This window comes from Carcharodon carcharias, chromosome 23 (assembly GCF_017639515.1).
Source record: "Carcharodon carcharias isolate sCarCar2 chromosome 23, sCarCar2.pri, whole genome shotgun sequence".
NCBI lineage: Eukaryota > Metazoa > Chordata > Chondrichthyes > Lamniformes > Lamnidae > Carcharodon > Carcharodon carcharias.
Window position 1 is genome coordinate 38,637,804 of NC_054489.1, and position 144,179 is coordinate 38,781,982.

The 144,179-nt window shown below is 44.6% G+C and overlaps 2 protein-coding genes across 11 annotated transcripts in view; one reads left to right on the plus strand and one right to left on the minus strand.

Annotated features, from left to right (window-relative positions):
- The first annotated feature begins 8,723 nt into the window (after positions 1 to 8,723).
- On the plus strand, positions 8,724 to 75,360 carry tmem98 (transmembrane protein 98). Of its 6 annotated transcripts, XM_041217532.1 has the most exons (9): positions 8,731 to 8,864; positions 37,177 to 37,259; positions 45,896 to 45,958; positions 48,742 to 48,960; positions 55,010 to 55,141; positions 57,080 to 57,113; positions 59,233 to 59,348; positions 60,646 to 60,705; positions 72,429 to 75,360. In XM_041217532.1, the coding sequence occupies exons 4-9, from the start codon at positions 48,830 to 48,832 to the stop codon at positions 72,634 to 72,636; spliced, it is 681 nt and encodes a 226-aa protein (XP_041073466.1). In that variant the 5' UTR covers positions 8,731 to 8,864; positions 37,177 to 37,259; positions 45,896 to 45,958; positions 48,742 to 48,829; the 3' UTR covers positions 72,637 to 75,360. The 6 variants fall into 6 exon arrangements, with proteins under 6 accessions (XP_041073465.1, XP_041073466.1, XP_041073468.1 ...); XM_041217531.1 differs by lacking the exon at positions 37,177 to 37,259 and having other exon boundaries at positions 8,724 to 8,864; XM_041217533.1 differs by lacking the exons at positions 8,731 to 8,864; positions 37,177 to 37,259 and adding an exon at positions 11,830 to 11,873.
- A 19,876-nt stretch (positions 75,361 to 95,236) lies between these two features.
- The window catches only part of LOC121269051 (supervillin-like), a 162,537-nt gene continuing 113,594 nt past the window's right edge, over positions 95,237 to 144,179 (minus strand). For 4 of the 5 annotated variants that reach the window (XM_041173469.1, XM_041173465.1, XM_041173467.1 and 1 more), the window contains 10 exons: positions 136,128 to 136,404; positions 132,345 to 132,499; positions 122,372 to 122,474; positions 115,339 to 115,549; positions 109,250 to 109,383; positions 108,440 to 108,595; positions 104,408 to 104,548; positions 104,182 to 104,294; positions 99,748 to 99,906; positions 95,237 to 97,978 (listed from right to left, as the gene is read on the minus strand). In XM_041173469.1, coding sequence (XP_041029403.1) covers positions 97,892 to 97,978; positions 99,748 to 99,906; positions 104,182 to 104,294; positions 104,408 to 104,548; positions 108,440 to 108,595; positions 109,250 to 109,383; positions 115,339 to 115,549; positions 122,372 to 122,474; positions 132,345 to 132,499; positions 136,128 to 136,404 — 1,536 coding nt within the window. In that variant the 3' untranslated portion in view covers positions 95,237 to 97,891. The remainder of the gene's footprint in view (positions 97,979 to 99,747; positions 99,907 to 104,181; positions 104,295 to 104,407; positions 104,549 to 108,439; positions 108,596 to 109,249; positions 109,384 to 115,338; positions 115,550 to 122,371; positions 122,475 to 132,344; positions 132,500 to 136,127; positions 136,405 to 144,179) is intronic. The other variant, XM_041173466.1, reaches the window with a different exon arrangement.

Below are 144,179 nucleotides of genomic sequence, written 5' to 3' on the forward strand. Positions count from 1 at the left end.
CTAACAAACACCCCAGGCGTGTTCCTGGTGATAACAATGACAACAAGGTCCATTACCCAACACCAGGCCAGTGCTTCACAGAGTGTGGCACCAGCCATATTACAGTGAAATATCACAGTAGATGTCATCCATGTTGTAAGAAGGCCACTCACATTTATTGTGGACAGGGTGGCCATATTTCTTTTCATTAAACGTTGATCCTGGCTATCACTCTGACTTCTAGTTAACAGCTTACCCTCCTAATGATACTTCATTCAGTCTTTTATTTACTTGAGATCTCCAGCAGATGTCACTGTGTAACACCATAGATCTCTGTTCCTATCAAGTTCACAATTATTGTGGGGATTCATTCTGACGTGAAATAAACTCCGAGGAATCCTCCTGGTGAGCTATTTTTCAGTACAATTATTCTAGAATTACTCTCTTATAGTTGGCACTGTAGTTTGGGGAAAATTTTAATTGCACTAGCTGTTAACACCTCTGAATAATTTTTAGGCAAAAGTGGATAGATTCTTGGTAAGCAAGGGGGTGGGTGATAGGTTATTGGCGGTAGGTGGGATGCAGTTTTCAGGTTACTATCAGATCAGCCATGATCTTATTAAATGGCGGAGCAGGCTCTAGGGGCTGAATGGCCTACTCCTGCTCCTTATTCATATCTTTTAATGGAGAAATATAATACTTGTATCTGACATATATACACATTAAAAATAGTTAATTGAAAATAAATGGCAGACCTGAGAAGAATGGGGGCTTTAGAGCAAAAACCTTAATCATGGAGCTGAATGGATGAGGAAGGAATAATGGAAATTAATCAGTTTACTTAATTGGTTCAATTGCTACTGAGCAGTCACTCTGCCTCAAGGCAGCCAATCAGAGCTCAGGCCAAATTGCTGAGGGCGTGAGGTTTGGTTAAAGAGGTGGAGCTTAAAATGATAGCCAATGCTACCACCTGCCTTGCAATGGGATCTTACTGAGCAGGGGCCTTCAGGCTGAAGGGTGTGGAGGACCCAGGCGTGTGTGCTGGAAAGCAGCATCATCTAGAAGGCCCACTTTCACAGGACTGTTAAGATCGGGAGTAAATATGGGCTTGGCCTGCCAGGCCCACATTCCCAAAATGATACATTTTTAAAAAAATTGATTATATAATTTTTGCGAGAGGATTCCTGGAAATGCAAATTGGAGACCTCGTGGTCAACCTGTAATTCATGGAACCGGGGTCGGGGGAGAGGGGCATAAATCATGGGCCAGGGATGGGAAGTTTTACAACGTGTGTGCCTGTCAGTTTTTGTGGCCTTGTTTTATCTCTTGTGGGCTTTGCTGTTACAGTCTCCATGGTTTCCAGATATGTGTCCCCAGTGGCCAGACTTCCCAAGAGGAGGAATTCACAAAGTTAGCCCATATCTAATGTGAATCTCTGATGGGAGAATATCCAGCTGAGCTGGGCAGAAAAAGAACAAACATGTACATTGTTTCTTAACTCCTATGTTCTTAATTTGTTCTGTTCCTAAAAATCACTGGAAACAATATGAGTGGCTAAATACTTATCTTGCTGGTAAGTCATTATTTTGTCTGCTGTATTAGTGCAGGCATTAACACCTCGGTTAACATAACAGTCAAAGTTACATCGTATAAATGCATTAAATGCAACAATAAAATAAAAGCAAAACACATAAAGTGCTGGAAATACCCGCAACATCTGGCAGCATCTGTGGAGTGAGAAACATTTCGAGTCGAATATGACTCTTCTTCAGAGCAGCATTAAATGCAACTGTAATTTGTGAGCTTTTATTCTCACTGACAAAGGTATCGTACAAACTTAGCTTTTCATTTTTGCAGCTCCTTCAAGTATATTGTATTATTTGGCCCAACAGCTGCCTGCTTACATTCATGGTACACACGTGACACCGCCCACCCTTCTTTATTCAACTTCATAAACATATCTTTCTATACTTTTCTCCCTCATGTGTTTATCAAGCTTCCCCTTAAATGCACAGCTACATTAGCTGATAGACAGCTGCATCGTCCAGAGCTCAGATCACTTTCCATCATGGATTTGATGTGGTTCTCAGATTAACTCCAGAGGAAGTGATGGTTTATTCATGTTCACAGCTTGAGGCTTATATGTGAGATGATGAAGAGTGCAAATTCCAACGTCATTTCTCTTTATATCCTTCATCTTCTTCTTTCCTACAGGATGTGTGGAATCACTGGCTAGGCAAACATTTATTGCCCAAGCCTAATTGTCCTTTTATCCTTGTTAAAATGTAATGCTTCAAAATAGACATACACATCACCAAGCTTGTTAAGCAACACTTCCCAGGTTCATCCGGAAAAGCCGGAAGTGAAAGCGTGGCCGGAGCACTCTCCAGGAGCAGTCTGTTGGGAATGAGGATGACTTCCTCCCACTCCAGTCCGATGGGTTCCGAGATGGCTGATAAGTCCAATGCTCGATCTGCAGACTTTGCCACATGCAGGGCAGCATGTGCTTGAAGGGTGTTGGGTAGGTGGGCTGTTTTGGAGGTTTAGGCACTCCCTCCGACGCCTCGACTTTGCCTCTGCATGCTCCTGACAAGTTCTCTCAATGTATTTGGTGCCTGCCTGGATGAGTCTTTGCCATTTTGGTCAGTCACAAGTCACGTTCTCCCATGAGTCAAAGGGGTCAAATGCTTTTAGGACATCCCTAAAGCAGGAGCACGATGGAAATACTAGAGGCAGAGCATCACACAGCCGGAGCAGAATATCCATTGGACGTTCTCCCAGTGTCTTGTCTAATTTTCCTCCCATGACTAAAACCACTGAAAATAAGATCAGTCATTTCATTTGCTGTTTTTGGAAGCTTGCTGTGTGTAAAATGATTATCACATTGGCTGGCACTACAAGAAAGAACCTCCATTTACAGAGCACCTTTCACAACTCCAGCATATTCCAAATGCTTTACAGTTGATGAAGTACTTTTGAAGTGTAGTCATCATTTTAACATTGGAAACGTGGCAACCAATTTGCACACAGCAAGATCTCACAAACAGCAAGATCTCACAAACAGCAATATCCCACAAACAACAATGTGATTATGACCAGAGGATAGGGTCAAAATGTATCTCTGGCAGTGATGCAAAATGGTTATATTGGGTCAGCCACCCAATGTATGCTTTGTGTTCAGTCCCATTGACTGCACTGACAAGTTTCTGTCCCATCTGTTCTTTTTTTTGTGCTGCTGAGGGGTAAATATTGGCCAAGACACCAGGGAGAACCCCATTGCTCTTCTTCAAAATAGTTCCATGAAACCTTTTACATTCACCTGAGATGGCTGAGGGGTCCTCATCTGAATAGCTCATCTGAAAGATGGCTTCCATCAGCAGAGCTTTGTTTGTGAATGTAAGTTATTTCTTCCTCTATATTTGAAAGATAGCCCCGTCACAGTTTAATATCAAAGGACCTAGACTTATCTTGTCTCTGCAAACACTGCTTTTTTAATGTGTCATTATAAATGTTAATAGGCCATTACCTTTTCGTTCTATTGTGCTAGGCAGTTTGATGAATGATTGTTACTCCCAGCACAGACACTCTGGCTGACTGCTGGAGGCCTAAGTAAACTGCACAGGGAGAATATGTTTAAGAGACAGGAAATGCAGGGGGCTGGGGCAAGAGGTGAAGCCCAACACGATACAGCTGGGCTGAAGACTGTTTGTCAGGTGGGGGAGGGGAGTCAGCTTGGGGGTGGAGTTGAAGCAAAGTTCAGCTTCTTTCCATGGGTCCCTGCTTGTGATATTACATAGGGATATAAACTCATTCTGAATGTAATTGTCACTCAGAAACTATTGGCAGCAAGAAATTATGATGACTTGTGTGTGTAGAAAACATCTTGTATCAAAAATGTTTTTTGATGAAATAGATATCCAATATGTCAGACTAGCTTATATAGGATATGTTAATGCACTCTCTCACTGAAGTTAAACTAAACTTCAGCGTTTGTGGGCAACCTTGAGAGCAGAACAATAGCTTGTATTCACCATTAACACAGCAAAACTTCCCAGGAGCATAATCAGACAAACATTAACCCTGAACCAAAGGAGGAGATATTGGACAGATGACCAAATGCGCAATCAGTTCTGATGAAAGGTCATTGACCTGAAAGGTTAACTCTGATTCTCTCCACAGCCGCTGCCTGACCTGCTGAGCAGTTCAAGCATTTTCCGGTTCCAACTCAGTTAAAGAGGCAGGTTTCACTTTGCAGCAGCCAAAAGACATGAAATGCAAACATGGGTTGAATCCTTCAATGGGTGAGAGTAATGCCCTGAATGGAAAATGAATTGGAAAGTCCGTGCATCAGGTTTGATCCTGGCCTGTGCCAGGCTAATTGATTTCAGTCTGGATGTCCAGTAACTTGGGGGAGAATAGCTTCAGGCTCAGCTCCAGCACCAGCCGTGGTTGAATAGCTTTAAGCTCGAAATATGAGACTGGGGACTCTTACATGAGACTTGTATAGGAGTGTCCAAGCTGTTTAGTGTGTGGACCCTCAGGTGCCACAGGAAGTTGGGGCTCCTTTATTGGAGGGTTGCAGTGAGCGAGAGATCTCTGCCGGTCATTGTGGCCTGTCATTAACTCCAGGTCATTCTCTTGGGCCAGGGGATAATTTCTTTGCCAGGCAGGAACACAACAACCAACAAGAAACCCATTGCTATAGGGCCAGGTAACCATGGCAGCCGTGCAGCGGGGCCTCTACTGTCGACACTTTTGGCAATCTGTAGACAGGCCACCAACTCTGTCCCTCTCCCTGGCAACTCTCCCAGGCACAGCCAGCCTCAGTTTCCATTTTGACTCTGAGCTAAGCTTCCAACTCCACACCCCCTCCACCACCGAGATCTCCTGCAACATTATCCATCTCCACCCCTGCCTCAGCTCACTTTCTGCCAAAACCATCACCCAAACTTTTGTTACTTTCAGACTTGACTATTCCCGTGCTTCCCTGGTCCATTTGCCACTCTGGATAAAGCTGAGCTCAATCCAAAACTCTGCTGCCTGTTTCCTAAATTGCACCAAGCCCTGTCCATCTAACAGTCCTGTAGTTACTTATCTACATTGGCTCCCAGTCCATCATTGCCCCAGAAGTAATATTCTCATTGCTGTGGGCAAAGTCTCCATGGCTTCAACCCCTTATATATTTTGAAATCTCCTCCAGCACTACAACAATGTACTTTACTCCAGTTCTGGCTTCTTGCCCACTCCATGCTTCCATTGGCAATCGTGCCTTCAGATGCTTAGGCCTCTCAATCCCTCGGTCTGTCTCTCTTCCTTTAAATCCCATGGCCGAGGTTTTTCTGGCCCCATCATGACTGGACCCGCCGTGGGAGATTCAGCGACCCAGCCAAAAGTCCTTTGGCTTTTGGAGGGACCTGACGATATGGCGGGGGTGGGGGGGGCAGGGCTGCAAAATCCCACCCTGTGTCTTTGACCAAAGTTTCAGCCACCTGTCCAAGTGGCGTCTACTTCCACTGAGTGCCAAGTTTATCTTGTCTGATTCCGCACCAATGAAGCACTTTGCGATGTTTTACTCCATTATAAGTGTTTTTTGTTGTTCCTGCACCTGAAGAGGTGAAGTTGAGTTAAAAAGCAAAGAAGATCTTTGAAGAGTTGTTTTTGACCTCAGCTGTGACCTCTTGGCACCTATCACCATCTACCAACATCTTTCTTTGGGTGGAGGGCGGGGTTAGCAATGATAGTGGAGAGAAGCAGGGAAAAGGACAGCATCTTACCAGGTCTTGACTCCTTGCCAACATTGTGATTGCAACAGACAAGGAACAGCTGGCAGCCATTCAAACATGGGCACGGTCAGGATGGGGGCAGGTACTGTTAAAATGGAGCAGTAGGCCACTGCTCCTGATTTTGGCCCTTTTTTCGCACTCCTCTACCTGCTCTAAGGCAGGAGAGCAGAGGAAAATACCACCCTTAAATGCTTTAAGTTGATCAAAGTTATCACAATGGCCAATATGAGCAGAGGGACCAATAATAAACACCACTGAAGGCCCCAGATTCAATTCTTGGCCTCTGTTGAGTTAACTGACCTCATCCCCTTTCGGCATGTGGGAACCCTTAAACTGGCTTCACCGCTCCTGGGTGAGGCAGGGGATGAACATCTGACAAGGCTTTCACTCCTGATCACAAACAATTACCTGCATTAAAAGTCTGAGTGTGCACATACACACAGAGAGTGACAATAGAATCAGGATTTGGGCGTGACAACATCTGAAGCACCTGCAGACACTTGCTGGTTAAAACAGAAAGATGAAACTGGTATTTATATAGCACCTTGCACAACATCAGGATGTCTCAAAGTGTTTCACAGCCAATTAAGTAAGTTTAAAGTGCAGTCACTATTGAAACATTCAAGACTATGTGCCGAGTACTGGTAAATGGGATTACGTAGGTAGGTCAGGTGTTTCTCACGTGTCGGTGCAGACTCGATGGGCTGAAGGGCCTCTTCTGCACTGTGATTCTGTGATAATGTTGGGTGGAATTTAATGAGGGTGATGGGGGGCTGGAAAACTGCCACCAAAACTGGCGGTGGCCCTCTCCCCCGCTGGCCTGATCTCAGGGAACTCGGAGGGAGTTAAATTCCTAATTGGCAGCTGCCTGGAGTGCGGGGTCCATAGGGGATGTTTAATCCCAGGAGCTCCCCCAGCACGATGGAAATCCTGTGCCCCACCATGAGCTGCTAGCCAATCAGAGGCTGGCAGCTCTCCACCACTGGCAGCACCTACAGGGGTAGGGCTGCTCCAGTAATACAATTGGGCCTTCACCAGGTGTAGTAACTGAAGGTATAGCCCCTCCTGCTGTCTATCAGAGGTCATGTGATGTTCTTGGAGGCTCTGACAAATGACCCCTGAGTGTGGGTAATTCAGGGGGCGGGGTTTCCTGATGAGGGTCCTGATCGAGAATGTTGCATCTGAAAAGCTCTCTGTAATAAAGTCAATCTTTCTCTTGTTGAAACCTGTCCGGACGTCAAGTCATTACATGAGGAATCTCTAGAGAAAGGTAAATGAAGGAGGGATCGGGGTAAGAAGGAAGCGGTTGCCAGCGAGGGGGAAGAGTGGTGGGAAGGAAAGGACAAGGAGTGGCTCTCGGCTGGCCCCATCCTTTCCTATGTCAAGTCCATCAATCGGACACTGATTGCTTTTGAATGAGGGACTCACACCTGCCCCCCTCACCACTAGGCCGCAGGCAAACCTGACAGGGCTTGCTTGTTGGTCTCCCTTCATGGCAAGTCCCCCGCCTGCTGTTGGTTGTGTAAGAGGTGGCGAGATGATGTCCTTCACAGGGCATTAGTTGCCTACATAAGGGCCTCAATTGGTAGCCAGGCAGGAAGGCTGACCTTGAGCTTTTCTGCTTAATCAGGGAGGCAAGAGGTGGCTGGGTCCCTACCTCCAAACACATCTCTGGGGGAGGCATTTAATTCTGCCTTTGGAAACACCTGATATGATATAGAGCAAAGTATTGGAGAGCTTCTGACATTTGTCAAACTTCATCTCCAACAGGAGGCAGTGCCTCCAGCAGCTGGAGGGTGGAGAACGGTAAGTTAAAAATGGTGATCTGAGTTACTATAAAAGGCCTTGAATGGGGTATTTGGAGTCAGTGAGAAGCAGAGTTGGAAGACATGAGCTACAATCAAATTTGGCTGCAATAACATTCAACAGGGCATAGATCGGCTAGCAGGATCGGTAGTCAAGTAGCAGATGGAATTTAATACAGAGAAGTGCGACGTGATGCATTTTGGCAGAAGGAAGAGGGAGAGGCCATATAGACTAAATGGCACAGTTCTAAAGACCGTGCAGGAACAGATGGTTACTGTGAATGAGGGATCTTACCGACAAGGATAGGTTGGAGAAACTGGCTTATTCTCCTTGAAGCAAATGAAGTTGAGGATTGACGTGTACAAGATGGTGACAGGTTTAGATGTGATAGACAAAGAAAAGCTGCTCCCATTAGCTGATGACATAAGATCCAAATGAAACAGATTTAAGGTTTTCGGCAAGAGATACAGGAGGGATGAAAGGAAGAACTTTCTATGTAGTGAGTAGTAATGACCTGGAACTCGCTCACTGCAAAGTGGAGATGACCAATGATTTCAGAAGGAAACTGGATAGGCACTTGAGGATAATAAACTTGCAGGATTCAGGATAGAGCGGGCTAACAGAACTGTCTTGTTTGTTCTACAGGTTGCTGGTATGGACTAGATGGGCTGAAAGGCTCCCTATACTGTAATGACCCTCTGACTCCCTTTTATCTTGTTCTATGCATTTATCAAATGACCATTACAGGCTCTGACCAATAAAACAACAAATTAGTTCTGGACACACAACACCACTTATCCTCCCCTTACCCCATCCACCCCCGCCTCCCTGCTCTCCCATGGTCACTTACTGCGATCTGCTCAGTAGATTTGTTTTAATAGGAATCACACAACTCGGATCTTTTGGCTGAGTGTGGGGAGTTAATGAGGAACATGTTCTCAGCCTTGTACACACGGCTCAGTGAGAGTTTGTGGAGAGCAGTGAAAGTTTGCCTGTTGCATGAAAGTGCTGTCTTTATAGATGTGTCAGTGGGTGATGGGGGGATGGGAAGGAGGGGAAGGGGGTGTGCTGATGTATTTGGATTTCGTGGAGTTGCTCAGTCCTGTTGGGGGAGGAGTCGGCCCTTGCTGCATTGTGCACTGATCCTATTAAAGGCATTAGCAGCATTCCAGGCTACCTCATTCTCTTTGCTATCCCATTTTCCGCCTATGATCTTGTTACCTTCCCAGCTTTTTAAACAGCACCAAGTAAACTAACGTTCTCTGCCTGCCATGTCGCGTGCTCCAGACTTGCAGTGTAAGTACCTGTTCTGAAATCTGTATGTGAGTAGCTTATTGCCATCTTTCTGACTGAGGGGTGGCCCCTCTCTGTCTTGCCAGTGTCAAGACTGTTGCGGTGTTCCTGCTATGCAGGAATTCCTCGGGACTGAGGAGTGCTCAGCGGCCAGGTTTGTAATCCAGGGCTCTGGCTTGACTCAGTTGGATTCTGTCAAATGTTGACAGGCCCTTGTAAACTTGCTTTTTCTCTCTTTAGAGGCCCAAAGGGTGGAACACTGTCTGAAGTGAGAGTTCTCCAGTCACAGAGTGGGAGAGTTACAGCTAACCCCCAACACCCCCCCCCCCCCAACCCCCGGTATTGAGTTGTGATGTGTCAGGGATGGTCTAAAGCTGCATAGCCTGTTCACAGACATTTCTGAAAGGTTTTGGACGGTCTGTGGTGTTTACTGGGCAGCTTGAGGGGCTTTCTGCACTGACCAATCTCTGCAGATTCTGCTACTCCTCATGTTAAACTGGAACAACTCCCTTGCAGTCTTAATAAGATGGTGGGCTTGAACCTGGACCCATTTTATTTGTTAGTTAAATTGCTTCAGAACTGGGTGAAGGTTCCACATTCGACATCGAAGTATTTCCAGCAAAACTGATTTTACTTTTTCCTCCTCTCTATACCTCATTCCCTCAATCCTCCTCCCGAAAGCCTTGATACATAGCTGAGGTCCACAGTAGGGGATGGGGTTGTGATGCACACAGGGTGTAGGTGGGGGAGGGGGTGGTGGTGTGAAGGGTAGCAGCCTTACTCTACCTCACCCAAATGACCACCTCCCTTGTAAACCTGGATATTGTGTGTCAAGGAATCACAGCCTCCACCACCCGGCCACGTCTTCCTCTTCCCACCCCCATCCCACATTCCCATCAGGGCGGGTCTGGAATTACTGTAGAGTGAAGCAGGAAGAGTGGCTGATTTTCCCCTCTCCTCCTGAACCTACGGGCTGGTGTTGCTAACCATCCAGGAATGAGCTAGAGTTCCCAGGAATTAAAGATTCACCTTCTGGAAACTGCTGAGAGCAGAACGCAGGAGAATGGATAACGGGGATATTCCGGGTTTCCTGACCCTCAGTGGGCTGAGGGGCAGGGCTTGCCGCTTGTGGGGATGGAGGAGGTCGAGTCCTGAGTGAGCAGGTTGAAAGACCCACCTCTGTTCCTAACAAATCCTTGGCCCGGTGCTACTGATGCAATTAGCAACTCACCTATGTACAGTTCTACCTTCTGACTACTTTATCTCCCCTGCGTCAACCTACCCCCTCACCCTCATCAATGAGGCTGGAAGCCTTGGATTTAACCTGCTTTCTCAGGGTTTAGTTGTATCCAGCTGGGTTATCCAGGGAAATCCTGCACCAGCAGCGAGGTGACGACGACCTTGGGGTTAGGGTTGCCAACTCTGATTAAATGTATTCCTGGAGGTTTCATTGCATGACTTGTCCCCACACTCCAACCATTAGTCGGCCAACACATCCTTGTGACCCACTCCCTTCCTAAGCCAGTTTGGAGAGCAAAAAGACTGATTGCCCAATTGGATGATGCTTGACTGTCTGCCAAACAGCCACTTATTCCGCATTTTCAATATTTTTATAACTGATGAAGAGAAGCGTTCAAAGAAAATGACCAAAAACAATCATTTTTAATGACCCTATGATTTTTCTCCAGGGTTGCACACAGCAGTGCCCTAGAGAATAATCTTCAATTCCTGGAGACTCCAGGTCAATTCTGGAGGGTTGGCAACCCTACTTGGGGAGAGGGTAGATGCCTTCACAGCATTCTTTTGGGCCAGGAGGAGCAGGAATGTTTCCTCTCGGACCCCCAATCTCTCCCACCATCGAAACACCCCTCATACAAAAACACCCCCATCCCACTCCAGCATAATAAGAGACCCCCACTTTGAGATCGGAAGCCTCCATGCTTCACTGGACCCCGCTCCACCATTATGATAAGTAAAAATTTCTCCCAATGCCTAAACTAGCTGTGTTAGTTTAGTGACTTACCTTACCACAGTCCTCAAGAGATTCAGTTGGTTTTACACTCGGGAAAGCTCACTCAGAGCTTTGTTGTTTTTAAATTTGGTGTTTTTCATGTTTACTTTCATTTCAAAAAATGTTAGATTTTCATCATTTGCTTCTTTCATACACATGAAAAAGCAGAAACCCTGCCCTTGGTCTACTTGACAAACAAGTAGATAGGTTGCCAAAGCAAGCTGGGATAAATTGTCCTCAGTATCCATCCATCTCAATGTGGATGCAATGAGGAGCCACAGTGTGGTGCTTTTGTTGGGACCCACATGGTGGCAATCGCAGGTATTAGCTTGTCTCCAATCCACTGGCACATCCAACACATCACACCCACATCCTTTCTCCCCCCTCCCCACTTGTACCATCGCTGTCCTAGTTCCAGACTATAACATACATGGGGAAAGTGAGCGGTGACACACAACCTTCTATATTATTCAGAAGTTTTCTTAGGATTACTTAAAGTCTAGGTGGGACGCCCCCTGAACCCTAGTGTGTAACCTTGTGCGCAGCGCTACTACTTCTAGATCAGTGACCCCAGCATTACTATAATAATGGACACCACTACACTAGTATATAACTTTGTTATACTTTATATTCCTTGCAACAAAATATCCTCAAGTAATTTACAAAGGGATGCTGGGCAGCAAGTAGGGGAAAACACTTTGCCATTACTGAATCACATCACATGGAGCAAATAATCATGTTCGACAACAATAAATGGGTTTCCCAGTTTATTTTTAAATGACTAATCAAGGAAAGAGGCCAATATAACCCCATGAGCAGTTTGTACTGGGAACTGTCACCATTCTGTGTACTGTTGTGCTTCTTAGTTAGTGATTGGGTCAAATGTCAAACCAAGCCTGTGCTGTTTGCTTTCCAAATGATTGGAGCTTGTGCGGAAGTGATTGTTCAGCCCGAAGACTAGGCGAAGAATTACAGATGTTAAGAAGTACTCTCCAAGTAAGGTAATACAGTAAAATAAATAAACGATATAATCAACAGGGCTTGCAACTCCTACAGGAATTGTTCTCTTGGAGAGAGGCCTTGTGTGTGTGTGTGTGTGTGTGTGTGTGTGTGTGTGTTATGCTGTTCAGGGAAGTGCCGGCAGGCTGGTACTAAATGGACTGTATACAGCTTGGAATTCATTACGGAGTGGGCAGTTAAAGCATGGTTGTAAGCACCAGGGTAGCTGAGAGAAGCAGAGCAGGTGACACCTTTTCAACCAGAAGTATTTTAGTGGCCTGTCTTGCACTGACCTGGAGCTGACAGGCTGTTTCTGATCATACTTGAAGCAGTAAGTAATTGTTGAGAGAAAGCTGATTTTCAGCTTGTTTAGCAAACCTGTGTGGCTGGCCTGTCTCCAAGCTGCTCATTAGCTGTTATTTCAGAAATGTACTTCCTGTGCTTAAATGGATCCACGCCGACCAGGAAACTCCTGGTGTTGGTGCACAGCCTACGCTGAATTCGTTGATCTCAGTGACAGTGGAGGGGTTTAGTTGACGTTTCGATTCCTGATCTCCACGCAGTGTGATAGTGGTTATGCGTGTGCGTGTTGAATGAGAACAGAGTCAGGTTCAGTTGTGATGCTCTCCATGGTTGATTAACCCCCTGCATACTGTTATGGCTCACACATTAAGAATGAACATGCAGGTGACATATCTGAAGTTTGCTGGATATCATGGAATGTGAATCAGTGTGGTCAGGAGAATTAAAAAGAAAGTTTTGCATTTATTTTTCATGACCAGCAGATGTCTCAAAGCGCTTTACAGCTAATTAAGTCCTTTTTGAAGTGTAGTCATTGCTGTAATGTAGAAAAGGCAGCAGCTAATTTGTGCATAGCAAGTTCCCATAAACAGCAAGGTGATAATAACCAGATAATATGGTTTTTGTGAAGTTTATTGAGGGATCAACATTGACCAGGACACAAGAGATAATTCCCCTGCCCTTCTTCAAATTATTGCCATGGGATCTTTCATATCCACCCCAGCAGACAGATGAGGCCTCAGTGTAACACCTCATTCAAAATATGCAATTCCCAACAGCACAGCACTCCCTCAGCGCTGCACTGGAGTGTTAGCCTTGATTTTATACTCAGATCCTAGAGTGAAATTTGCACCCAAGACCTTATGATCCGGAAGTAAGAGTGCTATGAACTGAGCCACAGCTGACACAGCCCAGGTCAAAGGTGAATGGACAGAGCAAGTAACTGAGAGCTTTGAGAATATAATGTTATAATGTGTTCCCTAGGAAACTGATCTAAATCAGTGAAAAAATCCTGAGGTGATATTCTGTGTTATCTGATTGTGTTGAACTGAGTTCAGTTTGGGATAACGTAATGATGCAACACATGTAGGTGTTGCTTCGTTGTATGAAATACTGAAACCCGCTATTTAGTTTGGTCATTGGGGGGTGGGCGGGGGGGGGGGGCACAGAGGGTGTGTGATGGGGAAGGTGTGCGGTGAATTGTGATGAGGGGTGTGGTGGTGGTCGTGGGAGGGAGGGAGGGAATAGATGCTCAGTCAGTAGCATGTTAATGAGGACATTATAGTTGGACCTTTGTATCGACCATAATGAATCACTTTATAATTTTCAACTCTGTAATTAGATCACCCTTCAAATGTTCTAAACTAAAGAGAATAAAAACTAAGTTTTTAAATCTTCGCTGTACCCCCTCCAAAACAGATATATCCTTTACGAGGTTTGGATCCTAAAACTGAACACTATACTCCAAATGGGGTCTGAGCAAGGCCCTGTACACATGAAACATCCCTTCCTCGTTTTTATATTCCTGAACCGCTTGTGATAAAGCTAAACATCCTTTTAGCCTTTTTGATCACTTTCTGTAGCAGTGTACTGGCTTTGTGATTTTCGTACTTAGACTCTTCCACAGTTCCTTGTCTCTCACTGTAAAGGAAATATTTGGATCTACATTTCTCAGACCCAAAATGAAGTACCTTACACTTTCCCACATTGAAATTCATTTCAATGTCCCTGGAGCACAAAAATCTGGCCTGATAGTCCAGTGCATTACTGAGGGAATGCCTTACTGTCTATGGTGCCATCTTTCCAATGAGACGTTCGGCTGTGGACCTGTCTGCCCTCTCAGATGGTTGAAACAATTCTATTAACTCAAAAATATATTGGCAAGTGAAATCAAGGAAAATGTAAAGATGTTTTATAAATGCACAAAGAGCAAGTGGGATACAGTAACTAGGAAAGAGTAGGGCCAGTTAGAGACCTGAATTGTGTGTGGAGGCAACAAGATGTAGACATGGTTCTTATTGAATACTTTACACCTGTTCTCAAAAAAATGTGGTGAAGTGGACATTGTAATTAATGACGAGGACTTTGGATGGGACAAACATAGCGAGGCAGGAAATATTAAGGTGTTTGGCAACCCGAATGAAATGCATCCCCAGCTGCTAAGAGAAGCAAGGGAAGAAGTAACGGAGGCTATGACCATCATTTTCCAATCCTCTCCAAAAGCAGCAATGCTCCTGGAGGACTGTTGATACTGTACCATTGTTTAAAAAGGGGAGCAAGGAATAGGCCGAGGGTGGAGAATCGTCCGGTCCTGTTGGCGTCAGGTGTCATGGTGGCCAGGGTTGGAGGGGGAGGTATGGATAATTCGGCATGGGAAGCAGGAGTTGGTTTCATGCCGGTGTGAAAGCGCAGTGGGAACGTCAGATAGTGTCTGCCATGGCAGAACGTGAATCCCGTTGGAGGGCGGCGTGAACTCGATTTGCATCCCACTAATGGGATTTACCGTTACGCTGGAGGGAAAACACGCTGGTCCAGAGCGTGTCTGGACAAATGTGACATGCAGAAGTCAGGACTTACCATTAGGACCTTGCTCAGGCCGTGGACACCTGAGGAGATGATGATGATGCTGGAGTCCTACAGCTACCAAACCCTGGAGGAACATGTACATCACACGCTGGGCATGCAAAGCAGCTTATGGAAGGTGGGAGTTCTCCATTTCTGCATCAGACATGCTTCAGAGCATCACAGTCTTGGCCATGGGCTGCTACGGATGATCGGCGAGGTGGGGGGTAGAGGAAGGTCCAGCTGCTGCTCTTCCTCCCTTTGGGTGCCTGGGGACCCCTGGTCTGACTCCTTGAGGGAAAGGAGCACCTCTAGGGATGTTGATGTGCCCCGTTTCCCTCTCACATTGCCTCTGCAGGAACTCATCCATGGCTACCACGATTGAGTAGAGGTCTGCACGCATCTCCACATTCTGCTGGACCAGGGTCTCCATGGTGTCTGCCATCCTGCCAATTGAGACCTCCGTACATGCATACATGGGCACCATTTCATCAGAGAACAGGCAGAAGCACTCCTCCAACTCACGTGCCACTCTTTTGAGGGCTTCCAACAGCTCTGTGATGCTTCCCCTCCTTCTGCTGACTCTCCACACTGAGTTGGAAGGCTGAACCTAGAGGCTCGTCATCTGAGTCGGACCTGACAGATGCCTCTTCCCCAGCAGTCCTCAGTGCTGGGGAGCTCAGCTGAACCTCCCTCCTCCTACTGAGATACATTTCCGTGCAGTGACTACCAGATTGTGAACCCACGCCTGCTCTAGATCTAGGTCCCACCAAGGTGTGTGTCTCTGTGCTGGTGCAGGGTATGGGTAAGCGCTGTGACATGTCTTCCAGGCTACTTATTTCCAACTCTTCAATGGAGGAGGTATCCTCTTGGCTGGAGGTGAGGATGTGGATGGAGCTGAGGGACTTGCTGGCTGAGGGTGTCGGTCGCTTGGCAGAGCTTCCTGTGAACTAAAGTAGAGATAAATAGTGCATGGCAGCAGAGTCAAAAGCAGGGAAGAGAGCACTCACAATTGCATTGAGGGAGCGATGATGTGGTGCAGGATCCTTTTGTGGGTGTTCACCACCGACCTCACTGTCACTGCAGGAATGGTCCAAATCCTCACCAGTCAGCGCGATGACACACTCCTGAAAGTGAGTGAGGGGCCTAATGTGGGCCACTCCACCCCAAGCCTGGGACCTATCCCTCCAGTTGAGCCAGCTTCTCATGAAACCAGGTGGACAGAGTATGAGGAGGACACATGGCACTGCGTGGAATGTTTGTGTGGTGAGTGGAGCCATGGACAGGATGAGGATGAGAGCTCCAGAGGATATGAACCTGATGGAGATGTGAGGGTGTTTGTGAGAGTTAGTGATGTTGTCCCTTGAGGTGAGAGATCCCTGTGGACGTGTGATGGGCTTATGAGTGTGAGAGGAGAGTGTTGAGAGTGATGAGGTGGTTGACTTACGCTGGTGGATGGATGAGAGCATTCATCCTCTCCCTGCACTGGAAGGCTGACCTCCTGTGTGCTCCGGTGCCAGTGACTGCCACTGCCTCCCAGGTGGGACTGGTGACTCTGGTGGACCTCCTGTGGCCAGAAGACATTGCGGTCATCTTCCACTGCATCCAGCAGGCACCCTAGAGAGGTATCACTAAATATGGGGGTTTTCGGGGCCATCCGTCACCTGGAGCAGTCCTGATCTGTAGACATGAAGTAGGCTGCGCTCTGGTGCATTTTAAATATGGCACCCGGAACAAGGAAGCGCTGAAGTCAGTGTGACGGGCAAATCTGAACCACCAGTGATTGCGTGTTTCCTATGAATGCATTATTAATGAGGTGGAACGTGCCAGGAATGAGATGATATGGCACAAAAACCCATCACTGCAACCGGTGGGTAAAACCATTTCTTTTACTCAAGCTCCCACACTAAGTACAAACCTGGGACAATTCCACCCCAAGTAACTGCAGGCCCTTCAGCCTAACTATGTTGGGGGATAAACTATTGGACAAAATTCTGAGAGACGGTATAAATTGTCATTTGGGGGGGCCTGGATTAATCAAGGTCAGTAAACATGGACTTATAAGGGAACGTTGTGTCTGAGCAACATGATTGGATTTTTTGAGAAAGCAACAAGGAGATTTGATGAGGGCAGTACATTTGATGTGGTCTACATAGATTTTAGCAAGGCTTTTGACAAGGGCCCACTTAGTAGGCTGATCAGTAAATTAAAAGCTTATGGGACCTAAGAGAAAGTGGCATGTTGGATCCAAAATTGGAAAGCGTTAAGGCTGAAAGGTGTTTATGTGACTGGAAGGCTGATTCCAGTGGGGTTTTGCAGGTCCCTTGCTGATTGTGATATACAGCCATGAATTAGCCTGAAATTATTGGCTATCCCTGCAAATGAGGATGATTGTCATCCATGACTCTGAAGGTGGCTGATGAGGCTGATTCAGTCTCTGCAGACTTTATAGCACATAAACATCTCACAAGATAACCATGATAATGGGTGTGTATGAATTTGGGTCATAGTGTATCTTTATCAGCATTTTTGTTTCTCCTCTTCATTTTGTCATAGCTGGGTCTCAAGATGCTGGGATCCTTCCCACGGACCCTGCTGCCATCTAGTTCGGTGCAGGGCAATGGTCTCCCAGCAGTTGGTGCCAATGTTACATTTCTTCAAGTTGGCTTTCAGCACATCCGTGAAGTGGTTCTTCTGTCTTTCTCTGGTGCGTCTGCCCTGATTGAGCTGGGAGAAGAGGACCTGCTTTGGGAGACTGGTATCTGATATCCAAACGATATGACCAACCCAATGAAGCTGATGGCGATTACTCATAGCTTCGATGCTTGGGGTTCCTGCTTGTGAGTGGACACTGATGTTGGTGCATCTGTCCTCCCACTTAATATGTAAGATCTTCCACAGGCAGTGTTAATGGTATGACTCCAGTGCCTTGAGGTGCCTCCTGTACGTTGTCTATGTTCCAGCCCCATAGAGTAAGGAAGGGATCACGACTGCATGGTAGGCCATGAGCTTGAAAGTTACAATCTTCAAACCCACACTTCCTCAGGTGGCCAAAGGCTGCACAAGCAGATTTCAGGCAATGCTGGATTTCTTCAATGTCAGCCTTCTGTGAAAGGTAACTTCCAAAGTACTGGACATGTTCCACATTTTCCAGGCACACATCGTGAGTCCTAATCAAAAGGGGCTGGGGCGTGTGCATTTAGAGCTTGCTGGTCTTCTGAAACTTGAGTGCAAGTCCTATCTTCTCGTATGCCTTGGTAAATATGTTGATGATTCTCTGGAGATCCATTTCTGACACAGCTCTCACTGCAGCATCCTCAGCGTATTGGAGCCCAATGACTAATGAATGAGCTGCACTCCAGCAGGGAGCTTGTCTCTAGTCAGATGGAGCATGGCAGCAAGGAAGTTCAAAAAAAGAGAGTTGGGCCGATGACATAACCTTGTTTAACTCCTGTTTTAACCTGAAAAAGTGGCTGTACTGGATCCATTTCTGCAGGTCCCTTGCATTTTGTGATATAAAGCAACATTTTAGACTTAAATGTAAGAGGTTTGATTAAGAAGTCTGCAGATGATCCAAAAAATGGCATTTGGTTAATAGTAAGGAAGAAAGCTGGAGACTGCAGGAAGATGTCAATGAACTGATTAGATGGGCCGAAATGTGGAAAATGGAATTCCACCCGGAGACTGATGAGGGAATGCATTTCAGGAGGACAAACAAGGCAAAGGAATACACAGCAAATGATAGAATTCTGAAAACTGTAGAAGAATGAGGACCTTTGAGTGTATGGCTGCAGATCACTGAAAATAGCAGGACAGGGAGATAAGATGGTCAAGGAGGAACACGGAATACTTTCCTTCATTGACTGAGGTCAGGAATATAAGAGATTTTTTGGTAGATTCATTCATGTGATGGTGTCGCTGGCAAGGCCAGCATTTGTTGAGAAGGTGGTGGTGAGCTGTCTTCTTGAACTGCTACAGTCCATGTGGTGTAGGTTCACCCATAGTGCTATTAGGGAGGGAGTTCCAGGATTTTGATCCAGTGACAGAGAAGGGATAACAAAATGGTTCCAAGTCAGGTTGATGTGTGATTTGGTGGGGAACCTGCAGGTGGTGGTGTTCCCATGTGTCTGCTGCCCTTGTCCTTCCAAATGGTAGAGGCCACAGGTTTGGAAGATGCTGTCAAAGGAGCATTGGTGAGTTGCTGCAGTGCATCTTGTAGATGGTGCACACTATTAGTGGAGGGAGTGAATATTTAAGGTGGTGGTTGAGGTGCCAATCAAGTGGGCTGCTTTGTCTTGGATGGGCAAGCTTCTTAAGCATCATTAGGGACACGCTTATCCAGGCAAGTGGAGTGTATGCCATCACACTCCTGACATGTGTCTTGTAAATAGTAGTTGGGCTTTGGGGAGTCAGGAGATGAGTTACTCACCACAAAATTCCTAATGTCTGACCTGCTCTTGTAGCCACTGTATTTGTATGACTGGTCCAGTTCAGTTTCTTCTCCATGATAACCCCAAGGATGTTGATAGAGAGGGACTCAGTGATGCTAATGTACTGAACATTGTGCAATCATCAGCAAACATCCCTATTTTAACCTCATGATAGAGGGGAGATCATTGATGAAGCAGCTGAAGATGGTTGGAACTATAAGGGCACTATTCTGAGGAACCCCTGCAGCAATGTCCTGGGACTGAGATGATTGGCCTCCCAACAACCAGAATCATAGTTGCTCGATAGGATCGAACTTGAGGATTGCTGAAGGAAGAGACATGCTGTTGAAGTATTTCATCTTGCATCTGTCCTGGTGAGTATAAGAATGCAAAATTTTAAAAGGAGCAGGAATTTACACTACTTTATATTCTATGTTCCTTTTGCCTGCAGAGGATAGATACCTGTGTATGATTATATGCTGTTTAGGAAGAATAAGTGGGCCACATTGCTCACATGAGTCCACAATTGTACAGCACTTGCTAAGTGTGCTAAGAATTACACTAACAACCAATTTAAGATTCAGTCAGGTTCACCATTTGGCTTACTTATGCTTGCTAAAGCGACATATATGTACGCACAGGGACCTGTGTTCTGCAGGCAAAAGGAACTTGTCCACGCATTTCACTTTTTTTGAATTAAACAAAAGCATTGGGGGACATTAGTTCCCTGTTGTATTTTCCATGGCAAGACCTCAACCAATCAGTATCCTTTTCTCAAGCAGTATAAATTCTCTCATTGAAATTTGGCATTCTTGCATCTGTCCTGATGAGTGCAAGACGAAAAGCTTCGATAGCATGTCTCTTTTTTCAGCAATAACCAACAACCATGTTCTTTGTCCTAGGTATGACTCCAACCGGTAGAGTTTTCCCTGATTTCCATTGACTTTAATTTTGCAAGGGTTTCTTGATGCAAGAAGTGAGGTGAGAATGACTGCCCTGGACATCAAGGCAGTATTTGACCGCCACACTCTTTTGTTCATATTTGCACCAAGACTGTAATGAGACCAGGAGCCGAATAGCCCTAGTGGAACCTAAGCTGAGCCTCAACAAGCAGCTTATTGCTGTATAAATGCTGCTTGACAGCGCTATCAATGACACTTATCTTCACTTTGCTGATGATCAAGAGTAGACTGATGGGGTGGTAATTGGCCAGGTTGGATTTGTTCTGCTTTTTGTGGAGAACAAGTACCACATTGTCAGGTAAATGCCAATGTTGTAGCTGTACTGGAGCAGCTTGACTAAGGATGTGGTTAGTTCCGGAGCACAAGTCTTCAGCACTACTGCTCACGCCCAAAGTCTTTGCAGTTTCCTACCATCTTTATATCACATTGAGTGAATTGAATTGACTGAAGACAATGCTAGAATTACAAAACATAGTTAGCTCGCAGTTAGAGTATCGCACATTACAGATAGAATATGATCACACAAGGGGATTCATAAGTGTGTTGTCAGCGATGGAAGATTTTAGCTGTTAGGAAAGATTGGATAAGCTGGGAATGTTTTCTTTGAAAGGGGGTCAGGGTGGGGGGGGGGGGGGTGGTTGGGGGGGGTGCAGTGTTGAGGGGAGATTTAACTGAGGTGAATTTATGAGGAGCCAAAGTAGAGTGGATAGTGTCATGCCCAGTATAGGCATGAAGATATTACAAGATTTAAAGCTGTATTTTAAAAAGTGAACTCAACAGCTGTTAAGATGGCTGCAGCATGCCATTTGATTTTTGGCATTTGATTTTTGGCATTTGAACTGTCGACAGAAGAGCCTGCGGCCAATACCAGATTAAATATGGATCTCAGCGAAGGAACCTCACGGTCCCTTGTGAGATTCTCACATGTCATTATTTAAAGTTACAGAAAATGGGGTTTGCAGACAACTCATCTCCACGGCCTGAATTTTGGACATGTCGGGGATCCACGTTTGGCAGGCCCGGGAGCGGACAGGAAGCTGTCCACTGACCATGATTGGCCCCAGACCGCAATTTCATGCTCACTGCCCATTTAACGGCCTAAGAAAGGCTCAGCACTGCCGTTGGGGGCAGGAAGAGGGTGGGTGATGGTAAACACTTTCACTGAGCTCCCTGAAGGTAGACAGCTGCCCCAGCGAGCTGCAGACCTCTAAATAATAAAGGAAAGCACAAAAATGCTGCAGAAAATGTCCGTGCAGCACAATCAAGCACCTGAAAGCATACCTCATTTAAAAAAAAAAGTCCCCTGATATTTATTTTTATTCTAAATCCTAATGGAGATTTCATCCCGCCCTTGGATGGGGTTTAATCAAAAATGTAAAGCCCACCAATTAGCCTGTCCACCAACTGTAAGGCCATGAATGAGCTTAATTATTAGCAGGCACCCTTCGGATTTTTGCGCGCACCCACTGAGTGAAATATCACGTGAGTGAGCGATGACGTTGGGGCGCTCGTCCCACATCATCTCGCGCGATTTTACCCCCATTTGGGTCGGGGGCGCACACCTGCCCACAGGACGTAAAATCCTGGCTCATTTTTCACCAGGGACATTGAAACTCAATGGGTATTAGACGAACATGAAATTGATCCCATTGATCTTTCATTCTACCCCTCATCTAAAACAAAGACCTTGGCTGTCCCAAACTCTCAAAAATGTGAAGAGCCACAATACAAGATATTTATTGCCTAACACACCACCTTGTTTGGAAAAGGATTTCAGACTTATAACAGGTCACTTGAGTGAGACAGTCAAGGATTGTTGTCAATATTTATTCCTCAATCACCATCACAAAACATATTGTCTGGTCAAAATCACATTGCTGTTTGAGAGAGCCATATTTCCTACATTATTACAATGAGTAGACTTCAAAAGTACTTTGTTGGCTGTGAAGCATTTTGGGACATCCTGAGGTCATGAAAGGCATTTAATAAATGCATTTTTTTCCTTTGAAGCTTCCCATTCCCATGAATGAAATTCTCTGTTCCTTTTTAATTTAATGCCATTTGCAAACTTGGATAGACAACTCTCTATTCCTTTATCTGAGTTATTGATGTATGTAATGGTGGAAATCTGAGGCCCCCGTACAGATTCCCTGTGTCATGAATGTCTATAGCTCAGCAGCTTTCTGGTGAGTTGGCAACATTTACAACAGCAGAGAAGCCAGTGTGCAGGTCACCAGTCTGCTGCCTTTGCTGGGGAATATGTGAGGGAGGGACTGGGGCAGAGTGCGCAAGATAAATGATGAAAGATAAAGCTTTGAACAAGAAATAGTCTGTGCAGCCAAGGGTACATGGTTGTGCAAAAAGATTTGTTACCTAAGGTAAGTGTATCTGATGAAGGAGGTTGAAACACAATCGAAGTGTACTGTTTTTAAAACAGTGAGGTAGTTCCATGATGTTTAGGCTTTCTACACTTTCCTGATGTGTGACCGGAATGTGAGGTACAGTTACCATGACTTTATAAGATTGTCCTTTTAATATTCACACATGCATCATGGGGTAGCTTGAGCAAGACTTCAGCATGAGTTAGTAATATAAGAGGTTGGGATGGAGCAGGTGGATAGGGGCTTATGAGATGCAAGATCTGATAAAAAGTCAAGTTAGACTGGAACAAATTAATGAGGACAGAGTTCAAGAATAAGTTGTCTACCATTTAAGATGGAGATGAGGATCATTAGTAGTGGAATTCTCTTCCCCAGAAAACAGTGGAGGACTGGTTCATTGAGTTTATTCAAGGCTGAGTTGGACAGTTTCTTGATAGACAAGGGATTTTAGGGTTTTGAGGGCGGATGGCAAAGTAGAGTTTGACCAACAGGCAGAGCAGGCTTGAAGGGCTGAATGGCCTACTCCTGCTCCTAGGTCCTATGTCCTATGTTATGAGAAATTCCAAAGATGTAAGACATGAATAAATGTTTGTGAATTGCCTTGTGTTTTTATTTATTTGCTCTTGGGATGTGGGCGACACTGGAAAACCTACATGAATGGCCCAGTTCCCTGCCAATGCCCAGAGGCATTAAGAATCACCATATCGTGATGGGAAATCAAGATCAAGGGAACGTAATCTTTTAAGTAAAAGAAGGCCATTCAGGAGTGAAACCAGGAAGTGCTTTTTCAAAGAGTAGTAAAAAATCTGGAATTTTCTTCCCCTGGAAGGCTGTGGATAGCTGGGGACAATTGGAGCTTTCAAGATGGAGATTGATAGATTTTTGTTAGGTAAGGGTGGATAAATGGAATTGAGGTGCAGATCAGTCACGATCTAATTGAATGTAGACTATTCGTCTGGCTGAATGGCCTCATCCTGTTTCTAGGGTTGGATTTTACTGAACGTGAGTGGTTGGCTCGGTCCAGCCATCTCAGCTTGCCAAATCAAGTCAGATGGCCAATCAGTGGCCCTCTGGCAGGAAGGGGGCCAATTAGAATGGAAAGAGGGAGCTCCGTGTCCAATCAGGGATCTGGGCCAGGACATCATGCGGGAGAGGGGTTATGATGTTAACAAGAAATCAGTCACAGCTACAAATTTAAAGTCTCCCCAGCTCTCTCAACCTCAATTGTTTTATTATGGCAGATTCCAAAAAGTAAAAAAAAAAGAGATTAAAAAATTATACAGGTACGGCCACCTTCACCAGCTACACTCATTCGTTGTCCTGGTGGTAGGTCTTTCCTTCCGCCATTGTGCTGTCTTGTCATAGCTACCATAAAACACTCCCAAACTTTTTCATGTCTGATGCTCGATAGCTTGTTAATTAATCATTTCAAAATGGTGGATGAGCTCCTGATTTTTGTGCCTGCTTACCTTCTGTAGTTTTGGAGACTGGCATGATGATGTCTTATTGCCAATGTGAGGTAACAACAGCCTGCTGCCAGTCCACAAATTACCACATTTAATTTCACATTAATATGGATTTAAACTCTTGACTTTGATGTAGCTAGTCCAGAAGTATCAGCACTATGTTACCGCACATGGTTGAATTAAAAAAATCTTCTTTCTCACCTTCTTCTACTGCCAAAGGCAGTACTCTTTCTGGTGTTTCACTTGAATAGACATTGGCAGTCCCTCTGCTACTTCAAACATATTGACATTCCTCATCAGTGAGCCAGGTTAAGAGTGTTAGGTGAATATTCATCTATGATAGGCATCAGAAGCTGAGCCCAATCCTGTCCTCAGCCAGTGTCTAGGCACCTGGCACATTTCCTGGATGAGCTGCTGATTATCAATCAGGAACACAAACCATAGCTTTCTTTAGCCCAGTGGCATTGAGGACAGTTTTCGCTAAGATTAACTAATTGAACACAGGCCAGATTGATCCTCAAACCTTCCTGGCCAGCCTTCCATTCAACAGTGTGATATAGAAAATAGGAGCAGCAGTAGGTCATTCAGCCCTTCGAGCCTCCTCTGCCATTCAACATGATCAGGGCTGCTCCCCTATCTTAAGTCCATACTCCTGTTCTCTCCCCATACCTCTTGATGCCTTTGAAGGAAATAGATAGACTTCTAGACTCCAGTGACTTGGCCTCCATAGCCTTCTATGGTAGAGATTTCCACAGGTTCACCACCCTCCAAGTGAAGAAGTTTCTCCTTATCTCAGTCCTAAATGACCTACCCCGTATCCCGAGATTGTGACCTCTTGTTCTAGGCACCCCAGCCAGAGGAAACATCATCCCTGCATCCAGACCTTTCAGAATTTTATATGATTCAATGAGATCCCCTCTCATTCATCTAAACTCCAGTGAATATAGGCCTAGACGACCCAATATCTCCTCATACGCTGACCCTGCCATCCCAGGAATCAGTCAGGTGAACCTTCACTATACTCCCTCTATGGTAAGTACATCCTTTCTTAGGTAAGGAGACCAAAACTGCACACAATACTCCAGGTGTTGTCTCACCAAGGCCCTGGACAGATGTAGTAAGACATCTTTACTCCTGTATTCAAATCCTCTTGCATTGAAGGCCAACATACCATTTGCCTTCTTAACTGCTTGCTGCACTTAGAACCATAGGAAAGTTACAGCACAGAAGGAGGTCATTCGGTCTATCTTGTCCATGCCAGCCTGAGGACACCCAGGTGCCCTTTCTAATCCCACCTTCCTGCACCTGGCCCATAGCCGTGCAGCTTACAGCACTTAAGGTGCAGACTCTTTTTGAAAGAGTTTAGAGTTTCTGCCTCTACCACCAACTTGGGCAGAGAATTCCAGACACCCACTACCATCTGCGTAAAAAGTTCTTCCTCATGTCCCCCCTACACCTTCTGCCACTTGTCTTGAATCTATGTCCCCAGTTCTAGAATTCTCCACCAAGGGAAACAATTTTATCCTGTCCACTATCTATTCCCCTCATAATGTTGTACACCTCAATTAAGTCACCTTTCAGTTTTCTTTGTTCTCAGGAAAATAACCCCAATCTATCCAATATCTCCTCATAGCTACACGTTTCTAACCCTGGCAACATTCTTGTAAACCTTCTCTGCACTCTCTCCAGAGCTATTATGCCTTTCTTGTAATGTGGTAACCAGAACTGCACACAATACTCCAGTTGTGGCCTCACCAGTGTTTTATACAATTCCAACATTATATCCTTACTTTTATATTCTATACCTCTGCCAATGAAGGAAAGCATTCCATATGCCTTCTTTACAACCTTGTCTACTTGAACTGCTGCCTTCAGGGACCTGTGTACTTGTATGCTAAGATCTCTCACTTCGTCTACCCCACAGTATATTTCCATTTATTGTGTAATCCCTATAACTGTTTGACCTCCTTGAATGTATGACCTCATACTTCTCTATGTTAAAATCCATCTGCCACTTTACCGCCACTCCACCAACCGATCTATATTGTTTTGGAGATTATGGTTATCCTCTACACTATCCACTGCTCGGCCAATCTTTGTGTCATCTGCAAATTTCCTAATCGTGTCCCCCACATTCATGTCCAAATCATTAATATATAACACAAAGAGCAAGGGTCCCAACACAGCCGTGTGGAACACCACTTGAGACAACTTTCCATTCGCAAGGGCATCCATCGACCATTACCCTTTGTTTCCTGTTACAAAGCCAACCTTTTATCCAGTTTACCACATTACCCTGAATCCCATGGGCTTTTACTTTCCTGACCATGCTTGTTTTCAGTGACTGGTGTCCAAGGACACCCAGGTCCCTTTATACATTAACATTTCCCAGTCTTTCTCTATTTAAATACTCTGCCATTCTGCTTTACCTACCGAAGTGGATAATTTCACACTTATCCACATTTTACTGCATCTGCCATGTATTTGCCCACTCACCCAACCTGTCTAAATCCTTTTGAAACCTCTTTAAATCCTTCTCATTTCTCACATTCCCACCTAGTTTTGTGTCATCAGCAAATTTGGAAATATTACATTTGGTTCCCGCATCCAAATCATTGATATATATTGTGAATAGCTGGGGCCCAAGAACTGATCCTTGAGATACCCCAGGATACCCCATGAGTCACAGGATGCCACTCCGAAAAAGACCCATTTATTCCTACTTTTTATTTCCTGTCTCTTAACCAATTCTCAATCCATGCCAATATATTGCCCCAACACCACGTGCTTTAAATTTGAACACTAACCTTTTATGTGGGACTTTATCAAAAGCTTTCTGAAAATTCAAATACACCACATCCACTGATTCTCCTTTATCTATTCTGCTACTTATGTCCTTCAAAAACTCCAGTTGGTTGTCAAACATGATTTCCCTTTCATAAATTCATATTGACTTTGTCTAATCCCATTGATATTTTCTAAGTGTCCTGTTATCACATGCTTTATAATAGATTAACATTTTCCCTACTACTGATGTCAGGTTAACCGGTCTGGAATTCCTTGTTTTTTCCCTCCCTCCTTTTTTAAATAATTAGTGAGGTTACATTTGCCAGTCTCTAACCTGCCTGGACTGTTCCAGAGTCTATAGAATTTTGGAATATGATAACCAACGCATCCACTATTTCCATGGCCACCTGCTTTAGTACCCTAGGATGTGGATTATCAGGCCCTGGGGATTTATTGGCTTTCAGTCCCATTAATTTCTCCTGCATTTTTTTTAAGTAAAACTAATTTCCTTCAATTCCTCCTTCTCACTAGACCCTTGGCTCCCTAGCATTTCTGGAAAGTTTTTTGTGTCTTCCTCTGTGAAGACAGAACTAAGGTGGTTGTTTAATTGCTCTGCCATTTCCTTGTTCTCACATTTTGGACTGTAAGGACTTCTATTTGTCTTTACTAATCTTCTCCTTTTTACATACTTTTAGAAGATTTACAGTCTGCTTTTATGTTCCTTGCAAGTTTACTCTCATGTTCTATTTTTCCCCTCTTAATCAATCAATCTCTTGATCCTCCTTCACTGAATTCAACTGTTCCTAATCCTCAGGCTTGCTACTTTTTTAGCAACTTTATATGACTCCACTTTCGATCTAATACTATCCTTAATTTCTTTTGTTAGCCATGGCTGGGCAGCTTTTCCTGTTGTGTTTTTGTGCCAGAAAGGAATGTATAACTGTTGCAATGCAAATATTCGTTCCTTAAATATTAGCCATTACCTATCCACCATCCTGCCTTTTAATGAAGTTCCCCAACCTATTGTAGCCAACTCACCCCTCATACCTTCATAGTTTCCTTTGTTTAGATTTAGGACCCTAGTTTCAGTTTGGACTTCTTCACTTTCCATCCTAACGAAGAATTGGATCATATTATGGTCACTGTTCCCTAAAGTACTGTACAACATTACTAATTAACCCATTCTTATTGTGCAATAATAAGTCTAGGATAGCCTGTTATACCTAGTTAGCTCCTCAACATGCTGCTCTAAAAAACCATCTCGTACACATTCCAGGAATTCATCTACCACAGTATTATTGCTTTGTACAGGCCATACGTAGATTACAGTCACCCATGATTACTGTAGCACCCTTGTTACATGCATCTTTAATTTCCTATTTTATGCTGCCCCTACCTTACCACTACTGTTTGGGGGGCCTAAAGATAATTCCTACTAATGTTTTCCACTCTTTTTGCCTCTTAGCTCTATCCAGACTAATTCTACATCTAGGTTTTCTGATCCAATATCCTTTCTCTCTATTGCACTGATGTCATCCTTAACTAACAACGCTACCTCACCTCCTTTTCCTTTTTGCCTATCCTTCCTAAATATCAAGTACTCTTGGATATTCACTTCCTAGTCTTAGTCACTCTGCAGCTATGTCTCCGTAATCGCAATCATTTCATACCTGTTCACATCTATTTGCACAGTTAATTCATCAACCTTATTGTGAATGCTCCGTGCATTCAGATGCAGTGCCTTTAGACTTGTCTTAACATTTTTTTACACTTTTTTTTTGTACTATGGTCTTATTCGCTGCTAGCCCCCATTTCCCCTCCCTTCCACCTTTGCTTTCTATTTTTCTGTCTTTCATTTCTATCTTTTTGTTTCCCTCTCCTGTGTCTCCTCACTCAGGTTCCCACCCCCCTGTCACTCTAGTTTAAATCCTTCCCCCGGTACTAGCGAATACCTTGCGAGGATATTGGTTTCGGTCCTGCAATCTGTCCAGGTTCCGTCTGCCCCAGACTCAGCCCCAATGCCTTAAGAATCTAAATCCCTCCCACCTGCACCATCTCTCCAGCCACACATCTATCTGGTCCAATCTCCTGTTCTCCTATTCCTGATCTCGCTAGCATGTGGCAGTGGGAGTAATCTTGAGATTACAGAATCATGGAATTGTTACAATGCAGGAGGAGGCCATTCAGCCCTTTGTGTCTGCACCGGCTCTCTGAGCATTTTAACTTGGCATCAATCTCCTGCTTTCCCCCGTAACCCTGCACATTGTTTCAATTTAAATAATCAACCAATGCCCTCTTGAATGCGCCAATTGAACCTGCCTCCACCACACTTCCAGGCAGTGCCTTCCAGACCCTAACTACTCGCTGTGTGAAAAAGTTTTTTCTCACCTCGCATTTGCTTCTTTTGCAAAACACTTTAAAACTGTGCCCTCTGGTTCTGAATCGGTTTACGAGCAGGAACAGCTTCTCCCTATCTACCTTGTCCAGACCCCTCACAATTTTGAAAACTTCTATCAAGTCCCCTCTTAGCCACCTTCTCTCCAATGAAAACAGTCCCAACTTCTCCAATCTTACCTCATAACTGAAGTGTCTCATCCCTGGAAGCATTCCGGTAAACCTCTTCTGCACACTCTCCAATGCGTTCAAATCCTTCTCATAGTGCAGCACCCAGAACTGTACACAATACTTCAGTGGAGGTCTAACCAGTGTTTTTTATAAGTTCATCATAACCTCCCTACTCTTGTACTCTTTACCCCCATTAATGAAGCCTAGAATACTGTATGCTTTAGAAACAGCTCTCTCTCCCTTTGAGGTCCTGCTTTTTGATTTATTTTCTAGCTCCCTATATTCTGTTTTCAGGGACCTCATCCCTCTTTTTATCTAGTTGTTGGTACCAATATGGACCATGACCTCTGACTGTTCACCCTCCCCCTTTAGAATGTCCTGCAGCCACTCAGTGACTTCCTTGACCCTAGCACCGGGGAGGCAACATACAATCCTGGTGTCACATCTGTGGCCACAGCAACATCTATCTGTTCTCCTTATGATAGGATCCCCTGTCACTATTGCTCTCCCACTCTTCCCCTTCCCCTCTGCCCCTCCTGCAGCTGAGCCACTCGTGGTGCCATGGATTTGGTTCTTCATGCATTCCCCTGAGAATGCATCTCCCCCAGCAGTATCCAAACCGGAAAGTCTGTTGGAGTGGGAGATGGACACAGGGGGCTCCTGCATTACCTGCCTAGTGCTATTACTCCATCTGGCAGCCACCCATTCCCAAAGCAGCACTCCAGTGCAAACTACCAGCGTAGTCACCCAGCTGAGCACAACATCAACAACTTGGATTTATATAGCATCATGAGCACAGAGGTGATGGGTGAATGGGAATTGGTGCAAAGCTGGACTGAAGTTCACATAGGGTAGAGAATGGGAGACTAGCCAGGGAGAGAACTTGAATAATTGAGTTTGGAGGTAGAAAATACATGGCTAAAGGCATCAGCAGCAGATGAGTTGAGACAGGATGGAGACAGGCCATGTTTGGAGGTGGAAATTGACAGTCTTTGTAACAGAGAAAATTAGGTCAGATGCTCAGCCAGGGCCAGGGAGAGAAATCATGGGCCCTGATGCTTCTCCTTGTTCCGGGCCCCTTATTCCCCACATGCCCTCACCCATTTAACCCTCCTCCTTAATCATGCATGATACTTTCCCCCTTGCAAGATTCACCAATCAATTCACCAAATACAGAAATGTACTAGTAAGATTGTGACTCCCACATTTGACCTACAACGGAGCTGGAAAAGCAGAAAAGATCATCAACAACACCAGCAACACCACTAACTAGCGAGACAACATCATCAACATCACCAGCAAGTGACAGAATATTAGCAACATCAAGCACTACTCCAACACTAGGAGCAACATGCACAACACTGACATACAACATGTCAACTCACTACTGAAATGGAGGGACAACATCCTACCACTTAAATCATGCCATGAATAACGTTTTCCTAAGAAAAGAAAATAAGCTTTGAAAGACTCTAAAAATGTTCATCTTACTTATAAGAGTCAGTTGTTCACCTTCCATAGTTTAGAAAAGAAAGCTAATGATTGGAACAGTTATACTGATGTAGAGACAGTATTTTGTTAAAGAAAGAGGGATGTTATATTGTTATTTTGTATTAATATTTGTAAAGACTTGGGAACTAATTTAATGTAAATATATATCCTGGGGTGCTACATTCACGGCTGGTGTGCCAAGTAACAATGGGCACAAACACCCGATCAGAGTCGGAACACCTGTGTCCGATTTTGATCAGACAGGAAACAGCCCACTTACCTGCATACTATTGAAAAGGCCCTGACTTCTGATGGAGGATCCTGCAGAACTCTCAGCATTTGAATCATCACAGAGAGCACCTAAGATAATCTGTGGTGAAGCCACACTCTCTTACGGCAGCAGCTGCTGTATTCTGGTAAGTGTTTGAAGGCCCCCCAACCTTCTCAGTGCATTAGTGTATGAGCGAATGTGTGAGTGAATGGATGAGTGTGTAGCTGTGTAATAATGGGTAGCTGGATAAGGTGAGTGAGCATTTGGGCAGCAGGGAAGGGTGGCAAGTTGGTAGGTGGTTAGATGGTAGTGTTGGTGAGGTGGGTAGGTGGGTCAGGGGTAGTCAGTTCGAGTCAAGGGGTGTTGTCAGGTCGGGGTCTAGTCAGTTCAGGTGCAGGGAATCGGGGGCTCAGGGGGAGGTGGGTGGTGGGGGCTAGTCAGGTTGCACCAATGGGTGCTGTGGGATCAGAGGGGAGTCTGGGGTTTGGGCAGGAGTCAGGGGGCTCGGGGAAGTCGGAGGGGGTTGCGGAGGGAATTGGGGGTGTCAATAGTACAGTTATCCAGGAGTTAGACCAGGATTTTTCTTTCTAACATTTACTGGGTAACTATTCAGGTAAGTCCCACGGAACTGTCCCAGGAAGCAAGGGAATTGCCCATCGGAAGTTTGTACTTCCCAGGCAATTTCTATGGACTCATTGCATTCTGACCGCTGCAGGATCCTGAAGTGAGAAGTAAATCTCTATTTTAGAGCCAAGTGGATGCTGGGGTTGGGGAGAGATGGTCTGGGGAGGTTGCATTTGCGTTGGAGGGTTGGGGATAGATTGGGGCCTGTTGGAGTAGTGGGGGTAGTTTGGGGGGTGTTGGAGGGGTGGGGGTAGGTTGGGGGCTCTTGGAGGGGTGGGAGTAGTTTGGGAAGTGCTGGAGGAGTTGGGGCAGGTTGGGAGTGTTGGAGATGTGGAGTGGTATGTTGGCGGCTCTGGGAGGGGGGTGTAGGTTATGTGGTGTTAGAGGGGTGGGAGGAGATTGGGGGTGTTATGAGGGGAGGTTGGGAAGTACTGGGGGGAGGACAGGGGCTTTTGGAGCGGTGGGTGGCAGGGGTGGCGTGGACTGAGAGATGATGTGGCGTGAGGCGGGGTGTGTCACTCGTATTTTGCTGTTGGAGATTCGTATTTATTAATTACATTTTTCCATTTTAGGCTGTAAATTCGCAGTGTACAACACAATTTGTATTACAGTTTCTGGAGGAAGGGGAAACAATCAGTTTTTGAGTGAAAGCAGTACTGAATTTTTGAACATTGTGTCATTCTTCTCTGAAAAATTCAGATCAGCAATTCAATCTACTGTACATTTTCCCTAAACTGGTGGTAGATGTCTGACTGGCAAGCTCTGGGGATAGTGTCACTAGAGTAAAAGGAGCAGATGCGTTTTATGGTATATTGTGGGTTGGCTCCAGAAAAGTCAAAATAGTAAGCCTGTATTAGCTACAGAGTTGAATTGTTATATAAATGTAATGATTTCATTGTAGCCACTTTCATAATATCAGTTGATTGCTCTATGATTCTTCGAAAAATCAGCATTGGGCCTCCAGCTTCACCATTGCTACAATCACTCTGCCTACTGCATGCAGTTGTAATGAAGGAAAGGCAAAACCTTCATTTATACAGCACTTTTCATGATGTCTCAAAAGTATTTCATTGGCTACAAAGTGATTTGAGTCGTAGACACTGGTATAATGGGTGCAAAATTATGAAATGGCGGAGCAGGATCAAGGTGCCAAATGGCTTACTCCTGGTCCTAATGCAAATGTCAGTCTGGATGGATGAGATGAGCTGGGTTAGATGGCCTTTGTCATCCATTTGTGATGGTTCTTTTAACCATCTGGACCTATCTTTCTATAAATCCATGTCCTCTTGGGTAATGTGGTGATGATGTTGAATCCATACTATTCAGCAAATTTCTTAAATTGTCTGGAAGTGAATTGGGTTTCATTGTCATAGATTATTCTTTCAGGAATCCCTTGTTCAGCGAACAGAACTCATACTGCTGAGCTGATGTTGTAACTCTTGAATCTTTCACTTTTCAGATTATAGGGAACTTTGAATTGTAGTCTGCAACTATGAGATACCATTCTTGATTGTGTCTGAATAAATCGGCTCCCACGTATGCCATGATCTGGGTGGTACTTCAGTAACTATCATCTCCTCTTTCTGCTGTGTACATTAGACATACATTACATGTAGATGCCATTCTTTCAATGTTCTTTGTAGATGCCTATGCAGCACACAGCAGAGCTGGCTCTGAGCTTACACTTCTCCATCCCCATGTGGCCTTCATGTATCTTCTGGAGGTGTCCTTTTTTGGTTATCATTATTCTGGATCCGGCTAGCAGAACACCATCTTCTTGTGAGATGTCATCTCTGATAGGCCAGTACTGCTGTATTGCTGGCTGTACTTGCCTATCTTATCAGGCCATCTCTGGATCACTTGCTGAGAGAGCTTCTGTAACTTTTCGTCTTTGCTTGTCTCATCTCTAATTTGACCCAGTTTCAGTAGTGTAATGGTCAGTCGGTGATGGATCTTTTTGCCCAGATCTTTCATCTCATGGTTTACTGAGATAAGCTGCAGCTCTTCGCAACTGCTCAACCCTAGCACAGCAGGACCATCTTTTACAGTGAAGTAAAACATACAGTTAACATCTTCTCCTTTGTGTGTCCCTCTGATTAGCATTGTTCCTGGCTGTTGAATCTCCATTCCCCGTATACTGTTAGCATTGGTTTCAGAGCATCTTTCCTTGGGTAACTATTTTCTTTTAGATTTTCAGAGACGATCTTCTGGTACAGTCTGAGTGGGATGATGCTACTCTGTGCTCCGGTATCAAGCTTCAGCTTCACATTTATGGCTGTGGGCTTATTTCCCACTCTCTTCTTGATTCAAATGGTTGTGTGCATTTCTTTTCTCTGGGCACTATCACATCCAGCCATTTCATGCAATTGTACAGTTCTTATGCCTATTGTGTCCTCAAACTCATTGTTGTCTTCTATGGATTTTTGGTTTCTTTTCCTTCTCATTTGCCCTATTGCTCTGACTCTGATAACTCCTTCTTTCTTCTGCACATCTTTTCCAGAAGCTCTGCAGATTGATCCAAATGCGAGACATTTCCTTCTGTCTTGTCAACTCATGTGGTTGTCCACAGGTCTTGCACATCTTCCTCTTGGTCTGGTGTACATTCTTTTGTTGCTGCTGACTTTCTCTTGGCTTAACTGAAAACTAACCATTTGAGTAATCAGCATCTTCATCTGTCTACATGTGGCTTTATGTGTTCTGGCAGTGTCTACAGTCCATGATATTACCCTTTCCAACCATTTTGTACTTCAGGGTGTGCAGAGCTCCAGTTGAGTTGATGTAGCAGCCTTTCATCAGTAGCATTAAATTTACATTTTCTGGTTGCACTTTTTCAATCTTATTATGAAATTGTCAACGGGCCCATCTGTTTCCTGCCTCAGGCCTTGAAATTCACATTGGTAGATCCGAGGATTTGATTTTGGCTGGAAATGTGTGCTGAATTTTTCAAAAAAATTGTCTGGGTTTTTGCTCTCATCCTCACTCAGCTCCCAGCTATTAAACAAATTTAACCCTTTCCCTCCTGCCCACAAAAGGATGCATCTGACTCTTTCCTCTTCACTAGTGCCTTTTAGAAAGCCACTGAATGTCAGTCCGCACTCTTATTTAAGCTCCTCAAATGCCCCTGTGACATCATCAGCTTTCCAATTCATCATGGGCTGTAGCTGTGCATTCATTGTTATGGTAGCCATTTCATTTTTGCACAACTTACTCAGTTTTTCCCTTTCTCTGGCGCTAAGTTAGGTTATTTCGATCAAATTTGGCATTAAATTCATTTAAAATATTCCCTCACAGACAAACCGTTGCCACCATGCTATGTCTTTTTTAATTTATTCTTTCATAGGGTTACGAGCATCCAGTTTATTCCCTGTCCCTCAATGACCTTGAACTGAATAACTTACTAGGCTATTTCCGATGCACGTTAAGAATCAACCACATTGCTGTGAGTCTGGACACACATGCAGGTCAGATCAGGCAAGCACAGCAGATTTCCTTCCCTAAAGGATATCAGTGAACCAGATGGAGTTTTACAACAGTTGATGATAGTTTCATGGTCAGCATTACAGAGGCTAGCTTTCAATTCCAAATTTTATTAATTAGATTTATATTTCACCAGCTGCCAGAGCATTAGCCTGAGCCTCTGGATTACTAGCCCAGTGACGTTACCTCTATTCCACCCTTTCCCCCCATAAGTAAGAAATAATCACATTTTAGACTCTAAATGCTGGAGCTTCATCACGTGTGTTTCTTACTGCTCTCCATGCGGCTGGTGGACTGATATATTGTTACTCGACAGATAACTGCAGTACAGCAGTAAAATATTGCATCCCAGAATATACATTCACATAACAATTAGCTCCTAGCTCTTTATGAATAATATAACAATATAACAAAAGGAATGAAGTTTGTGATGAGGGTGGAAGATGATGACTTTGCCCTTCTCAATGTTTAAAAGCTTCACAAAGATAAAAATAAGGGGCAAAACTGAGCTCATTCACTGCGAATCCCCTGCAGCATTTAGTTTTCAAAAATCCAAATCTTTTACTGGATTGAGCCCTGTTAAACCTTTTATTAACTTGCCAGGAAATGTTGTATGGTTCAGACAAGATATCTGTGCAATGTGAGTGTGAGGGATCTGGACTTTACAATTTAATGCTGCAATCTGAAGTATTCTTGGATTAATTATGGGTTTATCTCAACCTCTCTGCATTTGTTTTTTAACATGTTCCTTCAATGAATAGGGGTTGCTATTCAGATGGACGTGCAGCACTGAATAGAAATTGGGCTTTATACTTTTGACAGTGACTGATTTGTACTTAGTGTTTCTTTTCTTTTCTAAAGTTTGTTTCAAAGCCAGAACACTTGCACTTTAACTCTTGGTTGACAAAGTGTCTTTTGGAGTTTGCAAAGCCGCTCCTGTAATTTGTTGATTGCTTAGTCTTAGTCACTTTGTGTGAGGAGCTGTAGAGGGGAGCCGGTGGCGTAGTGGTGTTGTCACTGGACTGGTAATCTCCCCTGATCTTTCTCTCTTAGTCCCACATTATTTTCCTTTTCAAGTATACACCCATTTCCTTTCAAAGGTCACTATTGAATCCATTTCACCACCCATTCAGGCATCCCACTTCATAACAATTTGCTGCGTTAAAAAAATTCTCCTCATCTCCCCACTGGCACTTTTGTTAATTATTTTCAAATTATCGCATGTCTACTTCTGACTCTACTAATATGGATACACTGTAATTGGGGAAGATTCCACAGTGCTGGCATCTAAGGCCATTCTCGATTACCTCCATGTGAAGAGACTCCTCTAACCTGCTACGATGTAAAATGGATCTCAAAGGGTGAACTCTTCCAGTGTATACAAGACAGACTCTCTACATTGGAGCAATTCCAAGACACACTTAAAAGGCTTGTCATAGTTGAAAGGGATGTAAGGCAGGAGCTTACACAATAACTCCTGAATAATATGAATGCGGAGCCCTTGCAATTCCTGACTTTTGCAGTGAGGCTTGTGAAATGGCAGAACAGAGCATTTGTTAATGTGAAGAACAGAAGGACCAGACAGGGGCGGGGATACTGAGCTAAAATCTGTCATAAAAATCAGTGATAAAATAAGGTTTCATTTTATCAAATCATTTCTTACTTACCCCTCCTGCCATGGAGCAAACTATATGAGGAGTTCTTAAGTTCAAAATGTTCACCCAAGCACTTACAAAACACATGTTTAAAAACTGACCTTTGTACAGTTGTGGTGGTCTCAGTTTAAACACAACAAATTAACTACATGCATTGGGGCGCAACACTGCCCTATATACAGTAAAATTGTATGAATCTTAGTCCATTATTCCCAAGTTTACAACTGATTTTTTAATGAATTTTTGTACAATTATCAAGAGCACACACTAACAGAGTAAATGGGAAGTATGCAAGATAGTATTTTATATGAGGAAATGCTGGTTTATATTTCAGAGATGTCAATTGCTTGAAGAGAATCCGCAATAGTTCCGCTGGCCAGACAGTGCCTAACAGATGAATGATTAGCTTCTGATTAGGTAAGAATAGGGTATGGATTTCAATATTTAACCATCAGGGGAGATTAATCCTTCTGGATACATTTCCTTAATGTAAAAACATAAGAAATAAGGGCTGCAATAGGCCATTTGACCCTTGGAGCCTGCTCCGCCATTCAATAAAATCATGGCTGATTTCTACTTCAACTCCATTTTCTGCAATATCCCTTAATTTACCTAGTGTCCAAACATCTATCAATCTCTGATTCCAATATGCACAGTGACCGCATCCACAGCTCTCTAATTCCAAAGATTCACAACCCTTTGAGTGAAGAAATTTCTCCTCATCTCAGTTCTAAATGATCAATTTCCCAACAGGGGAAACATTTTCTCAGGGTCTACCCCGACAAATCCCTTAACAAGTATTATATGTTTCAATTAGATTACTTCTCCTTCTTCTAAGATCCAGGAAATATAGATCTATTCTACTTAATCTCTCCTCACAGGACAATCTCCTCATTCCAGGAACCAATCTAGCTATTCTTTGTTGCGCTCTTTATGGCAAGTACTTCCTTCCTTAGGTAAGGAGATGAAAGCTACACAAAATACTCCAGGCGTGACCTCACCAATGCCCAATCCTAATGCTACTACTTATGACTCAAAACTCTTTGTAACAAAAGCTAACATACTATTTGACTTCCTAATTGTTTGCTGTGCCTGTGTTAACTTTCTGTGATCCATGTACAAGGATACCAACCAGTTCCCTATGAATGAAAACATTTTCCAGTCTCTCACTATTCAAAAATATTCTGCTTTTTAAATGTTTCCTACCAAAGTGTCAAATGTTGCCAAAGTTTATTCCATCTGCCATGCCTTTGCCTGCTCACTCAACCTATTTATGTCCCTCTGCTGCATCTTTGTTTCCTCCTCATTGCTTATTTACCCACCTAGCTTTGTATTGTCAGCAAACTTGAATATGTTACACTCAGTCCCCTCATCTGAGTTATGGACGAAGTTTGTAAATAGCTGAAGCCTAGATATTGATCCTTACTGTGCCCCACTAGTTACAGCCTACTAACCTAAAATAGTTATTCAGGCACTGAAAGAACAATGATCAAATGCAGATCTGTGAGGCTTTCATTTGTTCTTGGAATGTTGGCAAGTCTACACTTGCTGGCCATCCCTAGATGTCCTGGGGAAGTGGTGGTGGTGGGTTTTCTAATGATGGTATTCACACAACATGTTTGTAAAGCCCAGGAAATTGAACTAACAATGATGTAGCAACAATGGTGTTTGTCCAATTCGGGATGCTACGTGACTTGGAAGAGATGGTATTCCCAAGCCAATGGTGGTCTTGTTCTCCTTGGTGGTTCGAGTCAGTGGGACGGTGGGGGTGGGGAAGGGAAATGTTCAGTGCCATTTTTTCCATCTTCCATGGAGTGAACCATCAGTCCACACATAGGCCTATTGGAGCTCTAGTGGTTATGGAAGCTCCATAGGTTTGTTTATTGATGATGAGAATATGTCCTCCCCCACCCTCAAACTCTAGGAACAGGATGGCGATCAGAAACTGGAACTTTTCCCCTCCTGAGCCCAAGGGTTGCCAGGCCAACTGTAGATAATCAATGTTGCTGGCTATAGTCTTGAATTCTCTGGTCTGTATCACTCAGGCCATAATAAATGACTAAAACTGAACTATTCAGCTGACAGACTTTATGGGGAGAATTTTCTCCCCATTGGGCAGGCCGGTTGGGAACAGGCGCGGGCAGGTGTGGAGCTGATTACCGCCCACGATCGGCTGCATGCCGCCATTTTATGTGGGGGGGCCAATTAAGGCACGCCCAGCGTTACGCACGCCCGGTAGCGCTCAGCACCACCTGCGCGGGCAGGGGGAGGAGGAAGATTTGGGGCCTGCGCTCTTTCACATGCACGGAGCTGCCTCGGGGAGATTAGACACATTTTAAAGTTCAAAATAAAGAAAGTGAAAAATCATTCACACATGTGCCCTCATGTGACAGCGCATGAGCTGAGACATGTTTATCAAATGTTTGCAAAATATTTATTAATTTAATAAACTCTTCATGAAGCCTCATCCCGCCCGTGGATGAGGTTTCATGAAAAATGTGGAAGGCCGCCTGGGCTCTAAGCCTGCCCCCCCTCCGCCGACCCTAAGGTTGGACGGGCAGCCCTGTCAATTTGGTAAATTAATTAATTAACGGCCTTAACAGGCCTTTGACAGTTCGGCAGGCGCACAGCCGACTCCGGTGCGCGCCCGCCAAGCGGAAGATCGGAATGGTGCGCGGTGACGTTGGGACGCACACCCGACATCACCACGTGTCAGTTAATGTGTCGGCGTGCAGGGCCCGAGCCCACTCGCCGAATAGAGAGTTCAGCCCCTATAAGCTGATTGATATTTGGCAGAAATATTAGTGACGATGATTTTGAGGTCACTGATTTCAAAGCCTATCACAGAATGGAAAAATATTTCAAGCCCTCCCGGGGATGATTTTAACTTTGGGTGATAATGTGAAATGGGTGATATTGAATCAGCCCCTCTCTCCTGATTGAAACCACTGGATCAAGGGAGATGTATAATCAGGGTGCTGATCCAACATTCCGTGTTTTCTACTGCTGTTCAAAGTCGAAATACCAGAATTGAGTGTGGGACCAGCAGAGTAAATCACACATGCAAATTTATTCAAACAATCCTATCATCAAACCACAGACCACAAGGAAAACTTGTCAAACTGCGCAGATTGACAATAAAGACTGAGGACTAGAAGCTGAAATCTATACAGAAAATACTGGAAATTCAGAACGAAAGGTTGATGAATGGTTCGGAGAGAAGATCCTCGTCTAAAATCTCATATTTTGCAAACGGATGGAAAATTCACACACTTCCTAAATAATTCTAACGTGGTGATATGCATCATTGCGGATGTTAGAGCTGAGAAGGCTAAGAGGACATTTGCTCCAGCTGTTTAAAATTATGAAGGGTTTAAGCAGAGTAAATGAAGAGAAACTAGGGCAGCATTTTCCCCCTGTTGGGGGAGTTGTGCAGGACCAGGGGCGATCGGGCAGTGCGCCGCCATTTTACGTGAGCAGGCCAATTAAAGCCCGTCCAGCATGACGTTCGCCCGGAAGCGCTGTGTGCTCCATGTGCGGCGGGGGGATTCCCTGAATAGATCTGTGTGCTCTTTCGCGCATGCACAGAAGTGCACACAGACACACAGATCTCCCTGAGGCAAAGCGCTGCCTCAGGAAGATCGGTTGAACTTTTAAAAATTTATTAAAGGTAAGAAAAAATTTTCCTGACATGTCCCCTCAAGTGACACTGTCACATGAGCTGGGACATATCCATCACTTTTATTTAAAAATTTTCCAAACACTTTAAATCCCTCATGAAACCTCATCCCGTGGATCAGGTTTCATGCTTTTTTGGAAGGCCGCCTGGGCTCTTCACCTGCCCGCCAGCCTTAAGGTTGAACCTTAGGTCCATTGATCGTTTTAATTACTTTTTTAATGGCTTTAGTAGGCCGAGTTGGCTGCGCGGCAGCCGAACTGAAAATCTAAATGATGCGAGGTGATGTCGGGACGCACACCCAACCCTGACCCCGCTCGCCCTAGATGTTTCCAATGTCAAAGGGCAAAATGACAAAAGGGACGATGGTGCAAGGCAAAGAGGGCGATGATGGAATAAGTAAAGAAATAAAAGGATAATTGTGGAAGAGCTGTAAATGGGAACAGCAGTAACATTACCAGCACCTGCTTTCTGGGGAAAAAGTTGGCTGTTAACCAGAGGACACTGATTTAAGGTGATTACCAAAAGGAACTAGAGGTGATATGAGGAAAACCTTTTTTTTTAAACGTGAGTGATTAGGGCTTGCAACACACTGCCTGTTAGGATGGTGAAAACAGATTCAATAGCCGCCATCAAAAGAGAATTAGATAAATACTTTAAAGAGAAAATATTGCAGGAATATGGGGATAGAGTGAGGGACTGGGACTAACTTAATAGCTCCTGCAAGGGCAGACACAAACTCAATAGAAATCGCTGTCTTCTGTACAATTCTACAATTTTATGATCATGGGGTAAATTAAAGTTAAATCCATATTCCCATTAATATACATATACGGTAGCTCATATGGGCTATAATGAACAGATTATAGTCACCAACACTGCAGTTAGAATAGTGCTTTGGTGAATTGCATGCCCCTGAAACTCAAACATGACAAGCCAGTTGCCAGGGGTTTAAGGGTTAGATTGCTTAGGGCCACACATGGGTGGAATTTTCCATTTATGAGACTAAGGGCCGATTCGTCCCAGCTTTGCACTAAGTGCAGTAACTGGTGGGAAAAGGGATGTTTTACCCGCCGGCCGCAATGACGGCTTTTCACGCCGTATCGTTCCATTCCCGCCTCATTAATCACACAGACACAGGAAACACGCCTTCTCACTGGCGGGCGGCGTCTGATTTGCCCCCCTCATGCTTGCCCTTCCCCCCACCCCCCCCCACCGCCATTCCACAGCCTTGCTTCCCCAGTGCCCACCTTGCGTTCATCATCTCCACCCTCGCCTCACAGCCCAGCCCCGGCTGAAATGCTAGTTTCTGAAAGTGGAGTTCTGCCTGACTACCCCTGCACAGCGGTGCCCTTGCGAACAACGGTCCGACTTTTTGCCTGCCGCTGGATTCTCCTCTCACGCCCGCCACGAAACCCACTGCGGACAGGATGGGAAAATTCTGCCCGTGACCTTTGAGTCTGTTTGGACCAACTAAGAGATTGCATTCTCAATGCAATGACGAAATTAAATGGCTTCCACACTGACAACCCACCACAACCCTTCAAGACAATAACTTGTGGTTACATTCCTCTTTTAACATAGTAATGCAGCCTAAGGTGCTTCAGAAGAGGGTCATCAAACAAAATTTGAAACCAAAGGCTGAATTTTTTGCCACAATATGGGGGGGAGCATGGAGGTGGGCAGGCATATAATCATGTGCCACCAGCTGGTGTGCTAGTTGGCTGGCACAATCCCTTTCCCAGGCCATTTTCCTGGAGGTGGGATTGGGGGCTGAGGGCCTAACCACTTGTAAATGCCGGGCAATCAATAAAAGCAGGTAGCAGGCCAATTAAGGCCAATTATCAGAGACCGACTGGTCTCCCACTCCACAATTCTGGCCCAGCAGCTTTGATCATTTTTTTTTCACAGAATCACACAGTGCAGAGGAGGCCCTTTGGCCCATCCAGTCTGCACCGGCACGTGAGAAACATGTGACCTACCTACCTAATCCCATTTACCAGCACTTGGCCCATAGCCTTGAATGTTATGACATGCCAAGTGCTCATCCAGGTACTTTTTAAAGGATGTGAGGCAACCCGCCTCCACAACCCTCTCAGGCAGCGCATTCCAGACCGTCACCACCCTCTGGGTAAAAATGTTTTTCCTCACATCCCCCTGAAACCTCTTGCCCCTCACCTTGAACTTATGTCCCCTTGTGACTGGCCCTTTAACTAAGGGGAACAGCTGCTCCCTATCCACCCTGTCCATGCCCCTCATAATCTTGCACACCTCGATCAGGTCGCCCCTCAGACTTCTCTGCTCCAAAGAAAACAACCTGATTCTATCCAACCCCTCTTCATAACTTAAATATTTCATCCCAGGAAACATCCTGGTGAATCTCCTCTGCACTCCCTCCAGTGCAATCACATCCTTCCTTAATGTGGCGACCAGAACTGCACACAGTACTCCAGCTGTGGCCTCACCAAGGTTCTATACAACTCCAACATGACCTCCCTACTTTTGTAATCTATGCCTCGATTGATAAAGGCAAGTGTCCCATATGTCTTTTTCACCACCCCGCTAACATGCCCCTCTGCCTTCAGAGATCGATGGACACACACGCCAAGGTCCCTTTGTTCCTCAGAATTTCCTAGTGCCATGCCGTTCATTAAATACTTCCTTGTCAAATTACTCCTTCCAAGATGTATCACCTCACACTTTTCAGGGTTAAATTCTATCTGCCATTTATTTGCCCATTTGACCATCCCATCTATATCTTCCTGTAGTCCAAGACACCCAATCTCACTGTTAACCACCCGGCCAATCTTTGTGTCATCCGCAAACTTACTAATCCTACCCCTCACATAGTCATCTATGTCGTTTATATAAATGACAAATAATAGGGGACCGAGCACAGATCCCTGTGGTACGCCACTGGACACTGGCTTTCAGTCACTAAAGCATCCCTCTGTCATCACCCTCTGCCTCCTACAACTAAGCCAATTTTGAATCCACCTTATCAACTTACCCTGTATCCCATGTGCATTTGCCTTCTTTATAAGTCTCCCATGTGGGACATTGTCAAAGGCTTTGCTGAAATCCATATAAACTACATCAACTGCACTACCCTCATCTACACACCTGGTCACCTCCTCAAAAAATTCAATCACATTTGTTAGGCATGACCTCCCTCTGACAAAGCCATGCTGACTATCCCTGATCAAACCTTGTCTCTCCAAGTGGAGATAGATACTCTCCTTCAGAAATTTCTCCAATAGTTTCCCTACCACTGACGTGAGACTCACTGGCCTGTAGTTTCCTGGCTTATCTCTACAACCCTTCTTGAATAGCGGAACCACATTAGCTGTTCTCCAGTCCTCTGGCACCTCCCCTGTGGCCAGAGAGGAATTAAAAATTTGGGTCAGAGCCCCTGCGATCTCCTCCCTTGCCTCCCTCAGCAGTCTGTGATACAAATCATCCGGACCTGGAGATTTGTCCACTTTTAAGCCTGCTAACACCTCCAATACCTTGTTACTCCCTATATCAGTTTGCTTAATAACCTTGCAGTCTCTCTCCCCGAGTTCGACACCTTCATTCTCATTCTCTTGGGTGAAGGTGGATGAAGACGGACGTGAAGTATTCATTCAACACTCTAGCGATGTCCTCTGGCTCCACCCATAGATTGTCCCCTTGGTCCCTTATGAGCCCTGCTCTTTCCCTGGTTATCCTCTTCCCATTGATATACTTATAGAATATCCTGGGATTTTCCCTACTTTTACCAGCCAGAGCTTTCTCATATCCCCTCTTTGCTCTCCTAATTGCTTTCTTAAGCTTCACCCTGCACTGTCTAATGCCTCTATTGATTTGCTTCCCTTGTACCTGCTAAAAGCCTCTCTTTTCCTTCTCATCGTTACATGAGAACCATGTAACCATGGTCATCCATGGTTCTCTGGGCTTGTTACTCCTTCCTATCACCCTAGAGGGAACATGTTGAGCCTGTACCCTCCCTATTTCCTTTTTGAACACCCCCCACTGTTCCTCTGTAGATTTCTCCACAAGTAACTGTTCCCAGTCTACCTTGGCCAGATCCTGCCTTATTTTACTAAAATCCACTCTCCCCTAATCCAAAACACTTTTTTGCAACTTGTCAATTTTTTTGTCCATAACAAACTTAAACTGTACCATGTTGTGGTCGCTATCACTAAAATGCTCCCCCACCACCACCTCAGCCACCTGTCCGGCTTCATTCCCCAGAATTAGGTCCAGCAATGCACCGTCCCTTGTTGGACCCTCTATATATTGACCTAAAAAGTTCTCCTGTACACATTTCAAGAAATCCACTCCATCCAAACCCTTAACACTATGTCTATCCCAATTAATGTGGGAAAGTTGAAATCACCTAATATAATTACCCTATTGTTATTGTTTTTACACACCTCCACAAATTGTGCACATATTTGCTCCTCAATTTCCCACTGACTATCTGTGGGTCTATAATAAACACCTAATAATGTGGTTGCCCCTTTTTTATTCCTAAACTCTACCCACAAAGCTTCATTCGATGCCCCCTCCAAGATACCATCTCTCCTTACTGTAGTAACTGACTCCTTAACTAATAATGCAACGTCTCCTCCTCTTTTACCCCCTCCCCTGTCTCGCCTGAAGATGCTATATCCCGGAATGTTGAGCTGCCAATCCTGCCCTTCCCTCAACCACATCTCTGTGATGGCTACTATATAATTCCACTTGTCAATCCTCACCCTTAACTCATCCATTTTACCTGTAATACTCCTGGCATTAAAGTAGAGACCATCCAGCTTTGCTTTACTCCCTAAGTACAGCTTATTGCAGCTGTACTCCCTCTGACTTGATTGTTTTCAACGTTGGTGAGTTCAAACCAGCTTCTAAAACCTGACCACCATTCATAATTGATCAGCAAGTGAATTCTTTGGCTTCTAACTAGGCAGTTAGTTTAAAATCACTGCTGGCTGACTGTTCCCGACTCAAAACCCAAAATCCAACCCCAGTCGCATAAGATGATATTAGGACAGATGGAGAAAAGCTTTGGTCAAAGTGGTAGGCTTAAAGGAGTTTCAGAAAGGAAGAGAAGTGGAGAAACTTTAGGGAGTGGGTACCAGAGCTTAATGGCTTGGCAGCTGGAGGCACAACTGCCAATTGTGGAAAATTGGGGTTTGTGCAAGAGGCCAGAATTCGAGGAGTGTAGAGATCTTGGAGGGTAATAGGGCTGAAAATAAGAAATATAAATATTTTACTACTGTTGAAAAAACAGTTCTCAATAGCAGCATGTAGCAATGCAGCTTCATAGTTGTGTATCGCAGCGTCGGTTACTTACTTTTGAATGACTGGGTCCCTAACCTTTTTGTGTGTCTATCAGGAGCAGCTTGGTGCTCTGAACACTGGCATAAGTTTCATCATCCTCTACTGCTGATCGCTGCAGGTATGTAACAGGAAATGGGAAAACAGCAGGTTTTAGTCAACCCATCCATCAAGCTTTAGTCTGTTGTGAAAATCCCTCTTACACTGTCATTTTGAAAAAGCGTTGCTCAGTATCTTGCAATGATTAAAGATCATATTAATAAATGCAACCAGCCATTATACATTTCAAATGCTTACTACATTACAACATGACAACTAGATTGTTATGATTGGCTAATTTTCAATCTGAGCTTTTTCTGATACCACCAGTGCATCTCTGATACTTCCTTTCCCCCAAAAAATATACTTTATTCATTAAATTTGTAAAGGTCCATTATAGAACACTTCAAATTTGGCACTACATTACAAAAGTGCAGTACAGCTCCGTTTATTTCAGTACAGTATGTGAGGTGCTTCACTACACTTGTTGCCATTGCAGGTTATATTTACGATGTATATTTGTATTTCACATCAACGGGTGCATAAAACTTGAGGAGTTTTGCACGGTTTCCAGCCCCTCAGTATATTATAGTGAGAGGGCCTTTCCACATTGAGCCTTTACAGCAGCTGCCCCAAGCTTTAAAGTTAGCAGTGATACAGTGATAATAGAAGCATTGAGACTTATGTATTGGGGCCCATTCCATATCCCAGGTAATTATCCAAGTTCCTTCTGACAGAGGTGAGTAACTTGGCATTAAACTGTTTCTAACAGGAATCTGTCTCATGTTTACTATTGTGTAATGACTGACAGCAAAACCCAAATAATCTCAAAGCACTAAATGCACAACCAGAAAATAATGCCCTGCAAAAGCAATTATTCTTTATCTTTAATCTATGCTCTTGTGTATTTTAAATACTGACATACATCATCCACTTGAAAAAGAAAATAATTGTGGATCAGTATCTGTAAAATAATCCAACCTAGTACAAGATATTATAATTCAGTAGCCCTTCTTCAGGCTCATTGCTTTGTTAGTACTCGCTCAGTTATTGGTCTGTTAGTCCTGATTACTTATTTCAAACTGTCTCTCCTGCTGCAAGGCTTTTTTTACATTGGAGCTGAGAATTCTCCCAGTATCCTAGCCAAGATTCCCCCTCAATCAACAGCAGCACCAAAAAAAAATAGATTAAGTGTTCATCTCATGGCTGTTTATGGGAGATAACAGTCACAGTTTGGATGCCACACTTGACTACATATCAACAGCCACTATATGTAAAGAAAATTCAGTGTGCAATTTGTTTGAAACGCTTTGATCACATTACTTAAATGAATGCATACTTTCGATTTCATGACCATGACATATCCTTCTTCCTCAGTTCTCTGCCTGAAGGCAATTTTGATCCACAGCACCTTGAATCCACATTGGGTACAGGGAGGAGGCAAGTCCCAATTCCACCGTGGAATGGAGATTGAACCTCATGTTTTTGGGACAAATCTGACCCACACCAGTCATCCAGCCAGCCATCCCCCTCCCACACAAGGAGTCTGAATTGCTAATCAGTAAGGGAATCAAGGGTTATGAGGAAAAGGCAGGAAAGTAGAGTTGAGGATTAGCAGATTAGCCATGATCTCATTGAATGGCAGCGCAGACTCGATGGCCCGAATGGCCTACTTTTGCTCCTATGTCTTATGGCCTGGAGCTATGGATAGCGATGGTACAGGCTGCAACATTCTTTCCGTATCATGGCTGACCAGGGATCTCTCCCACTCTTACCACCTGCCCTTGGCGTGTGTTGGATGGATTTTTAGATTGGTACTCAACCTGTTTGTCCGCATTATGAATGCACCTTACTTGGCATCAAGTGCTGGAGTGGGGCTTGAATCGGAGCTTCTGGCTCAGAGGCAGGGGCGCTACCCACTGCCGTACCAGGCGTCCTTACCATGACAGATAGAATCATAGGCCGGGAATTTCCAGCTCCGTCAAGGCGGGACCCACCATGGGAGATGCGGCGGCCCAGCCAAGAGTTCATTAACTTGCTGCAGGACCGGATGATCCCAGCGGCAGGCAGGGCTGGAAAATCCCGCCCATAGAATCATAGAATGGTTACTTCACAGAAGGAGGCCATTTGGCCCATTGGGTCTGTGCCATCTCTCTGGAAATGCAACTTAGCGAGACTTTTTCTCCATAGCCCTGCAAAAGTTTCTGTTCAGGTTATTACCCAATTCTATTTTGAAACCCATGTTTTAATCTGTCTCCACCACATTCTCAGGCATTGTATTCCAAATCCTAACTACTTGCTTTGTAAGAAAAGTTAATCCTTATATCACCTTTTATTCTTTTGTCATTCATCTTAAATCGGTGTCCTCTGGTTCTCAACCCTTCTGCCAATGGGAACATTTTCTGCCTGTCCATGCAGACCCCTCGTGATTTTGAAAAACTCCATCAAATCCTATCTCAACCTTCTCTTCTCTAAGGAGAACAGTCCCAGCTTCTCCAATCTATAACCACCTGGCTGAAGTTCTTTATCCCTGGAGCCATTCTCATAAATCTTTTCTGCACCCTCAAATGCCTTTAAATTCTTCCTAAAATGTGATGCTTAAAATCGGACACAACGCGCCAGTTGAGGCCGAATCAGTGCTTTATAAAGGTTCACCATAATTTCCCTGCTTATGTACTCTATGCTGTTATTTATAAAGCCCAAGATTCCATGTGCCTTTTAACTGCTTGCTCCCCCACCACCTTAAACAATTTGTGCACATATACCTCCAGATCCCCTTGCTTCCGCGTTCCCTTCAGAATATATTTTATTCTGTATTTACTTGATATTGAAGTAAATGAAATGTCTTTCTTATTTGAATTTCAGATACAATGAAGCCATAGCAAAGTGAGAGGACAACAATACAAAGACGGAGCCTCATCCAATTTAAAACATTTCTCCAGTGTTAATTGCCATGGAGACGGTGGTTATAGTAGCAATTGGGGTCCTTGCGACTATTTTCCTGGCCTCCTTTGTAGCTCTTGTGGTTGTCTGCAGACACCGTTATTGTCAGCCCAGCAACCTGTTGCACCAGTTTGACTCGAAGTAAGTGCCAACTAGGCCTGAGGCCTAATCCATTTTGAAATTGGCTCAGTTAATTTTAGTGCTAATATTCATTCAGCTGCAAAGATCATTAAAACTACTACCAGAAGCTGTTAATTCGCAGGAGGAGGGCAGTCAGCCCAAAGGGATTTCATAGGTTTAATACAGAGCATCCATTACTGAAATGGAAGCTAGGATATACCTATAGCTCTATAACAAATAGAAATTAGCTTCTGCATTTGCCCACACAGCATTGACTAAAAGTAATGATGTTCATTGGATTCAAAGCATTTTGGAACATTCCCTATAAATGTGAAATACTCACTATGAATGCAAACTTATTCCTTATAGGGTCATAGGGTCATTTATGGCGCAGAAGGAGGCTATTCAGCCCATCAAGTCCATACTAGTTCCCCACGGAGCAAACCAGTCAGTTCCACTTCCCGCTCGATCCCCATAGCCCTTTAAAGCTTATTTCCTTTGAGTACCCAACCAATTTCTTTTCAAAATCATTGATTGTTTCAGATATAACCAGTAGGTTCCAGGTCACCACTCACTACATAAAAATGTTCTTCCTGATATTCCCCCTGCATCTCTTGCCCAAAGCTTAAACCTGTGCCCCCTAGTGCTTGTACATCAGCTAATGGGAAGAGTATTTTTCTTGTATAACTTATCTAAGCCTGACATAATCTTGCACCCCTCTTATCAAATCTCCCCTCAATCTCCTTTGCTCCAAGAAGAGCAACCCCAGCCTTTCCAACCCAACCTTGTAACTAATATCCTCCATCCCTGGAACCATTCTGGTAAATCTCCTCTGCACCCTCTCAAGAGCTTTCACATCTTTCCTAAAGAACTGGATTCAGTACTCTAGCTGGGACCTAACCAGAGCCTTATAAAGTTTCTGCATAACTTTCCTGATTTGTACTCAATGCCTCTATTTATAAAAACCAGAATACCATATGCTAGACTAACCACTCTCTCACAATGTCCTGCCATCTTCAAAAATTGATGCACATGCAGCCATATGTTCCTCTGTTCCTGCCCACGCTGCAGAATTGTGCCATTAACTCTACATTGCCTCTCCCTTTCCCTTTTGCCATAAGCAACACCTCACACTTCTTTGAACTGAATTCCAAATGCCACTTGTCTGCCCATTTCTGCCAGTCTATCTAAGTCCTTTTGCAGGTGGCTCTTATCGCCCTCACTGTTTGCCACTCCTCCAAGATTGCCTTGGCAAATTTCAAAATTTTACTCCATATTCCCATCTCCAATATAAATATATATATTTATATATAGCAAAAAAAGCAGTGATCCTAGCACTGATTCTTGGGAACACCATTGTCTCCCACCTTCCAGTCCAAAAAACAACCATCTACCGCAACTCGCTGTTTTCTGCCATTAAGCCAATTTTTTAAGCCAACTTGATACCGACCCCCCTATTCCATAAAACTCAATTTTGTTAACCAACCTTTTATGTGGTACTTTGTCAAATGCCTTCTCAAAATCCATATAGGCAACATTCACTGCATTACCTTCGTCAACCTTTTCTGTTACTTTTTCAAAAACATCAATTAGATTAGCCAAGCATGATCTGCCTTTTACAAATCCATGCTGACTTTCCTTAATTAACTCAAACCTCTTCAAGTGCCTGCTAATTTTTTTCCTTGATTATAGACTCCAAAACCTTACCTACTACTGATGATAAACTAACTGGCCTGTAGTTGCTGGGATTGACGTTACATCCTTTCTTGAATAAGGGTGTCATATTTGTCACTCTCCAATCCTCTCTGTATCCAGGGAAGATTGGAAGATTAAGGCAAGACCTTCTGCTATCTTTACCCCACTCCCTCCTACTCAAGGACACCATCCAGAACAAAGCAGCCCGCTTGATTGTCACCACATCCACAAATATTCACTCCCTCAGCCACCAACGCACAGTGGCAGCACTGTGTACTATCTACAAGATGCAATGCAGGAATTCACCAAGGCTCTTTTGACAGCACCTTCCAAACCCATGACCACTACTACCTAGAAGGACAGGTCAGTAGGTAGATGGGAACACCACCACCTGGAAGTTCCCCTCCAAGTCATTCACCACCCTGACTTGGAAATATATCGCCGTTCCTTCATTGTCACTGAGTCAAAATCCTTGAGCTCCCTCTCCAACAGCACCATGGGTGTACTTACACCACATGGACTGCAGCGGTTCAAGAAGGCAGCTCACCACCACCTTCTCAAGGGCAGCTAGGGATGGGCAATAAATGCTGGCCCAGCCAGCGAAGCCCACATCCCATGAATGAATGAAAAGAAAATCTGGACCAAGTGAGAAATCTAGCCTGAGTATAGCCAGCCTTTCCAGAATCTCCTGCCTCTCAATTTTCACCCAATCCGTTACATCGACTATCTCCACTTCTACTGATACCCTGTCAGATTCCTCTTCCCTATTAAACACCGATACAAAGAACTCATTAAGTATTTTGGACTTGTCCTGGGTCTCTACGCATATATCACTCTCTTTATCCCTAATAGTACCCACTCTACCTCTTACTACTTGCTTACTATTTACATGCTGGTAGAGGATTTTTGAGTTCCCTTTTCTGTTGACCGCCATTACATTCTCTTCTTGATTACGAATCTAAACCTTATGATGTGATGATCATACTTACCCAAGTTCCCCACAGACACTTAGTCCACATGGCCCACCTCATTTCTCAGCACCAGATCCAGCAATGCTTCTTTTCTGGTTGAGCTGAAAACATACTAATCAAGGAAGTTCTCATGAACACATTTTAGAAACTCCTCCCCTTTACTCTAACATATTGATAACACATCAATATTTCAGTAATTAAAGTGCCTCACTATCGCCACGCTATGTGACTTCCCCAGCAGATTTGTACCTCTATCTCTCTCCTGTAATTATGGAGGCCTATAGAATTTCCCCAATAGCATGGCCATGTCTTTTTGGCTTTTCAGCTCTAACCAAATGGATTCTGGCCTTGTCCCCTCAAGGATATCCTCTCTTTCCAACATTGCGATGTCTTCTCTAATCAGTATGGCTTCCTTTTTCTTTCCCTATCTTTTCTGAACACTTTCTACCCTTATATATTAAGCACCCAGTCTCACCATTTTTAAGCCGCTTTCGTGTTATTGCTACTGCACCATATTCCCACAATGCTCTTTGTGTTTTTGGTTCACCAACCCTTCTTTCTTCCACCTTCATTGCCCACAGTGGAAGTGTGTGCTTAAAAGCAGTAGGCTGGGAGTTCACAAGCTCCATGAAATCACTCCTACCTGCTTCAGGAGAGCTAATAGGCCTGATTTTACTCTACCTGCGCCTCGCCAGATATCCAACATCAGTCAGAACATTTTATCATACACCTCATGAAGTTTAAACATTCAACTGTACAAGAGTTAAACGATGAGCTTTTCTACTAATTTGCAAAATTTTAAACATATTATGGCCCAGATCCTGCAGTCAGTGTTGATGCTGAATGCATCGATGCTGTCTGTGACGATTTCTACGAACTGACCTTTTTGTGATTTTTCAGCCAGGACTTCTGATCCTGACTCTAGCATTGATGGGTCAGTGCAGCCTCTCCAATGGAAGAAAAGATGGACTAAGAAAGGACACCTCCCACCCCCCCACACCCCATCATACCTTTTCACGACAGTAGCTATTCTATCCAGGCAAGTTTTTAAAGGTCCAAGTCTTTCAGTAAATGAGTTGGTGGGTGGATGTACAGATCGAGTGGATGGTTGGGTCAGAGGTAGTCAGGTGGTCAAAGGGGTAAGCCAGGTGGCCGGGAGGGTAGTCTAGTGGGGATGGATAGTCGGGTGGTCGGTGGGTGGTAGTTGGATAATCAGAGTAGTAGCCAGGTGGTCGGGGGTAGTCGGATCGGGTAAAGGGTAGTCAGGCCCTTGGGGGTTAGTTGGGTGCAGGGGTTAGTTGAATGATCAGAGTAGTAGCCAGGTGGTTGGGGTAGTTGGATTGGGTCGGGGGTAGTCAGACCGTTGGGGGGTAGTCCGATGGTTGGTGGCGGTGGGGTGTATTCAGGTCGGGTTGGGAGTATGCCTGGGGGGAAGGATTGATTGTAGTGCTCAGTTGAGTTACACCGGCTAATCACTGAGTTAAAGCAAGTATTAATCACCGTAACATTTCCCGGGGAAGTATATCAGACCAGAGTCTCTGGCACTGAGCTCGGGATTGGAGACATTTGCAGGGGATCCTGGGCAGTGGAAAGCAGCCCATCGGAAGCGCTTAAACTTCCCAGGCAATTCTTGCACATGTGTGTGCGTCAGGACTTCCATGGGATCCAGACGTGCATCTCCTAACTTAAGTCCAGTCTCTGATGATCTGGATAACGGCATATTTGGACCTCTATCTCCAAACCTTCCGTGGCCTTCAAACAACAGACTGAAGTTTGCTAAAGTGCAGGGTTTTTTTGAAAAATATACTTTATTCATAAAATATCTGGAAGAACATTCCAAACCATTTCAAAATCGCCATCACAAAAGTACAATCAGGTTCAACTTTTACATCATGTATCACAAGGTGTATCAATACAATCAATGAATATTACAATCATTTGCAGACATTCATTATCTTAAAGGAAACACTTGTTGTAGCTTTGTGATAAAAGGCCAGGCTTAAATTCTCAAACTGATATGTATAGCTTGGACCACACCTACCAGCTCAGTGTCATAGAACTGGGTTAAATATTAACACTGTTTGCTTAAAGACTTTGGTTTTCATCTGAGACAAACAATGAATCATGAACCATGAGTCACATAGTAAATCAGCTCACTGAGGAGAGTGTTCACATGAAAATTCTCAATTGTGACTAGAAATTCTAAAAATAGCCAAAGAAGAACAAAGGAGAAATCAGTTCATTAAAAAGGCTGCACAAATAAACTTAGAATAAACTACACCAGTGGTCATTGAAACCACAGTTACTCACAACTCTTTTTGTGAAGGGACTGTCTTTTAGATTTCTGCTATTGTCGCTCTTGTTGACGGACTCCCTCTGCTGGATATATAGAAGGATAAGAGCATTGAAAGAGCCTGTTCCTTATACCATTGTGGAGAGTGACGTACAAAGGAGCTTATAGTTTCTAGTTCTGTGTCAATGGGTTAATGCTAGGACATCCAGTAGCTGCTCTTTTTTCCCTTCATCCCGACCAGGTTTCTTGTTGATTGGCAGTTTGAAGTGGCAATGCAGTGGCCATTTGTTTTTAATATTGCATGTTTTGACCTGTAACATGTTGGTTTGGCTCAAGTCTTGTATCTCTGGGGCAGTTGGTTGTGTGTTTGAATCCCGCACCAGGCGGTGAGGCCAATAATCTAGGCCGACACTCTGGCACAGAGGGAGCTGTACTGCACTGTCAGAGGTGCCTTCCTTGAGCTGGGATGTTAAACTGAGAGTTGATGTCTGCAGGTGAAAATTAAAGATCTCATGGTTACATTTGACAAGCAAGTTTCCTGGTCAACAATCCTCCCCTCCCTAAAGACGCTGGACATTCATCTCATTGCTGTTCTCTATTATTTTGATAAAAGGAACGAATGTATCATTGATTAAAACTTAACTGGCAGAAAAGTTAAAAACTTGTCTTGTGGAAAATGACCCTCACCAATTGTAACAATTAGCTGTGAATAAACCCGGAGGCCCATTGCTAATTATTAAGCTTTAGCGTTATGCAGGCATCAAGATGGGAAATGGGCCCAGATGAATTTTTACACCAAAGTATTGGAAATATATTCAACTACATCCAAACCCTTCCCTAACATCCACACATATCCACTTCTATCAGGGATCACTGGAACAGCCAAGGCTCAGAACCCTTTTCAATTTCCCCCTTGCTAAGCCAGGAGGGCTTAGCCTAGTGTAATATCTATCTTCCACCTAGGCTGAAACCAAGACCATCTTAGAATAGACAAGGGCTTAATACTTGGATTGCCCAACTCAACTACTCACTGTCATTAGTGCTGCACCCACTTCCCCGAATGTATTATTCAAAATTTCTGATTTACCTAATGGTTTATTTTGTTTCACAGGCCTACAGTGGATCTGATTGGTGCAATGGAAACCCAGAGTGAACCCTCCGAACTGGAACTGGATGATGTTGTTATCACAAACCCTCACATTGAGGCAATTCTGGAAAACGAAGACTGGATAGAGGATGCCTCGTATGTACTGCATGTTCCTTTATTGCTGATTTACCAATGTTGCCTGAACAAACATTGAGCACATCTTTCTCATGATCTCAGGTGAAAGAACAATAAATATTGTGTATTCCCCACCAGGCCAAGCCTACTGCATCCAAATAGCAGGTAGGTCACCTGCTTCTAGACAACCACCAAAGACTTGGCTGGTACTTCAGTGCCCACTGAGGGAATGCTACACTCTTGTCGGTGCTGTCTTTTGGATGAGATGTTAAACTGGGGCCTGGTCTGCCTTCTCATTTGGATGTAAAAGATCCTGTGGCACCATTTTGAAGAAGTGCAAGGGGAGGTCTTACTGTGTCTTGACAAATATTTATCCCTCAACCAATACCACTAAAAAAAAATTACCTGGTCATTATCTCATTGCTGTTTGTGAGAAGTTGCTGTGCACAAATTGGCTGCTGTCAATCCTACATTAGAACAGTGACTACACTTCAAAAGTGCTTATTTGGCTGTAAAGTGCTTTGGGATGTCGTCTGGTTGTAAAAGGTGTGATCTAAATGCAAGTTCTTTCTTTAGTTACCAGGAGATGAACAAAAATGGCTTAGTGTCCAATCCTTGTTTGATTTGCCTTCCTCCTTCCCCATTCCATGTCAGGAAATGCCTGACACCTGATTGGTGTCTCCTGTAGTAGTGAGGCTAAGATTGAAAATTCACCTGTATTTAGGGATTAATCCCAAGTGTCTTTAGTCCAATAGTGACATTAAGCTTGATTTTCCAGTTGGGATTATTTGTATGTGAACAGCAGCTTCTTTGAAATAAATGTGTTTTGCTGGTGTTAAAATAATGTTGATCAGAAAATCAAGACCATTGTGCATTGTGCCAACCTTTGTAGGACTTTATCAGGTGATTGGTAACATTTTATGATGATCTAAATCTGAGTTTAGCCTGTAACTGCATTTATCATTAAGGCCCTACTAACAGTGAAGGAGCCCTCATGTTTCAAATTTGACACCACTGGTTTTCAACTTAACGTGGTGCTGGAACTCAGCAATGGCGAAAGACTGAATTCCTGGTTTCTGATGAATACATTCTACAAACATGGATACGAGGAACACATTTTAAAATGAAACACGAACAAAACATGTAAAGAAACAAAAACACATAATGCTGGAAGTAGTCAGGAGGTCAGTCAGTGTTTGTGAGATGCTTTGGACAAGAAGAACATTTTCTCTTTGTGCTCCGGTAATGTGTGGCAAAGTGTGGGAAACTCTTCTGGCTAGTTGAGTATATCTGTGTGTATTTGACTGAATTTTATATGTGAACATGTGAATTTATAAATCTCAGCTCATTTGCCGCTCTAGTCTTGACTATTCCAATGCACTCCTGGTTTGCCTCCCACATTCTACCCTCCATAAACTTGAGGTCATCCAAATCACTGCTGCCCATGTCTTAATCTGCAGCAGGTCTTGATCCCCTATCATCCCTGACCTCACTGACCTACATTGGCTCCCAGTCAAGCAGCATCTTGATTTTAAAATTCTAATCCTTATTTTCATATTCCTACATGGCCTTGCCCATCCCTAACCCTGTAATCTTCTTCAGCCTCACCACCCTCTGAGATAGCTGTGCTCCTCTAATTCTGGCCTCTTATGCATTCCCAATCATAATTGCTGCACCATGGCTGGCCACATCTTCAGTTGTCTAGGCTCCAAACTCTGGCATTCCCTCCCAACACCACTCTGCCCCTCTACCTCACTTTCCTCCTTTAAGACACTTCTTAGAACCTACCTGTTTGACCAAGCTTTCGGTCATCTGATCTAATATTTCCTCATGTGGCTCAATGCCATACTTTGTTTTATAATGCTCCTACGAAGTGGCTTGGGACCTTACATTAAAGGTGCTATATAAATATGAGCTGTTGTTGAATCTGTGTAACTAAAATAGACTTCTATTTTCTAGGGGTTTGGTGTCACACTGTATTGAGATTCTTAAGGTAAGAATTGTGTCAATTTTCACTAGAGACTGAGGGCCAGGTTTTAGCGCGGTCAGGCTAACTCCAGAGGCCTTTAAAAATGGTGGGTAGGACCTGATTCCGGGATTCCCACCCCCATTCCCAGCACTGGAAATTTTTGCTGGTTGGGGATAATTTTTGTGGAGCTGGGCCTTTTTGAGGCCTCATGTTTCAAGGCCCCACAGAGGAGACGTGAACCACAGTCTGGACTTGGAAACCTTTTGAAAGGTATGTTTAAAAGGTTTTACTAATGTCCCCTCCATTTCCCATGCTCCCTCCAAGCCCACATGTCACCTCCATCTCCCCATGCCCCCTCCATACCCACATGTCACCTCCATCTCCCCATGCCACCTCCACGCCCTTCCCAGGCCCTCCATTCCCCATTATGCAATATGTATTGAACCAATGAGCCATATAGTGACCATAGCAAGTCTTGAAATGCTCATGATTTTGGCCATCTGTTTCAGTTAATACATTTCCCAGATGGCCTCACTATGAAAGATTGGCTGAGTTCCAAATCTCACTCATGGATTAGCTCAGCAGGAGCCTGTTTAGACAGCCTGAGGAGTGGTGTTGGTTTTGATTAATTTACATCTAGATAAGGTTATAATATGTTACTCTTTCTTTTACCTGTTTTTCACTGTCTCTATGTTTATTTGGACAAGAGTAAGAGGTGTGAAGCTGGATAAAGCTTCTGTTATTGAAAATATGATTGGCAATGTCCGATAGGCACTTTTATAAGGTTGTAAGTACAGCAATTCTTTTTCAAGGCAGATTTCAGAATGAATATTTCTTATGAGTATTTCAAGATTTGCCATTGTTATTATAAGGCTCTTTGGTTCTGTGCATAATAGGTGAGTGGGCATGGAGGCATAGGGAGTGGGTGGGTGTTGAGGGGGCTTTAGGATTAAGGTCTGGTGGGCCTAACGGCCTTTACTACAACTGGGATGAAGACCCAAAGAGCTGAGGGAGGCCTTCTAACCAGCCCACCTTGGCACGTACATGCCTCCATGGCCACGTACAAACTGCTTCCAGGAGCAGTGAGCCCACCTTGACCCTACCCCTGCCCCCTGAGTGCAGTGCATGTGGGGGCCATTATTAAGAAGATAGGTCTGCCGATGACTTGAGCTTCCTGCCTCGTTAGTGAAAATCCGGCCCCAAGTCCTATATTAGGAACGTTGAAGCAGGAGAATGCTATTCAGTTCGATCATGGCTGATTTGTACCTTAATTCCACTTACCCAGCTTAGCTTCATATCGTTCATACCCTTACCGAACAAAAATCTATATTAGGCTTGAAATCTCTAATTGATGATGCATCCACAGCCTTTGGGGTGAGACAGTGAGATTTCCACTACCTTGTGTGTGAAAATGTGCTTTAGGATTTTCCTTTTAAGTAACCTAACTCTAAGTTTAAGATTGTGCTATCGTATTGTGGAGCTCCCTGCCAGAAGACAATAGTTTCTGTGTCTATCCTATCGAGTCGCTTTCTCATTTTGGCACAGCACAGCAGCAAGTGCAGGAGAAAAGATGAATTACAAAGTTGCATTATATTTCTTCAAAATGTGAATTTGGAGACTGTGAATTTAATCATTAAATCATTAGCAATTGTCCTCAGTGCATCTAACAGTGATAGTCTACAAACTAAGCAGATACAGAACACGGTTGGATGGAGACAATCCAGGCCGGATATAATTTTCATTCTTCACTTGCATTTACACCTGTCGAGTCTCCACTGACATCTGAACTCACTCCGGTTAGGGCCTTCTCTTGTGACAAGAGTATGTGTCACAATGTTGCAGAGGAACCAGAGAGTCACTGGTGAGATTTTAATTCACTCGAAACCCATTCACTTACACAGAGTTAAAATTGGGCCCAATCAGACTATACAGAAACCGATGGTGAGATTCCATGGGTTTGGTAATCCCCTGGCACTGAATGAAAGATTTGATGTGTCAATCACCCAATAACATTTTTAATTAGAAAACAAAATGTCACATCTGAGGGCAAATTTTGTTTTGTCATTTTTAGATTCTTTGCTTTGAGTATTTAAAAAAAGCCAACCTTCACAGTTGTTGATTCTTCTATACTCCTGTTTTACAGATATGTCATACTCTAACTGAGAAACTTGTTGCCATGACGATGGGATCAGGGGCAAAGATTAAATCGCCAGCCAGGCTGAGCGACATAATTGTGGTGGCAAAGCGGATTAGTCCAAGGTGAGAAGGACCTCTCTTGGAATAGCACAACAGAGCAGCTCAAATTACCTTGTTATGCACGCGCAGACATTAATCAATAGGATGAATCTGCAGAGCTGATCTTCCTTCAGTGATGGGTTTAAAGGGCCACTACCATAAGGAGATACAAGGTATGGTGGAAGTTGGGTTGATGCTGTGGGTTAGACACTGGTCTTTCACTGCTGATGAGCATTCCCAGGGTCTCCAAGTGGGAATCAGGGAAAAGTGCACAGGCCACTACTTCAGATCCATCTGAGACTTCCTAAAGCCCAGGACTTCATTAAACCATGAAATACCCTGGGATCACAGGAAGAGCTTCTCAATTTCCATCTTATCACTTGTTTTCAGACTTGTAAACACTTGTATTCCGCCTCCTTGCTCTCCTCATCTTCACTTTTTGAAAATAACTTGATGTCTATACTTCATCTCACAGTACTGAAGTCTTGCTCCTATCTCAATTCACTTCACCTTTCGGCAATGTGTATTAGTTAATTTCAAAGCTATTTTGTGATGGAAAATCTGACAGTATGTTAGAAGTTGTAATTCAAAGAGGAAATTCTACGGAAGAGAGAGAGCCAGGATTTACAAGTACTTTCCCCATAATCATTTTTAAACAAATTTGTTCTTTTCTTTAAGCTACAGCAGTGAGGAAGCTGGTAGATATTCAGTCAAGCAAATGCAGTAGGATGACATGAGCAAGCGGACTAATCTCAATGGATTTGGTCTTGTTTGGAGACTAGTCATAGGCCTGGATAAGGGCACCGTATTGTGCATTCCCTTATAGGAAGGATATAGCAGCAATGGAAAAGGTACAATGTAGGTTCACTAGAATTCTACCAAAGATGATGGGTTACAATAGTGAAGGAAGCTGAGAAGTGAAGGACTATGTCTATGATTATGTGAAGCTGAGGGCTACCTTAAAGATTATGAAGAGTTACAAGATTATTTCCACAGGTAGATAAGAAGGTACCAAGAGAATACAAATTTAAGTTAATCAAAATAATTTGCTTATGTATTCCAACATTCTGTTTATGTTAAAAGCAAAATACTGTGGATGCGGATATGGACTCAAAACATTAACTTTGGCTTTGTCTCCACAGATGCTGACAGACCTGCTGAGTTTTTCCAGCAATTTTTGTTTTTGATTCTGTTTATGTTGTTTTAACTATTGCTACATTTAGTCACTGCTTTCTGTGAGCAAAGAATTCATCATGTCCTCTCTCCACATCGATAGAGCTTACAATAATGTATTTTGTTTCATTACCCCCTTTGTTACTAGGGTGGACGATGTTGTAAGATCGATGTACCCTCCGCTGGATCCCAAGCTCCTGGATGCCAGGTCTGCAGCAGTTTCTATTGCTTCTAAAATATTAATATTTATATAATTATAGACTGAAATATGTGTGGCATACATCTCAATCTGGAATATGTCGAATGGGTGGAATTTGAGCTCAATTTCCTACACAATTTGGAATATCAGCTGATTTTGCTACCGTGCGGGACTCATGCTATTCTCAAGATCAACGTTTAATATTGGGAGATCTTAATTATAACAGAGCTTTTGAGAAACACGTCCATGGTTCATTCCAAGGAGAAATTAAACTATTTAGTTTTTGCGATTGCTGAAGAAAAAAGTGTTCTGACCATATAGTTACAGCATAGAAGGAGGCCATTCAGCCCATTCAGTTCATGCTAGCTCTGCAAGAGCAAATCAATTGGTGCCACTGTCCCAACCTTTTCCTGTAACCCTGCCATTTTTTAAATCTTCAGGTGATTATCCAATTTCCTTTTGAAAGCCAAAATTGAACCTGAATCTACCACCCTCTCAGGCAGTGCATTCCAGGTCCTAGCTGCAGGGGAAGATGGTGGCATAGAGATAATATCACTGGGCTCGTCATCTCATGGCCAGGGCTAATCCTGTGCGGATATGGGATCAAATCCCACAATGGCAGCTGGTGGAATTTAAATTCCACTGTTTCTCCTGCCAATGCAAGATAGCCACTGACACATGTGAAGAAATCCAGTGCCCAGCATACTAGTACCCTCTATGCATGTGTCAATGACATCACCATCTGCCTTTTTCTGAGAATACAGTTTTATTTGTTCACAGGATGGGATTATGTTAGTCATTTCTCATAATTAACTCTGCATAAACTGCATTTACATGCAGTAATGTTCTTTTTCATGTTATTTAACCTGGATGGGCTTCACCCTTCCTTGAGGCAGCTGTGTGTCTATATGGCAATGAGCTCCGCAGATCAGGAGCAGTTCACTGCCAGCTACTCAAGTGTTCAAGACAAATTTGTAAACTGGATGGACTAATTCAGTTACAGAGATTAAAAACAGGAAAATGCTGGAAAAACTCAGCAGGTCTGACAGTGTCTGTGGAGAGAGAAACAGGGATAACGTTTCAAGTCCATATGACTCAGCTTCAGCTCTGAAGAAGTCATATTGGACTCGAAACATTATCCCTGTTTCTTTCCCACAGATGCCGCCAGACCTGCTGAGTTTTTTTTCAGCATTTTCCTGTTTTTATTTCAGAATTCCAGCATCCGCAGTATTTTACTTTTAGTTTAGCAAATTACAGAGAGACCCAGTCAAAAATAAAGAAAAAAAACAAGGCCAGTAAGGTATACCTAGCCAGCTAAAACATGACCATGATGATTAGAGCAGTGCGACCTTTGGCCCTGGCTGCTGCTGCTTGCTCGCATTGACGTAATGGAGTAAAACGATATAAATGCACATGCACGGCAATGACAACAAACACTGCCTTTAAGTTCAATTAATATAATCAGGAATTTAGTCTTGGTAATAGTGGCCACGAAACTGTCATCAATTGTCATAAAAACCCATCTGATTCACTAATGCTCTTTAGGGAAGGAAATCTGGCTTCCCTTACCTGGTCTGGCCTACCTGTGACCCCAGACCCACAGCAATGTGATTGACACTTAATTGCCCTTTGAGATGGCCTAGCAAGCTACTCAATTGTATTGAACTGCTATGTATTCTTAAAAAAAGGAATAAAACCACCTGGCATTGACCTAAGCACCGGAAATGACAACAGCAAACTCAGCCCTGTCCACCTTGCAGCAAAGTCCTCCTTACTAACATCTGGGGCCTTGGGCCAAAATTGGGACAACTGTCCCACAGATGAGTCAAACAACAGCCTGAGATAGTCATACTCATGGAATCATACCTTACAGACAATGGGCAGAATCGTCCCAGGTTTGCACTAAGTGCAGTATCGGGCAGATAAAACGACATTTAACCTGCTGGCCGCAACGGCAGCTTCTCACACCATGTTGTCCCAAACCCGCCGCAGTCATTATGCACTCCTGGGAAACAGCTGGCAGGCTGCCATCTCACCGCTTCATCGCACCCGGCACCACATTTAAAGTACAGCCGTGCGCACACGTCTCGGTGTTTCCAGCCCAGGACTTGTGCAAATAAGACATGGCCCTGAAAGGCAAGGAGGCTGCAGCCCTCAGGTTTAGTGGCGCATCCCTCAAGAGCCTTTTGGACACCGTGATGTCCTCTGCCCGCGCGCGCCCCCCCCCCCCCCCCCAGTCTGGCCATAGGAGGGGCAGCAACATTACCACTCTGGCCTGGTAGGCAATGGCAGTGGTGATCAGTGCCAATGTTGCACAGAAGAGGTTCACCATCCAATGCAGATAGAGGATGAGTGACCTCATCCGTGCAGCCAGGGTATGGCAACCATCTCATCAGTCTAAACTCACGCACTCAAGCACATCACACATTCTCCGGCATCTCACTCACTGCCAGCTCAAGGATCATCATCACTCACTCTTTCACACACACCCTCACATCTCCATCAGGCCTCATCTCCTCTGGAGACTGCCTCCTCAGCCCTCAACATCTTGAGGCCACTTGCACAGATCAACTTGTGCCCTCCACACACACCCTGGGATACCCTCCTTCCCAGTACAGCCCTCACCCTGCAGCCTCTTCCCTTGCCTGAGGCCACCCGTCCCTTCCCCAAGCAAAGCCCTAGCCCTGCAGCCGCACAAAGCCATCCCCGCCTTATGGCTGGTCTGGTAGGTAGGTAGGTGCCCATGAGCTCCCCCTAAAAGTGATGTGGTGCTGTCTGTGAAGCCTGGTGCTAATGACTGTGAATGCCGATCGAAGCAAAGAAGGCAAACAAACCTCAAAGTCCCGAGTGAAGTGCAGCTCGCCAGGTGCCCGTCACTTGTGTAGTTGTGAAACACGTCGGCCTGTAATCATGCCGACATGGGCCTGCGATCCAGCTGTCGGGAATGAGTCTGGCAGGCTGGCCTTATAATGATATGCAGATGTATTATAATGAGGATCCCAACGCCTGATGACAGGCCGTGTATCCCACCATCGATGGGCTGAGCGGACAATTGTAAACTGGTTTCACAATGTTGTGAAACCAATTTTTGTCCTTCTTGTGCTAATATCTGCTGAAGCCACTGAGCATGTCCCGATGACACAGGAAAGTCCGCCCAGTGCCCCAGACACCACCACCACCATCCCTGGGTATGTCCTGTCCCACCGGCAGGGCAGACCCAGCAGAGGTGGTGGTACAGTGGTATACAGTCTGGAGGGAGTTGGGAGTCCTTAACATTGCCTCATGGTATCAAGTCAAAGATGGACAAGGAAACCTCCTGCTGATTACCACTGACTGCCCCCTTTCAGCTGATGAATCAGTGCTCCTCCATGTTGAACACCAATTGGAAGAAGCAATGAGGGTGGCAAGAACACAGAATGTACTCTGGGTTGGGGACTTCAAAGTCCATCATCAAGAGTGTCTTGGTATAGCACCACTACCGACTGAACTGATCGAGTCTCAAAGAACATAGCCGTTATACTGGGTCTGCGGCAGGTGGTGAGGGAACCAACAAGAGAGAAAACCTACTTGGCCTTGTCTTGACCAATCTACCTGTCGCAGATAGATCTGTCCATGACAGTATTGATAGGAGTAACCACCACACAGCCCTAGTGGAGATGAAGTCCTGCTTTCACATTGAGGTATCAACCTGTTGAAGCTACCAACACAGGACTACTTCCATGCCAAACAGTGAAAGCAACATGTGATACGCAGAGCTAAGTGATTCCACAACCAATGGATCAGAGCTAAGCCCTGTAGTCATGCCACATGCAGTCATGAATGATGGTGGACAATTAAACAACTAACCAGAGGAGGACGGTACACAAATATCCCCCTCCTCAATGATGGGGGAGCCCAGCACATAAGTACAAGAGATAAGGCTGAAGCATTTGCAAACATCTTCAGCCAGAAGTGCCAAATGGATGATCCATCTCGGTCTCCTCCAGAGGTCCCCAGCATCACAGATTCCAGTCTTTAGCCCGATTCAATTCACTCCACTTGATATCAAGAAATGGCTGAAGGCACTGGATATTGCAAAGGTTACCAGCCGGACAATATTCCGGCAATAATACTGAAGTCTTGTGCTGCAGAACTAACCATGCTCTAGCTAAGATATTCCAGTACAGCTACAACACTGGCATCTACCCAGCAAGGTGAAAAATTGCCCAGGTATGTCCTGACCACAGTAAGTGGGACCAATCCAACCCGGCCAATTACTCCCCCATCAGTCTACCCTCGATTATCATTAAAGTGATGGAATGTGTCATCGACAGTGCTATTAAACAGCATTTACATTGCAATAACCTGCTCACTGATGCTCAGTTTGGGTTCTGCCAGGGCAACTCAGCTCCTGACCTCATTACAGCCTTGTTTCAAATGTGGACAAAAGAGCTGAACTCCTGAGGTGAGGTGAGAGTGACTGCCCTTGACATCAAGGAGCCCTAAGAAAACTGAGGTCAATAGGAGTCAGGGGGAAACCTCTCCACTGGTTGGAGTCATACCTAGCATAAAGGAAGGTGACTGTGGTTGTTGGACGTCAATTTTCTCAGTCCTGGGACATGCCTGCAGGAGTTCCTAAGGGTAGAGTCCTAGGCCTAGACATGTTCAGCTGCTTCATCAATGACCATCCCTCCATTATAAGGTCAGAAGTGGGGATGTTCGTGGACGATTGCAGAATGTTCAACACCATTTGCACCTTCTCTGAAGCAGCCTAAGCACCCCGTGTCAATATGCAACAAGACCTGGACCATATTCAGGCTTGGGTTGATAAGTGGCAAGTAACATTTATGCCAAATAAGTGCCAGGCAATGACTATCTGCAGCAAGAGAGAATCTAACCATCTCCCCGTGAAATTCAATGGCATTACCATTGTTGAATCCCCCACTATCAACATCCTGGGGGTTACCATTGATCAGAAACTGAACTGGACTAGCCATATAAATACTGTGGTTACAAGAGCAGGTCAGAGGCCGGGGGTTCTTCCCAAAGACCATCCACAAGGCACAAGTCGGGAGTGTGACAGAATACGCCCCACTTTTCTGGATGAGTGCAGCCTGCCACCACCCAGAACAAAGCAGCCTGCCTGATTGGCACCATATCCACCACCTTCAACATCCACTCCCTCCACCACCAATGCACAGTGGCAATAATCTGTACCAATTACAAGATGCACTGCAGCATCTCACCAAGGCTCCTTTGACAGCATCTTCCAAATCCACGACCACTACACCTTGAATGAAAAGGGCAACAGACGCATGGAACACCACCACCTGCAAGTTCCCCTCCAAGCCACTCACCATCCTGACTTGGAACTATATCGCCGTTCCTTCACTAACGATGGGTCAAAATCCTGGAACTCCCTCTCTAACAGCACTGTGGGTGTACCTACACCACATTGATTGCAGAAGTTCAAGAAAGTGGCTCATCAATACTTTCTCAAGGACAATTAGGAATGGTCAATAAATACTACCCCAGCCAGCAACAGCCACGTGAAGGAATTTTAAAAATCCCTCAGGCACCACCCCATATCTGAGGAGGATTGGAAGATGATGACCAGTACCTCCACAATTCCTGCCCATACTTCCCTCAGCATTTTGGTTGTATTCCATCTGGCCCTAGTGACTTATCAACTTTAACTGGAGCTAGCCTTTCTAATACCTCCTCTTTATCAACTTTAAACCATCCAGTACCTCCTCTTTCACTATGATTTTGGCAGCATCTTCTACCTTGGTAAAGGCAGATACAAAGTCGTCATTTAATACCTCAGTCATGCCCTCTGCCTCAATGCATTAATTGCTTTTTGGTCTGTAATCAGCCCCTCCACCACCACCACCCCCAACACTGAACCCTCCTCTTATTTTTTCCATCCCTATCTTTCACAACGCCTTGTATTCAGTGGGAGCTAGTACCCAATCCTATCCCTTTTTGAGCAGGTCAGCATTCTCCCCACAACATCATATTCTCATGTAGCTACTTGCACCTGCAGTTTACCAACCTTATTTACCATGCTTCGTGCATTTACATAGGAACATAGGAGCAGGACTAAGCCATTTGGCCCATTGAGCCTGCTCTGCCATTCGAATGGATCGTGGCTAATTAACTACCTCTACACCATTTTACCCTACTATCCTCATAACCCTTTATGTACATGCACTGTAAACCTCACTGTATTTCTCTCTCCCAATCCTTTCTGGCCATTTTTCTCCTTTCTAATGCTACATACTGTTCCCACCCCCAACCAATTAATGTAAACCCTTTCCCACTAGCAAGCCACCTAACTAGGACATATGTCCCACCCCTGCTGAGGTCCAAACCATCTGGAAGGTACATGTTCCACCTCCCCCAGATTTGATCCTAATTTCCCAGGAAACGAAACCCCTCCCTACTGGACCATTTCTTCAGCTATGCATTTATCTGCACGGTCCTCCTATTTCTATAATCACTAGTGTGTGGCATCGGGGACAATCAGAGATTATTAACTTTGAGGTCATGCTTGCTAGTCTCTTTCCTATGTCCTTAAGATCTGTCTGCAGGATCTCACCCCTCTTTCTGTGTCACTGGTACTAATTTTTAAAATTAATTCACGGGAAATGGGCGTCGCTGGCAAGGCAAGCATTTGTTGCCCCCATCCCTAATTGCCCTTAAACTGAATGCTTTGCTCGGCCATTTCAGAGGGCAGTTAATATTTGAACAGGTGTAAGCGTTCTCCCTGAGGCAGCACTTAGCCCCAGGGGGATATGCACTCTTTCGTGAGCATGCGTGATAGAGCACACTCTCGCTTTTGAGGAATCCACCCCCCACCACCCCACCCCACCCTGCACAGGAAGCGCACCAGGCGTCACGCTGGGTGGGCCTTAATTGGCCCGCTCACTTAAAATGGTGGCGGGTCCTGCTTCTCTGGCGGGGATCGGCTCCCCGCCCGCCGGAGATTGGGCTGGGCCCACCCACCTGCCCGCCCGGCAGAAAATTCTGCCCTTTGTTTCTGCGGCTGCAGACGTGATTCCAGGACCACATTGCTGTGGATCTGGAGTTACATGAGGGCCAGATCAGATATAGATGGCAGATTTCCTTCCCTAAGGGACATTAGTGAATGAGATGGGTTTTTAAAACAATCGATGATAGTTTCATGGCCCCCATTACGGAGGCTAGCTTTCAATTCCAGATTTTTTTTCTATGGACCACACCCTTCCCCTCCTCAGAGTGCTTTGTAGCTACACAGTGACATCTTTCACCTATGCACCAAGGAGACAGCGTATCATCCTGGAATCACGTCTGCAGCCGCAGAAACAAAGGGCAGAATTTTCTGCCGGGCGGGCAGGTGGGTGGGCCCAGCCCAATCTCCGGCGGGCGGGGAGCCGATCCCCGCCAGAGAAGCAGGACCCGCCACCATTTTAAGTGAGCGGGCCAATTAAGGCCCACCCAGCGTGACGCCTGGTGCGCTTCCTGTGCAGGGTGGGGTGGGGTGGTGGGGGGTGGATTCCTCAAAAGCGAGAGTGTGCTCTATCACGCATGCTCACGAAAGAGTGCATATCCCCCTGGGGCTAAGTGCTGCCTCAGGGAGAACACTTACACCTGTTCAAATATTAAAAATAGAAAAATAAAAAAATCACGAGATGGGACATGTTAATAAATTTCACTAAAACTTTATTAAAGTTTTTAAAACCCTATATGAAACCTCATCCCGCCGCTGGATGAGGTTTCACATTTTCTCTATTTGCTGCCGGGGCTCCTGGTCTGCCCACCAGCCTTAATGTTGGACGGGCAGGTCCTTTAATTGTTTTAATAATCCTGTCAATGGCTTCAATTGGCCACTGACAGGTCAGCGGGCCCACAGCTGATTTTGCTGCACCCCCACCTTCTTGAAAATTTAAATGGGGTGCGGTGACGTCGGGGGTTCCTTCTGACATCCACCCACATCATCTTGCATGTCGGCGAGCAGGCCCCACCCCCTGCTTGCTGATGGCAAAATCCAGCCCAAAGTTTCTGCTCATCTAACTATAGAATCCCCTATTACTATTGCTTTTCCCATTCCTCTTACCCCCATCCCACACAGCTGAGCCAGATAAAGGCGGAATGAGAGGGTACATAAAGGGATATTTAGCAGAGTACAGGAGTCACCATGGCACTGTCACTGAGGTGGGCGTGTGTTAGCACGGAGGCAGAAATGGTACAGCCACAGGGACAGTTTGTAACGTGCCACAAAAACAACATTGTGCATTTATATAGCACCATTAACAGAATGAAACATCTCTTAGCAGCATCACCAAACACAATTTGGCACCAAACCACATAAGGAGCTATTAGAATCGATGATCAAAAACTTGATCAAACTTGTAGGTTTTAGGGAGTGTGATTAAAGAGGAGAGGTACAGAGGCAGAGTGGTTTATGGAGGAAATCCCAGAGTTTAGAACCTAAAGCAACTGAAGACATGTTTGCCAATGCTGGAGCATTCAAACCCCAGAAATGGAAGCATGCAGAGGTCTTGGAGAGTTTTAGGGATGGAGGAGGTTAGAGAGGTAAGGAGGAATAAATGCTCATGAAATAATTTAAAAACAAGGATGAGAATAAAAAAAATCAAGGGGGTTGTTTTGTCACGGAGCCAGGATTGACGCTGTATTTTTTAATTCATTGGTAGGGATGCGAGCGTCGTTAGCAAGGCCAATAGTTATTGCCCATCTCTAATTTATTGCCCTTGGGAAGGTGGTGGTGAGCCGCCTTCTTGAGCCACTGCACTCCATGTGGTGTAGGTACATCCACAGTGCAGTTAGGAAGGGAGTTCTAGGGTTTTGATCCGGTGATAGTGAAGGAACAGCGATTTAGTTCCAGGTCATGGGGAAGGGATGACAATGGTATAGATTTGTGTGGATTAAGACAATTACATTGGTTGGAGTCAGTGATATCTTGACACAAACAGCTTTAATATGAAACTAATTCTAATGTTACTTTGATGAATAGATAGGAACAGTAATGATAAACAGAAAAGCTGAAAGCTATGCCCGGAATTTTCTGGCCCCTCCCACCGGCGTAATCTTCTGGTCCCACCAAAGTCAATGGATTTTTGAACAGCTTGCCGCATCTGCCATGATGGGACCCACCGCGCTGGGCCTGAAAATCCAGACTATTTGTATAAGAAATCTAACAAAATAAAACCCCTGTCTGCAAAATAAAAGGAATGTTTCACTGAACAGGAACTGATTACTCAATTACTTCTGTCTGACGTTGCTGCTGCTTGTTGTGAGGATTCAGTTGTGTAAATTAAAATGTAACAGGTACGTGGTAATGATCCATAAACATGCAGTGGGTTAAAACTCAGGCAGCAGTAAATAAACTGCAATACCTAAGAACAATCTGCGTGATCAAGGTTCAAAGGTCAGTTGGTGTTAAAGCTTCAGGGGAGAATTTATAGGAATGAACCACATAACCCACAAGAATTTGGAGCCTGATGGTATTGATGGCCTGATATACGACAACAGCTACAGGGAGTGTTAGAGTTCCAGTCAACTATCATTTATTGTTAAGGAGTTGAGTTCTCTGTCCTGTGAGCTCCTATTTTTAAATTAACAAATCCAGGTGGTGCCTTAATGGGAGGGAGGGAGAGTCAATGATTTAAACTCCTCTGGGCTCATTTTGCATGTCTCCTGACATACCTCTGTAGCTGAGCCCTTTGTGCAAGTGTTGTCTGTATTTTTCTCTCACAGAGGCCTTGGAAAAGTTCTCCAGCTCAAATTTTTCCTTCCGCAAGCAAGATAAAAATAGGAGAAGAAAACAACAGAATTAAATTGAAAAATAAATGACCTGTTGCCCTTAAAGTTGATTCCATCACTAACACATTACCAGATCTAATTAAACTTTAAGGCACCTTTGCATTGGTCCAAGGAGTTCCTGAGGGGTGCGGAAAGGGGAATCTGCAATTCCCATATAAAGTGTTGGAGTTCCTGAGGACCATCTACTGGAAATCAGAGACTTATAATCCTCAGCAGTAAAAGTGAAGGATGCAGGTCCACACTTTTGCTTATTAATGGAGGCCAAAACCACAGCTTCTAACCCCCATCACCACTGGATTTGCAGCTAATACTAAGGCCTGAATTTTACCTTCAGTGTGTGGGTGCGTGCTCGATGTCACACTCGTGCGATATTTTGTTTGGCAGGCGTGCACCGGAGTCGGCTGCGCATCCGCCGATAACTGAAAGGTTAAAGGTCAAGCGAAAAGGCCAAGCGGCTTTACGTTTTTTAAGAAACCTCATCCACAAGCGGGATGAGGTTTCCTAAAGCTAATACTAATTAAATAAAACCTTTATTTTGAAAATAAAAAAACATGTCCCATCTAATGTGGCACGGTCACATGAGGAGACATGTTTCGTTAAATTTTTAATGTCTTTATTTATTTTTTTTCCCTGAGGCTTCAGGAGCTGCCTCAGGGAGATTGACTCACTCTTTCGCACGCATGGTGCAAACTGCATGTTAGACCCGACTCTGTCTCCTCCCCCCCACCACCCGCACGGGTATGCTCAGCGCCACCACTCGCCATCCACGCAGGGCGGGCCTTAATTGGCCCACCCACGTGAAATCACAGTGCGGAGCCGATCTCGGGTGGCAGTCAGCTCCCCACCTGCAACTGCCGAGCCCACCCGATACAAGGAAAATACAGGCTTAAGAAACCTGTCTATTTCTTTTCCTAATGTAAACACTCCTTCAAACAGTTCGATAGAGGCTCATGATTTCATGCTCCAATTTGCAATAAACTTTTTCTCACCACTGACTAAGTGAGAATCAGAAATTAGAATTGTGCAAATCTGCTATACCAGTGAAGCACTTTATATATGCTAATGAATGCTAATGTATGCTAATAATTATAGTGAAGATGACATCATCCACTTTTACAGGCACAAAACCAGTGTCAAAAAGGAGACTGAAAACAACATGTTTTCCAGAATTGAACTGTTGGGTTTGTAAAATTTGAGGATAGCTCCTTTGATGGGCCACTGGAGCTATACAGACCAGGTTGATCTCAAATCTTTGCTAAATTGATTGATCTTAATTACTGTGACAGAGGACCTCAGAAAACCTGGGTTAGGAAGGGAAAATCGGAAAAGCATTCTGCTCCTGCCTGCTATCCAGCTGTCCTCTGAGTGGTGAGAACAAGCTCCACACTCAGGCTTCCCCTGCTAGGATTGTTTCCAAATGAAACATTCAGACTCGTATATGTGAATGGCTACATGGACAAGGCATCTGTGGAACTAAACCTTCTCGGGGAATTGTTGCCTTCAAGGAAGAGGAGAAAAAAATTGTCAGCAAGGGGGGAACATTAAAAAAGATGCTTCCCCTTGGACTATGTGGCCTAATCAAAGGGAAAAATACATGCATTAATTTCCTTAATTTCAGGAGAAATCTCTAGAATTTAGAGAATATTAGACATCAGAAGCTACGTTGATAATGAGCTTCTCCCAAAGGCCCAACACACATCAAGGAGGCTTCACACATTCCTCCTTGCTACCCAGAGATACCATTAATGGTAAACCCAGCTTTAGGTTTGAGGGGCCGAATAGCCTACTTCTGCTCCTATTTTGTTTGTTCATATATTGAGCAGAAGCCCAAACATAGAATGTATAATCATTGCAGTCTTTGTTTTCATTCATGTTTCGCTGAAGAGTTTCCTTTCTGATGTGTGACAATGCTTTTCCATTTCTTGCAGAACCACTGCCCTCCTACTCTCTGTCAGCCATCTTGTATTGGTTACCAGGAATGCATGTCACATGACTGGAAGCCTCGATTGGATTGACCAGTCCCTCTCCTCAGCTGAGGAGCACATGTTAGTGCTGAGGGAGGCAGCTCTGGCGAGTGAACCTGAGAGGAACCTCATGGGGTGTGAGAACTTCTGTCAGGAACAATCTTCAATTTAGCCCCTGGGGCCTGACTGGTAATGGAACAGGCAAAGGCCTTGACTTTCCCAATTTGAACAGCTCAGTTTCAACATAAACCTTTTCTGTCCACAGTAGCACAGTGTAATCAACCTGTGAAGTGTAAACCTTAAAATTAATTGAGGACTGGGCTTCACTGTTCAGATAATTTTTGGACATCAAAGGTCAGATATTAATGTTGATCATAGTCTCGAAATCTGCTTGATTGTTCATCTAATGTTTACAGTAAACACTTTAACAACAGCGTAGTTGCACGTTAAATATTCATATGCCCCCATCTGCTGCTTTTTTTTTAAACTTCACTATTTATCAGCTCTTTATTTACAGAAAATTTCACTGGCCAAGTTTCTCTAGCAAATCCCATGTTTGATCTTTCTTTAACTTGATGTGCTTGAAAGTTTGGGTCGCAAACCTGAAGAAATGATAAATTGAGGAAAAGCAGCCCTGCCCTTAACACACAATGAGTGTAACTGAGCTTCATTCTTATCTGCCAGGAAAAGGTTGCTTTTAAACATAATTAATTATTAACTATTTGATTTTCTCTGCCATAGTGAAAATAGAGTTGATGTAGAACTTAAGTAATGCATCAGACATCTCTTAGGTTGCTTCAAAATCAGCTAAAGACTTTAGTGATATTGGAAATTTTTGTAAACATGATTATTATTGATATGTCTATCGAAAGCTGTTTGTGTTGAAATTGTGCCATAGAACGAGTATGGTCAAATGAAAAGTCGTTACTATTTTAGCAAAGGTATTAACCTGTTTTATTAAAGCAGGTTGGCAGCTTTAAGGTATCAGAGAAAGGAAGCTCACTGAACCAGGTTTGTCACTAACATTACACAGTGTGATATAATCCAATTAAATTTTCAGGGTAAATTGTGCAAGGCTTACCAGAAAATCAAAGGCACTTCAAATTAAGCATACTTCCCTGATCCAAGCTGAGCAAATCTCCGATCTGTACTCCTTAGAACCAGCGCTCCATGCCCAAACTCATGTTGTGCAATTAATCTTACGTTGTGAGAAAGAGACAGGACTATTTGATCGAAATAATGCCTCATCAAGGTGTAGCCTTGATCGTATCATTGTCAATTTGTAAGCAGATTTTTCTTTATTTAAAGTGAGTGTAGGACCATGAGCATGACAGGGGAATGTGAAAAATGTTATGTTTTTTACTTGGAAAGTCCCAGTAACAGAGACCACTGCCTGATGTGTGCAGATACTAACTTGGTACTTAAAGCAGTCAGGCTGCCTATTTGAGTGAAGCAAGGCCCAGTGACTATATCTGATTGGTGTGCCTATTCTAATCATTCCAACTGCTGATGGATCTATTGCTACTTGTTGGCTCTTGTTCCAATTTGTGTGCCAGGTACAGTGTTCAGAGTGAAGCTTATGCGTATTTCCTGATCATGTGACACCCCTTCCCAATAGAGTTTCTCCTGTTTGGCAAATGAACTCTTAAAGAGAGAATCATCCTTGGGCCTCTATCTAGAGTAAAAGTTGCTGATTTTGACATTCCATTTGTATTTTTAATATTTTATTTAAACCACAGCTAGAAACAATAATGTTACCGTGGGTATGGGGAGGTGATGTCTAAATTGGGCTATCTGCAGCCTCTAAGCCCTGGCAATGTGGTCACTGAAGCTCCAGCACCCTAACCCTGTTTCCACTGACATTTCTCATTGGACTTAACATTGAGTTCAACAACCTCAGATCATTAACTCTGTCCTCCACTTTGATTTTCTTTCCACAGTTTTCTCCCGCCCAGGCCAGTCTGTAAATTCTCATGTATTACTTTCAGAAAGTGCTGACCCTTGTTCTGCTATTAACACATTCTGCTATTTAACCTCTATGCTACCATTAACACCCGCCTTAGTCTTTAACACTACCATTACCAATCCCTTTGTTTTGTGTCCATGTCATCTTTGTCATTTGATCTCTTCTGATCTCCAACCTATCCCTGACTTTCTATTTTGCTCCACCTGCTCCACCAACCCTCCCCTGCCCCTTTTTCAACAGTATAAAACCCATCATGTTTCTACCTCTCTTCAGCTCTGAAGAAGAGTTACATGGACTTGCAATATTAATCCTGGCCTGAATTTTACATGTTGAAAGCGGGCGCCCACCGACAATTAAAGGGCCAATTAAACCAATTGTGCAGCCAATAGACAGCAATTTTACATTGCCTGTGTGATTTTGTGCTCGTTACGCCGATATAACGGGCAGGTTTTCATCAGGTTGTCATGCAAGGCTGGGTAAAAGATCATCCGGAGCACAAGAGCTTTCAGTTTAGTTGAGAGTTTGCTGGTGTCATAGTTCAGAGCTTTGAGAGATTATTTGTTGATTGTTGTTGCTTTCTAAGCCTGTCTGGTTTTCTTTGAGGACTTCATATTTTTTTGGCAGCTTTGTCTGAAGATTGTAGCAGAGTGCACCCTTTGTCGCAAGGCACAGTGCCTTGTGCATTTCATCTAATGTGGATTGTATACTTAGCTGAAGAGGAAGAGAGGTGTAGGAGGGAGGGGAGGCCAGGTGAGCACAGGCAGTGTCCCAGGGAGAGACCTTTGGGAGGAGAGGCACTGGCACGGTGTGTGCAGGGCTGACAGTGCAAGTGGGAACGCCACCACTTGGAGGCTCCCCTCCAAGCCACACGCCATCCTGACTTGGAAATATATCACCGTCCCTTCGCTGTCACTGGGACAAAATCCTCAAACTCCCTCCCTAACAGCACTGTGGGTGTACCTACACCACATGGACTGCAACGCTTCAAGAAGGCAGCTCACCACCACCTTCTCAAGAGCAACTAGGGAAAGGCAATAAATGCTGTCCCAGCCAGCGAAGCCCACATCCCATGAATAAAAAAAAAACCACAGAAGAGGTCCATAGGAGATGCCACTACCCTGCAGCCAGAGTGTAAGGCAGTGGTCCGACTACCTCAACATGTCCGAGGTTCAGTGCCGAAGGAGGCTCTGCCTCTGTAGGGACACTGTCACCACCATATGCCAGATGATTGGGCCAGAAATCGCCTTCAGCTGCATAAGTGGACACCATATGCCAGTGGTTGTGAAGGTCACAGTGGCCCTCAACCTCTACGCCACAGGTTCTTTCCAGGGGTCAGTGGGGGATCTGTGTGGTGTGTTGCAATCTGCTGGCCACAGTTGCATCTAGCTGGTTACTGGTGCTCTCGAGATGGGTCATGCCATTTATTCTATCAGACGGACGAGGTGAGCCTGGCTGAGAGAACCAGAAGCTTTGTGACGATTAAAGGCTTCCCCCAGATCCAGGGTGCCATCGACTCCACTCATGTGGCCATCAAGGCGCTTGCAGGTGACCCAGCAGCCTTTGTGAACCAGAAGGGGTTCCACACAATGAACGTTCAGATTGTCTGCGACCATATAACACAGATCTTGCAAGTCCCGGGCAATTACCCTGGCATCTCGCAGGATATCTACATCCTGCTACACTTACAGGTGCCAAGGTTCTTCGTGGCTCTTGCTCGGTTGGATGGATGGCTCCTGGGTGACCCCTTGAAAAGGTGGCTCATGACCCTACTCCGGCACCCAAGGACATGTACAACAGGAGTCACACCTCCACAAGGACAGTGGTTGAGAGGACCATTGGTCTGCAGAAGATGTGGTTCAGACGTCTGGATTGACCAGGGGAGCACTGCAGTGGCCTCCAGAGTCCGTCTTGCTTATACTCGGTTAGTGATACGCTCTGCACAATCTGGCCCTGGCAAGTGGGGAACCACTGGAGGATAAGGATAGTGAGGCAGCTCCACAGGGTGCAGAGGCTGACTCAAGTGATGGATCTGATGAGGATCGGTGGAGGCACAGGGTGAAGACATGGAGGCAGACATGAGGAACCTTCAGGGAGACAGGGACACCAGGGAGGCTTTGATTCCATGCATGTTCAGCTAGGCTGCCAAGATAATACTTCGAGTTCATGCCAAGGGCACCACCTTCTTACCTGTTGTGATGAGCCAAATCTATGACCCCAAAGTCAATTCACAACCTCGGTAATAAAGTTTCCAGCCCCTGTTGTCCATCATAAGCCACTGCCATGGCCTGCACCAACGAAAAACATCAAGCGTACTCAGGCCATTAAAACAAAATCAATAAGAAAGAAGGAAGATAACATGATGTGGTCTTAACGTTCACACCAAAAAAATACAAAACACTGATGAAGTGAAATAATCTCACCTGTGAAAACCCTCTCTTGTGCTCACGGTACCTTAAACTTATGTTAGTGAGTGCCATGTCTTGGTGCTCCCACCTCGCTGGCACTGGCATTGGAGGCAGCTGCTGACTCTGCTGTCCAGTTTGCCCTGATGACCTTGGCAGTCGTCCTCTGGCTGGCGGAGTCTGAACGGCTGCCGTCTGGGAGAGTGCACCCAGGCCCATGCCTAGGCACTCGTCGGTCATCGCAGCCTGATCAGATGCCACAATCACTGGCAGAAGGGCAGAGGAGCTGCTGCCATCACCTGGAGTGCCCTGAGAGGAGCCCGCAGAGATGACAGGAAGCTTGTCCAACAGGTTTTGGTCTTTCTGCTTGCCAATGATGGATGGGCACCTAGCAGAGAGACTAGGTGCCTCATCCATCCCTCACACTGGCAGTGACATCCTGAGGTCATTGCCAGTGCGATGGCTTGCAGGCCCAAGTGCAACCCCAGGAACCCCTGAGTCTGCTCCTGGGGCTGTCTCGCTCTGAAAGTCACCACTCTCTCAATGAAGGAGGCTGTGTCCTTTGAGCTCACCCTGGGCACTCTGCTAGCTCTTCATGCAAGTGTCCTATGACCTCCCCACTGTGTTCTACCATCTGAGCCGACGATATAATGCCCACCTGCTTGTCTCTGCACTGGTGCCTGGCTCCGAAAGAGGATGTGACGTGGGTGGATCTGCCTGGGGGTTCTCCTCAGGTGTTATACGGGGGTCCTCTAGGTCTCTGTAGCCTCTGGATGATGGTTCATTGACACAGGGAGACAAGATGTCAGTGCTGTCAATCTTCACATATTCAATGTGCATGCAAAGACGGCTTACTGACACCATGGATGACTGCCTGACAGAAGCATTATGATCAGACTATCAATTGTATCTATTCCTTTGAAATTCACATTTGAGATGAGAGAACCCTACGTCTATTGCACTTTCAGCCAGTCTTGCACCTGCCCATTGGACTCTTACCTTCACTGAGACCACTGCCTCTCCACGATCTCTGGACCTTGCTCCACGCTTGCATTCTAACTCCAGGGTGTCCAACTCAAACTTTGTCAAAATGAGCAGGTTGGCCACCCTACAACCCATTCTTCTTCGCTCAAAGAGTGTTATGGTTTCTCTTCTCCTGAACGGGCAGATGAGATATCATTAGTGCAACCTCTACACGCAGCACCATACCAGCCTGGCCAATCCCCACCAACCCCTCCCCCGCCCGAGAAGCAGGTTGAGGTGCACATCCAATTAACACACCCCACCCTTCGATGCACCCAAGTCAAGTGGGCAGATCTGCCAGCCTTGGCTGGTGCACATTGAAGTGCCATTTGGCACACACTGTCTAACACCTGCAAGTGCCACAGTGAACGGCCATCCCTTAGCACATCCACACCCACCTCCATGCCAAGTCAGTACTCACCCTTGCAGGGTGAAGATCATTGAACCTTTTGCAGCACTGTATCCAGGTGCGGTGCACCACAGCATGCCCGCTTACCTGGGCTGCCACCTGCATCCATGCCTTCCTTGTGAGGTGCGGTGGTCTCCTCTTGCCATCCCGCGGACATCAGGGCATCACGCCTGGCACTGACTTCTTCCATGAGAATGCGTAGGCACTCGACAAAGAACCAAGGGTCAGAGTGCCCACCAGCATTGCCCTCCCAGCTGGCATGCCCAGCAGGTCCTGAAGTCATTGCTATATTGCAGACTGAAGTTTAATGAATGGTAATCTCCCTCTGTGTCCCCCAGTAGCCTTCAAGGAGCTGTATTTGAAATCCCCCACTGGAGTCCCATTGCACCTGATGTCTGACATGCTCACACCCTTACCTGGACCGTTGAACCTATTAATTGTTGCATTTCGTGCTTGACGAGCCTTAATTGTCCAGCCAGCGTGAAATCGCATTTGTTTCTATGATGTCGGGTGGAAGCGGGTTTCGCATCTGCTTCTGGTCCTGCTGGTTACGTGCAAAAAACCCTGGCCTCTGTTTCTCTCTCCACAGACGCTGCCAGACCTGCTGAGTTTTTGCAGCATTTTCTCTTTTTATTTCAGAGTTCCAGCATCTGCAGCATTTTGCTTTTATTTCTCATTTGTTTGTTTGTTTGTTTCAATGTTGGGGGTTGATGGCTTTGGAAAGAGCTATTCTTCATACAGCTGCCGCATTGGTAGACAAATCCTAAATCAGAACACCAGGACTTTTTATTTTGAATTCTTTCTTGGGATGTGGGCATTGTTGGCTAGGCCAGCATTTATTGCCCATCCCTCATTACCCTTGAGAAGGTGGTGGTGAGCCACTGCAGCCCATGTGGTGACAGCACTTCCAAAATGTTATTCGGTCGGGAGTTCCAGGATTACAAACCAGCCACAACTGAGGCATGTCAAGTTTTGTCAAAGTCAAGGCTGTAGGTGACTCAAGGTGGGTGGTGCCCCCTAGCACCTGCTGCCCATAAACGTGGTGGAGGTGCCCATTGCAGCAATAGTCCGCTGGAATGAACGTACGTTTAAGCCAATAGATATCCATAATAGTGTCGAGTATTTCGACATCTAGTCTCAACAATGCTGGTCTCAGCAACCTGAAACATAATCAAATTAAATGGAGGCAGAGATTAAACCTTACATATGGTCTCAGCCCCGAAAGGCAAAAAACCTGGACGTTCTTGTCTCGGGAGCCGAACAGGTCCTCCAGCAAAATGACCCTGCCTCTTAGGAACAGACAATGATGGACCAGAATCCTGGAATATTCCTGAACAGAAGTTAAAAGGAAAGATCTGGAAATATGCAAGTTTGATCAGCAACTGAAAGAGGATTTAGCAGTTCAGGTGCAGTATTTTCCTCCTTTTAGATGCTGTTGATTCACACTGCATTCTTTCTTTTGATTCCAGTAGTGAACAGGATAATGATAATAGTCAGAGGCCCTGTCACAGTGCCAGAGCTGGATTGTTCTTTCATGGCTTTTGATTTGCATAAGCTCCCTATCACACAATAGCTACAGCATTGTAAACACTTTAAATGTAATGTAACTGCAGAACATTTTGGCAGCGTGCTAGTGATGCAAAGATTAGGATTTGGTCTCCAGAGAATGAATCCAAATCCCACAATGGTAATTTGAGAATCTGAACTTGGTTCAAAAACTTAATTCTTAAAGTCGAGCAATAAAAAAGGCTGGTATCGGTAAAAGTAACCATGAAGCTGTGAGCTTCATGCCCTTTAGGGAAGGAAATAATTTGTTCTTACTCCCGTTGGCCTATATCTGACTCTAGTCCAACACTATTGTGGTTGACTTTTAACTGCCCTCCGAAATGGCCTAGCAGACCATTCAGTTGTATCAAACCAGCTCCCGGTGTTCAAAAAGATTTTCCATCACTACCTCCTTACAACAACTAGAGATGGGATTAATAAGTGCCAGTGTGGACAGTGATGCTTCCATTCCTGAGAATGAATTAAAAAAACTCAAATGCAGAATTCTCTGAGCAAATGTCAGTATGTATTGCAGTGACGCCAGTCTAACTTTGAAATGAATCGGGTATGCCCTGGGGCAATAGGAGAGGTCTGACAAGTGGGAATAGGACATGTAGCGTGTATGTGCCAGGTCTAAGTAATTGCAGAGAAACACAGTTGTTATTTAGTTAGTCAGTACTGATATCTCTTTAGTGTCCTTTTTGATGAGGCTTTAAACCTTTGCTTTGCTGTAGAGGATGGTTTAATGTCTGATGCTTGTAGCAGATGTATTCAAACCGATGGTGTTCAGAACTTTACATTCTCTGTAGCATAAACAATTTCTTAATTGCACTATATAAATCTACAGATGTAAATCTAACAGCTCTGAGCATAGAACGAGACACTCCAAACAATATCCAATCTTTCTAAGGTGAACATTTTTCTGAGGTTTCTTGTCTAAGACTTTTATTAAACCCATAAAGCATCTTTGTTCTGGCATGAAGGAAATTCATATTAATCAGCAGGAGGACGACGAAGTGGACTTCCTCTCTGTGCACATTGACAGTATTTAACCTAAAGGGACATGACATCTTTTAGTCTGATGACCACTGGTGCTGGACGTGGTTTTCATGCATGTAATTGAACTGTTGTGTCAGGACTCAAGGAAAGGGGATATTTTTCCTATGAAATGGGACAGTCTTAGGAAAAACAGGAGTGTTTGGGGTTACAAGAAAGGGGGTGGTTGGTGACAGATCAATCAGCTATTCTTTGTGGAACAGCTCAATTACCACATTAACTCTTATGACAGAGCTGGCAGAAGATTTAATGAGACACTATTAAAGCCATGCTTTGGACCTTTGCAGGGTGACAACCTTTAAATGCCTTCTAATCATTAAAAATAATGTAGAATTCAATTACAGTTATAGATATGATACACACGTAGGACCTGTTGGCAGTCACCACAGACAAAGGTAGGAAGGAGACTACTAATGAATAAAACTCATTGAGAAAAGCAACCTGTATGAAATACAGATCAACTTGCATTCATCTTTATATGCCCGCCTGTGCTGGCCTCTTTCCTGATACTCCAGTGTTTTTTCCTATGCATGTTGGTAACTTTTAGTTTTGAGCTCTGAGAGTTTATTTTCTTTTCTGTCTTTTGCTTGCTCTTATCCTCTGCTCAAGGCTCTGTAACACAAACAGTTGCTGATCTAGATACAGATTTGGCTCCTAAATCTTATTACATGCCTTGAATATCAGTAATGAATGCTTAATGCTTTCTTGCAAAGTTTCTTGGTTCACTACTCCATCTGAGGCCTTAACCCAGTTTACTTTAAACTGGTCAAAATGCCTCTGTTAAACAGAAAACAAATAAATTTCATACCGATGTGTTAACATTTGCTGAATTAATAACATTATAATACTAAATCTAATTCCAAAAGTTTATTAACAACTTGTGAAGTTATTCAAAATATAGCAATCAGTAACTCATTTATAAATTTAAAAAAGATTGCAACAATGCTCCTGGTCATCAGAAGTCTTATTTCACTTTTTCCATCTAGATCCTAAATGTTCAGCCACATTTGAATTTATACAAGATCTTTACTCTAAATTTCTATGCTTCACTCCGCAGCATCAGTTCTTGTAAAAGATATCAAATCCCTCCTTGGCCTCACCTCTCCATACATCTGTAACCTCCTCCAACCCTACAACCCTCCAAGAACTCTACCTTCCTCTAACTCTGGCCTTGTGAAGACAGCCATGTCTTCAGCCATGTAGGCCCCAAAGTTCTGAATTCCCTCCCCAAACCTCTTCACTTTTCCCTCTCCCCTCCTTTTAGACAATCCTTAAATCCTCTTTGACTAAGCCAAGCCAGTCACCATTCTGACTTGGAAATATTAATGGGTCAAAATCCTTGAACTCCCTCCCTAACAGCAGTTAGTTCGTGGACTGCAGTAGTTCAAGAAGGCAGCACAGCACCACCTTCTCAAGGGCAATTAGGGATGGGCAATAAAAACTGGCCCAGCCAGTGACGCCAACATCCCATGAGCAAATATTAAAAAAAATCTTTTGTTCACCTGCCTTAATATTTCCTTCTTTGGCTCAAAGTCAACTTTTATCTGATTATACTACTGCCGCAGGGTATTTTACTATATAAAATCAAGTTGCTGTTTGCAACAGCGTGAACATTCCTGCTGTACAAGAGGGAAATGTCCATAGGTTTTAAAGTACATTTTGCTTTGGACAAGCATCCAGGTTAGTGTGCAGCTTTGGATTGCGTTCACATCCCCTGAAGGCAGATTTGAAGGCTGCAGTTTTCATGTCAAGAATAAAACAATTTTAAGTGTAGGAGTAACTGGATTCTATTAGTCAGTTATTGGGCTGTTATATTTATGTCAGTGATTGCGAGCACTTTGACTTGTGTGCTACTAATCAGGAGGCAGTGCTACCAGAAAGGCACTGAACTACAAAGAACCACGCTGTTGCATCATTTTACAAAGATGATACCAGAACAGAGAGGGTATAAATATCAGGAAAGGCTGAACAGGCTGAGGCTAATTTCTCAGCACAGAGAAAACTGAGGGGTGAGCAGTTTGAGATCTTTGCAATACTAAAAAGGTTTTATGGGGTTGGCATAGAGAAAGTGGGGCAGAGCTTCCACTTTGGGTGCAATCAGCAATCCGACACAAAATGCACTCAAAATTGCGCTGGTTTTGAGAAGTTATGATTCATGTTTCTGCACAAATTTATTTGCCTAAACACAAGTGTAAAATTAGCTCTGATGAAGCACAACTAGGCAACATTTTAGAGCATAATTTTTTGGCATTGAAAAATATTCCTTAATATTATTTGAAAGTAGTAACCTGGTGCATTTTAATGAATTTAATTGAAAATGGATTTATCATAAAAATAATCACCACATGTAAATAACCCAATTTCAAGTAAAGAAAAATGACTTTAAGCACTATAAGGAACTGTTTACTAGCTTCGTCAGTGTACAGTAGTTAGCCTCTTAGTACAAATAATATTTAATATTTAAACGCTTTTAAAATATGCCGGTTAGTGCCCCAGCACCTAATTAAAAGCTTAGTTTTAAGAGTCTCTTTGAAGGGTTGCAAAAACTTGCCAAGCTGATGAGTTCGAGGTGGCCATGGCCAATTTTGTGGGTGAGGTTGTTTTCCAGCGAGATCTTTTCTTAAACCAATACAAAAGATCACAAAAACTCAATTTACATTGAGATTAACTTGCACTTGAAATTCCCTGATCTTTTCTGACAGTTTGGTCAATTTTGGATGAATTGTGCTAGAAATGCAGACACAGCCTAGTGGAAACTCTACTCCAAAGGGCGGAATTTTCCGTGCCCATTGGTGTCGAGTGTCATGTTGGGCGTGAGCAGACAATATGGCGGGAAGGCCAAAAATTGGTTTCATGACATCGTGAAACCAGTTCGCAATCGTCTGCCCTGCCCTTCAATGGTGGGCCATCTTTCCCGCTACCGGACGTCGGAACTTCGTTATAATACATCTGCATATCATTATAAGCCCAGTTGCCATGGGATTTGAATTGCATTCCCAGGGCATTAGGTTAGGCCATTGGCTCATGAGACCAGTGACATTACAACTATGCCACTACCTTCCAAATCAATGAGTCCAACAATCTCTACACTGACTTCCCTCCAGAGGTTTCAACTTGTGAAATTGTATAGAATTCTCGATTTAAAAATTAAACGGTAAGATGGAGACAGTATATCTAGTACATTGACCATTATGTTAGCTGGGTTCACAGTTCACACCACCATTCATCCCTAATATACAAATTCCAAAAGGCTACTTAAATTCACTGTTAATGACCAGTTCTAGTAACACATATTCTCGCTGCCGGATGCTATACAAATATTTTGTACGATGTGATGCATGATTACACTGTGATTACCCACCAGAAGACTGGTAAATGTTTTAAAGACAGTTTCTGAGGGAATAGATTTATTAGTTTCCGATTTTTCGTAACACTACTAAAAGCCTTACAGTGAGGAAATGATCTTTGGATAAAGAAATAAAATCACTGCCTGATCTCATTTTCAAAATTCCTAGTAGAAGCTAAGGTGACAGTAACTGGGCCTCTTGACTCTTGGTCAATGAGATTCGTTGCTTTGCCAAGCCTACAGTATGAAAATTAATTAAGAACTTATGATACAGGCTTCACCTTTGATCTATTCTGTATTTAAAGCATTTGAGGCAAGGTTAGAAATGTGAATATTCTTGTAAATATTGTTCGTTGTTGTTGCCAAGCATATGTTTGTCACCCAAGTCTCATGTAGTGGACAGACTGGAAATTCTTACTTTTCATGATGGCCAGTAAGATATGGAAGTCCCACCATTTTAAAGAGCTCAGGCATTGTGGCTGTTCAGGCTTAAGATTGCCACATGTGGAAAACAAAAAGGAAAGCAAGCTTCAAACTTTAGAACTCTCGTACCCTTAATGGATGTTCTCTTAGCCTGGGTTACTGTGAAATTCCAGTCCTGCTCGTGGTATGTATAACTTAGAGCACTTACTCTTATTTTGTACTTTAATATATTAAACATGTTGCCATTTTGTTTAAAATTGCGATGTATTACTGATTGTGCCTTATAACAGGTTAATAAAATAAGTTGTAGGACCGAATCCTGTGTGAGAGAGTTTCTCTGGGGAATATTTGCTCCTTACACAAATCTGACTGGTAAAGCAAAGATATGTAGCAAGAAATCTAATGGGCATTTCTCTTTAAAAAATACATAAAATGGCATAATTCCACAGCCTGATTTTGCTTCCCATCTCCCCTGAGTTAATTGTTTTTTTGGGGTGTAGTTGCGGACTATTCCATCTCTCTGATGAGACAGACAATCCATGTTGAAAACTTCAGGCTGTAGAAGGCCTCACACATTAGGCTGATCTTTCCAGCAAAGGGACACTGGCTAATCACACTTTTTCCCTAGCCCAAAGGCACAGAGATCAATTTCAATATAAAAACAAAATACTGTTGGAAATCTGAAATAAAAACAGAAAATGCTGGCAAAACTCAGCAGGTTTGGCAGCATCTGTGGAGACAGAGTTAACATTTTCGAGTCCGTACAGACTTAATACAACTCTCAAGTCAGGTAGCGGTCACAGGTTTGGAAGGTGTTGTCGAATGAGCCTTGGTGAGTTGTTGCAGTGCATCTTGTAGATGGTACACACTGTTGCTGCTGTGCATCAGTGGTGGAGGGAGTAGATGTTCAAGTTGGTGGCTGGGGTGCCGATCAAGTGGGCTTCTTTGTCCCGGATGGTGCCAGGTTTCTTGAGTTTTGTGGGAGCTGCACTCATCCAGGGAAGTTTTCCATCACATTCCTGACCTGTGCTTTGTAGATGGTGGACAGGCTTTGAGGAGTCAGGAGGTTAGTTACTTTCCAAAAAATTCCCAACCTCTGACCTGCTGCTGTAGCCACACTATTTTTATGGCTAGTCCAGTTCAGTTTCTGGTCAATGGTAACCTCCAGGATGTTGACAGTGGGGGATTCAGTGATGGTAATGCCATTGAATGTCAAGGGGAGATGTTTAGATTCTATCTTGCTGGAGATGGTTTTTGCATGCTACTTGTGTGGCGCGAACATTACTTGCCACTTATCAGCCCAATTCTAAATGCTCTCCGGTCTTGGTACATGTGGACATGGACTGCTTCAGTATTTGAGGGGTTGTAGGACTAAACATAATGCAATCATTGAGGAACATCTCCCTCTTCTGATCTCATGATGGACGGAAGATCATTAATGAAGCAGCTGAAGATGGTTGAGCCTAGGATATTACCCTGAGAAACTCCTGCAGCATTGTTCTGGGACTGAGATGATTGACCTCCAACAGCCACAACCATCTTCCTTTGTGCTAGACATGACTCCAACCGGTGGAGAGTTTTCCTCTTGATTCCTATTGACTCCAGGTTTGCTAGGGTTCCTTGATGCCACACTCGGTTAAATGCTGCCTTGATGTCAAAGGCAGCTACTCCCATTTCATCTCTTGTGTACAGCTCTTTTGTCCATGTTTGGACTAAGGCTGTAATGAGGTCAGGAGCTGAGAGGCCCTGGCGGAACACAAACTGACCATCAGTGAGCAGATTATTGCTGGGTAAGTGCTGCTAGATGGCACTGTTGATGTCACCTATCATCACTTTGCTGATGATCAAGGGCAGAATCTTCTGCCTGTCAGGAGCTGCCTCAGGGAGATTAAGTTCAAATTGTAAGTTTAAAATAAAGACCGATTAAAATTATTTAGACATGTCCCCTCACGTGGCAGTGTCACATGAGCTGAGACATGTTTATGAAATGTGTGAAAAATATTTATTAATTTAATAAAACCTTCATAAAACCTCATCCTGCCAGTGGATGGGGTTTCATGAAAAACGCGAAGGCCACTTGGGCTCTTTGCCTGCCCCCCGACTTTAAGCTCTGTCAATTATTTCAATTACTCTCTTAATGGCCTTAACAGGCCTTTGACAGTGCAGCGGGCGCTCAGCTGAACGGAAGATTGGAAAGATGCGCGGTGACATCAGGACATACATCTGACGTCACTGCATGTCATTTTACACGTCAGTGTGCAGGGGGCCAAAGAGAAAATTCTGCCCCAAGAGTAGACTGATGGGAGAAGTAATTGGCCAGATTGAATTTGCTCTGACTTTGTGGGCAGAGCATACCTGCGCAATTTTCCACATTGTTGTGTAGATGCCGGTGTTGTAACTGTACTGGAACAGCTTGGCCAGGGGCACAGCTGGTTCTGGAGCACAAGCCTTTAGTACTGTTGTTGGAATATTGTCAGGGCCTTCGCACTATCCAGTGCTTTCAGCCATTTCTCGATATCACATGGAGTAAATCAAATTTGCTGAAACAAAAACAGAATTACCTGGAAAAACTCAGCAGGTCTGGCAGCATCGGCGGAGAAGAAAAGAGTTGACGTTTCGAGTCCTCATGAAACGTCAACTCTTTTCTTCTCTGCTGATGCTGCCAGACCTGCTGAGTTTTTTCAGGTAATTCTGTTTTTGTTTTGGATTTCCAGCATCCGCAGTTTTTTGTTTTTATCAAACTTGCTGAAGACTGTTATGCTGGGGACCTCAGGAGGAGGCCGACATGGATCATCCACTCGGCCCTTCTGGCTGAAGATCGCTGCAAATGCTTCAGCTTTATTTTTTGCACTGATGTGCTGGGCTCCCCCTTCATAGAAGATGGGGATATTTGTGGAGCCTCCTCCGCCAGTGAGTTGTTTAATTGTCCACCACCATTCACAACTGGATGTGACAGGACTGCAGAGAGAGAAGAGGGAGAAAAGGGAGAAGAGGTCCGAGATCTGGTATGTTGGTTGTGGGATTGCTTAGCACTATCACATACTGCTTCTGCTGTTTGGCAAGGAAGTAGTCCCGTGTTGTGGCTTCAGCAGGTTGACACCTAATTTTTAGGGATTCTTGGTCCTGCACTTCATTGAACCAGGGTTGATCCCTTGGTTTGAAGGTTATGCTAGGGTGAGAGACAGGCCGGGTCATGAGGTTACAGATTGTGGTTGAATAGAATTCTGCTGCTGCCGATGGCCCATAGCACCTCATGGATGCCCAGTTTTGAATTGCTAGATCTGTTCAGAATCTAACCCATTTTGCATAGTGGTACTACCACACTATGCAATGTTGTATCCTCTGTGTGAAGACTCCACTTCTAGCTCTACTGTCAATTACAGGTGCACCTGTGACAGGTAGATTGGCGAGGACGAGTAGGTTTTCCCTCTTGTTGGTTCCGCCACCACCTGCTACAGGCCCAGTCTGGCAGCAATGTCCTTCTGGAAGAAGTTCTGTTCCTCTCTGCGACAAGATTTCCGTATCTCTCTGTTGTCTTGCTCACCTTCCTTGCTTTCCATTTCCCTCCTAGTGTTTGACAAGGTGTTTACTAAAACCCGCTTTCACAGCCATATCTCCTTTCTCAGTGACTGTCTCCGTCTCCGACTTACCCCACGTGGATTTCAACTGAAATTCCACCCCTCATGTTTCGAACCCACCCAGGATTACAGGTATCTCCGGGACATAAAACGTTTCTCGGACTGCTGTTCCCGTCACATTCTGAAATCCACACTTAGTGCCATGCACCGCCATATGAACACACTCGACCTCTCCCTCCAGCAGCACCGCCGTACCCTTTTTCAAAGCTGCGCGTGCCCCCAGTTCCATTTTATCCTTCGGCTCATCCGACGCCTCAACAAGAAACTTTTTCTCTTTCTCTCAAGTGCTAAGGAACGCAAGCTCCAACAACTCATCAACACCAACACCCATCTAGGACCCTCCACCCCGGCCTGTCCCTCCGTCCCCACCCTTTCTTCCAATCCCAACCCCAGCCGTGTATTCACTATACCCCCTGACCTTCCCCTCTCCGATGCTGAACGTTCAGTGCTCAGCAAAGGACTTAGTTTCATACCCTTACGTCCTCACCTCAATGAATTTCGGGCTCGGCATGATACTGAACTCTTCTTCCGCCGTCTTCGTCTCCGGGCTCACTTCTTTGGGCAGGAGTCCTCTCCCAGTTCAACGGATCCTTTCACCAACCTCCAATATTCTCCCTCCACCTGGACCCCTCCCTCTGGATTCTTACCTTCTCTTGATCTTTTCATTGAGAACTGTCGGCGCGACATTAGTCGTCTCAATTTCTCTGCTCCTCTCACCCATTCTAACCTGTCTCTCTCTGAACTTACTGCACTCCATTCTCTCAGGTCCAACCCTGACATTGTCATCAAACCCGCTGACAAGGGTGGTGCTGTTGTTGTCTGGCGCACTGACCTCTACCTCGCGGAGGCTGAGCGTCAACTCGCAGACACTTCCTCCTACCTCTCCCTGGACCATGACCCCACCACTGAACATCAAGCCATTGTTTCCAGGACTGTCACTGACCTCATCTCCTCTGGGGATCTCCCTCCCACAGCTTCCAACCTGATAGTCGCCCAACCTTGGACGGCCCGCTTCTATCTCCTACCCAAAATCCACAAACAGAACTGCCCCGGTAGACCGATCGTCTCAGCTTGCTCCTGCCCCACAGAACTCATTTCTCGTTATCTTGACTCCCTTCTCTCTCCCCTTGTCCAGTCCCTTCCCACCTACATCCGTGATTCCTCTGACACCTTACGTCACATCAACAATTTCCAGTTCCCTGGCCCCAACCGCTTCCTCTTCACCATGGACGTCCAATCCCTCTACACCTCCATCCCCCACCAGGATGGTCTGAGGGACCTTAGCTTCTTCCTCGAACAGAGGCCCGAACAATCCCCATCCACCACTACTCTCCTCCGTCTGGCTGAACTTGTTCTCACGCTGAACAATTTCTCCTTCAACTCCTCTCACTTCCTCCAAATAAAAGGTGTGGCTATGGGTACCCGCATGGGCCCCAGCTGTGCCTGTCTCTTTATGGGGTATGTGGAACATTCCTTGTTGCAGTCCTACTCCGGCCCCCTTCCACAACTCTTTCTCCGGTACATCGATGATTACTTCGGTGCCGCTTCATGCTCTCGTTGGGACTTGGAAAAATTTATTAATTTTGCTTCCAATCTCCACCCCTCCATCATTTTCACGTGGTCCATCTCTGACATTTCCCTTCCCTTCCTTGACCTCTCTGTCTCAATCTCTGGTGATAGACTGTCCACCAATATCCATTACAAACCCACCAACTCCCACTGCTATCTCGACTACAGCTCCTCACACCCCGCTTCCTGTAAGGACTCCATCCCATTCTCTCAGTTCCTTCGCCTCCGTCGCATCTGTTCCGATGATGCTACTTTCAAAAACAGTTCCTCTGACATGTCCTCCTTCTTCCTTAACCGAGGTTTTCCACCCACGGTCGTTGACAGGGCCCTCAACCGTGTCCGGCCCATCTCCCGCACATCTGCCCTCACGCCTTCTCCTCCCTCCCAGAAACATGATAGGGTCCCCCTTGTCCTCACTTATCACCCCACCAGCCTCCGCATTCAAAGGATCATCCTCCGCCATTTCTGCCAACTCCAGCATGATGCCACCACCAAACACATTTTCCCTTCACCCCCCTTATCGGCATTCTGTAGGGATCGCTCCCTCCGGGACACCCTGGTCCACTCCTCCATCACCCCCTACTCCTCAACCCCCTCCTATGGCACCACCCCATGCCCACGCAAAAGATGCAACACCTGCCCCTTCACTTCCTCTCTCCTCACCGTCCAAGGACCCAAACACTCCTTTCAAGTGAAGCAGCATTTCACTTGCATTTCCCCCAACTTAGTCTATTGCATTCGTTGCTCCCAATGTGGTCTCCTCTACATTGGAGAGACCAAACGTAAACTGGGCGACTGCTTTGCAGAACACCTGCGGTCTGTCCGCAAGAATGACCCAAACCTCCCTGTCGCTTGCCATTTTAACACTCCACCCTGCTCTCTTGCCCACATGTCTGTCCTTGGCTTGCTGCATTGTTCCAGTGAAGCCCAACGTAAACTGGAGGAACAACACCTCATCTTCCGACTAGGCACTTTACAGCCTTCCGGACTGAATATTGAATTCAACAACTTTAGGTCGTGAGCTCCCTCCCCCATCCCCACCCCCGTTCTGTTTCCCCCTTCCTTTTGTTTCCAATAAATTATAAAGATTTTCCTTTTCCCACCTATTTCCATTATTTAAAAAAAACACCCCCACTAGAGCTATACCTTGAGTGCCCTACCATCCATTCTTAATTAGCACATTCGTTTAGATAATATCACCAACTTTAACTTTAACACCTATGTGTTCTATTGTACTATTGTCGTTGACATCTTTTGATGATCTGCTTCTATCACTGCTTGTTTGTCCCTACAACCACAGCCCCCCCCACCTCTCTCTCTCTCTATCTCTCCGCCCCCCACACACACACCTTAAACCAACTTATATTTCAACTCTTTCTTGGACTCGAACTCAAGTTCTGTCGAAGGGTCATGAGGACTCGAAACGTCAACTCTTTTCTTCTCCGCCGATGCTGCCAGACCTGCTGAGTTTTTCCAGGTAATTCTGTTTTTGTTTATGTCCTTCTGGACTTGGCCGGCTCGGTCAGTTCAGAGGCTGTGACGTGAATGAATGATCCCCTTATCATTGGCCACATTTATGGCCATTTGGTTGATCTTGATTGATCGATGCAGTAGACATTCATCAACAAACGTTTTGCTGTAATTTTTTTCGCCTGATCACCCCATCTCAAACATGTTGTCAGGAAGATATGCTCTACATTTGCTTTGGTTGCTGCTGAGCCCTGCCCTCATCCTTTTCATTTCCTCCTTCATCCCTCTCACCAAGAAGCCGTGTTTCATTTCCAGGAATAACCTGACTGATATCTGCTGTAAAAGATCTTCCTCCTGTTTTGCCTTTCACTTATTAAGATATAAAAGACCCAGCCTATCAGGAATGAAGAGAGTCTCGCTCTTGACTGGGGTAGGTTTTTCGAGCAGGGTGGGGTGCAGAAGTTTTGAAGTCTGGGTTTACCTGCACGCTGTGGAGTTTTAACTATGGAGTGTGCATCTCCATTTTTCCCCATGTGTTTCTTGCTTGGAAGCCAGCCTGATTGATGGACTTGGCTTCCTGACAGGCAGAGATTGGTTCTGAAGCACCCGGAGGCCAGGAGCAGATAGGATTCGCAATGTTTGTGGGAGGGGATCCTGACCTTTTGCCATGGCAGGTTGTTTTATTCATTCATGGGATGTGGGCATCGCTGGCTAGACCAGAATTTATTGCCCATCCCAAACTGCCCTTGAGAAGGTGGTGGTGAGCTGCCTTCTTGAATGGCTGCAGTCCCTGTGGTGTGGGTATCTTACCCACAGTGCTGTTAGGTGGGTAAGATCAAGGATTTTGACCCAGCGACAGTGAAGGAATGGCAATATTGTTACAAGTCAGGATGGTGAGGGGCTTGGATAGGAACTTAGAGGTGGTTGCTTGTCCTGCTTTCTACTCTTAATTAGCACATTCCTTAGATAATATCACCACCTTCAACACCTCTTTGTCCATTTATCTATGACATCTTTTGGTTATTTCCACCTATCACTGGCCCTCTATCCAGCTCTACCCTCCCACCCCCCTTAAACCAGCTTATATTTCACCTCTTTTCTATTTTCACTTAGTTCTGTTGAAGAGTCATACGGACTTGAAACATTAACTGTGTTCCTCTCCGCAGATGCTGCCAGACCGGCTGAGTTTTTCCAGGAATTTTTGCCTTTGTTTTGGATTTCCAGCATCCAGGGTTGGGTGGGGGGAGAGAAGTGAAGGGGGGTGGTGTGGTTGTAGGGACAAGCAAGCAGTGATAGAAGCAGATCATCAAAAGATGTCACAGACAAAAGAACAAAAGAACACAGAGGTGTTGAAGTTGGTGATATTATCTAAACGAATGTGCTAATTAAGAATGGATGGTAGGGCACTCAAGGTACAGCTCTAGTGGAGCTGGGGGGCATAAAAGATTTTTGCTTTTAACTTCGAGGTGGTGGTGTTCCGGGTTATTGGTGGGCGGAGGGTGGGTGGGGGGGGGGGGTGCGGGGGTGAAGGCCGTGATCAGTGAACCTGCGGGTAGAGTTTGGTCAATGGAGTCTGTCCGCAATCCTACTGGGGGGAATGGGGGTGACGGGGTGTGGATGTGGTGGTGGGTGAGGGGTGTGATGGTGGGAGTTGTGGATGTGATGGTGGGGGGGATGGTGGGTGTGGATGTGGTGGGGGTGTGTGGATGTGGTGGTGGGTGGGGGGGGTGGTGTGATGGTTTGTTTGGGGTGACTGGGAGGCATCGCTCCTGCTCTGCCTGGCCCACAAGCAGTGCTGGAAAAGGCACTTCTATCTTCCAGGCATCTGTCCTCGCAACGCTTTAGCTGCCAGGTTTTACAAAGCCTCTGCAAAATCCAGTTGGTCAAGGTTAAACTGGAACAAAAACAGGATTACCTGGAAAAACTCAGCAGGTCTGGCAGCATCGGCGGAGAAGAAAAGAGTTGACGCTTCGAATCCTCATGACCCTTCAACAGAACTGGGTGAATCCAAGGAGAGGGGTGAAATATAAACTGGTTTAAGGTGGGGAGGAGGGGGGGTTGGGTGGGGGGAGAGAAGTGAAGGGGGGTGGTGTGGTTGTAGGGACAAACAAGCAGTGATAGAAGCAGATCATCAAAAGATGTCACAGACAAAAGAACAAAAGAACACAGAGGTGTTGAAGTTGGTGATATTATCTAAACGAATGTGCTAATTAAGAATGGATGGTAGGGCACTCAAGGTACAGCTCTAGTGGAGCTGGGGGGCATAAAAGATTTAAAAATGGGAAAAGAAAAAATCTATATAAATTATTGGAAAAAACAAAAGGGGGAAGAAACAGAAAGGGGGTGGGGATAGAGGAGGGAGTTCAAGATCTAAAGTTGCTGAATTCAATATTCAGTCCAGAAGGCTGTAAAGTGCCTAGTCGGAAGATGAGGTGCTGTTCCTCCAGTTTGTGTTGGGCTTCACTGGAACAATGCAGGAAGCCAAGGACAGACATGTGGGCAAGAGAGCAGGGAGGAGTGTTAAAATGGCAAGCGACAGGAAGGTTTGGGTCATTCTTGCAGACAGACCGCAGGTGTTCTGCAAAGTGGTCGCCCAGTTTATGTTTGGTCTCTCCAATGTAGAGACCACATTGGGAGCAACAAATGCAGTAGACTAAGTTGGGGGAAATGCAAGTGAAATGCTGCTTCACTTGAAAGGAGTGTTTGGGCTCTTGGACGGTGAGGAGAGAGGAAATGAAGGGGCAGGTGTTGCATCTTTTGCGTGGACATGGGATGGTGCCATAGGTGGGGGTTGAGGAGTAGGGGGTGATGGAGGAGTGGACCAGGGTGTCCCAGAGGGAACGATCCCTACGGAATGCCGCCGGGGGGTGAAGGGAAGATGTGTTTGGTGGTGGCATCATGCTGGAGTTGGCAGAAATGGCGGAGGATGATCCTTTGAATGCGGAGGCTGGTGGGGTGATAAGTGAGGACAAGGGGGACCCTATCATGTTTCTGGGAGGGAGGAGAAGGTGTGAGGGCAGATGCACGGGAGATGGGCCGGACACGGTTGAGGGCCCTGTTAACCACCGTGGGTGGAAAACCTCAGTTAAGGAAGGAGGAGGACATGTCAGAGGAACTGTTTTTGAAAGTAGCATCATCAGAACAGATGCGACAGAGGTGAAGGAACTGAGAGAATGGGATGGAGTTCTTACAGGAAGCGGGGTGTGAGGAGCTGTAGTCGAGGTAGCTGTGAGTCGCTAGGCTTGTAATGGATATTGGTGGACAGTCTATCAGCAAGGCAGCCTTATTGTAATATTTAAATGCCCAACTCAGCTCCTGCGGGTGGATTGGTTGCTGCCTCCAGAGTGCGTGGGCTGGAGTCAGGTTCGAGAATGTTTAAGTTTCACATCGAAGTGTTTTTTTTTGGGGGGGGGGGGGGGTTAAAATTTCCCTTAACGACTGTCGTCCAGGCGAAGTCTTCACAGTCGCTGAGTTGTTTTGAGATGTTGTTATTTAGGTCAACATGACAGCCAATTGGTGCCAGACACGATAAACCATTCTGGGGAAGCCGGCTGAAAGGCGAATGTTCTCCAACATACATTGGGAGAAATCTCTTGCTCTCCCTGTGATCGGTGCCACTGGATCTTTCTCATGAACCGCCAGACAAGAGCCTCCGCTTGACATCTCAGCCCGAATGACAGAACCACCGACTGGGGCTTTGAGCCCACGATCCTCTGAGCAGAGGACGCTGAGCCACGATTGCGAGTGATCCCCGGCTGATCTACCGGATGATGCCTCGTTCAGCATTTTGGAGGCTGTGGGGCGGGTCTCTCGTTGCCTCAATGATACCTAGTCCCATTCTGAAGCTCGATAGAGCCAGCCCAACAAACACCTTGAAGAAAATAGGCCGCTCACACAGATCAGTTTACTCACAATCTTCACAAAATATCTCCATTCAGTTTTAATACAGCTGCATTACATTAATTACACTGTTGTTTGACTTCCTAGAGGCCCTGAAAAGCAGACTTAAAACTGTACATAAAAAGAGATTTAAATATTACAATTTCAGGATCCACGTTTCACAGGGAGCAACAAAAAAAAAACACTGCTGCAAAGTATTTCTTTGTGATAATCACCGAGGGAATCCCACAGTTTCGGCTTCCCTTCTAACTTTCTCCCTGTGACCTTGCAATGCGACACACGCAGTCAGATCACAAGCGAGAGCAGAGACTGCTTTGCGGACTTAAAGGCATTAAAATACTTCCAGAAACCTCTGGAATTGTGCAACGTTTATAAAAACAAACTTAAAAAGCTGCATAAGCATAACACATAGGAGTGAGGCAATAGATGGTGCTTTTACATTAGCTTCGTGGCATGTTAATACCCTGGTTTATAATTACTGTGAGATTACACTATTTTCCTCTCCAGCACTGAGCTCATGCTTGCTCCTTACCCATCAGCGCATCACTAAGGCAGGATCGACTGATTTCTCTTAATTCAGGAAAGTGGGTCACTTTAAAGCCAATGATTTTGTCAATATTAATAACAGGCTCCTGCACGAAGAGTAACCACTTGGATAAGGCAGCAAAGGGATAGCTATGTCATGGATCTAGACTCCAGCAAGAGTCAGTGCTTTCAAAGGGTGGGAGAGGGGGAAGAGGAGGAAGGAGAAACAACAAAAGAAAATATTATAAACATTGGCACTCCATCTGAAATCAGCAGAGAGTTGATTGGCACAGTCCCTCGAAAGCACTGCAGACACTAATGCTCACCCTGGAGGTGAGTTTAGAGGCAGGGGGAGCATTTGATTTGATTGGGCTGGAGGGTGTGTGGTGGGAATTCCGTCGCCTCCCTGCCTCCACCTGATTAAGCCCAACGCAGGAAGGCGTGTGGATAACGTGGTATGTTAAGCATGCACATAATAACATCATTCTCAGCAATCTCCAGCCTCAGCTGTTGGTTCCCTTAACACTGGGCTGACCAACTCAGCAGTTGAAAATTAGAGTATCCTGGCAGTTCCAATGGTCATAACCACTGTCAGGGGCCAGTCAGTCCTCTAAGGGCTCATTACCTCACCCCGGTGGGTCTGGGCCACAGCCAGGCACTGGCCTATGCCACTGGGATGTGTCAACATTTCAAATGGTAACTTAAGGCTGGACCGGTTCCTTGTTAACATTGCTTGAAATACAAACTCCCAGCATTTACAAAATATAATAAAAAACTAAATTAAAAACATAAAAGTTTACATCACAATGCATTACTAATATGAGGCAGAAAGCCTCAAATTCTAGGTGTAACCTCTGTACAAGTGCACCTCTAATAGTAGGAGAGATTTGATTGGGTCCAGGGGTGGGGGAATGCAATGGTGGTAGATGTAAAGGGCACAAAAAAAGAGAAAAGGCCACACACCCATTTTACTGCAGTAAATGCACAGCCACCTCAATTACAGATTTCCCTCAGTTTCCATGCTGTCTTCCCATTCTCCATATGAACCAAACAGACCTGCTCTAACCCTTGATCCCCTTTCTCAAGAGCTACTGTTTCCATTTCTTGCATGAAGGCAGCAATCAACCCAGAATTAACTGCTTTTTTTTCTAGTCTGTTCCACATCCACTATTTATAGGGAAAAAGAATTTCATAATCTCTGTCCTAGTGGTTTATGTATTTGTAATTTCATCTTTGAATCCTGTATTCACAGTCCATGCCAAATAATCCACCTATCTTGGACTTACCGTGCCTTTCACTAGTCTAGACACCTGAGCTGTGTCTCTTCTCAGCTCTCCGTCAATGGGAATAACTTCAGTCACCTGTATAACTTTGCTCTTCCAAGCCATGGGATTGATGAACCAATCAGGGTACAGAACTCAGGTGTCAAAGTTCAGGCAGTAAGGAGTAGCCCCATGAAGCAGGGCCTAATGATTAACCCTGAGGGAAAAGATTACCAAAAAGCATGACAAGCACAAGGACCCCAGCATAGGGTTGTCAACTCTAGTAGGATGAATTTTTGGAGGCTTCACCACATGATCTCCCTCCCAGTCAGCCAGCCTTTTATTCCCCCATCCCCAATATGTTTATAACAAATAAGTGTGGAAGAAAAAAAATGATGCAATCATTCATTATGTCTCTGTGATTCTTCTCCCTGGTTGCTCGCAGCAGTTTCTAGAGATTGAGTTTAACTCCTGGAGAAATGGCAACTCTACCTCAGCACTAGAGGCAGGAATTAGCATTGGTCAGGATGGGAAATTAATGGGCCTGCAAAAAAATCCAGGGGTGGGATTTTCCAGCCCCACCCACCACTGGGATCGTTCGGTCCAGCCGAAAGTCAATGGTCTTTTGGCTGGGCCGCCGAATCTCCCATGGTGGGTCCTACCATGACGGGGCCGGAAAATCCCGGCCCACAGTCACAACTAATCCACAAGGACATGCATTCCAACCTATGCACCTGTACAGAGTTTAAAACACACGGAAGACATTTTTACGGAGCCGTGGCAATTTAATCGATGAACCTCACTCCCCAAGCTCCTCCTAAATAATGTGGTGAGCTGGGGGCTGTGGGTGGAATTGTTCCTGGGCAGACTAGGTTGACATTTTCGTTGTCTTGTCAGAACAGGCCCTTGGCTTTTTTCCAATTCACTTGCTTCCAGCTGGGAAGTTGGTAAAATTCCTCCCTTGACATTTGCACAATTTTCTGCAAAGGAAAATGAAACAAAAAAAACTCAGATTAGAAAAATGTTAATTAAAGCAAGATAATAAAGAACGGAGGCAAAACAGACATGCAAAAATGTTACGTCTCTTTGGCCCATTTCAAAATGCTTCACACAAAATGAGTTACTTTTAAGGGCAGTAACAGTTACATGGGAAAATGTGTTGGAAAGTTTGTGTGCAGCAGGGTTCCACAAACCAGGAAGATAATTTTTATACATATGAAACCGCCTTTGCCACATGCTTAAAAAGATTAAAAAGTAGATAGTGGAGTAGATTTAATGAACAACCAGGAGCCTATGCCATCACAGAACTAAGCAAGAAGTTTTACGGAAAATAAGTCATGCATTTATATGTTGCCTTTGCTAGTCTTTCTAGAACACAGAGTACAGTGCCCCAGATAGCAATGACCAGTTAATCTTTTCCTGGGCTTCTTTGAAGTTAGTCAGGATACCAAAAGAGTTCCCGCTTTTTCAAACAGCGCCAAGAGGACTTGATAGGGTGGACACTGGGAGGATGTTTCCTTTTGTGGGGAAGAATCGAACTAGGGAGCACAGTTTAAAAATAAGAGGCCGCCCTTTTAAGACAGAGATAAGGAATTTTTATTCCCCTCTGGAGGGTAGTTAGTCCATGGAATTCTCTTCCCCAGAAAGTAGCAGAGCCTGGGTCATTGAATTTATTCAAGGCAGAGCTAGATGGATTTTTGATGGACAGGGGAGTCAAGGTTTATGGGGGGCAGACAGGAAAGTAGAGTTGAGATCACAATCAGATCAGCCATGACCTTATTGAATGGCAGAGTAGGCTCAAAGGGTCAAATGGCCTATTCCTGTTCCTAAGTCCCTATGTAATATTTCATTGGAAAACGTACCAGAGAGGAGAATTTTATTTTGCGTTCTACACTGAGTTGCTGTGATCTGCAATCCACTGCCTGAAAGGCTGGTGAAAGCAGATTCAATAGTTACGCATAAAAGTCAACTGGAGATATACTGGAAAAGGAATAATTTGCAGGCTATGGGGAAAAAGCAGGGGAGTGGGACTAATTCGATAGGTCTTTCAAAGATTCAGCAGAAGCATGATGAGCTGAATGGCCTCTCCCTGTGCTGTATGGTCCTAGCCCATCTGAAGAATTGGGGTGCACTCACTCCCTCAGCGGAGTCAGCCTAGGATTGGAGTGTCAATAGTAAATAGAGGAACTGCTAAATATGTAAAGCTGCATATCATCAAGCACAGAAGGGGTGGCAAATATTAGATGAGCCATTGTTTCGATCGTGATATACTTTCTCTAAAGAAACTAAGTACTTATGCCAGATCAATGGAACCCTTTCACTACTTAAGAGACAGTCAGAAAGACAGACTGAACCAGCAAACAGCAAAGGAATCCACAAAATAAACAGTGAGGCAAAGGAAACTTTCTCCTCCTCTCCTCTCTTAAAGGTGTTGACTCCCAGCTGCAGTAAGGCCCCTTGGACTCCTGTTGCCTTCTTGTGCCTCATCTAAGTTGCCACTTTTCACCTGTGAACCTGGAAAGTGAGTGATTTAAGGCTATTGAATAGTGGAGGCATCACTGCCACACCTGATCACATTGTTCACACACATACTGAACGTGATAATTGCAGGTTTGAATGCCAACTTCCGATGTTAGCCTCCATTAGTCCTTCAAACAAGACTTGTTCTGAAAAGCAATTTCTGCCCAATGAACCACAGAACATCCAAGTAATGTTACAAGAGTAATTTATCACATTAGACAAGGGTTACCTTAAAATCTTCATCAGACAGATAGGTTTCTAGTCTGTGTGGGTCAATCCCCTCTGGTAAGGGTCTCGACATGATCTCCTCCAGTGAGTATTGTGTCTTGCACAGTCTTGATAAAGCATCCTGAACTAGGAGCACTCCTTTCGCAACACCCTGCTGCACCTGAACCATACAAGGAATACACTGATGAGAAAAGTTACTCTCAAAATGAAAAGTGTCAAACACCATTGTGTATACACACTTAGAGAGACAGGTAGTTCCTGACTTTGTGATTGTTTAAAACAAAGTTTAAAACAGGCGATAGGCCATAGTCAATCTGCAGCTTGTCTCATGTCTCTCTTGTTCTTATTTCCATTCAAGTTAATCAGAATAAAAGTGGGGAGAGATATAAAGGCACCCACTTGTCAATGTTGGAATTGTGCTTCAATAGAGTATATGCTTTAAGTTGGTAATTTAGAACAACCATGTGAATGCAACATAGAAAGGATAAAGAAAGAAACAGTTGGGAAAAGATTAGGGAATTGTTGCAAGGGTATAAAAACCAGTTCACTCAGTGATTTTTTTTTATTCATTCATGGAATGTGGGCATCGCTGGCTAAGCCAGCATTTATTGCCCATCGCTAGTTGCCCTTGAGAAGGTGGTGGTGAGCTGCCTTCTTGAACTGCTGCGGTCCATGTGGTGTAGGTACACCCACAGTGCTGTTTGGGAGGGAGTTCCAGGATTTTGACCCAGCGACAGTGAAGGAATGGTGATATATTTCCAAGTCAGGATGGTGAGTGACTTGGAGGGGAACTTCCAGGTGGTGGTATTCCCATGTGTCAGCTTCTCTTGTCCTTCTAGATGGTAGTGGTTGTGGGTATGGAAGGTGCTGTCTAAGGAATGTTGGTGAGTCCCTGCAGTGCATCTTGTAGATGGCACACATTGTTGCTATTGTACATTGGTGGTGTAGGGAATGAATGTTTGTGGGTGGGGTGCCGATCAAGCAGGCTGCTTTGTCCTGTATGGTGTCGAGCTTCTTGAGTGTTGTTGGAGCTGCACTCATCCAGGCAAGTGGAAAGTATTCCATTACACTCTTGACCTATGCCTTGTGGACAGGCTTTGAGGAGTCAGGAGGTGAGTTATTTGCCACAGGATTTCTAGCCTCTTGTAGCCACAGTATTTATATGGCTAGTCCAGTTCAGTTTCTGGTCAATGGTAACCCCCAGGATGCGGGGGATTCAGTGATGAAAATGCCATTGAATATCGAGGGGTGATGTTAGATTTTCTCTTGTTGAAGATGGTCATTGCCTGGCACTTGTGTGGTGTGAATGTTACTTGCCACTTGTCAGCCCAAGCTTGGATATTGTTCAGGTCTTGCTGCATTTGGACATGGACTGCTTCAGTATCTGAGGAGTTGTGAATGGTGCTGAACATTGTGCAATCATCAGCAAACAGCCCGACTTCTGACCTTATAGTCGAAGGAAGGTCATTGATGAAGCAGCTGAAGATGGCTGGGCCGAGGACACTATCCTGAGGAACTCCTGCAGTGGTGTCCTGGAACTGAGATTACTGACCTCCAACAATCACAACCATCTCCCTTTGTGCTAGGTATGACTTCAACCAGCAGAGAGTTTTTTCCCTGATTCTCATTGACGCCAGTTTTGCTGGGGCTCCTTGGCGCCACACTTGGTCAAATGCTGGCGTGATGTCAAGGGCAGTCACACTCACCTCACCTCGGGAATTCAGCTCTTTAGTCCATGTATGAAATAAGGCTGTAATGAGGTTAGTAGCTGAGTGGCCCTGTCGGAACCCAAACTGAGTGTCAGTGAGCAGGTTATTGCTAAGCAAGTGCTGCTTGATAGCAACATTGATGACTCCCATCACTGTACTGATGATCAAAATGTTGGGGTGGTCATTGGTTGGATATTATTTTTCCTGCTTTTTGTGTAGAGGACATACCTGGGCAATTTTCCACATTGTCAGGTAGATGCCAGTGTTTTAGTTGTACTGGAACAGCTTGGCTAGGGGCGTGGCAAGTCTTCAGTATTATTGCTGGAATATTGTCAGGACCAATGGCCTTTGCACTATCCAGTGCCTTCAGCAGTTTCTTGATACAATGTAGAGTGAATCAAATTGGCTGAAGACTGGCATCTGTGATGCTGCAGACTTCTGGAAAAGGCCAAGATGGATCATCCACTCGGCACTTCTGGCTAGAGATTGTTGCAAATGCTTCTGCCTCATCTTTTGCGCTCATGTGCTGGGCTCTCCCATCATTGGAAGTGAGGGTATTTGTGGAGCCTCCTCCTCCAGTGAGTTGTTTAATCATCCACCAGCATTCATGAATGGATGTGGCAGGACTGCGGAGCTTGGATCTAATCTGTTGATTGTGGAAATGCTTAGTTCTGTCTATCACTTGCTGCTTATGCTGTTTGGCACACAAGTAGTCCTGTGTTGTCGCTTCACCAGGCTAATGCCTCATTCTAGGAATAAAAAAAAGAAAATGCTGGAAAAAGTCAGCATTTCTGGCAGCACCTGTGGAGTGAGAAACACAGATAATGTTTTGAGTCTGTATGACTCTTCTTTCTCCCTCCCCAGATGCTGCCAGATCTGCTGAGTTTTTCCAGCATTTTCTGTTTCTATTTCAGATTTCCAGCATTTGCAGTATTTTTCTTTTACCTCATTTTTAGGTATGCCTGGTGCTGCCCTCCTGCACTCTTCATTGAACCAGGGTTGATCCCCTGGCTTGGTGGTAATGGTAGAGTGGGCAATATGCCGGGCCATGAGGTTACAGATTGTAGTTGAGTACAATTCTGCTGCTGCTGATGGCCCACAGGGCCTCATGGATTCCCAGTCTTGAACTGTTAGATCTGTTCAAACTCTTTCCCATTTAGCACGGTGGTAGTGCCACATAACACAATGGAGGGTATCCTCACTGTGAAGAAGGGACTTTGTCTCCTCAAGGACCAAGTGGTGGTTACTTCTACCGATATGGACAGATGGTTGGTGAGGATGAAGTCAAATATGTTTTTCCCACTTGTTGGTTCCTTCCCCACCTGCTGCAGACCCAGTCTAGCAGCTATGTCCTTTAGGATTCAGCCAGCTTGATCTGTTATGGTGATACCGAGCCACTCTTGGTGATGGACATTGAAGTCCCCCATCCAGAGTACATTCTACGCCCTTGCCACCCTCAGTATTTCTTTCAAGTGGTGTTCAACATGGAGGAGCACCGATTCATCAGCTAAGGTGGGGCGGCATATGGTAATCAGCAGGAGGTTTCCTTGCCCACATTTGACCTGTGTCATTAGATGGGTTCTGGAGTCGATGTTGAGGACACTCAGGGCAACTCTCTCCCAACTGTATATCACTGTGCCGCCACCTCTGCTGGGTCTGTCCTGCTGGTGGGACAGGACATACCCAGGGATGGTGATGGTGGTGTCTGGGACATTGTCTGTTAGGTATGATTCTGTGAGTATGACTGTATCAGGTTATTGCTTGACTAGTCTGTGAGGCAGCTCTCCCAGTTTGGGCACTAGCCCCCAGATGTTAGTAAGGAGGACTTAGCAGGGTTGACAGGGCTGAGTTTGCTGTAGAGGAATCTGTCTTTACTCTGTAGTCTTGGAAATAAACCTGGCTTAAGGAAAAGCCTGGCTTCAGATTCATCCTTCCCTCAATAAATGATTAGTGGAATTAACACCACTTACCATCATGTCTCACATTACAGCCTAAAGTCAAAATCTACCCTATTTGGAATGCAATAATTTTGCAAAACTCTTTGAAACAATTGAGCTTGTAAAAAGAAGTTAAAAACCTGATAGGTTGACATGGAATTGCATCCTAATAGATGGGTTATGCACTAGGCATTAGCTTGAAACAGGTACTCGCCCAGAGTGATGTAGCACTGGGTTATATTGTGGTCTTTCCATTGCTCTCTGGTTAGGTAAGTGCATCATTGTAACAACAATATTGAGCATTTGTAATGCACCTGCTGCATAGTAAAATATCTCAAGACACCTCATAGGAGGGTTATTGGACAAAATTTGACATCAAGCTTTGTAAAGAGATATTGGAACAGGTGATCAAAAGCTTCATTAAAAAAACTGTGTAGCAAAGACAGAAGAGGCCTTCTAAGAAAAAGCCTTCAAACAGTTCATGAAGCAATTAGTACATGGTGTTGCTGTCTTGCACACAAATGACTTAGTCCACCTTGAGTTAAAACCATAAAATTCGTTGGGTTAAAGTTTTCAGAAGCATCATAAAGGAGAAGAGAGAGAAAGTGAGGTTTACAGAGGGAATTCCAAAGAAGGGAGCTCATCCATAAAGAATGACTAATGTGTGAGGTTCTGGAGCGTACCTACTCTGGCAGAACTATAATCCAGCCTAGTTCAAGAGAGAATAGCAATAATCATTCTAAACAGCTCATAATTAAAAAGCATTTTATTGATGAGAAGTGACAGTACCTGTTGCACGATCTCCGTGTCGTATTCCCACCGGGGGAAGATATTGGTGAAGGTCAGTGGCTCTACACCAGCATGCACCAGGTATGCCTTTGGGGGTCGCCTCGGGTTCTTTTCTGAATGGACAAACACAAAGATTCCATTTTCTGCCTCAAGATAGTTGATCTATGTTGAAGAATTGACTGTCAGCTCATGATTTCCATCTATCGCATTGCGTCGTGTGACTGACCTGTGCAGTATTGCAGTGTCGTCTCCATGGCACATTTTCGCTCCATGTCCCATCGAATTTTCGCTGAGCCTGTGCTTTCACTGTCTGGCCACCGGCCCTGCCACAGGTAAACTTCCAGATGGCTATCGATAAGGAACAAAGCTGGAGAAACCCGATGTGTAAAGTGAGATATTCGGTTGTGTACAATTTAGACAATAGGATCAATGTTAACCCCCAGCACTTTTTTGAGACAGGAGGTCTAACTTGAGGCCTGGGCTTCCAGGCCTTGTCGGTATGCCCCTGATCAGCCGACTGCCTGAAACAGCAGGAAAGTGGCTGTTGACTGATGGACAGGAACATTAGTTTGGGGGGCCAGAGGATGCTGTTCAGAAGCAAAGGTTCACTGGCAGCCAGATAAGCATTTTGGGAGAAACCCTCGGGAGATAAATGCTGGGATGGCAAATGCAAGACGAGAACAGAGAAGGCCATGACTGTCCTTGTGGGACCTAGGACCTCTTGCCCTGACAAAGACTAGTTTTCCATTTACCCCAGAGGGAGCTTAGGAACTTGATGCTGAATTTTTGCCTGTGAGGTGTGAACCTGGCAGTGTGAGCCCAGCATATTTCCATCTCAAGGAGGTGGACATGGACTGGAGATGGACCCACTGCCTCCCGAAGCAGGTCCGAGATGTTAATGGAGATGAGTGAATGCCAAGGTGGGCAGATTACAAGGCCCGCTTGCATTCACTGGGACATCGACCCAGTTCACAACTTGGTGGTTAGGTCCCCTAACTCTCACCCCCCCTACCCATACTGCATGCCCCCTCCAGACCCCCAAGTATTCTCCATACGCCTCTTGCATCGTCCGTACCCACTCTTCTAGTATCCACAAGGTACAGAACCAATGAGGCCTGTAATAATACCGACAAGTTTTTGAACTATTCATGAAATTGTCAACGTAAGCGAACAGTCATTCAAACTCCCGTAAAAAAAAACTGCACCTCTCACAAGCCGCTAAAACTGTCAATAAAACACAGCCATTCAGACCCGCATCAAAAAAAGCTTTAATTCTCTTAACACTTCTTAATCTTGTCCAAATAAACAAGGATATTGAAAAACCACTTCAAAGAAAGATAATGTTATTACAAGCTTATAAAACTGTAAATCAAACAAAGCTAAGAGTCCCCTTCACTGCTATGTAAATAACCCCCTATAGAACTGAAACCATTTGTGGGTTTGGAGCTCAGACAAGCATTCATAATTTGATTCCATTACACAGCTGTGTGAACAAAAGCTCTAAATCTGAATACATTGGAACCTTTGAATCAGGCTGAACAGATGGCCACCTGGGCTTACAAGATGGCTGACCTCTTTGATTGACAGGTCAGCCATCTTTTGGATATAGGGATTTATACAGTACTGTATTGGAAAATTAGAAATTGCAGAAAGCAATTCTGCATACCTAGTCTGAGACCTTGAGATTTCCTGTACTTCAGGGCCAAACATGGCAACTCCATAAGTGATCAGTTGGTAAAATAAGTTAATGTACTTTTTATATGCATATTTACATTATTGCACTTTTAAAATATTTCATAAAATAAACCATTTTGAGCTGCTGTTTGACGGTCATTTTGCACGATGCAGCCATTCTATGCACAGGAAGATCCCATAAACAACAATAAGATAAATGCCCAAGTAATCTGTCACAGGTTCCATTTGCTGGTAAATAATGAGGGAGGAATGTTGGCTAGGCCACTGGGGAACCACCAGCTGTACTTTGACTACTGTCTGAAGAGGCAGATGGGATCACCAGTGAAAAACAAGCACCTCTGATGATGGGGAACTACCTCGGTGTTGTGGAGCAGGGAAGGATCGAGTGGCCTCCTCCTGCTCCTAATTCATATCTGCAGGCCTGCCACATCCAGTCGTGAATGATGGTGGACAAGTAAACAACTCACTGGAGAAGGAGCCTCCACAAATATCCCCATCCTCAATTTATGGGGAGCCCAGCACATCAGTGCAAAAGATAAGGCTGAAGTATTTGCAACAATCTCCGCCAGAAGTGCCAAGTGGATGATCCATCTCGGCTTCCTCCGGAGATTCCTAGCATCGCAAATACCAGTCTTCAGCCAATTCAATTCACTCCACATGATATCAAGAAAAGGCTGAAGACACTGGATACTGCAAAGGATATGGGCCCTGTCAACATTCCAGCAATAGTACTGAAGACTTGTGCTCCAAAACTTGCTGTGTCCCTAGCCAAGCTGTTCCAGTACAACTGCAACACTGGCCTCTACCCGGCAATGTGGAAAATTGCGCAGGTACACAAAAAGCAGGACAAATCCAACATGGCCAATTACTGTGCCATCAGTCTACTCTCGATCATCAGCAGTGACGAAAGGGGCCATCAGTAGTGCTATCAAGCAGTACTTGCTTAGCAATCACCTGCTCATGGGCAATCAGTTTGGGCTCTGCTAAGGTCACTCAGCTCCTGACCTCATGACAGCCTTGGTTCAAACATGGACAAAAGAGCTGAACTCCAGAGGTGAGGTGAGAATGACTGCCCTTGACATCAAGGCGGCATTTGACAATGTGGCATCAAGGAGCCCTAACAAAACTGGAGTCAATGGGAATCAGGAGGTAAACTCTCTGCTGGTTGGAGTTATACCTAGCACAAAGGAAGATGGTTGTGGGTATTGGAGGTCAATTATCTCCCTTCCAGGACATCATTGCAGGAGTTCCTCAGGGTAGTGTCCTAAGCCCAACTGTCTTTAGCTGCTTCATCAATGACTTTCCTTCCATCATAAGGTCAGAAGTGGGGATGTTCGCTGATGATTGCACAATATTCAGCATCATTCGCAACTCCTCAGATACTGAAACAGTCCATGTCCAAATGCAGTAAGACCTGGACAAGATCTAGGCTTGGGCTGACAAGTGGCAAGTAACATTCACACCAGACAAGTGTCAGGCAGTGACCATCTCCAACAAAAGAGAATCTAACCATCACCCCTTGACATTCAATGGCATCACCATCACTGAATCCCTCACTACCAAAATCCTGGGGGTTACCATTGACCCAGAAACTGAACTGGACTAGCCATATAAATACGTTGGCTACAAAAGCAGGTCAGAGGCTAGGAATCATTTGGCAAGTAACTTACCTCATGACTCCCTAAAGCCTGACCACTATCTACAAGGCACACATTAGAGTGTGATGGAATACTCTCCACTTGCCTGAATGCGTGAAGCTCAAACTACACTCAAGAAACTTGTTATCATCCTGGGCGAAGCAGCTGGCTTGATTCGCACCCCATCCACAAATATTCACTCCCTCCACTAATGGAGCGCACTGGCAGCAGTGTGTACCATCACCTTCCTAACCCATGACCACTACTATCTAGAAGGACAAGGGCAGCAGACACATGGGGACACCACCATCTGGAAGTTCCACTCCAAGCCACTCACCATCCTGACTTGGAAATATATCAACATTCCTTCATTGTCGCTGGGTCAAAATCCAGTAACTCCTTCCCTAACAGCATTGTGGGTGTATCTACACCTCATGGACTGCAGCGGTTCAAGAAGCCAGCTCATCACAACCATCTCAAGGAAAATTAGGGCTAGGCAATAAATGCTGGCCGAGCCAGTGAATCCCACATCCCGTGAATGAATAAAAAAAGGTGCCTGTGGGATCTTGCTGTGTTGCGCCATTTCCTACATTACAACAGTGGCTGAACCTCAAAAAGTACTCCATTGGCTTTAAAAATCCTTTGGTGTGCCGAAGTTGTAAAGGTGCCGTATAAATACAAGTCATTGTTTCCTTCAATGTGGTGCCCGGTTGGAAATAGTCATTCAATTTCTCGAGTAGGGCTCTAACCTGACACCTTCTGACACAAAAGCAAACAAATGTAGCCAAGTTGACAATGATATCATTGGAGAAAGACAACTCAGAATCCCTTTTTCTTATGGATCTTTAGCCCTCCCCTCCTGCCTGTGCCCTGGTTTGTGTCTGCCCTTTACTTGTTTAGTGCTGCATGCAGGAAAGAGTGTTCACCTGGCTGAGGTACTGAGCAGAGGTCCTCCTGTAGGAATGGCATGGCCATGATGCCACTGGTGATGCGTGTGGGACTGAACTGCTCTGTAACAGTGAACTCCCCCGAGGAAGCAGTCAACCTGAAGAGCCGCACAGTGAAGTTGTATTTCCCGGGATCTGTGGGAAGTGAAAGCTAACAATCAAGACTAGGCAGGGAGATTCTCGAGTTATTAAATAGACCTAATGAGCAAGCAGCTTTTGGATGTCTCAGCCCATCTTAGAACGACAGTAAACTTTGCATTATCTGGCACTCCACCAACCAAAATTCTCGACTAGCCGGAATTTCTAATCTTCCCCTAGTACAAATTGTCACTTTACCAACCAGAAGCAGTTACAAAGTTATCTGGAATTCATACCTGTATACTGTATTATTTTAGACTTTAATTTATGTTTTAAGGTACTGTTGAAGATTAGAAGTATAAAGAATACTGTTCTTTACTTCCTGAGTTGTTACATATCAGCTCATGCTACAAGTATTGCACTGTATTCCATTGGTAAACGGAACTCTCCATTAACCGGTATTTTTGATTAATCAGCACCACCCATTCCCCATGCTTACTGGGTGACAAAGATTTTAAATATATAAAAGGGTACAGTCTGGAACCAAAAGAAAATATACTCAGCATCCAGTCAATCTGGACACTACACTACCCCACCCCCCACATCCCTGTTTTGCCCCCAGTCTATATCTGGACCCCTCATTCCACCCCCCCACTGCCATGTCGCTTCACTTGCAATCTACTTTGAACCCCAGAGTCCCAGTTCTGTTACCTTGTAACATGCAGTCATACACTTTTCGATTCCGCTGTCCTAGTGCACGCCAGAACTCTGGATGTTCAGAACCTTCTTCTAACTCACACACCGTTACATCTGTCCTACTCCACAGACCCAGCTCCTGAGGAGGTCTAAGGAAATAAAGAACTTGCATTTATATTGAGCCTAATTATGACTCTCAGAAATGTTCCAAAAGCCCATCGAATACAATGGGATTACTTTGAGGTTAAGTTGCTGTTGTTAACTCGGAAAACTCATCCATCATGTTCACAACAAGACTGAACAAACAGCAAAGGATGAACATACACGGGAGAAAACATAAAAGTCATGGGTGTATGTAAAGTCACAGTACACTATGGAGCTGAAACAGTGAGATTACCCTTGGTAGTAGCAAGCAGGGGATCTAGTCTCCTTGGACGAAACTGGCTGAAATTCAACTGGAATGGATTGAAATCTTCCAACTGAGAACCAATGGACTTTCAGAGCTACTACAAAATATGCCTCCGTTTTCGAGGAAGAACTTGGGAAAAATTGAAGGGCTACAAGCAAAAATTCATGTAGATCCAGAGGCAATACCAAGATTTATGAAGGCAAGATCAGTACCTTATACAAAGTGGGGGAAGATAGATACAGAAGTAGACAGATTAGAAAAACTGTGAGTGATACAACTAGTGCAGTTTTCAGAGTGGGCAGCTCCAATTGTACCTGGTCTCAAACCTGACCGAAGTATTCAAATATGTGGGAATTATAAATTAATGGTCAATAAAGTTGCAAAATTGGACGGACACCCCATACCTAAAGTTGAAGATTTATACACTAAATTGGCAGGTGGAACAGCCTACATGAAGTTTGATGTGATTCACGCCTACCAACAATTGGAATTGGAGAAGGCATCCTGGAATTTTATCACCATAAATATACATAAAGGATTGTACCAATATATCTGTTTACCTTTTGGCGTTTCTTCTGCTTGCGCCATATTCCAAAGAACCATGGAAACTTTACTACATGGTCTGCCCCATGTTGTAGTTTATTTGGATGATATTCTCGTGACTGAATTCACTGAAAAGGAACATTTGATGAACTTGGAAGAAGTTCTGAAATGTTTTCGCAGGTGGGAGTGAGATTGAAAAAGGAGAAGTGCACATTCCAGGTGAAAGAGGTAACTTTCCTAGGTCACAAGATAGATCCACAAGGCCTACATCCAGTTGAAGAAAAAATGACAGCCATTAAAGAAGTCCCAGAGCCAAAGAATACATTCAAACTGAAATCATTCTTGGGGATGATTATGGAGAATTCTTAGTTAACTTGTCGACAGACCTGGCACCACTGTATTGCTTGCTCAAGAAAAACCAGAGATGGTCATGGCAAACACCACAAGAAGCAGCTTTCACAAAAGTGAAACAGTTGTTACAATTATCTACACTTCTAGTACATTTTGACCCAAAAAATTAGTTGATATTAATATATGATGCATCACCCTATGGAGTGGGAGAAGTGCTTTCCCATCGAATGGATGATGGATCAGAACAATTTGTAGGATATCTGTCTAGAACACTCAGTACTGCATAGAAAAAATACCCTTGAAAAAGAAGGCCTGGCAATCATTTTTGGTGTTAAGAAGTTTCATCAATGGGTGCGTGGTTGTCATTTTACCATCATAACGGACCACAAACCATTATTATGACTATTTGGGGAAATCAAGGCTATACCCCCCTATAGCATCAGCAAGAGTACAAAGATGGGCACTGATCTTGGCAGGGTATGAGTATACTTATATTCATAGACTCGGAAGTCAATTTGCAAACACAGATGCACTCAGTCATTTACCCTTGCAAGTAAAAGATGACGATGTTCCAATTTCTCAGGAATTCATTTTGTTATTGAACTTCCTGGACTCATCACCGATATGTGCTAAACAAATTAAAGATGGGATAAACAGACCCGGTCTTATCCAAAGTGAGAAATCAAGTTCTTCATGGTTGGTCACAAAAACAAGAATCTGATTAAATGAAATTGTATTTCCAGAGAAGATCCGGGATAACCAGCCAAGAAGGTATTTTACTGTGGGGAGCTCGGATGATTTTTTTTCTTCCAAAAGGGTGAAAGCCATTGTTATCCGAACTTCACAGTGCACATCCCGGAATTTCCAAAATTATGGCAATAGCATGCAGCTATATCTGATGGCCAGGAACGGATGGAAAAATAGAAAACTAGCTGTATGCAGTGTCAACGAATACAAAAATGACCTGCAACAGCCCCTTTACACTCTTGGGAATGGCCAGGAAGACCATGGGTACGAGTACACATTGATTATATGGGACCTTTTGTGGGAACAATGTTTTTACTCATCATAGATGCTCATTCAAGATGGATGGACATATACAAAGTGAGGTCATCCACATCTTCAGTGATGATAGACAAGCTACGACAAAGTTTCACAATTAATGGACTACCTGAAGTGCTAGTACCATTTAATGGAACAGTATTCACAAGTGCTGAATTCACATGATTTACAAGCCTCAATGGTATTGTTCATGTGAAAACATCTCCATCCTACCCTTCTTCAAATGAACTCACCGAGCGAGCAGTTCAGACATTCAAATCTGGTATGAAGAAATTGTCTGAAGACTCGATAGCAACTAAGTTAGCACAATTTCTATTCCATTTTAGAACCACCCCTAAGTTGGTGACAGGAATTGTTAATGAAGCACCGTCTCTGATCGAGACTGAGCCTAATTAAGCCAAAGTTGGGGGTGGGGAGGTAGAAGGAAGGCAGCAAAGTCAGAAAATGGGGCATGATTGTAACAGTTGGAACAGAATATTTAATGTAGGAGAGAAAATATTCATGAAAAATTTGAGAGAAGGACCAGCATTGTTGCTTGGTCAGATAAGTGCAGTAACAGGACCTCTTTCTTACCATGAGAAAGGTCGATGATCGAGTAATTAGAAGACATGTATATCGCATAAGAAGAGGAGAAACCAAATACCCTGAAATGAATCCACAACTGTTCAAGACTGAATCAACATCTGTTGAAAGGACTAAGCAGAGTACAAATGTGTTTGAAGGGACAACTATACCTGAAAGAGTCAAAGAAACAGATTTACAGGTACCTACTGAAGAACTAGATGCTCAGTCAACTCCAGTAAAGGAGGTTCCAAATCAAACTTCAGAAGCTGTAGAGCTGAGACGTTTTATCCGTATAAGGAAACCCCCAGAGAGACTGACATTGTAAATAACTTGATATATTGAAAATATGAAATGTATTTTTCAGTAAATGGGGAGGGATGTAGTAATCTGATATGTAATACACCTTTATGACAACTGTTGTAATGTAAGATCATATGATCTTAATACCCAATAGCAGAGTAGTGTGGGTTAAGACAGAGAGAGTCTTGAGTTGGACACTGAAGAGTGAAGACAGAGTTTTGAGTTGTGAGCACACAAATGTAGCTGCTGAGTTTAGTTTGTAAATAAACAGCATGTGTTTATTTTAACAACAATCCACTGATGTTCTCTGTCTCTGTACCGAGTTGATCACCCTGAATAAAACGTGCAACCCAGATCCTTTAGCCTGAATAAGCAAAAGGGCATTAGATCCAACAGGTAGGCTGATTCTGTTGCCTAACAAGAATCTAAGGTTATTAGAGGTAGATAGGAATGTAGAACTTGAAACACAAACAGATCAGCTATGATCTTATTTTATGGCAGAGCAGGTTCAAGGGGCCAAATGGTCTACTTCTACTCTAACATCATATGTTCATATATAAATTATACGATGGTGGTTAGTCCAGCAGTCAGCACCGCACATGGCCTTTGTTACATGCACATTCTGCTCGTTCCTCTGCCTGATGATGATATGGTCGATTAAATGCCAATGTATAGAATGGGGGGGGCATCCCAGACGTCTTGTCCAAATAGGGAGGTAAAAAACTATGCTGGTGATTGAGAGCTCATACTCAGCAAGAGGAGACTGTTCTGTTACAACTGCCACTCCCATTTTTTCCAATTACCTCTTCCCACAAGTGGTGATCTGTACCAACGCTTGTGTTGAAGTCACCAAGAATGATTAGCCTGTCTGACTTCGGGACAGTAGAGATCAAAGAGAGGAAGCCATTACAGAATTTATCCTTGACTTCATCAGGGTTGGTCATGGCAGGGGCATACCCACTGATGACGGTTTCTTGTTGCTGTGCAGGGGAAGTTTAAGCACCATGAAGCAATCATTAACACTCCGATTTCCTGGAGTTGACCCTCCTGAGGAAGACAAGTCTCACTGAGGCCGTTGAATTGGACATTGTTCCTGGCCTGCGCTTTACTGACAAGAGTTCTACTCTCAGGTCTTGTTGACTGTGGTGTTGTCCGAGACGGTACACATGTTCCATGCACCAGTGTTGACAGGTGTCACCTTTACTTTTTGGAGATTGACTTACGACCACATTGAAGGGATCCCTGGTGGCTACAGCCTTTTGGTCAGAGAGATGAAGCAGACAATATTTAGGGCACCTTTACTCGCCCCTTCCTCATACTAGGAAGGTAAGCAGGGTGGCCCTGAAAAGGGCTGCTCAGTCGCTCAGGGAGCTGCAGAGTTCCTCTTCTGCTTCTTTCCAGTGAAAAGTGACCCTATGGCCTGAGCCGCCTGTGTGCAGGTTCATGGTATCAGCTCCCAGTGAATTCACACCTGCTGCTACATCAAAAACCCATCACTACAGGACCTGTGACAGATGGATGATGGATGACAGTGAATAGAAAGTTGATGAACATGACTTGTGAGTGAATTGGATTATAGGTGTGGGAGAGTTGGGCATTATCTTGCCACTGTACCAAGATAAGTCTAGACGGCTGGAGATAGATCCGGATGTAGTGAGTGACCAGGACACCTTCTGTGTCTTTTCGAGCTCTACACGTTCCACAACCCGGCGCTGAGCTGCCTTCAAGACTGCTGGACCTTAGATTGGTCTCATCTGCTCAGCCCTCCGGAAACAGTCTTCACATGCCGGGGAGACAAGTCCCTGAGATGCCAAGGGTAGGAGGCCCGACAGCCACTCTCACTTGATTTGACCCACCTATTAAAGTGGGGTGTGCCACTGTCACATGCTACCTACTGCTTGGAGCCACAGTTGAGAACTGGGTGAAGGTGAGGAATACAGGAGCCTCTCCAAAGAGTGTAGCGAGCCTGCTTAGGAGAGACGCTACCTCCCAGAGAGAGAGGAGGGGGGTCAAAGCCAAGGGCCAGGGTGTGGCTTTCAGCACCCCCACCCTCGCCCCCCACTGATGCTGGGTCCCACAATCAAGCACCAAGTGCCTTTGAACGAGGGACGCAATGCCCTCCCCCCACCCCAGGCTTCCCGGATGATGCCTCCCCTATCCGCCTCACAAGATGCGGCCCTTAAGTGGGCATTAATTTCTCACTTAAAAGCCTCCATTAGCATCCGGTCAGGATGGTCATCCACAAGCCTTCACACCCTGGAGTTAATTGGCAGAGGCGGGAAGGAGCTGGAGTGCCCACCTTATTAAGTCATTAAATTCCTCATCACCTCCAAAGTTGCCATTGTGGGGTGCCGGGGGGGTGGGGGCGGTCGCACGGCGGGGGGATTAAATTCGCCAATATTTCAGATTTGTTTGGTTCTGATGAAAGCTCATCGATCTGGAGTGTTAACTGTATTTTTCTCTCCACAGATGTTGCCAGACCTGCTGCGAACTTCCAATATTTTCTGTTTATATTTCAGGTTTCCACCATCTGCAGTATTTTGCTTCAGTTTTGAGCCAGGACCTGTTTGGAGAGCTAACCCTGAGTGAAAGCTGCAGTGATAAACTCCCTATTACTGTACGACCCTTGGATTGTTTCTTGGTATCCTTGGTGATGGGAGACATCCATTCAGTTCTGTAGGTCACGGGGAGGAAGGTATGGCTGCACAGCAACTCCTCCGATTTAACACTGCGGTTACAATTCTTTTCCTTTGGAGGAGGGGGGCAGTGGTAAAATGCAAAGACAAAGTAACCAGTACCTTTCATAATGTAAAGATCCTAGGGAACTATCATTTTAATTTATCAGGCAACTTTCTGAATGCAATTCCTTCCTTACCGTTCTTTAATGTGATTGGCTGTGGTCCTGCCAACCTCCCTGACACTGGCTTGAACTTTGCAGCCATGCCACAGATAGATGAGACCTTGCTGAGTGTTCACCAGGACAAGAGAGCCCCTCGAGCGCAGACTCCTGCACTCACACGCCACCTCCAGGAGACTCCCCTCCATTGCAACCTCTCCCTGCACAATATACAATCGCCATAGTCCTGCTGAAGACAGAAGACAGAGCAACTTAAAATTTTGGCGGATGGGATAGGGAAGATTGATAATGGCACAGTTCTAAACAGTGTGCGGTGACAGAGGGACCTGGGGCTCATACGCATAAATCTTTGAAGGTGACAGTACATGTTGGGAGTAGTTAGGAAAGCATATGGGATCTTGGGCTTCATAAGTAGTGGTCTTTATTTCAAAAGCAGGGAGGTTCTGCTGAACTTTTATAAAGCTCTGGTTAGGCCAGACCTAAAGTATTGCATCCAGTTCTGGTCACTACATTTTTGGATGGATGTGAAGGTCCTTGAGAAGCTGTACAGGAGATTTACCAGAATTGTTCCAGGGATGAGGAATTTTAGCCACAAGGTTAGGTTGAAGAAGCTGGGGTTGTTCTCCTTGGAGCAAAGGTGGTTGAGGAGGGATCTGATAAAGGTCTCCAAGATTATGACAGCTTTAGATAGGGTAGACGAAGAAGAGTTGTTCGCATTAGCTGATGGTGCAAGGATTAGGGGGACATAGATTTAAAGTTGTGGCCCAGATTTTTTTTTTATTATTCTTTCATGAGATGTAGGTGTCATTGGCTGAGCCAGCATTTTTATTATGAACATAAGAACAAGGAGCAGAAGTAGGCTAGTTGTCCCTTTGAGCCTGCTCTGCCCTTTAATAAGATCATGGCTGATCTGATAGTAACCTGAAATCTGTATCCCACCCACCCCTGATAACCTATCACCCCCTTGTTTACCAAAAACCTATCCATCTCTGCTTTAAAAATACTCAAAGACTCTGCTTCCACCACCTTTTCGGGAAGAGAGTTCCAAAGATTCACAAACCTCAGAGAAAACATTCTCCTCATCTCCGTTTTAAATGGGTGACCCTTATTTTTAAACAGTGACCACTAGCTCTAGATTCTCCTACAAGAGGAAACACCTTCTCCACATCCACACTGTCAAGACCCCTCAGAATCTTATAAGTTTTAATCAAGTCACCTCTTACTCTTCTAAACTCCAGCAGATTACAAGCCTCTGCAATCTCCCATCATTTAGAAAATATGCTTCTCTTTTATTCATACTTCCAGAATGGACAATTTCACATTTTCCTACATTATGCTCCATTTGCCAGATCTTTGTCCAGTCAATTAACCTGTCTATATCTTTTTGTAGACTCCTTATGTCCTCTTCAGAACTAACTTTCCTACCTATCTTTTTGTCATCAGCAAACTTGGCAACCATCCCATTATCCAAGTCATTTAAATAAATTGTAAACAGTTGAGATCCCAGCACTGACCCCTGTGGCGCACCACTTGTTAGATCTTGCCAACCTGAAAAGGCCTACACCCTGCTTCCTGTTAGCCAGCCAATCGTCTACCCATGCCAATATGTTACCCCCTATTCCATGAGCTTTTATTGTCCACAATAACCTTTAATGTGGCACTTTATCAAATGCCTTCTGAAAATCTACGTATAGTACATCTAATGGTTCCCCTTTATCCACAGCATGTTACTTCCTCATAGAACTCCAAAAGTTGGTTAAACATGATTTTCCTTTCACAAAACCATGTTGACTCTGCCTGATGACCTTGAACTTATCCAAGTGCCCTACTATAGCTTCTTTAATAATAGCTTGTAACATTTTCCCTGTGACAGGTGTTAAACTAACTGGCCTGTGGTTTCCTGCTTTCTGTCTCCCTCCCTTTTTGAATGATGGAGTTACATTTGCTATCTTATAATCTAATGGGACCTTCTGCAAATTTAGGGGGTTTTGGAAAATTACAACTGATGCATCAACTATCTCACTAGCCACTTATTTTAAGAGCCTAGGATGAAGTGAATCAGGACCCGAACACTTGTCACCCCACAGCTCCAACAATTTATTTAGTATCACTTCTCAGGTGATTGTAATTTTCCTGAGTTCCTCCCTCCCTTTCATTTCCAGATTTATAGCTGCTTCTGGGATGTTACTTGTATCTTCTATAGTGAAGGCTGATCCAGAATAACTGTTCAATTCACCTGTCATTTCCTTGTTTTCCATTATCAATTCTCCAGATTCATTTTCTATAGGACCAACGTTCAATTTGTTAACTCATTTCTTTTTTTAAACATTTATAGAGACTCTTACGATCTGTTTTTATATTTTTGGCTAGCTTTCTCTCGTACTCTAATCTTTTGCTTCTTTTTAATCTTTTAGTCATCCTTTGCCATTCCTTATAGTCTGTCCAATCTTCTGGCCTTCCACCTATCTTTGCACATGTATATACTTTTTCTTTAAGTTTGATACTATCTTTAACCTTTCTACTTAACCATGGATGGTGTGTCTAGCCCTTGGACTTTTTCTTACTCATTGGAAAGTGTCTATTCTGTGTATTCTGAAATACCCCCTCAAATGTTTGTCACTGCATCTCTATTGACCTATCCCTGAACCTAATTTGCCAATTCACTGTGCTTTCATACCCTCATTATTGCCCTTATTTAAGTTTAAAAACTTAGTCTCAGACTCACTTCTCTCTCTCCAACTGAATGTAAAATTCAATCTTATTATGGTCACTGCTACCTAGGGGCACTATCACTATGAGGTCATTAATTAATCCCATCTTGTTGCACAATACCAGGTCTAGTATAGCCTGCTCTCTGGTTGGCTCCAGAACATGCTGTTCTAAGAAACTATCCCAAAAACATTTAATGAACTCCTCATCAAGGCTACCTTTGCCCATCTGACTTTTCCAGTCCATATGTAGACTAAAATCTCCCATGATGATCGCCATACCTTTCTGACAGCTCCCATTATTTCTTCCTTTATGCTCCATTCTACCATGTGGTTACTGTTAGGAGGCCTGTACATGACTCCCACAAGTGACTTCTTGCCTTTACCATTTCTCATCTTTACTCAAACCGTTTCCCCATCCTGGTTTCCTGAACTTAGGTCATTCCTCTCTATTATGCCAATACCATCATTAACTAACAGAGCCGCCCCTCCATCTTTTCCTCACTTCCTGTCCTTCCTAAATCCTTCAATATTCAGGTCCACCTGCAGCCATGTCTCTGTAATGGCTATCAAATCGTACTTACTTATTTCTAAGTGTACTGTCAGTTCATCTGTTTTGTTTTAAATGCTTCATGCATTCACATACAGAGTCTTTAGTTTGATCCTTTTATTCTTTTCATAACCTCTAGTCTGTTCTGTTGATTTACTGTTAGATTTGTACTCTCTGTCCCTTCCTGTCATGGTCTGTTTTTCATTTCCTGTAATGATACCTTTCTCATACAGTCAGAGGTCTGCAGCACAGAAAAAGGCCCTTTGGCCCATTGAGTCTATGCCGGTCAAACAAGTACCTAACTATATTAATCCCATTTTCCAACACTAGGCCCATGCCTTGTAAGCCATGGCCTCGCAAGTACACATCCAAAAGCTTCTTAAACGTTAGCTTTCTCTTTTGCCTTGTCTCTACTGTTTGATTTACCACATCTTGTCAAATTTGTACTCTTGTCCCTACACTTAGATTAAAACCCTCTCTACTTCACTAATTATGTGACTCACAAAAACATCGATCCCACCACGGTTCAGGTGTAGACTGTCCCAATGGCGCAGATCCCACTTTCCCTAGTATTGGTGCCAGTGGCCCACGAACTGGAAGCCACTTCTCCAACACCAGACTTTGAGCCATGCATTCATCTCCCTAATCTGATTTGGCCTTTGCCAATTGCATGTGGTTCAGCCAATAATCTAAAGATTATGGCCTTTGAGGTTCTGCTTCTTAATTTGGTGCCAAGCTCCTTAAACTGTCTATGCAGAACCTCCTTTTTTGTCCTGCCTATGTCTTGGTACCAACATGGACCAGGATGATTGGGTCACCTCCCCCCCACCCAACAACTGCAATTTTCTCTCCAGCCCTGAGCAGATGTCCTGAACCTTGGCACTGCGCAGGCAACACAGCTGCCTGGACTAATGCTCTGCTGCAGAGAATGGTGTCAATCTCTTTGCCTCTACTGTCCCCTACTACTACTACTACTACTACTACATTCCTTGTAACTCCCCCAGCTTGAATGGCTTCCTGTACCATGGTGCCAAGGCCAGTTAGTTCATCCACCCTGCTGCCCCACTCTCATCCAAACAAGCTGAAAAAAAACCTCAAAGCTGTTGGACAATTGCAAAGGCCAAGGCTCCTGCACTCCTGCCCTCTGGGTCCCCTTCCCTGCCTCACTTGCAGTCAGACCTTCCTGTCCCTGACCACTGGCCAAATCAGAAGACCCTATCCAAAGGGGTGTGACCACCTCCTGGAATAAAGTGCTCAGGTAACTTCCTCCTCCCTGATATGCCACAGTTTCTGCAGCTCAGCCTCCAGCTCAATAGCCTGGAGCTGACATTCATGAAAATGCAAACACTTACTACATATGTGTTTGCCCTGGATCACACCGGTATCCAGAAGCTCCCACATCCTGCAATCACAGTACATCACCTGCCCTGCCATCTCCAATATGTGTTAATTAATTAATAATTGCATTAATAATTATAATTAATAAAGCCTACACCTCCTAATATGTTTTGGCACTGCCAAAAAACTTTACAATACTGATAAAACTAATAATACCAGTTACTGTTTTACCTGCTCCTTCTGCTGCACCAAAGTGGAAATCAAATACTGGAGGCTGAAAAAGAGCAGAAGGAAAAAGTACCTCCTCCCTGCCCTTTACCAAACTCCCCACTCAGCACACTTTACTTCTTGCAGTAAACTTTACCTAAAGCACTGCTTTCCTCCTATGCACTGAATTCCCACTTTGAACCAAATTCCCAAAAATACTCACTTGAACTCTTGTCACAGTCAGGCTGAAGTCTCCCCTCACAGACTGTACAGCTCTTATTGACCGTGTGCTTTAAAAGTCCCTTCCTTACATAGGGCTTTGATGAGTCACTCCCTAGCTTAGCTACTGCCCATCCTTAATTGCTCTTCAGAAGCTGGCAGTGAGCCACCTTCTTGAACCACTGCAGTAATGCTTGGGGATGTGAGGAGGAACTTTTTTTTTTTACACAGCAAATGGTAATGACCTGGAACTCTCAGCCTAGGAGGGGGTGGAAATGGGGATGATCAATGATTTCAAAAGGAAATTGGATGGGCAGTTGAGGGAAATAAATTTCTAGGGCAATGGAAATAGAGCACATGAATGGGACTGACTTGATGAATCTACAGAAAGCCGGAATAGACTCGAAGTGCTGTATAGCTGAAAGCACCATGACTCTAAGACTAACACTTATATAGTGCAGCACCTTAAAAGGCCCGACAGCACAATTCGAAGAAAAGGGAATTTTTCACTGGTCAACATTCGCCCCTCGACTAATATCACTAAAACAGAACATTTGATTAATTATTTCATTGCAATTTGTGGGAGCTTGCTGTGTGCAAACTGGCTGCTATGTTATAACTACTGCACTACAAAAATATTTCAGTGAACGTAAAACACTTTGTGCCCACAGAAATGTCACACAAAGGGCAAGAGGAATGCATTTATTTTCTGTGTCCTCAACATTCCAAAAGGCTCCACAATCAATGAATTCTTTTTTGAAGTGTCATCACACACGTAGGCAACAAATCTGCAGAGCAAGGTTCCATAAACAGCATTGAGATAAATAAGCAGAAAGTCTGTTTTGGTCATGTTAGCTGAGTAATATATGTTGGCCAGGGCAATGCAAAACTCTTTGTACTTTCTCAACACAGTACCATGTAATTTTCACATCCATCTGAGCAGGTGGATAGGACCAGTATTAATGTCCCCAGTGCTGCACACAAGTCTCAGTCTACATCACACATTCAAGTCCCAGAGTAGGGCTTGAACTCACAACCATCAGGCTCAGAGACAAGAGCAAAGCAACAAAGCCAAGCTGTCACCTCCTGAATGAGCAGGAACATTTAAATGTTCTCTTTGAATAAAGCATGGCAAATGATATATTACAAACAGTGACGCTGGAGAAGTGTATAGGCCAGAAATGGCAAACTTTTGGCTGAGATACTGGACCTTTGCTGAACCAGCTGGCTTCATCAGCAGCAGCTCTTTGTGTCAGAATTGCCCAGGAAAACCTCCTCGCAATAGAGATTTTGGTATTTTTCTCGGCAACGGCATAGGTCGTGTTCTTCAGAAAGGGTCATGGAGGGCAAAATTGGGATTATATAATACAAAGTATATCAGAGGGAGTGAGATAATTGTGAGAGGGAGAGAAACATGAACACAGGGGAGGGGGGTAATGTTGACTTTGTACACTAGTTTCACAACAATGATAGTGAATCAGTCACGCTATTACACAAAGCTAACATTACCCCAATATAATGAGAGGAATAGATTTGCAGCCTAGAAGCATGAATATGAGGAAATGGGAGTTCTTTCCCTTAAACATCCATCACAGACTGTAGTTCTTCGCACAATCTCCTCCTACACAATAGGGAGGCAGTGGCATAGTGGTATTCTTACTGGACTAATATTCCAGTGACCCAGGGTAATGCTCTGGGGACCTGGGTTTGGAATCCCACCATGGCAGATGGTGAAATTTGAATCCAATAAAAATCTGGAATTAAAAGCCTGATGATGTCCACAAAACCATTGCTGATTGTTGCAAAAACTTATCTGGTTCACTGAAGTCCTTTAGGGAAGGAAATCTTGACATCCTTACCTGGCCTAGCCTACATGTGACTCCAGACCCACAGCAATGTGGTTGGCTCACCAAGTAGGGATGGACAATAAATACTGGTGTAGCCAACGACACCCACACCTCATGAATGCATATTAAAAAAAATTCAAACTCTCTTTACTCCTTCAAAAAAAAATGTTCACAATCCAAACCTTGCGAGCTTCTGATGTTATGCCTTCTGCCACTGTGGGTAATCATTCCTCCTTGGAACAGCTGGAGAAAGCAGGGGGGCTCCTTTCCCTGTGACACCAACACCTAGGCAACAGCACATACATTTAACCCTTAATCAACCAATCAGCAGCGATGTATTTCAGCAAACCCATATTAAGTAGATCAATTTGGTTCAATAAAATATCAACCAGGAAAATTGAAAGTAATTGTTTTCTCTATTGTCATAATGCTTTTGATGCAGTGTTTTAAACATTATATTTCTCATATACAGTACACTGTGTAGCGTACATGATACAGAAAGAGAGAAGGTGAACAAGGCCTAGCAGGCACCAATTTTGGGGAGTATTTGGATATCTTTGTCCATGACTGGTGCCTTTCAGCTGAGGCACTGGAAGCTATAAATTGTCACATTTTGAAGAAGGAATGAAGCACATCGTGCTAAATGCTTGTTAATGAGTTTTGTGAACATGATGATCAGCCACTTGCAAGATAGCCAGAAACAGGGGCCTTATTAAAATAGAAATTCCTCACTTGGACTCAGTTATCATACTGAGCTATTTTCCAGTGTCTACAAACATATGAATTAGGAGCATCAGTAGACCCTTCGAGCCTGCTCTGCCATTCAATAAGATCATGGCTGATCTGATTGTAACCTCAGCTCCACATTCCACCTACTCCCAATAACCTTTGACTCCATTATTAGTCAAGAATCTATTCACCTCTGCCTTAAAAATATTCAATGACTCTGCCGCTACCGCTCTCTGGGTAAGAGAGTTCCACAGACTGATGACCCTCAGAGAAACAAATTTCTACTAGTCTCCATCTTAAATGGAAGACCCCTTATTTTTAAACTGTGTCCCCCAATTCTAGTCTCTCCCACAAGGGGAAACATCCTCTCGGTATCCACTCTGTCAAGTCCTCAAAGGATCTTATGTGTTTCAATAAGCTCATCTCTTATTCTTCTAAACTCCAAAGGATAGAGGCCCAATATGTCCAACCTTTCCTCATAAGATAACTGATCCCTGGGATCGGGGGTTGAGTGAACCTTCTGCTTCTAATGCAATTATATCCTTTCTTAAATCAGGAGACCAAAACTGTACACAGTACTCCAGATGCAATCTCACCAATGCCCTGTACAATTATATCAAAACTTCCCTACTTTTATATTCCATTTCCCTTGTAATAAATGCCAACATTCCACTTGCCTTCCTAAACATGTGTTGTAACTGCATATTAACTTTTTGTGATTCATGTATCAGGACATCACATCCCGCTGTATCTCAGAGTTCTGCAATCTCTCTCCATTTAGATAATTTGCTGCTTTTCTATTCTTCCTGCTGAAGTGGACAAGTTCACATTTCCCACATTACACCCCATCTACCAAATGTTTGCCCACTCACTTAACCTGTCTATACCCCTTTGCAGACTCCTTATGTCCTCTTCACAACTTACTTTCCTACCTTAGTGTCATCAGAAAATTTAGCAGCCATACATTTAGTCCCTTCATCCGAATCATTGAAATAGATTGTAAACAGTTGAGGCCCCAGCACTGATCGCTGTGACACTCCACTCATTACAACCTGAAAATGACCCAATTTCCTGTTACTTAATCAATCCTCTATCTATGCATGTTTATGATGATAAGCTACCCCCTACACCATGAGCTCTGTAGTGACTGTTTACTCGGCGTGGGGTGTTGGGGGGTGGGGGGAGGGGGGCAGGGTGTGGTGGGGGTGGTGGGGTGTCCTCTAATCTTCACACCCCAACCCACAAATGATGCACTGTCTATCTGTGGTTAGGAAGAGGCCTGGAAAGCCATACTAATGTTCAGAGGATGTTTCAGGCAAGGAGCTGAAATTGTAGTCTTCACCATTGGTGGGATACAGTAGTGTCAGCATTAAAACAGATGGTGCTCGCTATATGCAATGGGTTCAGCCCATTTGGCCCTGCCCTGCACTTTGACATCAGCAAGCTGCCAATCCTCAAACACCAGAAAGGCCAATGTTGTGGAGGTTGAGAGAAAACTTACCCTTCTCTTTTTGGAAATAGTGCCGTGGGATCTTTTCAATCTACCCGAGAAGGAAGACTGAAGCCTTGGTTTAACTTTGACAGTGCAGCACTTCCCTGTTACTCTGCTGGGGCATCAACTAAAATTAGAGTTGAACCTGAACTCACCCTCTGACTGAGGTGAAACTGCTACCACTGAGCTGTCACTGACACCCAACCGATAATCTGTCATGTTACAGGACTGACTGCAAAACAAGCCCTTGTGAGACAAGCTGAATTTGCTGGGTGTGATGAGCTAGTCCCAATTAACATTGCTGGGCTGAAAGCAGTAAACTCTGACTGTGACTCCTGAAACTTCCCCGCTGACTGTGGACGAGACAATGAGGGGAACAGTGCGCTGTTGAGCTGAATGAGTTGGGTAAAGTTTAGTTGTCTGTGGACAAAAGAAACAGTAGCTGCAGCTGCTGACGGCTATGGTTATATTAATTGTTAGAGTCACTGATACCCTTTGGGGATCTCAATGCCTCTGGAGGCACGAAGAATCCCCATGCTATAATGGAGCCCATTATGTAAGAAGTGAAGGGGAGGGTGAGACAGGAGGGCAGTGTGATAGGAGCGGCGATTTTAAAGTGTAAAGAAAACCAGGCCAGAGTCTAGAGCGGGACAGGGAGGCAGCGCGAGAGGAGCGGCAGCCTTGGTAAGATTTAAAAATAGCGGGGGCTGAGAGTCAGAGCAAAGATCTAAAAAAGAGCGGGAGCTGGATTCGGGACTGAAAGCGGAGCGAGGACAGAGTGAGAGTTCTGGGAGACTCGGGGCTGACCGGAGAAGAGAGGCCAGTGAGAGTGGTATAAAAGGGTGCGAGAAACAGAGGCCGAGATTGGAGAGGAGAGGTGTACCCTCAGGACCTTCAGGTGGTGGAGTTTGAAGTGGCGTCACAATTCAAAACGTGACGCAATGCAGGGGAGGCAGTTGATTGGCAAGTAGGGTCAGGTGAGTTCTTCTACTTTTTCTACTAATTAAACTGCTGCTGTCCATTAGCTTAAACAAAATAAAGTGAGGACTTTGGATTGTAGTGGGAGTGTTTGGAGTGGAATAAGTTCCCTAGCATAATTAGTATTCTTTAAAGGGAGTAACTAACAAGCTTAATCTAAAGGGAAATCATGGCAGCAGATCTCACACCCGTGATATGCTCCTCCTGTGCTATGTGGGAAGCCATGGGCACTTCCAGTGTCCCTGGCGACCTGTGTGCAGGAAGTGTGTCCAGCTGCAGCAACTGGGTAACCACATTTAGAGCTGGAGCTGCAGGTGGATTCATTGTGGAGTATCCGCAATGCTGAGATTATCGTAGACAGCACATTCAGTGAGGTGGTCACACCACAGGTAAAGACTGACCAGGCAGAGAGGGGATAGGTGACTACCAGGTAGAGTAGAGGAAGGCAGGTAGTACAGGAGTCCCCTGTGGCCGCTCCCCTCTCTAACAGATTTACTGTTTTGGGTACTTACGGGGGAGACGACTTCTCAGGGGAAAGCAGCAGGAGCCAAGTCCATGGCATCACAGGTGACTCTGCTGCACAAGAGGGGAGGAAGAAGAGCATCAGGGCTATAGTGACAGGGGATTTGATAGTAAGTAGACAGGCATTTCTGTGGCTGCAAAAGAGACTCCAAGATGATATGTTGCCTCCCTGGTGCCAGGGTCAAGGATGTCTCAGAGAGGCTGCAGGGCATTCTGCAGGGGCAGGGTGAACGGCCAGTGCTCCTGGTTCATATTGGTACCAATGACATAGGTAAAAAAAGGGATGAGGTCCTACAAGCTGAATATGGGGAGTTAGGATGTAAATTAAAAAGCAGGACCTCAAAAGTAGTAATCTCAGGATTATTACCAATGCCACTTCCTCGGGGTTGCTGTTTGCTAGTGCAGTCGGGGAGGGTTAAAACTAGAACGGCAGGGGGATGGGAACCTGAACAGGGAGACAGAGGAGGGGGAAATAAGGATAGAAACAAAAAACAGAAAAGTAAAAAGCAAAAGTGGAAGGCAGAGGAAACAAGGGAAAGAAACAAATGGGGTCATAGTGTAAAATAAAGCTAAGATGACTAACAAGGTTAAAAAGATAAGTCTAAAGGCATTGCATCTTAACCCACGGAGCATTCACAAAATGGTAGATGAATTAACAGCACAAATATATATAAACATTATGATAGAGTTGCACTTACGGAGACATGACTGCAGGGTGACCAAGGGTGGAAACTGAAAATCCAGGGGTATTCAATATTTAGGAAGGACAGACAAATAGGAAAAGGAGGTGGGGTAGCATTGTTAGTAAAGGAGGAAATCAATGCAACAGTGAGGAAGGATATTGACTCGGCAAATCATGATATGGAATCTGTTTAGGTGGAGATAAGAAACACCAAGGGGCAGAAAACATTGGTGGGGGTTGTCTATAGGGCCCCCAAACAGTAATGGAGATGTAAGGGAAGGCATTAAGCAGGAAATTAGAGATGCATGCAATAAGGGTACAAACTGTAATCATGGTGACTTTAATCTACATATTGATTGGACAAACCAAACTAGCAATAATACTATGAAGTAAGATTCCCTGGAGTATGGACATGATTTTTTTACACCAATACATTGAGGAACCAACTAGAGAGCAGGCTATCCTAGACTGGGTATTGTGCAATGAGAAAGGATTAATTAACAATCTTGTTGTACAGGGTCCCTTGGGGAAGAGCGACCATAAAATGATAGTTTTGTTCATTAGGATGGAGAGTGAAGAAGTTGAATCTGAAACTGGGGTCCTGAATCTAAATAAAGGGAACTACGAGGGTATGAGGTATGAGTTGGCAATAATAATTGGGGAACCTTACTAAAAGGGTTGACAGTAGATAGGCAATGGCTAATATTTAAGGAACATATGCATGAATTACAACAATTATTCATTCCTGTCTGGCACAAAAATAAAACAGGAAACGTGGCTCAACCATGGCTTACAAAAGAAATTAGGGATAGTATTAGATCCAAAGAGGAGACATATAAAATTGCCAGAAAAAGCAGCAAGCCTGAGGATTGGGAGCAGTTTAGAATTCAGCAAAAGTGGACAAAAAGACTGATCAAAGAACAAAGAAAAGTACAGCACAGGAACAGGCCCTTCAGCCCTCCAAGCCTGCACCGATCGTATTGCCCATCAACTAAAACATTTTGCACTTCCGGGGTCCGTATCCCTCTATTCCCATTCTATTCATGAATTTGTCAAGCTGCCTCTTAAAAACCACTATCGTACCTGCTTCCACCACCTCCTCTGGCAGCGAATTCCAGACACTCAGTACCCTCTGCGTAAAAAACTTGCCCCGCACATCTCCTCTATAGTTTTCTCCTCTCACCTTAAATCTATGTCCTCTAGTAATTGACTCTTCCACCCTGGGATAAAGCTTCTATCTACTCTGTCCATGCCACTCATAATTTTGTAAACATCTATCAAGTCACCCCTCAATCTCCGTCGCTCTAGTGAGAACAATCCGAGTTTCTCCAACCTCTCCTCATAGCTACAAACCTCCAGACCAGGCAGCATCCTGGTAAACCTCCTCTGCACCCTCTCCAACGCCTCCATATCCTTCTGGTAATGTGGCAACCAGAATTGCATGCAATATTCCAAGTGCGGCCTAACCAAGGTTCTATACAGCTGCAGCAAGACTTCCCAGTTTTTATACTCAATAACCCTGCCAACGAAAGCAAGCATGCCATAAGCCTTCCTGACTACCTTATCCACCTGCGTTGCCACTTTCAGTGACCTGTGGACCTGTACACCCAGATCCCTCTGCCTGTCAATGCACTTAAGGGTTCTGCCATTTACTGTATAATTCCTGCCTGTATTAGACCTTCCAAAATGCATTACCTCGCATTTGTCCAGATTAAACACCATCTGCCATTTCTCTGCCCAAGTCTCCAACCGATCTATATCCCATTGTATCCTTTGACAATCCTCTTCACTATCTACAACTCCTTCAACCTTAGTGTCATCTGCAAACTTACTAATTAGCCCAGTAACATTTTCCTCCAAATCATTTACGTATGCTACAAACAGCAAAGGTCCCAGCACTGATCCCTGCAGAACTCCACTAGTCACAGCTCTCCATTCAGAAAAGCACGCTTCCACTGCTACCCTCTGTCTTCTATGACCAAGCCAATTTTGTATCCATCTTGCCAGCTCACCTCTGATCCCGTGCGACTTTACCTTCTGTACCAGTCTGCCATGAGGGACCTTGTCAAAGGCCTTACTGAAATCCATGTATCTAACATCCACCGCCCTTCCATCATCGATCATCTTTGTCACTTCCTCGAAAAACTCGATCAAGTTAGTGAGACATGACCTCCCCTTCACAAAACCATGCTGCCTCTCACTAATATGCCCATTTGCTTCCAAATGGTAGTAAATCCTGTCACGAAGAATCTTCTCCAATAATTTCCCTACCACTGATGTAAGGCTCACCAGCCTGTAATTTCCTGAATTATCCCTGCTACCCTTCTTAAACAATGGAACAACACTGGCCATTCTCCAGTCCTCTGGGACCTTACCCGTAGTCAGTGAGGATACAAAGATTTCTGTCAAGGACCCAGCAATCTACTCCCTTGCCTCCCTCAGTACTCTGGGGTAGATCCCATCTGGCCCTGGGGACTTATCCACCTTAATATTCTTCAAGACGCCTAATACCTCTTTTTTTGACCTCAACATGATCCAGGCTGTCTACACACTCTTCCCTAGACAAATCGACCGCTAAGTCCTTTTCTTTGGTGAGTACTGATGAGAAGTATTCATTTAGTATCTCTCCCATTTCTTCTGGCTCCACACACAGATTCCCACCTCTGTCCCTGAGTGGGTCTACCCTTTCCCTGGCTACCCTCTTGCTTTTTACATACGTCAAGAAGGAGAAAATAGAGTCTGAGAGTAAACTTGCAAGGAACATAAAAACTGACTGTAAAAGTTTCTATAAATATGTGAAGAGAAAAAAATTAGTGAAGAGAAATGTAGATCCCTTATAGTCAGAAACAGGGGAAATTATAATGGGGAACAAAGAAATGGCAGAAGAATTGAACACATATTTTGGTTCTGTCTTCACAAAAGAGAACACAAATAATTTCCCGGAAATGTTAAGGAACCAAGGGTCTAGTGAGAGGGAGGAATTGAAGATGACCAGTATTAGTAAAAAAAAAAATGATGCTAGAGAAATTAATGGGGTTAAAGACTGAAAAATCTCCAGGGCCTGATAATCTACATCCCAGAGCACTAAAGGAAGTGGCCCTGGAAATATTGGATGCATTGGTGGTCATTTTCCAAAATTCTATTGACGCTGGAGCAGTTCCTACAGATTGCAGGGTGGCAAAAGTAACCTCACAATTTAAAAAAGGAGGGAGAGAAAAAACAGAGAATTACAGACCAGTTAGCCTAACATCAGTAGTGGGGAAAATGGTAGAGTCTATTATAAAAGACGAGGTAAGAGAACACTTGGAAAGCATTAATGGGATTAGACAAAGTCAGCATGGGTTTATGAAAGGGAAATCGTGCTTAACTAATCCACTGGAGTTTTTTTGAGGGTATAACTAGTAGAATAGGTAAGGGAGAACCAGTGGATGTGGTGTATTTGGATTTCAAAAAGGCTTTTGATAAAGCCCCACATAAAAGGCTGGTAGGTAAAATTAAAGCATATGGGATTGGGGGTAATATACTGGCATGGATTGAGAATTGGTTGACAGACCGGAAACAGAGAATGGGAATTAAATGGGTCTTTTTCTGGATGGCAGGTGGTGACTAGTGGTGTACCTCAGGTATCAGTGCTTGGGCCCCAGCCAATTGATATATATATAAATGACTTGGATGAGGGAACTAAATGCAATATTTCCAAATTTGCTGATGACACAAAATTGGGCGAGGTTGTGGGTTGCAAGGAGGATGCAAGGAAGCTTCAAGTGATTTAGATAAGTTGTGTGTATGGGCAAACACATGGCAGATGCAGTATAACGTGGAAGTTATACGCTTTGGTGTGAAAAACAGAAAGGCAGAGTATTACTTAAGTGGTGATATATTGGGGAATGTGGATGTACAAAGGGACCTGGGTGTACCAGTCAATGAAAGTAAACAGACAGGTACAGCAAGCAATTAGGAAGGAAAACAGTACGTTGGCCTTCATTGCAAGAGGATTTGAGTTTAGAAATAGGGATGTCTTACTGCAGTTATACAAGGCCTTGGTGAGACCACACGTGGAGTATTGCATGCAGTTTTGATCTCCCTACCTAAGGAAGGATATACTTGGCATAGAGGGAGTGCAGCGAAAGTTCATTTGGCTGATGCTGGGGATGGCAGGACTGTCATATGTGGAGAGCATGGTTCAACTAGGCCTGTATTCACTAGAGTTTAGAAGAATGAAAGGGGATCTGATTGAAACGTATAAAATTCTAACAGGGCTAGACAGACTGGATGCAGGAAGGATGTTTCCCCTGGTTGGGGAGTCTAGAACCAGGGGCCACAGTCTCAGGATATGGGGCAGGTCATTTAGGACTGAGATGAGGAAAAATGTCTTCACTCAGAGGGTGGTAAGCCTGTGGAATCCTCCACCACAGAAGCTGTGGAGGCCGGGTAACTGAGTATATTCAAGAAAGAAATGGATATATTTTTGGATAATAGAGGCACCAAGGGGTATGGAGAGAAAGCGGGAATATGGTGATGAGATAGAGGATCAGCCATGATCATATTGAATGGCGGAGCAGGCTCGAAGGATTGAATCCTGCTCCTAGTTCCTATGTTTCTATAAACTAGGGAATTAAACGCCCAGTAATCTAATGTCAATTTTGAGAAAATTACTAAAAGCTGAGCATCTAGACAAATATGAGCTCATTAGAGAGAGGCGGCATGGAATTGTAAAGTGTAGTCCATGTCCAACTAAGTAATAGATGTGGATTGCAACAGTTCAGCAAGGCAGCTCACAACCTTCTCAGGCGCAATTAGGGATGGACAATAAATGTTGGCCTAGCCAGCGATGCCCATATCTCGTAAATGAATTTTAAAAAGGAGTGTCTATGGATGTTACTCATGTGGACAGACAGAAGGCACTCAACAAGGTTTCACATAAGAGACCATTAGCAAAAACGAGTGCATGGAATTGGAAACAACCTAGTAGCTAAGATAGGGAATTAGTTAGGAGGCAGGAGAGAGAGAGAAGGGTAACGGATATGTATTCAAATTGTGAAGGTGTGCCTAATGGTGTCCCCCAAGTGTCTGTACCAGGGCCTCAGCTTTTCACTATTTATAGAAATGAGTTAGATGAAGGAATAGAGAGGCATATATCTCTTTCCCCCTGGATAAAAAGTGCACTAAGCTTCCTCCATAGCTAAATAGGGCTATTTTCCAGTTACATCTACACCATTAGCCAAGTCCTTTAATTACAGACAATCTATTTTCTCTGGTGGACACTGCTGTCCAAGGGGTGCATAATCTTCAAATTAGAGCTAGGCTGTTCAGAGTGAAATTAGGAAGTACTTCTTCCAGACACAGGGTAGTGAAAATGGAAGTCTCTCCACCATAGCTGTATTCATTTTCATAGCAGAAGACACAAAAAGAACAGTAGAAAATCAGTGAGCAAAATATTTCTTATGATCACCAAAAGCTGTGATATTGGGTCAAATGAAATTTTCAACATTGGGATTGATAGATCTTTGTGGGGTAAGGGTATCGAGGGATATGGAGCAAACACAAGTAAATGGAGTTGAGGTACAGATCAGACATGATCCAACAGAATGGTAGGATGGGCTCAAGGGCCTGAATAGCCTACCTGTTTCCATAATTGCCCAGTCCGGTTTTGGACGGTGAGGTGTCACTGTGATAATTTGATTAAATATGGTGACTGTAATCCTGTCATTCCCACCCCTGCACCTCCAATTCTTACACACAATGTTGTTACCTGTGATTCTCTGTCCTTGCCCAGTTCCACTGTCGTCAACGCAGAAGTTCCTTTGCCGCTGATGCTCGACAGGCGACCCTGCCAGAAGAAATACGCAGATCGCTCCTTCCCAGGACCAGCGCTGCTCAGTTGATCCGGTCTCTGTCGCTTTGCCACTGCAGGGGAAACACAGGGAGACCCAAACTCAGCCACGCTCCGTTAACCTTTTTGTAACAGCAGGTCAGTACCTAGTTTGACTGTTGTCCATCGGCTCGGATCAGGTCCTGATCTCAGTTACATCAGAATCTTGACTTACAGCAGCGATTTTAAACACACATCCTCATGACTTGGGTTTCAGCACAAAGTACGAGAGCTCCGCTGACAGTCAGTTGGCAAGTCGCTGCCTGGTGTAGAAGTGAGCCCTGTGATTTTGCCCCCCCCCAGGTTTATGCTGAGTTAGCTGAGCTGAATAGCTGCTAAAGAAAGACTTGTATTTCTATAGCACCTTCTCTGACCCCAGATTAGCCCAAAGTGCTTTACAGCCAATGAAATATTTTTGAAGTGTAGTAATTTTTGTAATGTAGCATAAAGGAGCAGTTAATATCAGTGCAGCGTTAACATTTTCTCCAATTCCCTTTAGCTGTGCACTACCTGTTTATTGCACTGCGTGGTATGTGTCTGCGAGTTAAAGGGACCATTGCTTGTGAGCAGCCTGCTTGTTCCCTGCGTGGCACATCCCCGATCGCTGGAAGATCATGCAGCCGCGCAGCTTGGAGGGAATGTTGCACAGCAGGATCCCAAGGACAGCAAGACCCCACGGACAGCAGGACCCCACGGACAGCAATGTGCTAACGGCCAGATAATCTCTTTTAGTTACGTTGGTTGAGGGATAAGTAGTGGCCAGGGCACTGGGGAGAACATCTCTACTCTTCTTCGAAATAAGACCATCTATATCCACTGGAGTTGGAAGGTGGGTCAATTGTTTAACGTCCCATCCAAAAGTACTCTCTCAGTACTGCACTGCCATTTTACGTGGGCGGGCCAATTAAGGCCTGCCCAGCATGATGCACGCCCGGAAGCGCTGAGCGCTCCCTGTGTGGGTGGAGGGGGGTGGGGGAGGTGGGGGTGTTGCCTGAGTCGGGTGTGCTCTTTCACGCATGTGCGCAAAAGAGAGAAGAAATCTCCGAGGCAAAGAGCTGCCTCAGGGAGATTAGTTAAAGTTCTGAAAATTTTAATAAAGAGTAGAAATTAAGACATGTCCCCTCATGTGAAAGAGTCACATGAGCTGGGACATGTCAATGAATGTTATTAAAAATTTTCATAAAACTTTAAAAACATTCATGAAACCTCATCCCGTCCGTGGATGAGGTTCCATGATAAATGTGAAGGCCGCCTGGGCTCTTTGCCTGTCCCCCCGCCAACCTTTGGGTTTGACGGGCAGCTCAATTAAGTGTTTTAATTGATATTTGAATGGCCTTGACAGGCCTTTGACAGTTCAGCGGGTGTGCAATCTGAAAGACGCGCGGTGACATCGGGATGCATTCCCGACATCACCGGGCATCATTTTACATCTCGGTGAGTGGGCCCTGCCCCCGCTCGCCAACCCTAAAATTCTGGTCATGGAATTTGCCTCCTTTATATTGTCCCATCAGGTGAGCTGCTTGAAGTTCATTCTCAGCATAAAAATGCCTTTTAAGTGAAATGTTTAATTTTCTCAATCCTCTCCTCCACCCTAAACCAGGTAAATGAATCTGCGATCTACACAAAAACGTGTCAGGTTCCACATGTACGTTGACAACACCCAGACCTACTTCACCACCACCTCTCTCCACACCCTCTCGCCCACCTCCCCTCCCTCTCCCCCACAACCCCCTACCCCATTGTCTTTGTCAGACTTGCCTGGCATCCAGTATTAGGTGAGCAGAGATTTCCTCCTACTAAACATAGGGAAGGCTGATGCCATCGTCTTTGGCTCCCACCACAAAAACTCTGTTCCCAAGTCACCAACTCCATCTCCCTCCCTGACCAGCGTCTCAGGTTCAATCAGACTGGTCGCAATTTTGGTGTCGTACTTGACCCCGAGATAACTTCAGATCCCATATACGCTCTAACACCAGGACCACCTATTTCAACTACCTGTCTCTGCCCGTCTCCGCTCATGTGCTGCTGAAACCCTCATCCAAGCCTTTGGGCAGAATAGTCCCCCCGTCGGGAGGGGAAGTTCAGGAGTGGTTGGGTGGAGCCGCGCCTCTGACCGACACCCCCAATTGGGGGTGTGCCGCCATTTTACGTGGGAGGGCCAATCACGCCCAGCGTGATGTCTGCCAGGAAGCGCTATGCGCTCCCTGTGCGGGGGCGGGGATTTCCCTGAGCCGAGAGTGAGCTCTTTCATGCACACACATGAAAGAGTGCTCAGATCTCCCTGAGGCTAAGTGCTGCCTCAGGGAGATCGACTCCATATTAAAAAATGTTAAAAACAGGAAAAAAAATTCCCTGACATCTGCTCTCATGTGACACTGTCACATGTCCATCACTTTCTGTTTCACTTTTATTAAAAATTTGTAAACATACACGAAACCTTATCCTGCCCGTGGATGAGGTTTCATGCTTTTTCCGAAGCCCTCCAAGGCTCCCGGCCTGCCCACCAACCTTAAGGTTGGACGGGCAGGTCCATTAACCACATTAATTACTTTGTCAATAGCCTCAATTGGCCGTTGACAGGTTGGTGGGTGCACAGCTGATTCGGCTGAGCCCCTGTTGACCTGAAAATGGAAATGACGTGGGGTGACTTCAGGATTTCCGCTCGACATCATCCCGCGTCATTTTACACATCGGTGAGCAGACCCCGCCCCCTCCTGCTTGCCGACTGGGAAATCCTGGCCTTTGTTACCTTTGGACCTGATTATTCTAGCATTTCTCTGGTTGACCGAGCATCTCCCACCTTCCGTAAGCTTTAACTAATCCAAAAGTCAGCTGCCTGCCTCTTCCTCCATGACCCCTGTGCTCAGGAACTTAAAATGTCTCCTGGTTTGGGAACTCTTGGATTTTAAAATTCCCATCCTAGTTTTCAAGTCATTCAATGACCTTGGCCCTCACTATCTCAGTAACCTTCCGTAGCCCCTACAAGCCTCCCCGATCTCTGTGCTCCTCCAATTCCAGCCCCTTGTACATCCCTAATTTTCGCCATATGGTGATTCCACCACTGCTGGTCATGCCTTCAGCTGCCTAGACCCTTAAATCTGGAATTGCTTCCTTGAAATCTCTACATCTCACCCTCTGAGACGCTTCTTAAAATTATTAAAGTCAAACACGTTGCGGTGGATCTGCAGTCACAGAGGTCAGACTGGGCCAGGATGGCAGATTTCCTTCCCTAAGTGACATTATTGAACCAATCAATTGGTAGTTTCATGGTTGCCATTACTGTTACTAGTTTTTTTAAATTCCAGATTTATTTAATTAACGGAATTTTAAAAACTCAGCCACCACAGAGGGATTTGAATCCATATTTCTGTATCATTAGTCCAGGCCTCTGGATTACAAGTCCAGTAACATAATCACGATGGTACCATTCCCATTCAGTTCCTCTTTGACAAAACTTTTGTTCACCTGCCCTAATATTGTCTGATGTGGCTCAGTTTCAAATTGTATTTAATAAAACTCCTGTAAAGTGCCTTAGCTGCAATGTAGGTGCAAGTTGTTGTTGTTGCTCACCAAACTGCAGCATGGTGTTTGGCCACTAGAGGGCACATTGCTACAACTTTAGTTGAGTTTGTAGCATTCGCCAGGACGAAGTCATTCCCTTACCCAGACTGCTGATGGTATACTTCCATTGAATAACATAAGTGTCCCCTTCATGGAACTGGCCATAACTCTCTCTGGGGAGCTCGCTGTGATCAAACTCTTGAACGTGCCAGATTTCCACGCCAGTGGTCTTCAGTTCCGACATTCTCTCATCGCCCACTTGTAGAAATCCATAACCGCGTTGCACATTCACTCCGTCCAGGATTGTTCTGAAGGGCACTTCTGGGAGTGGAATTAGCAGCTTAGCATCATATGGCTTCAGGTCATTCTGAGTCTCTAACTGAAAACAAAAGGTAAAGGACCTTAGATAAATACTTACAATTCATTTTGGGGTTTAATTTACTCTGGTAGTGAAATGGTTAAAATTGGAACAGAAGTAGACTATTTAGCCTCTTAAGCCTAATCCAGCAAGTTTGCAAATTTTACTATCGACATCCAGTGGTTTATTGCAGTTTCCCACATTACAACAGTGACAATACTTCAAAAATACTGCACTGGTTGTAAAGTGCTTTGGAACATCCTGGGCCATGAAAGGTGCTATAGAAATACAAGTCTTTTTTTTAAGTTTAGATGGTCCAACATTATACCATAGGAAACAATGGCCCTTACACACAGAGGTACAAGGAGAGTAAATGCTGTGAAACCCTGATGAAGAGTTCCTTCTTGTTGTAATATGCCTTTAAGGAATACCAGTGTGACATCACTGGAAGGGAAATGTGTCATGTGATCCAGTCTTAGTTTCACTTTGGCTTTGAGCGGAGCACACACACACAGCTTTGATGTCTTTAAGCTTTATACCTATGTTATAACTGTTCTCATGTGCCTAGTCTTAATAAATGAACCCATGATGTGTTTACCTAATCCCTTAAGAGTGATTTGGACATATATCATTATAATAACATGACATGGTGATCAGGCAGAGCTAACAGCAAGATTAAATACAGGCACGACATGGTGAACACTCTTAGATTGTGATACATGGCGTGAGACGACCCTCGACATTTTGGTCAGACCACAACTAAATCGCAGCATGGGAGAGGGCTGAGAATGCAGTGCACTGGCTGCAAAGAAAAACTTTGAAGACACAGCTACAGTGCTTGAGTAAAGAGCTGGTAAGCAGAAGGATCCCTCGTGGTGAGATTGCAGCCAATAGCCTGTCAGTTTCATGAGTGGGACAGCGCACTGAGAGTATCAGCACCGGGCCAGCTCTGTTGGGAAAGGAGAGTGACCAGGGTGTGGCCGGATCAATAGTGAGCAAGAGAGAGTCAAACAAAAAAAAGTCATAAAAGTTTGGCAAAGAAGGTTGCAATTATAATGGGAGGTTTCAGGAATTGCTGAACAATAAATTGAACAAAAAGCAAAGACGTGGAGTGGCTGTATAAAGAGCAGGAGTTTACCTGTGAGGGATTGGAGCGACTGTATAAAAGGCAGGAGTTTACCTGTGAGGGAGCGGAGCGACTGTATAAAGAGCAGGAGTTTACCTGTGAGGGAGTGGAGCGACTGTATAAAGAGCAGAGTGGAGTTTACCTGTGAGGGAGCGGAGCGACTGTATAAAGAGCAGGAGTTTACCTGTGAGGGAGCGGAGCGACTGTATAAAGAGCAGGAGTTTACCTGTGAGGGAGCGGAGCGACTGTATAAAGCGCAGGAGTTTACCTGTGAGGGAGCGGAGCGACTGTATAAAGAGCAGAGTGGAGTTTACCTGTGAGGGAGTGGAGCGACTGTATAAAAGGCAGGAGTTTACCTGCGAGGGAGCGGAGCGACTGTATAAAAGGCAGGAGTTTACCTGTGAGGGAGCGGAGCGACTGTATAAAGAGCAGGAGTTTACCTGTGAGGGAGTGGAGCGACTGTATAAAAGGCAGGAGTTTACCTGCGAGGGAGCGGAGCGACTGTATAAAAGGCAGGAGTTTACCTGTGAGGGAGCGGAGCGACTGTATAAAAGGCAGGAGTTTACCTGTGAGGGAGCGGAACGACTGTATAAAAGGCAGGAGTTTACCTGCGAGGGAGCGGAGCGACTGTATAAAGAGCAGGAGTTTACCTGCGAGGGAGCGGAGCGACTGTATAAAGAGCAGGAGTTTACCTGTGAGGGAGCGGAGCGACTGTATAAAGAGCAGGAGTTTACCTGTGAGGGAGCGGAGCGACTGTATAAAGGGCAGGAGTTTACCTGTGAGGGAGCGGAGCGACTGTATAAAGAGCAGGAGTTTACCTGCGAGGGAGCGGAGCGACTGTATAAAGAGCAGAGTGGAGTTTACCTGTGAGGGAGCGGAGCGACTGTATAAAGAGCAGAGTGGAGTTTACCTGTGAGGGAGCGGAGCGACTGTATAAAGAGCAGAGTGGAGTTTACCTGTGAGGGAGCGGAGCGACTGTATAAAGAGCAGAGTGGAGTTTACCTGTGAGGGAGCGGAGCGACTGTATAAAGAGCAGAGTGGAGTTTACCTGTGAGGGAGTGGAGCGACTGTATAAAGAGCAGAGTGGAGTTTACCTGTGAGGGAGTGGAGCGACTGTATAAAGAGGAGTTTACCTGTGAGGGAGCGGAGCGACTGTATAAAGAGCAGAGTGGAGTTTACCTGTGAGGGAGTGGAGCGACTGTATAAAGAGCAGACCGGAGTTTACCTGTGAGGGAGATGGTTCTCACCCAAACACTCAGCAGCGCTGGAATTCGAAAGGAGTGACGTCAGGACAAGGAAGGGAGCTGAATGGTAGGTAGTGGGTAAATTTTTTTTTCCACTTTAAAGTGACATTACAGAAGGTAAGAGTCTCAGCATTTGTTTATTTTTAAGAGAAACTAAATTAGTTTCTACTTGGCTTAAATTTAAGGAAACAATCTTTTAATTAAAAACAAACTAAAAGTGTTGCAAGGGAGCTCAGTCCCGTGTGTTGTACAGCCTGGAGCATGTGGGATTCTTAGACACTCCTTGCAGTCTGGATGACCACATGTGCTTGACTAGCTTCAGCAACGGGTTTTGGAGTTTGAGCGTCAGCTGGAGACCCAACGGTACACCCACGAGGCTGAGGGTTACGTGGATAGCATGCTTTTGGATGTGGTCACTCCGCAGCTTAAGGAAATGCAGTCAGGGAATGAATGGGGGAACACCAGTCAGACGAAGGGAGGCAGGCAGGTAGTCAGGAAAGTCCCAGAGTGCATCTCACTTAAGAACCTTTTCTCCGTGTTGGAAAATGGTGAGGGTGAAGGTTCCTCTGGGGAGCGCAGCCACAGCCAAGTTCACGACACTGTAAGTGGCTCAGCTGCACAAGGGGAGAGGAGTAAGAGTGCAAGAGCAATAGAGTTAGGAGACTCGATAGTGAGGGGTGCAGACAGGCGCTTCTGCAACTGTAGATGTGACTCCAGGATGGTGTGTTGCCTCCCTGGTTCAGAGTCAAGGATGTCACAGAGAGGCTGCAGGGCATTCTGAAGGGGGAGGGTAAACAGTCAGAGGTCGTGGTTCACATTGGTATCAATTACATAGGTAGAAAGAGGGATGAGGTCATGCAACAAGGATTTAGGGAGCTAGATAGCAGATTAAAAAGCAGGACCTCAAAGTTTGTAATCTCTGGATTACTCCCTGTGCCAAGTGCTAGTGAGTATAGGAAGAGGAGGATAGAGAGGATGAATGTGTGGCTAAAGAGATGTTGCAGGAGGTTTTAGTTTCCTGGATCACTGGGTCTGTTTCTGGCGAAGGTGAGACCTGTACAAGTCGGACGGGTTGCACCTGAACCGGAACAGGACCAACATCCTTGCGGTTAGGTTTGCTGGTGCTGTTGAGGGGGGTTTAAACTAATTTGGCAAGGGGATGGGATACAGAGTGGAGGTACAATAGGGGGTGATGCACAGCCAAATATAGAAGAGAAACTAAGTCAGTCTGGAAGGCAGAGCAAATATAGACCTGTTAAGGCACAAGGGAATAATGCAAGGCTGGATTGCATCTATTTTAAGATAAGGAATCTTACAAGTAAGGCAGATGAATTGAGGGCGTTGATTAACACATGGGCTTGTGATATTGTTGCTATCACAGAGACATGGTTGAGGGAAGGGCAGGACTGGCAGCTCAATATTCCATGCATGACGGGAAGGGGTGGGGTGTAAAAGAGGAGGTGGCATTGCACTATTGATCAAGAAGTCAATTACGGCAGTAAGGAGGGATGGTTTCTAAGAAGGCTCCTCAAATGAGACCATATGGGTGGAACCGAAAAACGAAAAGGGGACAATCACTTTGCTGGGAGTATATTATAGGCTTCCAGTCAGGGGGAGATAGACAAGCAGAAACGTCGGCAAATCTCAGAGAAGTGTAAAAATAGTTGGGTAATAATAGTAGGGGATTTCAACCTCCCCAATATCAACTGGGATAGTTTTAGTGTGAAAGGCTTAGAGAGAGCAGAATTCTTAAAGCGCATCCAGGAGAGCTTTTTCAGCCAGCATGTAGAAAGTCCTACAAGAGAAGGGGTGGTATTGGACCTAATCTTAGGGAATGAAGCCGGGCAAGTGGTAAAAGTGTCAGAGGGAGAGCATTTCGAGGATAGTGACCATAACTCTGTAAGATTTAATGTTGTTATAGAAAAGGATAAAGATGGACCGGAATGAAGGTCCTGAATTGGGGGAAGGTCGATTTCAATATGATAAGACAGGATCTGGCCAAAGTGGACTGGGAGCAGCTACTTGTAGGAAAGTCTACATCAGAGCCGGGGCAGTCATTCAAAAAGGAAATAGTGAGAGTTCAGAGGCAACATGTTCCCGTAAAGATAAAGGGTAGGACCAACAAGTTCAGGGAACCCTGGATGTCAAGGGATATAAAGGATTGGATAAGGGAAAAAAAGGCTTATGGCAGATACAGAGGGCTGAAAACAGTGGAAACCTTAGAAAAGTATAGAAAGTGTAAGAGGGTACTTTAAAAAGTAATTAGGGGAGCCAAGAGCAGGCACAAAAAAAGATAAAGGACAAAACCAAGGCATTTTATAAATATATTAAGGCCAAGAGGATTACCAGGGAAAGAGTAGGGCCCATTAGGGACCAAAGTGGCAATCTGAGCATGGAGCCGGAGCACGTAGGTGAGGTTTTAAATGATTACTTTTTATCTGTGTTCACTATGGAGAAGGACGACGTAGGTGTAGAAATCAAGGATGGGGACTGTGATATACTTGAACAAATTAGCATTGAAAGGGAGGAGGTATTAGCCGGCTTAAAAGTGGATAAATCCCCAGGCCTAGATGATATGTTTTCCAGGCTGCTATGTGAGGCAAGGGAGGAAACTGCAGGGGCCCTGACACTAACTTTCAAATCTTCTCTGGCCACAGGAAAGGGGTCTGAGGACTGGAGGACAGCAAATGTGGTACCGTTATTCAAGAAGGGCAGTAGGGATAAACCAGGTAGTTACAGGCCAGTGAGTCCATCAGTGTTAGGGAAACTATTGGAAAAAATTCTGAGGGACTGGACTAATCTCCACTTGGAGAGGCAGGGATTAAATAGTCAGCATGGCTTTGTCAAGGGGCGATCATGTTTAACAAATTTGATTGAATTTTCTGAGAAGGTGACTAGTTGTGTAAATGAGGGTAGTGTAGTTGATGTAGTATACATGGACTTCAGTAATGCTTTTGACAAGGTTCCACAAAGGAGAATGGGAGAACTGCCATGGGAGCCAGGGCAATTTGGCAAATTGGATCCAAAATTGGCTTCGTGGCAGGAGGCAGAGGGTGATGGTCAAAGGTTGTTTTGGCGATTGGAATCTGTGACAAGTGGTGTAGCGCAGGGATCGGTGCTGGGACCCTTGCTCTTTGTAGTGTACATTGATGATTTAGATGTGAATATAGGAGGTATGATCAGTAAGTTTGCAGATGACATGAAAATTGGTGGTGCCGTAAATAGTGAGGAGGAAAGCCTTAGACTACTGGACGATATAGGTGGGCTGGTAAGATGCAGTGGCAAATGGAAGTTAATCCTGAGAAATGTGAGGTGATGCATTTTGGGAGGACTAACATGACAAGGGAATGCACAATGAATGGTAGGACTCTAGGAAGTACAGAGGATCAGAGGGACCTTGACATGTCCCTGAAGGCAGCAGCACAGGTAGTTAAGGTGGTTAAGAAGACATATGGGATTCTTGCCTTTATTAGCCGAGGCATAGAATAATAGAGCAGGGAGGTTATGTTGGAGCTGTATAAAACACTAGTTAGGCCACATCTGGAGTACTGTGTGCAGTTCTGGTCGCCACACTATAGGAAGGATATGATTGCACTGGAGAGGGTACAGAGGAGATTCACCAGGATGTTGCCTGGGCTGGAGTGTTTCAGCTATTAAGAGAGACTGGCTGGGCTAGGATTGTTTTCCTTGGAGCAGAGAAGGCTGAGGGGGGAACCTGATAGAGGTATACAAGATTATGAGGGGCATAGATAGGAAGAAACTTTTCCCCTTAGCGCCTTAGCGGAGGTGTCAATAACCAGGGAGTATAGATTTAAACTAAGGGGCAGGAGGCTTAGAGGGGATTTGAGGAAATTTTTTTTTACCCAGAGGGTGGTTGGAATCTGGAACTCTGCCTGAGGGGGTGGTAGAGGCAGGAACCCTCACAACATTTAAGAAGTATTTAGATGAGCACTTGAAACGCCATCGCATACAGGGCTAAGGGACAAGTGCTGGAAAATGGAATTAGAATAAATAGCTATTTGATGGTTGGCACAGACAGAATGGGCTGAAAGGCCTGTTTCTGTGCTGTTCTATGACTATGATGGCATTACTCCATGGTGAATTCCCACCACAACTTGTCTTTGTGGCTGGAGCTAGCATGGATTACTAAAGGGGAAATTGTGTTTAACTAACTTGCTGGAGTTTTTTTGAAGAGGTAACAGAGGTTGATATGGTATACATGGACTTTCAAAAGGCATTCGATACAGTGTCACACAACAGAATTGTTAGAAAACTTATAGCTCATGGAATAAAAGACACAGTAGCAATGTGGATACAAAATTGGCTGAGTAATAGGAAACAGAGGGTAATGGTCAGTGGATATATTTCACTCTAGAGGAAGGTTTGTGGTGGGGTTCCCCAGGGGTCAGTATCGGGACCCTTGCTTTTCCTGATATATATTAATGATCTAGATAATGTTCTGCGGGGAACAATTTCAAAGTTTGCAGATGATACGAAGCTTGAGAGTGTTGTGAACTGCGAGGAGGATGGTGTGGAACTTTAAGAGGACATAGACAAGTTGGTGGGGTGGGCAGATGGGTGGCAGATGAAGTTCAATGCAGGGAAGTGTGCAGTGATGCATTTTGGTACAAAGAACATGGAGAGACAATATAAAATAAGGGGTACAATTCTTAAGAGGGTGCAGGAGCAGAAGGACCTGGGTGCATATGTACATAGATCATTGAAGGTGGCAGGACAGGTGGAGAGAGCAGTTAATAAAGCATACGGTATCCTGGACATTATTCATAGGGACACAGAGTACAAGAGCAGGGGAATTATGCTGAGCTTATATAAGATCCTAGTTAGGCCTCAGCTGGAGTATTATGTGCCGTTCTGGGCACCATACTATAGAAAGGATGTGAACTCATTGGAGTGTGCTGAAGAGGTTTACAAGAATGGCTCCAGGGATGAGAAACTTCAGCTATCAAGATAGATTGGAGAGGTTGGGAGCATTCTCTTTGGAGAGGAGAAGGCTAAGAAGAGATTTGGTAGAGGTGTTCAAAATGATTAGGGGGCTGGGTAGAGTCGTTAGGGAGAAACTGTTCCCGCTCATAAAAGGATCGAGAGCGAGAGGGCACAGATTTAAAGTAACTTGCAAAAGAAGCAAATGTGATGTGAGAAAAAAACTTTTTCACACAGCAAGTGTTTCGGATCTGGAATGCACTTCCCTGAAGTGTGATGAAGGCAGGTTCACTCAAGGCATTCAAGAGGGTGTTGGATGATTATTTGAATAGAAACAATGTGCAAAGGTATGGGGAAAAGGCAGGAGAATGGCACTAAGTCATAATGCTTATTCAGAGAGCTGGTGCAGGTACAATGGGCTGAATGGCCTCCTTCTGCGACCTAACGTTCTGTGATTCTGTGAGCTTAGGAAAAGCTTTCTTCTA

What these genes read in the sequence shown, in the direction of transcription:
- tmem98 (XM_041217531.1), top strand. Translation starts at nt 48,830, where the DNA reads ATGGAGACGGTGGTTATAGTAGCAATTGGGGTCCTTGCGACTATTTTC. An exon ending in ACTGTATTGAGATTCTTAAG is followed by an intron (nt 57,114 to 59,232) that starts GTAAGAATTGTG and finishes CCTGTTTTACAG; the next exon opens with ATATGTCATACTCTAACTGA. An exon ending in GCAAAGCGGATTAGTCCAAG is followed by an intron (nt 59,349 to 60,645) that starts GTGAGAAGGACC and finishes CTTTGTTACTAG; the next exon opens with GGTGGACGATGTTGTAAGAT.